The sequence below is a fragment of the Hoplias malabaricus genome, chromosome 11, assembly GCF_029633855.1.
Source record: "Hoplias malabaricus isolate fHopMal1 chromosome 11, fHopMal1.hap1, whole genome shotgun sequence".
Lineage (NCBI taxonomy): Eukaryota > Metazoa > Chordata > Actinopteri > Characiformes > Erythrinidae > Hoplias > Hoplias malabaricus.
Window position 1 is genome coordinate 21,861,842 of NC_089810.1, and position 104,707 is coordinate 21,966,548.

At 38.6% G+C, this 104,707-nt stretch overlaps 3 protein-coding genes across 3 annotated transcripts; 2 read left to right on the forward strand and 1 right to left on the reverse strand.

The window, feature by feature from the left end:
- The first annotated feature begins 2,799 nt into the window (after positions 1-2,799).
- Positions 2,800-82,422, forward strand: itpr2 (inositol 1,4,5-trisphosphate receptor, type 2). The gene is made up of 57 exons (XM_066685771.1): positions 2,800-3,246; positions 8,740-8,810; positions 9,805-9,920; positions 10,348-10,434; positions 11,202-11,360; positions 13,525-13,623; positions 14,938-15,021; positions 15,132-15,278; positions 15,773-15,868; positions 16,102-16,146; positions 18,004-18,152; positions 19,951-20,050; positions 20,164-20,324; positions 20,438-20,579; positions 21,772-21,930; positions 22,731-22,903; positions 23,219-23,338; positions 23,435-23,617; positions 23,703-23,954; positions 25,155-25,308; positions 25,586-25,733; positions 26,720-26,913; positions 27,333-27,462; positions 27,583-27,634; positions 27,927-28,095; positions 28,229-28,396; positions 29,146-29,226; positions 29,375-29,497; positions 29,619-29,741; positions 29,896-30,096; positions 30,634-30,885; positions 31,016-31,141; positions 31,699-31,827; positions 31,999-32,119; positions 33,054-33,235; positions 33,407-33,549; positions 35,089-35,197; positions 46,526-46,622; positions 47,926-48,113; positions 48,604-48,784; positions 50,890-51,134; positions 52,238-52,438; positions 52,541-52,651; positions 53,243-53,338; positions 53,616-53,735; positions 58,760-58,870; positions 59,085-59,277; positions 59,686-59,811; positions 60,116-60,291; positions 60,681-60,845; positions 61,411-61,594; positions 63,103-63,192; positions 63,990-64,120; positions 64,913-65,078; positions 66,640-66,800; positions 78,086-78,247; positions 80,735-82,422. The coding sequence occupies exons 1-57, from the start codon at positions 3,155-3,157 to the stop codon at positions 80,816-80,818; spliced, it is 8,028 nt and encodes a 2,675-aa protein (XP_066541868.1). The 5' UTR covers positions 2,800-3,154; the 3' UTR covers positions 80,819-82,422.
- Positions 82,423-89,779: 7,357 nt separating this feature from the next.
- On the reverse strand, positions 89,780-95,979 carry sspn (sarcospan (Kras oncogene-associated gene)). The gene is made up of 4 exons (XM_066685444.1): positions 95,947-95,979; positions 94,850-95,331; positions 91,546-91,632; positions 89,780-90,776 (listed from the first exon to the last, which is right to left on the reverse strand). The coding sequence occupies exons 2-4, from the start codon at positions 95,060-95,062 to the stop codon at positions 90,417-90,419; spliced, it is 660 nt and encodes a 219-aa protein (XP_066541541.1). The 5' UTR covers positions 95,063-95,331; positions 95,947-95,979; the 3' UTR covers positions 89,780-90,416.
- Positions 95,980-98,587: 2,608 nt separating this feature from the next.
- bhlhe41 (basic helix-loop-helix family, member e41) lies at positions 98,588-103,383 on the forward strand. Its single transcript, XM_066685015.1, has 5 exons — positions 98,588-98,752; positions 98,873-98,936; positions 99,075-99,182; positions 99,271-99,382; positions 99,982-103,383. The coding sequence occupies exons 1-5, from the start codon at positions 98,691-98,693 to the stop codon at positions 100,851-100,853; spliced, it is 1,218 nt and encodes a 405-aa protein (XP_066541112.1). The 5' UTR covers positions 98,588-98,690; the 3' UTR covers positions 100,854-103,383.
- Positions 103,384-104,707: the final 1,324 nt, after the last annotated feature.

Below are 104,707 nucleotides of genomic sequence, written 5' to 3' on the forward strand. Positions count from 1 at the left end.
CCAGGTAGGCTCTGGACCCACCGCAACCCTGAATTGGATAAGCGATTACAGATAATGAATGAATGAATGAATGAATATTTACACTGGACTGATTTCATAATGCATTATTGTTTGTTCGTTTTTATTATTATTTTTTTTCATTCATTTTCAGAACCATTTCTTCCTGTTCGGGGTTGTGGTGGGTTCATAGTCTACATGGATTCATTGGGCACAAGGCAGGAACACACACTAGACAGGGCGCCAGTTCATTACAGGGCATCACACTCACACCAGTGGACAATTTCTTACAGTCAATTGACTGTTTGAAATTATCAACTGTGTTGCTGGATTGAGGGAGGAAACTGCAGCACCAAGATGAAACCCATGCAAACATGGATAGAGTACAACAAACTCCTCACAGACTATGTCCTGAGGTAGGGTTTGAACCTTGGAGATAGCAACACAACTTGCAGGATCACGTTGCCATACTTAATGTTTATTGTTTAGTAATATTTATATTATTTTATTAATACTTAGGAGGCACGGTGGCACAGCAGGGACCTGCAGGTTGTGGGTTCAATTTCCGCTCCAGGTAACTGTCTGTGAGGAGTTTGGTGTGTTCTCCCCGTTTCCTTGTGGGTTTCCTCCGGGTTCTCCGGTTTCCTCCACAGTCCAAAAACACACGTTTGTAGGTGGATTGGCGACTCAAAAGTGTCCGTGTGTGAGTGAATGTGTGTGTGTGTGTCTGTGTTGCCCTGTGAAGGACTGGCGCCCCCACCAAGGTGTTTTGCTGCCTTGCGCCCAATGATTCCGGGTAGGCTCTGGACCCACCGCGACCCTGAATTGGATAAGCGGTTACAGATAATGAATGAATGAATGTATATTAATACTTATGACCATAGATTGTGGTTATAGGCATCTTACCTATCCTTAAAACATATTTTAAATTTACATACATCAGATCAGTTAACTAGAAATGGTACCACAATCATAGAATCCTCTTAATATTAAACATTTTATAATTATTATAAAACATATATTAATTTTTTATCACCTCTATGTAAGATGCTGTAGTAATCTATGATGTTTGAGTAGTATTCTAGCATTTTTTTTGATCCAATATATAATTTTCAATGGGCCCATTATCTTGTAAATCAGTCAAGCTGTGTGTTTATCAGACAAAACTGTATTAGTAATAAAAGTGAACATTATAAAATCTCAATTTAAGCATAGGTGAAGCTTATTTTACATACCTAATGCAATTTATTCTGAGTACATAAACTGCAGTGACACTATAATAGCACTTTAAAACAATTACTAGATTAGTAAAAGTGCATACCAAAAATCCTCAGAAACATGTAAATATGCAGTGGAACGTCAAACATGTATCAGTAAGTTGAAAATACGTTTAAAACTGATAATGCATTTACTTAATTAGGTTGTGGTCAGCCTTCTTGTGGAAAATAAATAATGTATTATCACGAACCCACGTGGTTTGGATGTAGTTATGTTGCTGTGCACAAGATGGCAGCATGTATACGTGTTTAGGTACGTATACCTCAACTAAAGTGAGGAAGGTGACACTTGTGAAAATACAAACTTAAACAATTGTGTGTCACAGAGTAATTCAGTGGGTTGAGATGGCATTTTGTTGCTTTATTGCTAATAACTATATATGATCTACGACCCTGAACGGGATAAGCAGTTACAGAAAATGAATGAATTAATTATATATCATAAACAAAACCACCACCACATTGGCTGATTTATTGGTTAAACTATGGGTTTAAATAATGTACTGACCGCTTTATTTAATGCTTTCTGTCAAAACTAATGCTCAGGTTTTTAAGTAATGTTTTAAGTCATCTTCAGACAGAATAAAATTAACCAAGTGGTAACCTGAATAAACAGGCTTCATGGCTTTGTTGTTCATTTTCTCAGGGTGGGGTTGCTTTTAGTCTTTGAGACATTTTAAAAAACCCTCCTCAGGGAACTATTTTTTTATTCATATAGATGAAGTAAACAAAACCACTGTAAAATTGTGGCGGCTGTAAATTACTCCCCTCTCTCTTCCTCCCCCACACAACTCATAATTGCACTCTGCACTGCACATCTCTGCCTTCACTCACAACTAGTTATCAGCAACAAAAAAGGGCTATTAAAGGGCTTGATCCTCCGACTTAAAGAGGATATTCCACGGATTTTCCAAATGTCTGTAATGTAAGCAAATTTATCCAGAGCTGTTATGTGAAATGGTTTTTTGTTGGAAATGCAAAACCATGCAAAACAATATTGCCATTTTATATACTGTCAAAAATCACCAGGTAACCTTCATGAGTACATCAATAGAATTAGACTACATATTATTATTTGGGCCCTATTTGCTTAGACTGAACATCCCTGCCATGATTATTTTTTAATAGTTTTAGTCCACGTCATTAGAAAACTATACACAACGCTTCTAGCTTAAAATTGCTTTTATGACTAATAGATATGTAATGTTTTTAGAAAATGCTTCAGAGGTCTTCAGGGGTTTCTATCACCCCTGTTGTAAACCATTCGGATTTGATAAGTATTTCTAGAATGGATTACAACACATTAAATCTTTCGAAACAGCGTTGCGTACATCGTAATGGGTTAATTATAGAGAAATTCATAAAAAGTAAGTGCAATTCCCTTTTAACCCAGAGTATGTCTCATACTGCCGAAGTTCAAGCTTGTTCAGTTCACTCACATACCACCACAACAGACTCATCACTTCCTTCATTTCGGAGGCAGTTCAGCCCCGAAAGGCAGCAGTCTCCTCCCCCACAGAGCCGCTGAACTGGGGAGAAAAGGGTTCTGTTTGTCGCACAGGAAGAAACTTTGTAACATGAAGAAAAGCGTCAGTTGAAAAACCGCCACTGAACACCTTTAGTTACAGCAGCTTTTCAGTCGCCGATTGAGAGAGAGACTCAGAGGAGAAAGTGTGTGAGTGGGAGAGAGAGAGAGCGAAAGAAAGATAGAGAAAGAAAGAAATAAACCATGTTTTCCTGTCAGACAGAGTACGTCCACCCTCTGCTAAATGGACTGAGCCTGTGACTCGACAGGGGAGACTTTCAGACAGCTGGAAGTGCACTGAAACCCAGTTTCTCCACAGGATTTTAGTTCTTACACTGGAACGTCTGCTGGAAACATGTCAGAACACAGGTCTAGTTTCCTCCACATTGGGGATATCGTGTCTCTGTACGCGGAGGGTACTGTCAATGGATTCATCAGCACACTGGGGTACGTTCACCTCTCACTTAACATGTAATAACACTTAAAAATAAACGACCTCTGCCAAAACAAAATGACAATGTCCAACACCTCAGAGAAGTCAGAAAAAGACATGTAGCATCTAGCACTGGAATAAGGAAGTGGGCCTGAAGCACTGAACTCAACTGGGCCATTGAGTGAGTGAAGTGCATTCAAATCACATAACAGGAATGCAAAGTTGCCTGTTTGTTTACGCACCTTGCTTTACAATCACTTTATGACCTTTAATCCATGTCTAGTGGTGAGACGTTTCTCAAGGACAGCTAAAATAATGGGTACTGAATTTAGGCACCCTTGACCAAATAATGATCTATTTTCAAGTAGGCTAAATACATGTTAACATAATTCTGCTGCAGAATAGTTAGGTTTTTTTTTTATCACCCCCATGTTTAATGCATAACTACTTTATACTTAAAACCTATGAAGAAATTGTGGCATATGTGAATGTAAGTACTTGGTAGATATAACAGTCTGCAAACTTTGTAGTCAGAGGTTTTCCATATTTCCTTTATCAGTCCATAGCACTTCCAAAATGTCTCTAGTTTGTTGAGATGTTTTTTTTTCTTTTTCAAGAACTGATAAGGTTACAGGTATGGTTTTCTTCTGGTGACTTCTTCATGCAGATCATGTTTGTGCAAGCAGCCCTTCACGGTAGAAAACTGCACCGACATTCCTGTGTCAGCTTTGTGGAGGTTTTTTACTGGGATTTGCTTTGGCTTTTTGGCAAGGTTACGTGCAGTTAGAGTCAATGTATTCTTGTTCTTCCAGTCCTTTTCTTGGCTTCTGCACTCCCCCCTAACTGCCATCACTTATGGCACTTCTCCTCTGCAAAGAACCTACTTGGCTTGGCTTTTTCCACAAGCCAAATCTGGTGCCTGGTCCCTGGAACCTGGTACTTCTTTTAGTCCCTGCTTGCTCCTGGTACAGAGCGAACTGAGTAGTTACTGAATGTGACATGTAGACTTTTCAGAGTGCTGATTGGCCAGAGAGACTTGTCGGTCACCATGACATGCAGACCTCCAGCACACACAAGCCACTTGTAAATTAAAAAAAAAAAAGTTGCAGCAACAGTCACATTTGGTTTCATCCCACTTACTTCAGCAGCTGGTAAAATTCCCCCACGGTGTTTTGAACAGGTTCAAAAGCTACTTGGATTGGTGGCTGGGGCAAGAGCAAGAGCGGGACCCCATTACTGCCACTGTTGTTATGGTTTTCAGTGTTCCTGTTAGACACTGGGTTTAGTGAGGTCACTGGTTACATTTTGTGGGGGAACTGCGCTAGTGGATCAGAGAAAAGGTCACAGAGTCAAGTTGATGCCATACAGTGGAAAAGCACCGTTGGTGATATTACAGACTGGAAATTGCAATCAAAAATCTTATGTTTGTCTGACCTTGATCTGCTCTGTATTTGTCATTTAGCTTAATTTTCTTACCTGTGCCAGTATAGTAGTTCTGGCACTCTCATCATGTGTTGACAGCCCTTGAACTGTGTAACTAGTCTCAGTGAGTCAATTAAGGCCTTATGCCTTAATAATATTATAATCATGTTTAATTTAAAACATATTTTTGCTAATTTGCTAATCCCACACAGGTGTGTCCACATTTTTATTAAAATATAAATGTAGGCTAATGCAACATTAGGCCATTGTTAAAAATAAAAATGCCCTGGCATATCTACCATATAATGCACATTATGAAAGCCTTATGTTGCCAGTGCAATGAAATGTCCTCTTGTGTAGTGTTTTCTAAACACTGCTTATATCTATAACAAAAAGAAAGGTATAACCATTAAAAAAACCATAATGTTTCACATCTTAAATATTTATGGCCTGTAACGCTTGGAAAACCATTTGCATATTCTTCTGGTGATGCTCACAAATTATATTTTCTGAAGAAGCAGTAGCCTAAACTTTCAAATCCTTTTCTTAATGGTAAACGTTTCAAATGCCGTGACTCATACTCAACATGAGATGCTTCAGTTTTGGAGTTTGCAGGTTGCAGCATGACTGCACCAGTTGAAACGACTGCTCTGTGGCTTCAGAAATAAAAGTCTATTTCTTTGGTGAAGAATGGTGATACTGCATAGTGTAGTTTGTGGGAATTTACCCAGTAGCTTGGAATTAAGTTGCTGTGGATGCTGTGGTTATTGAAGAATTATCAAGAGTTTTACATTGAATCAAGTATTAAATGATTAATTATTAAATTTTATTAATTATTAAATATTAATTTTAAATAGGGATAACTCTTTATACTATTCTATACCTTTGTTGCACTGTTCAAATGCTGGACACTGCAGACAGAGCATGGTGAGTGAATGACACAGGGGCCGGGATATGGGAGTACAGTGTGCGAGAAGTGCCACCAGTTATGTTCATTGCCCTAGAAATGAGATTTTGGGCTTCTGTGCCAGAACATACAATAAAGATCCATAAGGAGAGACGTCTAAATGTGTAGTTACACTGATATCTGTTTGAGGTTAGGGCTTCCGTGGAACTTGTGGTAAGTTTTTAGAATGTTCTATGTTTTACTGTGGAACTTAAAATGTTTTCAAGAAAAGTGGTAAGGATACATGTCTAACCTGGTTTTGGCACGTATTGGAATGTTACGACACAAGATTTCATGGTAAATTAGAGTTCCTTATGATATTTACAATAGTACAAATGTTAATAATGTACAGATAATGCATGTTTGTTTTTATGTTAAAGGTGATATCTGTATTTGCTAGAATTCTGCTCTTGCCAGTTTTTACCTGTTGTTACCTGTTGTTTTCTCATATCTACTCCTTCATCTACAAAATGGAGTTGTAATGAACGTGTTGGTGCCACAAAAGTGCCACATTTAGTTCATATTTAACCGGTTCTGCTAGGTCAAGTCTCTAAAGGTACAATTACTCATTTAAAAAAACATAATGAGTTTTAGAGCTCTACTGCTTTACATGTAAGAGGAGATTGCTAGTCGTTTATGAGCTCATGAAGTGTGTCTATTGGCACTTTTCCTGTTTTCGTACTCACTACAATACTACACATCCTATTATCATCCTTTACCTCTGTTAAAGATGTTGCCTCACATATAGAGGAAATGCAGGAAGTTTGAACATTGCCAAATAAAACAATAAAATGTAATGTCTGTAATAAAATTACTAATACCACAGGACATTTTGACTTTAAATATTCATTTAGATCTGTATGCTTAAACTGATTTTAGTGTGCAGTGCTGTGTGCACAATGCTGAATTAGTTATCATATTTATACTTTTTATAGAGATTTATTTTAATGTATTGTTTAAGGTTTCCAAAGTATCAAACTAAAATGCAGTAAAAATGAAAGCTTTTTTGGTAAAGGTGATTTAATGCTGCATTTTTGTCCCTTTAAACTTAACAGGTCAATTTAATTTCATATCGCGTATGTTAAAATGTGTGGAACAGAAGTGTACAGAATTGTAAATGGATAAGTTGGCATTTTTGGATAGAATTTGCTTCTGAGCTCACTCTTTCTGTCTAGACTTTGTTATCCTTTTTTCAGAGAAAATCTAATATGTACTATTTAATATGTACTATTTAATATGTACCAATTTTACTATTGGAGGTAAGTAACCTTCCCTTGGAGGTCAATATTAGGCAGAGAATGACGGGACAAATTAGGATAAGCTGTGTTCCTATGTAAATATCAGCCAAGGGCATGGGAGTGTGCTGTGTATAAAAATAACTTGAAACTAGCACGTCGTACTCAAACCCCTAGTGATGTATGTGAGACTGTGAGGAATGTATTATAAGCAATTAGGAAAATAGGTCTAATTTGTTTTTCATCCAGTTATGAAATGAGGTCATATCTGTCACTTTTTTAGTAAGCAATTCAGTTCCTATGATACTGGTATTGTCCTAAAAACGTCCATATATGTCCATGTTTTTCAGTTTTCACATTCCTCAAAGTAAACACAGCAGCTGTTCTTTACACTGAGGGAAAAAATTAAAAACAGTCCAAATAAATATAATAAAAGCTGTTTATATTAACTTGATTTAACATTTAATGATTTTTTGCCGCCTTCTGTGAAGTTACTAGCTTGGAGATCCATTTGAAGGGGGTATGTTAAGGTGTGTTTCTAGATCACACTCTTGCTTGTCAACCCCTCACTGCTTGTTGGTGTCTTCCTGCTTTGTGGCTGGTTGTGTAAGTGGGCTGTAAGTGGTTTTGGAGTCCTGAATCGTATGATGCTATATAGATGCTGAACTACCTAACCAGGAGAAGAGTGGGTGACTGCTAATGAAAACAGTTGTGATGGTGATGATTATGATAATGCTTTAATTTCTCTGGAATACAGGGATGGGCAATGTTTAATGCAGCATGGAAACACAACCTTAAAATAATATTAGAATTTTTGATTATATGTAATTATAACAGGTGTTATCATTAGATGTTTTGGCCAATTAACATTTTGTCCACTTATGCTAGAGGTTGGACAGATTTAGACCAGTTCAGACTCCTGCGTGACTTAATATGACTAATATGAGCCCTTATTTATCTGAATTTTATAAGCCATTTATTCCACAGTGACCACGACCCTGAACTGGATAAGCAGTTACAGACAATGAATGAATGTTATACAGTGTTACAGTGTTATGTTAACAAGGCTGTCCAAGTAAGACATGGAAGTGACAGACAGACAGGCTTTTCACTGTTGGTAGCTCAGAAATGTTATTAATAAATGTCATTTAATTGCTTCTAATAATTTAATGGACGTCTTTTTATATGACCATTTATGTCCTGTTTTTATGAGCTGGCAGGTTTGGCACCGTCACTGAGAGGCGAGAAACGTTTCTTTAGCAGCTGGAGAGGTCAGGGTTAAAATTCTTTGCTTTATCAAGTCTTCGCAGACACAAGTAATTTCCCGTGTTGTATATGAGTGTGTAATGGGCTCCTCTGTCTCAAACAGAAAGGCCCAAGTGTATGGTGTGATTAGAAAGTACTCTGTCACCATCTGTCTGCTCTGCTGGCTCTAGGCATGAAGGCGGTGATGATCTGGGCTAGTGTTCTTTTCCCTGTGTGCTGATATGTTGGTAATATCAAGGAGAACAACAAAGGATCTTTAAATAAGCTGTTAAAACCACTCTGTGCTGAGGTTTACTGAAATTTTCTACCATCTTTGACACCCAGAAGACATTTTTGCATTGAAAACTATGGTATGTTTTGGAAAGAGGAATATGTTTTATAGTTTTCATTTTAACAACCATTAAAGGTTTTTGCTGAATCAGGGCTATAAGCCAAAACGTAGGGGTTCATGCCGTGTTGGTTTTGGTTCTGCTTACTGAAATGGCTCTTTCTCAAAGAACTGAAGTTTTACAACTCCCATTGTGAGATGATTATATCTGTTGTCCTGTTTCAGCCATTTATTATTTTCTGTGTTTTTATGGCTTAATTAATGTGTCTGTAAATTAAACGTGACACACGTTCATGTGTTTTTCGTACAGGTTGGTAGATGATAGGTGTGTGGTACAGCCTGCAGCTGGAGACCTGGCAAATCCTCCAAAGAAATTCAGAGGTAAGTCCCTTAGGGAATTTCTTCCAGCAGAATATATGAGAAACACCCATGTGTGCGGTAAGGTCTGTTTGACCTGGAATAATAGTGGCTGATGCTGATTCAGAGGAACTGAACATTGTGATAATCACTTAAATAAATTGTATATATAAATTTATATTTGTATATATTTTTTCATATTTTGCATCTGGTCATTTTCATCATAATTTTCTTCATAATAATTGTGTCATTTTAATGCTGAGCGGGATGGCATAGGCAAATTTGCCATTTTTTGTTCATTGTGTTTTTGGTTTAGTTCAGTATTGCTGTCAACAAATAAAAGGAAAAAATTGTGTTGGAAGTCCTGCTGGCACGAGTGGTGGAATCTAAAGTCCTATCATTAAGGAGTTGTGGACCTGATTCATATCATTGACTTAGCCAAAGACAACCACTAATTAATGCAGAATAATTTGACCCATTGTCTTTTCAGTTGGGTAGTTGTGTGCAGTAGAAATATACAATACACTGTTTGTTAGTTTTAAATAAAGCTGTATAAATATATATATATATATATATATATATATATATATATATATATATATATATATATATATATATATATATATATATATATATATATATATATATATATATATAGCTGTTATAAAGTATATAAAAACGCACTCTAAACATTCACCGTGTTCTCTGAGCATGTCGATTAAACACAGTTCCACACAGGTTGTCTGTGGATATTTTGAAGATTGAAGTTGTTTAGTTAAAAAACAAAAGTAACCAGTACAATTTTAGGCATATAATCATCAGCCTGATACTGTCCTGGGAAAAAGCAGCTGCAATCTCGAATGCATTTTATACCGAAACTTGTACAAAACACTGCTTGCAATTTAAGTGTCATATCAATTTGCTAATTATATCACACCCCATGCTTGTATAACAAAACAATCTGTTATTTTGTTTATTGGGTTTTAAAATGCTTCATGATTTCCTCAATGTTCTTCAGACTGCCTATTCAAGGTGTGTCCTATGAATCGGTACTCGGCACAGAAACAGTTCTGGAAGGCCAAACAGGGAAAGCAAGGAACCAACACAGAGGGGGACCTCTTTAAGAAACTGCAGGTACTTGTTTAATGTTGAATACCAGTTTGTAAGTTCACCTCCAGTGGTCACACAGCCTTAACACCTGTATTTAGGTGCAATGAAATATCTGTTGTTATTGATTTATATTAGCAATCAAGCATTGTGATTATCAGTAAAAACATTTTTAAGAGGAACTCTAGAATAACAAATCATGGGTAGTCTATTAATGGGAACTATGTAAACTTTTATAGAAGTTGAATTATAATCAGATGTAATTTAATGTAAGCAATGAACTTTAATTAAGGAATCAATCTGACTTTTATATTTTTGTGAGGAATAAATGAAAATGTAATTGTTAAAATATTTCATTAAAAAAAAATTAAGCTTGTGGTGCACAGGTCTGTCACACCATTGTTTGTGTATTTCTGGTCTGATGGCTGATATGCTTTTCCCCTACATTTCCCAGCATGCAGCAGAACTGGAACAGAAGCAGAATGAGACAGAAAACAAGAAGCTGCTCGGTGAAGTGGTCAAATACAGCCAAGTTATACAGGTGCAGCCCAGCCTCTCTGCTTATCAACTATTCTGTTCCTCCTTGCATGCAGGAACATTCTGTTTGTTTGTGCTCTGTAGCCAAGGCTGCAAGAGCACTGTGTTAGAAAGAGAAGGACAGGGTGAAACAATTCTTTGACACTTTGATGTATGCGTTGGGCTGGCTACTTTATAACATTTTCCTGCTTGCTTATAAAAGAACACGACTTTCAAGCTCATTTCAAAGCGCTGAAGTGTTTGTACACTTTTCACCTCGCAGTCCCTTTCACACCTTCAGATGGCAAAATGTTTGTTTGGGTGAAACCAAAAGTTGCAGTCATTTGTTCAGCTCTGGGCAAGAGAGAAAATCATGAAACAGATCATGAAACATGGATGAATGGATGAAAGAGGTTTACAGGTTGCTTTTTTTTTTTTTAAACATATTTGTAAAATACTTAACAAAATAGCCCTCATAGTCGTCTCCATCAGCTTTGTCTTGGACTCATAACATATTTTAAATGGATATTTATGAGAAGAGTTTATTTTATGAGATCTACTTCATATTAAATCACTGAAGCATCCCCTTAAATACCATCTCAGAGCTAAAGGTGATCCATTTAAAACCCTGGATTATTTCATTAAATGAATATAGTATAACTTTAATTAATTATAAATTATTAACAGTAACTGTCCATGTTGAAGCTTGGTCTTTTTTGTAACTCCTTGTGTGTTTGTTCATTAAATTCATGATGTTGTTTGGGGGAATCTGTGTTTGTGTGTGTGTTCCAGCTGCTGCACATTAAGAGTAATAAATACCTGACAGTGAATAAGCGTCTGCCTGCTCTGTTGGAGAAAAATGCAATGCGTGTGTCTCTCGACCCATCAGGCAATGAGGGCTCTTGGTTCTACATTCAGCCTTTCTGGAAACTCCGCAGTGAGGGAGACAATGTAAGGAGAATCCAACCATCCTATTCTCTCTTGCCTCACTCATCCTTCTTGCTCATTCACTCCTAAACTATCATACTCTCCTCTCTCTGTTTCTCTCTCAAACAACTGACACTCAGACACGCAAGTTTTATTGTAAGAATTTATGTTTCTGTAAATGTACAGGAATCTTCTGTTTTCTCCTGTTGACGTTTCAGCAGCCAAAGTCTGAAGGTATATTAACAGATTGTCGCACACTAAGTGCTTGCACATATGTGTGTGTAGTGTCCTCACTGTAGAGTTATTTCACAGAACAAGTGTGCAGCATGCTCCCCAGCATGTGTCCTACCACTTCACCTCCTACTCCAGGAGCATTCCTGTTCATGCAAATGTTTGACTGTTCATCACTCTATATAATATATATAGTAATATAATATATCTGTAATTTTGAGTGCTTTTATATGCCCACCAGTAATTATTATCTGCAGTTACCTAATTAATCAAACTTATTTTTTTAACCAGTGTTAAAATCAGATTTTAAGAAATTCAGTGTAGAGACAGGTTTCCAGGTCATTTCTACACTTGCTCCAATTAATTAAATTTAAAACGCACTGTCTGGGAAACAACAATTAATGATTTTTCAGGAATAGGCATAATAATAAACATTTCAATACTAAAAGAGTGAAATGGTGACACAAACACTAATAATCAAATGATTACAAGTTAAATTGCATTGGTAAAAATTTGAAAGGACCAGATTTCAAATTCACATGCTTGTAAATATGGTGAACGGAATATTACCAAAATCTCATGATAGGAAAAAAATCAGATTGTGTGCATGTAAAAGCAGTCATTTTTATCCAGAGTACAGATGTAGCGACAAATATGACTTTCACATTTCACAGACACCATTTGTTTAGCTGTTGATAGTCAATGATAGACTGTGATTTCAGGTGTTGTCATGGTCGTCTTCCTCTCCACAAAGCATTTGTTGATCTAGGCAGCAGGTTTGTATGCTGAGAGGAGGAGAGCGAGCTTTAAGTCAATACACCACTCCATTCGCATGTTCACACGCTGTGATTTCCCACTTCCTCATGCCTTGTTTGTAGCTTTTGCCTGCAGGAGAACAATATTATTTGACACGTGCTGAAAATTGATCTTCTGTTTGACTTCATATTTCGAGCGCACAGAGAGAATAATTATGTCACTTTTTGGCCTTTCCTGGACTGCATGTCAGAGAAAGAACAGGTTCAGTAGTTAACAAATAAATGATTTTGCCTAAGTGTGTTCACAGTACTGAGGAAGGCTGATGGAGCATCCTAAAACTAAGCTCCAGCTACGTGTTTAAGTAGGATGCTGTATTAATGGATACTGATGTAACACCACATCAACCATTAGAAACATATATGGATGGATACATGTAAAAGTCAAATAGAAATGGAGATGTCTTATGAAGGAAAATCTAATGAGCACAGAGCACTCTTCCACAGTCTATGAACCCAGAGCTAGGATGTCTTTGTTTTCTTCATTGCTGTTATTTATTTATTTATTGATTGATTGATTGATTGATTGTATGATTTTATACATAAAGCTATGTGAGAGCTGACATAAGCCTACATAAACCACTATAACAACTTATTTCAAGGATGTGTTGCTTGATATTACAGTTGGGAGTATCTGATTAAAATAACCTTAATGACAGCTGGGAATTATTAAAATAAGCATTTATGATAATAAATCAATAAATAATTCAAGTATCAACCCTTCTTATCTTCTTTACTATAGTAGAAAAAGAAGCATTTACAAGGTCTAAGGGCACATGTTGCAGGCTCTTTGCTCACGTTTAAAAAGTCATTAACCAATGGTCTAAGAAAGTTTTGACGTGTGTGTGCCTGACTGACTGGTTCTGTGGCTTCAAGTCCTTCCATTGTTTCTAGTCACACCCTGTTATCAAAAGGAGTCTCACTATATTTCATAAAGCATTCCAGACATTTCTTACACAATGAATTTCTTCACTTGTGCTGAACCTGTTCTCTGTTATAATCTCTCTAAGACAGGTGCCACCGTTTGCATGTCACAGGTTTTGATAAATCGTAATGTTTTTATTTCCTGTTAATTAGATTAAGTCCCCTTAAACATGTTGGAGATGAAGCATGTTTCAATGTGTCTTCTTTGTGTGCATTATTAGGTGGTAGTGGGAGATAAAGTGGTCCTGATGCCTGTAAATGCTGGTCAGCCTCTTCATGCCAGCAACATTGAACTACTGGACAACCACGGCTGCAATGAGGTCAGACATTCCTAGCCATGTACATTCGTCACTACATTGTGAAACTCTAAAAGCTCCAACTGGCTTCTCTAGCACATGTCGTTTCCAGTGCTACTGAAGTAGTAGTTCATAGGGAAATTAAATCCAAACAGCTGTGTTCCAACCCTGTTTGTACTAGATCAGCACAATTTTTATAATTTTTTCAGCTGTTTCATTCGAGCTAAAAGGTTAAGGTTAAGGTAGTTAATGTGTAATGGAAGTTAAAAAAACCAATTAATTAGCACTGTATGAACTGTATGCATGAAACATCACACACTTCCAAAATGCTTGAAGTCAAGTTACTTCTACCCCTAATACTACTGTTTATACTTGCCTGGTTTTTTAAAGAAAGCCTATGTTTGACCACATACACCATATTGCCAAAAGTATTCGCTCGTCTGCCTTCACACTCATATGAACTTGAGTGACATCCCATTCTTAATCCATAGGCCCCCACTTTGCAGCTATTAGAGCTTCAACTCTCCTGGGAAGTTTTTCCTCAAGCTTTAGGAGATTTTATGGAAATTTTTGACCATTCTTCCAGAAGGACACTCTGAGGTCAGACACTGATGTTGGATGAGCAGTTTCATCTCTAATTCATCCCAAAAGTGTTCTATCAGGTTGAAATCAGGACTCCGTGCAAACCAGTCAAAGTTCTTACGTGCCAAACTCGCTCATCCATGTCTTTATGAAGCTTGCTTTGTGCACTGGTGCGCAGTCATGTTGAAACAGAAAGGGGTTGTGAAGCTCTCTACACACTGTTCTTGAGCTAATCTGAAAGATGCATGAAGTTTGGGGGACTGTAGCGATTGACACTGCAGAAAGTTGCCGACTTCTGCGCACTATGCACCTCAGCATCCACTGACCCCGCCTTTGTCAATTACATGGCCTACCACTATGTGGCTTAGTTGCTGTCATTCACTTTCACTTTGTAATAATATTACTGACAGTTGACTAGAATATTTTGTAGTGAGAAAATTTCACGACTGGACTTGTTGCACAGGTGGCATCCTATTACGGTACCATGCTGAAATTCACTGAGCTCCTGAGAGTGACCCATACTTTCACAATGTTTGTAGAACAGTCTGCATGTCTAGGTGCTTGGTTTTATATACCTGTGGCCATGGAAGTGATTGGAACACCTGAATTAAATTATTTGGATGTGTGAGTGAATACTTTTGGCAATATAGTGTATAGTTTGTAAATAAGGACAAGTCAGAAGAGTGAAGTGTGTGTGTGTGATGTACCTTCACACTCCAAACATTGGTGTGTTACTGTGATTCATGTGTTTTGCAGGTAAATTCTGTGAACTGTAACACCAGCTGGAAGGTCAATCTCTTTATGAAGTTCAGTGATTACAGAGAAGATGTCCTTAAAGGGGTGAGTCTTCTGTTTATTATTCTTTAAAAACTGCAGGCACACTGCCACAGGGATATGAATCTCCTTGTATCTTTCTCTAATCCCTGTCTCTCTGTCTCTCACTCTCCCAGGGTGATGTGGTGAGGTTGTTCCATGCTGAGCAGGAGAAGTTTCTGACCTGTGATGACTACAAGAGTCAGCAGCACGTTTTCCTGAGGACAACTCTCCGCCAATCAGCCACCTCAGCCACCAGCTCCAAAGCACTCTGGGAAATTGAGGTATGATCTGAACAGGGCTAAACAAAAAATTGATTGGGCATGATTAAAAATTACAAAAAAGATCCACAATTATGAAAATTTACGATAAAGGGTATTTTATATTAAAATACTTTTTATTTCTTGTTCATATTAATGTTTTACATTACAATCAGGTACAATATAAAACCCTGAACATATCTCACCTGAACCCCACAGAAACACTAGGTTACATTTAGTTTGCTACTTAAACTATGTGTGAACAAGAATCTTCTATTTTGAAGGCAGATATTGCAAATAAAAACTTGAGAATTACATAGGTTGCTGTGAATTTTATCTATAACTTTAACCTGTATAAAGAGATAAGGTTCCACTGTACCCTTTCTGCCAAAAACCTGAATTAAACACAAAACAGAAGTTACATATTTCTCTGTATACTATTATTAAAAATATATATAAAGTATCTTCTTGAAAATCTAACATTTGATGTATTAACTATCTTCATCTATTCTCTTAAGGTGGTGCATTATGACCCCTGTAGAGGTGGAGCTGGTCAGTGGAACAGCCTTTTCCGCTTCAAGCACCTGGCCACAGGCAAATACTTGGCGGCAGAGGTATGAGACTTTTCTTTCCCCTTTTATTCTGGAGTTTTATATAGCCAGTGGCTTATGGAATGCAGCATGAAGAGTTTCCTTCCTGATTTGAAGAGTGAGATTTCAGGTGTCAAGCTGTAGGTGGCAGTCTTACCAATCTCATAGCAGTGGTTATTTTCTTATATTAAGCTTTGGTTTCAGAGACTTTTAATAAAGTTTACAAGTGTGTGGGTTTGTATGTTTGTTTGTTTCAGGTGAATCCTGATTACAGAGACGAAAGTGTGGATTCCAAAAATGAGGTATGACTGGCTTCTACTCTGAGAGCTAACTGCTAAAGTATGACATTCTTTGAAAATGGCCCCTTCCATCAGGTGCCATGGCAGACCAGATATTTCCCTCTATTGTTTGAGTTCTGCCCCGCATTGTGCTTTTCATCAGTTCACTTTTTTAGCCACTTTCATTTAATGTTTCTATGCAGTGACATTATTTCACATAAATTCACATTAGTCTTATTAAAATAAGTAATTAATTTATTAATTCCTTCAATGTTCGTAACTGCTTTTCTAGTTCAGGGTTGCAGTGTGTCCAAAACCTACAAGGAATCAATGGGCGCAAGGCAGAAACCCCCTAAACAGTGCACTAGTCCATCACAGGGCACCACACACTTAAACATTCACTCACACACTCACACTATTGACACTTATGCATGGCCAATTCACCAATGTGTTTTAACTACAGTTGTGGGAATGAGCATTTACAGAGACTGGTTGATGGAGTATGAAAGGTCTGGTGTGTGCATGTGTGCGTGAGTGTGTATGGGTGTGTATGTGTAGTTTTGTTTCAAAGTCTGTGTATAAATGCCAAGGTGGCGCCTGACTGGCAGTGTTTCACAGCACTGCGTCTCAGCACTTCCTCTGCCCACTCTCTCACACCATCACCATTATGTAATTCTCTCTCTCCTCTCTCTCTCTCTCTCTCTGTGTGTGTGTGTGTGTCTATCTCCTCCCTCCTTTTGCCTGCTTCAGCACGCTGCACTCAGCTTCTGTTCTCTGCTCTCTGGGGAATTTCTCTGGAGTTCTATCTTCTTTTACACAGTTATGCATTATTGGTATTCAGCCCAGCATATTCAAGGCTCTCTCTCTCTCTCTCTCTCTCTCTGTCTCTCTCTCTGTCTCTCTCTCTCTCTCTCTCTCTCTCTCTCTCTCTCTGTCTCTCTCTCTCTGTCTCTCTTTCTCTCTCTCTCTTTCTCTCTCTCTCTCTCTCTCTCTCTCTCTCTCTCTCTCTCTCTCTCTCTCTCTCTCTCTCACACACACACACACACAAACGTATACTGATGCATGCATGCACAAACACCCACTCACTCCACTCACACGGAGGGGGCTTCTTACATAATGTCTGAATCTGTGTGCCCTGTGGGAGCTGGGCAGACATGCTGTCCTCCTCTCTGGAGCAGCGAGATATGAGAGAGAGAGTGTGGGGGGAGAGGGGGGGGGGGTTGAAGAAGAGTGTGAGAGAGGAGAAAGAGAAAAGGAGGAAAATAAAGAAATAGAGAATGTATAAAAGAGGGGAAAAAAGGAAACAAAATGATAGAGCGTATGGGAATATGGGATAAACAGGAAAAGAGTAAGAGAAAAGCAGATACAGAGAGAATGGAAAAAAATAAGCAAGGTAGATGGAAAAGAAGGTACCATCAATTAGTGTTCATGAGCTCAGAACAGGTCTTGACTAGAAATGACTTGTAGAATTCCCTCAGAAATTCTAACAGGCACATGAGATTTCATTTTCATTGTAGATACTTATATATAATTTTTAGGTCATACTGTGCATGAGTGTATTTCATCCTAGTGATGTATGTATTTACAGGTGAGATATTTCATGTTGAGTTCTGGACTGTTATTTGTAATAATACTGACAGAATCTTATAAAATATCACTAAATTCAAACTTTGTTCTCTTAATTTACTCACACATCATTTCTTTATAAGGTGTCCTTCTTCATATAGTTTAATATTTTTCCAATGTGCTTGTGTAAGCCTTTATTTTTATCCAGACCAAAATAAATACTGCATTTATTTTTCAATTTTGCTTACAGAATTTTGCATAAAATTAAACAGTAAATGGATTGTGTCCCTGACAATGACTGTTCTTTTATCCCAGACTGAGTCCGAATCCCTGTACTCCAAAAAGAAACGGGCAGTGGAGAAGATTAACTACATCCTAGTGTCTGTTCCTCATGGAAATGACATCGCCTCCTTGTTTGAACTGGACGCCACCACCCTGCAGCGGGCTGACTGTCTGGTGCCTAGGTTTGTCTTCTTGACCCACACATAACCCACAGTATTGGTGGCAGCTGCAGCTGGCCTTAAAAGAGCAACCTGTAATAGTGACAGCAAGCATTTACAATGGGCATTGCAGTCCAAATTCATAGCACTGGTGAGAGTTTTCTGCCCCCTCCACCTTTTCCACAGATGTGAAACTTTGGACCTTCATAGCTAATAAAAGTGCCATAATCAACATATTTACACAGAAAAGTGCATTTAACCAAAAAAAAAAAATATATATATATATATATTTTATTTTATTTTATTTTTTTATTTATTTATTTTTTTTTAATGCTAGCGGAAGGCGTGATGCTAGCAGAAAAAGTGAATGAGTGCCTGCGATTTTATTTTTTTCCCCCCACATTAAATGTGTCTGTAGGCAAGGCTGATGTTGTAGTCCTTATTCCCTTAAACCGTTATTGGCATTTTGGGAGGCAGACATTTGCTTCTTAGTTGCAGTTTTCTTATTCAAACTTATTTAGTTCCAGCGTAAATAGGCCAGAATATGAAGCTATTTGCCAATTTATTGTAATTTTCTGTTCCACACTAAAGTGGCTAAAAATAGCTTTTAAAATTTAAAACATGTTATTTTTTTTAAAACACACAAACAACTGGTTTTAGTCCATACATAGGCATCTGTATTTGTTTTTTTCAGAAATTACTTGCGTACCCATTCATGGTTCGAAACTCTGCATCCATCTTGTAGTTTTACTGGGCTCTAAGCTGTCTCAGTCTTTGAAATGCATCTTTAATATTTACAATTGTTTTACTATGTCTCTGGTCATAGAACTTTTTAGAAGGATACTGGGGCTTTTTTAGATCTGATAAAATCTAAGAGAATATAGAATCACTGTGTTTGACTGCTATTGTGTTTTATACCTGGCAACCCGTGTTCTGGGGATTGAACAGTGGGCAGGATCATAGGCCAAACCACAAACTGAGTTCCGCTCGAGAACAGACACTTCACAAAAAACATACTGGCTGAAGCACTGCTGTCAGAGATGCCAGTGCTTTGATTTAGCATATTTTGATATTCTCTGATAATACATTCTGCATGTTTTATGATTTAGTAAAGTAAATATATTACATATTATTACTTTTTAAGAGGTATGTCAGCCCCCTAGCTTCAGCTAACCTCTAAGTGTACTTTGAAAATGCTCAAAAGTAGGAGGATCATAGTGGGAGTGGCATTGCAGATGGGGCTCTGCTCTGCTGCAGAGCTGTGGGCTGTACAGGACCAGGCTGCTGGGAGCACTTTCAGGAAGCGTAGTTGCCCTTTAAATGACAGATCATGAGTAGCAGCTTCCAGTCACTGTGGTCATTTGTCACTGGATGAGTGGTATCCAGAACTCAGGGTCATTTTAATTCTCCATTCTTGATCAACACAACAAGTGTTGAATAAAATGAATTTGGGATATGGTGTAATTTGTAGCAGCATTGCTGCTGTGACCCTTTATTCTAATTAACCACACAATGTTTTATACTTTTCCACCACTCTTTATCTTTAGCCATTTTCAACTTAAAGTGTTTTCCATTTTCTTCTCATGGAGATCTACTATAGTATCTATCATACATGTTCCAGGTAAGAAAGGATCTCAGGGGTTCCTGCATATTAGAGATAAGAGTTGGATCTGAGCTCTTGGGTGGTGGATTTTCAGGGCAAGGTTTGGTTGACTAAATTTAGGCTAAAGGAACATGTCTACACATAAAGTATTTTTTTCTGTCTGCCTATTCATTTAAGCATTATTCCACTGAAATGTTTGATCTGGTTCTGTGTTTTCAGAAACTCCTATGTCAGGCTTAGGCACCTGTGTACTAACACATGGGTGAGCAGCACCAACATTCCCATCGATGTTGAGGAAGAGAGACCAGTTATGCTTAAGGTTTGTAAACATGTATAAAGGCCATTTTGAAGTTTGTCTTTTAAGAATGCAGCCATATTCTGTGTTAAACATAGCTAGAGTTCCAAGATGTTAATTTTTCACTTCCCTTCCAGATTGGCACATGCCCCGCCAAGGAGGACAAAGAGGCGTTTGCCATCATCTCTGTGCCCTTGTCCGAGGTGAGGGACCTAGACTTTGCTAACGATGCCAACAAGGTGCTGGAAGCCTTTGTGCGGAATCTGGAGAAAAGCAACATCTATCTGACGGAACGCAGGTAGGTGTCATGCCCTGTGTGCTTGTTTTATGTATTATGTAATGAGAATATTTTTATTCAGATTGTGATCTCAGTGTCATGTGAAATTATACCATCTAATGTGTATTGTGTAGGTTTGTGACTAAGCTGCTGGAGGACTTGATTTTCTTTGTGTGTGAAGTGCCCAACAATGGACAGGATGTGCTATCTGTGGTCATCTCCAACCCCAACCGAGAGAGACAGAAGCTAATGAGAGAGCAAAACATTCTTGCACAGGTACCCATATCCACACATTCACAATTTATCAGAATGGTTTTGTCCCCTTCCAAAATATTGCCAAAAAGATACTTACAACTTAAAATTAACATAATGTTTTAAATAATGTCATTTGGGAACATTCCTATTTGTAAAATAAAGTTTATTGTAATATTGGTAGTTTAAAATTATGCTTAAAAATGAAAAACATAGACAATGATGTGCATATCATTTAAACACTATATTTAATAGAAATTAATACCCAAAAAATGTAAATGTTTAAATTGAGAAATTGTTACAGTTTTATAAAAAATATTGGCCAATTTTGAATTGGATGCCAGAAACACTTTTATAGGGTGTACACTTAGCTTTCCAATGTTGTACAAGTAGTCCTCTCCCAACATAAATGCTATCTGAGTCTATTCTGAAACACCAGGAGAGGTTATATGATTTAGGGTAGAGGGGTTACCCAGAATGAATATAAAGTATAAAAAAATGTACATTTTAATCTACTTTACTAAAGTTCAGAAAGTATAGTGCACAAATGTACAGCAAATGTAAACAATTATGTAGAAATACCCCTAAAGCCTCTCAGTAAATAAAACAAAATGATAATTTCTCATATTCAACTGGGTGAATCTGCTTGAGGTGGTGAAACAGATTAGTTGTGTTTGCCCTATTTGTTGTTACAGCCTTTTTGCAAATCTTACTTATTGCTGTGATTTGTTGTACATCTGATTGTAGCCAAACCACCTCTACACATCTGAAGTCACTCCCTTTTTTGAAACGCATACTGCATTCTGTACATACCGAAGAGCCTAAATGACTCAGATAATAAATGCATGCTATTTTATACGTAACTGCATAATGTCATTATGTAGACAAGTCAGAATATTGATATTATCATAATATGGAGTTTTTTAAAAATTGTTTTATTATACACTGTTGTGAACGGGGAAAATAATGCCCCTTAAAATGCCATAAAACCTTCTGCAGTAACATCTGTATTTTTGATTTGTAAATTTCCATAAACATTACCATGCTCTTACAGGATGAATCAAAATGAGCTTTCACCACAATATATTTGCATTTTACAATTATATACTTCAATGGTGCAGTACATAAACCTACACTGTATTTGGTTACCTTTGAGTAGACCTATATACTATGATTGCTTTAAAAATGTATTATGTGCTTTGTGTCTCTGTCCCAGATCTTTGGCATTTTGAAAGTTCCGTTTGCAGAAACAGTGGGTGGGCCTGTACTGAAGCTGGAGGATTTGGGTGACCAACGCTATGCTCCCTTTAAATACATGCTGCAGCTATGCTATAGGATCTTGCGGCACTCGCAGCAGGATTATCGCAAAAACCAGGCAAGAACCAGTGTTGTTAAACCTCACTTAACACACCCTCTGTTCATCTAAATAAAGTGTAAATAATTCCAAATGTTTGGGCACCTCATTCATTGTCTGTAACCGCTTATCCAGTTTAGGGTCACTACCTTTCAAAATGTTTTTAATTTGACTTTGAAAAAACTGTAATTTTGTAGGAACATTTTTCAGATTTTCAGTGTGTGCTTTTAAAAACACAGTTCTGGGGGAAAAACATCATATACATTTTATAAGCAACATGTCATATAACATAAGACCAAATATTATTTTGAAATACAATCTTGTATTTTAATATTTTGCAGATACAATTTACTTACTTTGTGAGCAACAAATTGGAACAGAATAGTGTTGCAGAATGTTGGTATTCGGTTATTAGATTTAGATTTATATTTCTAGGTGTGTTTGAACCAGTTTAAAAAGTTTCACTTTTTGAATGGAATTACTGAAATAAATCAACTTTTTCATGATATTCTAATTTTATGACCAGCACCTCTGTGTGTGTGTGTGTGTGTGTGTGTGTATAAACTGTATAATATTATATAATTATATTTACATATATAAATATTATTTTTATTAATTTTTTTCAGACATAAATTGAAATGTACTATTTGTGATGTAAAAATGATTGAAATTTATATGATCAGTTTCTAAAGAAGACAGTTGACAAGCTTTGTACTTATTCAACTTTATACATGACTGAAGGTTCAAATGTAAGATTATGCCCATTTTTATAGAATCTGTGGAAGTGTTTGATTTTCCAACCTTCTTCTTCTTTCTGACAGGAGTACATTGCCAAAAAGTTCTCCATCATGCAGTCTCAGATTGGTTATGAGATTCTAGCAGAAGACACCATCACTGCCCTGCTGCACAACAACCGCAAATTGCTGGAGAAGCATATCACATCCCGAGAGATTGAAACATTTGTCAAGCTGCTGCGCAAAAACCGTGAGCCCAGGTCTGGTTCTTTCAACATTTATTATTTATTTAATGTGTATGCAGACACTGTAGACAAGCTCAAATATTTATGCTAAAGAACACTGTCTTTATTGCTGAAGATTATTTTGAAACTAGAACCCAATTTTTAAACATTAAAAAGATATTTATGCTTTAAGTAATTTGGTTTAGACATGAGATGGTGGACCAGGTTTTAAACTTTTTGCTTTTTATTGTTAGTTTGGCTGATTAATGTGAAAAAATGTGACAATGTGAAAAAAAAAAAACGGAATAAATATATAGGAGTATAATTGATTTCTTGCATATTATTTCTCAGATTTCTGGATTACCTTTCAGACCTGTGTGTTTCCAATAAAACAGCAATTCCTGTGACTCAGGAGCTCATATGCAAATTTATGCTCAACCCTTCCAATGCAGACATTCTCATCCAGACCAAGTAAGACACTGCACTACTATAGGATACAGTGAGAATATCCAGTGGCTGCACATCATGGGTCTAAATGTGAAACTGCTTGTTTGTTTAAACTCTTAGATTGATTCAACACACTGAGGGCTCTTTGGATTCATCTCTTACACACGATGACAACGAAGATGAAGAAGTATGGATTTATTGGATTGACAACAATAGAGAACCCTACGGCAAGTCCATACGCCACCTGGCCCAGGATGCCAAGGGCAGCCACAAATCAGACATTGATATCATCACATACTACAGGTCACTTTCTACTTATGTTTCACCAATAGTTCTGGACATATTCTCCAGATAAGGTCAGCTTATTTGCTCTTTTTTTTTTAAACAGGTGTCAACTGAATCTCTTTGCTAAGATGTGCCTGGACCGCCAGTACTTGGCTATTAATCAGATTTCCGGCCAGCTGTCCATAGATCTGATTCTCCGCTGCATGATTGATGACTGCCTGCCCTACAATCTGCGTGCTTCCTTCTGCCGTCTCATGCTGCACATGCACGTGGACCGGGACCCCCAGGAGGCTGTGGTGCCTGTACGCTATGCTCGTCTATGGACTGAAATCCCCCAAAAGACCTCTATTGCAGAGTGAGTGCATAGAATGAGGGTAGAGTGTGGGTGATTAAAGACACAATTTTTGACACACGACATTTGACTGTTTCCCAGGCTGTTTCGCTTTTCCACTGCATGGAATCTACACAGCCCGATTCGACTCGGCTCAACTCTTTTTTTTAATTTTCCACTTGACAAATCTGGTACACGGTCCCTGGAACCAGGTACTATTCCAGACCCTGCTTGCTTACTATTCCAACCAAGTTGAGTAGACAACCGTGAATGTAAACCCTACACAAGTGCTGATTGGCCACAGAGATCTGTCAATCACCATGAAATGCAGAGCTCCAGCACAAATGCTGATTTTAAAATCTCTGAACTTACATCAGCTTTGACATTTTATTTTTTTCTGACTCACAATGGCAACTCGTACCATTTCCTCCACATGTTTTGAAGATGTTTAAATCTTAATTCTCCAGCGAAAGATGAGTGTACAACAAGGAAAACGGATCTGTGAGGACTCATGTTCATTCCAAAAAAAATAAACACACACAAACAACACACAAATACACAATGGATAAACAGCACCTAAATTCATAGCGTTCATTGTTGTGCTTTACAAAGCCTGGCTCCATTTTGCGGGGGACCTTTGCTAATGGAAAAGTGACAAGCTAAAAGCAAGTTGAGTTGAGCCAAGCCGATTCCATGCAGTGGAAAAGCACCTTATTATTACATGATATGAGAGTAGGAGACATGATTGAACATTAATGATAAAGGAAACTACTGTTGTGAATCTAAAACCTGTTGACACAAAGTTGCTTTTTCAACACAATGTTTGAGAGTTGGTGACTGAAGTGATTTCAGACTGCCACTAACACCAAGTCCTTAAACAGCTAAAACATGCTGTTAAGATAATAAACACAAGCACTGTATAATTACATGATATGTGTGTAGGAGACATGATTGAACATTAATGATAAAAGACAATACTGTTACTACTATCTACTACTAATGTTGACCACTGATCTTTTTTTAAGTGCCAGCATTCAAATATTGAAATCACCATTTTGGGTATTTCTTAGTAACTGTTTTGCCCATTGTACTCGACACATATATTGTAATGGTGTTGCTTTTGTACACAGTATGCAATGACAAAATATATGTGTTACAATAATGTGTAGCAGTTATTCTCTTTGACATGTTTCTTGGGGTTTAAACATGTCATATATTCTGCAGCTATGAGTACAAGTTAACATCCACAACAGATGTAGACAAGAAGATGCAGAAGAAGTTTGCCCATACAATGGATTTTGTGGATGATTACCTAAAAGATGTGGTGAACCAGACTTTCCCCTTTGGAGATGAGGAAAAGAATGAGCTTACTCTAGAGGTAGGGTCTTTTAAAGCTCTTCTTTGTCTAAAAGCAAGTATAAAGATGTAAACTAAATTTGCCAAGTCTTTCTCTCTATTTCTTTTGAAGGCCTACTTTTTAAGGCATCTCTCTGAATTGCATGCTTCTCTCCAATTTCCAATAGAACAACACTATTTGGATAGGTTCTTTCAGTTAAAAATATGGAATATATAAAATCAGATGTGAGAAGGATGTTATGAGATATATGACACATTTTTTTATTTTTTTTTCCCCTCTCTCACTCTCCCCCTGCAAGGTTGTGAACCTGGCACGCAACCTGGTGTACTTTGGCTTCTACAGCTTTAATGAGCTGCTAGGTCTTACGCGCACCCTGCTGGCCATCCTGGACATTGTGGAGCACCCATTCACGATCATGCCCAAACTCTTCAAGAGTCCTGAGGGAGGTCAGGCATTCTTAGACAGAATCTGCAATCACACATCACAGCCAGAGAATCACTGTTTAGTTTTTAACTAGTTCTATCAATGTAAATGCATTAGCGCATTTGATTAATCTGGAAAATTTAACTTTGAAAATGATTTTACAAAGTTTGGGCACAACTTCCTTCTATAATTAATTTTACAGAGCATATGAGATTTAATCATTTTTTTCAACTGCTTCACTACTGTAGAGCTCAGAAAGTAGGCTATTTTTTTATGCTGAAATATGGATTTAATCTCATAAGTCTCTCTCTCCCTCTCTCTTGCTCACACATGAGCACACAAATGCATAGCTGCTGTGAGAATTTCCATGTTTTTTTCTTAGGCCTCACTGAAATATGGAAATGGAATATAGAGATGTGTTGTTGTCTGACCTTTGAGCTGCAAGTAGCTAATTTCTCAATTAAAGCCGAGACAGAGCTTCACTGTGTTTAATGAGATGTTAACTATCTCTCTGAAAACTCAGAAGATTCTATCCAATTAAGAGATTCTAATTCAAATATAATAAAAACTACTCTGAAATGTTATAATAAATTTAAAATATTTTCCTCCACTCTATACATGTATTTATCTCCCTTTCCAAAAAACCCCAAGGAAATAGAACTATTGTAACTTGTATTTAATCATAATTAATCACAGAATGTCATTTTTATTAAAGCAAATACATTTTTTTAATCGATTGACACCACTAGTTTTAACATATTGGTTAATCTGGTGTTCTAATTTCAGTTTGCAGTTTACTGACTGTAGAAGTTCACTGTTAAATTTTAAAATAAATCAGAATGCCTCTTTGGTCATATGTATAGGAACAGACCACCCTTGGTTTATTTTTCAGTAGTGTACTAAAAGTTTGTTCTGAACCTGTTCTGTTATTCTCCTTCAAAGTTGACAAGGCTTTACTCATTGGCAACATTTACCTTGAGCTTAGTCTTGTGCTTTTGTGGTTATGTAGGTAATAATGTCCTGCGCACCATCCATGACGTGGGTGAAATGATGACTCAGATGGTTCTCAGCCGAGGCTCCATGCCTCCTCATAGCGGTTCTGAGTCTGAGCCAATGACAGGCCATGGAAAACCACTCTGTCTCCTTGACAACCAGGATGTGATGGTGATGGACACTAAGCTCAGGATCATTGAGATTCTGCAGGTGAGTTTCTCACTGTGATTTAGACCGCTGAATAAACAGTACCTGTCAGTGCAGTGAAGGTCACCAGAGGGAAGTAATGCACGTATACAATGTAAACGGCTGTAAGTCTGGACCTTTGCTCATAAATCAACAAAACCATACAAAAGTCAAAACTTGTCTTTGTGGCCCATGGTCATTTTGAAATGTTGCCTTTCATCACCCTTGATCTAAGCAGAATTATTTGTCAATGTGTTATAGCCCTTAGTCAAATGTGTATTTCTTTTTTTTTTTTCCACAGGTTATACTTACATAAGCAAAACAACAGAATAACCAAACCAAAGCTGTGTAGTCTTTAGTCTAATTTGTCTTAATTAATTTGTATAAATCAACACTACATAAGATTTACGTTATTCCTATGCGTGTTTGTGTTTCTGTGATAGTTCATTCTCAGTGTACGTCTGGACTACAGGATCACTTACCTCCTCTCAATCTATAAGAAAGAGTTTGGAGACCAGAATGTGAACGACAGCACTGTTTCAGTTGTAGAATACACTCCGACTGTGCCGACTGGTAAGAGCACTTTCTTAATATTGATGCACTGTTGTCTATGTCACTGACTATAACTCATAATTGAACAGATTGTATTGTGCCTCTTGTTATCTCACTGTGTGTCGTTTGTTTGTGCTTTAGAACCCAACCTAGAAGAGATCTCTGAAACAGCAGAGAGTATGTTTGCTGGGAGGTGAGTCAGGCATTTAATTGACTCATTAGGAAACTTCTGCAGGCTTCAGCCATAAAGCAACTCTAAATAACTTCTCAAGTTTGCCTGTAACTGTAAAATATAGGGTGTGAAATATTTTTTGCCCATTGCTCTTTGGGTAAAGTGAAAAAAGAGAAAAATCTTTGTATTATGTATAGGTTCTCATTAGCCTCGATATACATCTTTATGTACAGTATTTATGTATTACATCCTATATGAAACAATTAAAGGTATTACATTTGTGTCTGTGTGTGTGTGCTCACACAATAATCAGTGGTAAAGAGAAAGATTTAGTGGATCTGGATGATGAAGGAGGCAGAACGTTTCTGAGAGTGCTGATTCACCTCATCATGCAGGACTACCCTCCTCTCGTCTCTGGCTCCCTTCAGCTCATCTTCAAACACTTCAGCCAGAGAGCTGAAGTCCTTCAGGCTTTTAAACAGGTTTTTTTCATCTTTTTCTGTTCCATCATTAAGAACATTAAAGGCGAGAAGAACATCTCTCATTGATTACAATCACTTCATGTTTATTTTCCCTCATAAATCCAATTCTGATGCTGTATGTGCACGTGTATAGGTCCAACTGCTGGTCTCTGAGCACGATGTGGAAAACTATAAGCAGATAAAAGCAGATTTGGACCAGCTGAGGCTGACTGTAGAGAAGTCTGAGCTCTGGGTGGAGAAGAGTGGTACTTATGGCAATGAGGACACTGCTGAAAACCAAAACAAAGAACAGAACATGGAGGTATGCCCCCTGGAGCCCTGGAGGCCATCTTAATGCTATTAAATGGCCGGAATAAGTGAATTTGTATGTGTGTGTGTGTGTGTGTGTGTGTGTGTGTATATATATATATATAATTATTTTTTTTTTTTTAAATTTATTTATTTATTTATTTGAAAGCTTTGTTCTAAAATTAAGGGAGATAATATTTAGCATATCCTCTTTTTGCTGCAGTTACAGCCTTTACTGCTTTCTGCTGTAAGGTCTTAATTACATTCAGCTAGATGAGCAGGTCATGTGAGGTCATTGAATTCAGGTAGTGGTGTTGGATGAACACAGTTCCACCGCTCCATGACCCATTGATATTAGATTTATACCCTTCCAACCCACACTTGGCATTGGGCATTGTCCCGTTCTCTTGCCTGTGTCATGTTTTATCAATTTCAGTAAAGTCTATTGAAGTATTCTTGGACTTTATGACACAGCTGAAATTAATAGAAATTGATTGAAATGATCAAAATGGTAAATTTATTTATTTATTTATTTTTTATGTTTTGTACATTTTTTGTTTCTATACAAACAGGACTATTTAGGCAGGGAAAATAGGAATAATATGTTATCGTTCACATGTCATTGATTAATATGTGTTTAGATTTGTAGTCGCACCCCAAAACTAAATATACAAACAATGGACATAATATTTGTCATACTCAGTCTATGGTATGTTTGTAAACTTGATTTTTTGGGCTAAAAATGTCTTATGTGTTTGATAGGAGTTAGTCCTCAGTCCAGTGCAGGAAGGCAACATTAAGATAGATAGCAATAAAGCCAACAACTACAACATTGTGAAAGAGGTGGGTACAGCTTATGTAGCAGTTATCCACTTTTTTCCATCAATAATATTATTGTACATTCTCACATTCCAGTGACATAACCCTTATGATATTGTGCCATTGCATACACTCAGACAAATGTTGGTAATTACTTTGTCTTGGTCAGTAGATACTACAGCGTCTCAGTAAGCTCTCTTCTTCTAAGAAGAACCGTATCCAACATCAGCGACTGCTAAAGAACATGGGAGCTCATAATGTGGTGCTGGATTTGCTGCAGGTCCCATATGAAAAAGTGTGTATGGAAGTAGAATGAAACTTTCCAATCTAACCACAATATTAAAGCCTTTCTCAATGAATAATTGATGTCTGTCTGATTTAACTTATTTTACTATCTCCATGTTTTCTGATTTCAGGGAGATCAGAAAATGCAGGAGATCATGAATCTGGCTCACGTCTTCCTGCAGAACTTCTGCAGTGATAATCCTCAAAACCAGATTCTGCTTCATAAACATCTCAACCTCTTCCTCACCCCTGGAGTATGTTGGTATTTCTTGTCAGAACGTGTAACCAGATTTTTGGAATCAGATACTGATATCCCAACATTGGTTTGACCAGGTTAATCCCTTTATGGATGAATGCAGTAGAAGGTCTATAAGAGAATATTTGCTTTGTTTTGCTCCCTTTTTACAGCACCTAGAGGCAAAGACCATGCGTTCCATCTTCCAAAACAACTATCACCTGTGTAATGAAATCAGTGACCGTGTAGTGCACCACTTTGTCCACTGCATCGAAACACATGGTCGCTCAGTCCACTACCTGCGATTCCTGCAGACCATAGTCAGATCAGATGGCAAGTATGTGAAGAAGTGCCAGGACAAAGTGATGACAGAGGTGAGAGAGAGGAACATTCTGTACCACTGCAGTGCACAATATCAAAAATCTAAGACCACATTATGCTGACATTACACTAATAATTGGTAGAGAAATCTTGTGATTATTATATAATTACAGCAGTGTGATCACTTTTTGTTGACACTGAGTCTTTAGTGTTTTAACTTCATCACTGCCTAATTAAAACATTTTTTATTTTATATGTTTTTTTTAATATTTTTTATTCAGTATTTTCATTATTAATGAGTAAAAATATTTGTGTATCTTGTTTGGTTCATTGTTGTAATACAATATGCATTCACTACTACAGAGCGACAGAACATTGAATCATTTTTTCACAGTCTAGTGAAACACGTTCCACATGTCCTGTTTTTCCAAAGAAAATATAAAATATTTTATATTTTGTTTTACGTAATTTACACATTCATCTGCAAAATGTTGTATTTGTATTATTGTATTATTATCTAAATTCATGCTCTGATGATCAGTTCAACATATCTCTAACTCCTCTGTCTCCTCTGCATGTGGTTTTCACAGCTGGTAAATGCAGGCGAGGAAGTGCTGCTGTTCTACAATGACCGCGCCTCGTTCCCTACACTGCTGAAGCTGATGAACTTGGCCAAGGATGGTGATGATGAGAACAGTGCTCTGGCCTACCACATAAACCTGGTGGAGTTACTGGCTGCCTGCACAGAGGGCAAGAATGTCTACACTGAGATCAAATGCAACTCACTTCTGCCTTTGGATGACATTGTCAGTGTGGTTACCAATGAGGACTGCATTCCCGATGTCAGTTTAAATTGTATTTGTTTTAGTTTAATGTTTACATTGTGACTGAGCTAGAGATTGCTAATGTCACACTACTGGGGAAATGTTGTTATTCTATAGTTGCACCGCTGAACCTGCTTATCACCCACAGGTGAAGATTGCCTATGTGAATTTTGTGAATCATTGTTATGTGGACACGGAAGTGGAGATGAAGGAGATCTACACCAGCAACCATATCTGGAACCTCTTTGAAAACTTCCTCGAAGATATGTCCAAAGTAAGGAAACCAGTATTAATCATGTCTGTTATTTTCAAACATCTTATCATCATGTTTGATTTAATATACCTTGGGAATTTTTATTTTTATTATACATTTAGAAATTTATACAGTGGTTGATGTTAATCCTTGGTATAAACAAAACATGGCAAAAATATTAGTTTTACTCAAATAATAAATGTTAGATTAGTGTGACATTTTTACTAATACTGAACATTTTATTGATCATTACTTTTTTTAATCAATTAATTTGAATATTTTTGGGGGAAAAACATGACAAGAATGCCACAAAAGTGTCAGTATATACAATTCGAGAAGATCAAACTAGTAAGATATTTTAGAATACTATATTCTTTATATTGTTTAATTGGCTTTTTGCCATTTCATGTTTACATGCTACAAAATGTTCATAGGTCCAGCTGAGCTCCTCCTATGTTTAACTCTGTATTAAGCCATTGCTGCTGACAGTGTAATCTGGATGATGATGAAATGTACCGGACTTATATGATGTGTGTGTTTTTTTTTTTTTTTGTTTTTTTTTATATATATATATAAAGGTGTGTAGCAGCTCCTCAGACCGAAAGCATGCTGACGCCACACTGGACAAATATGTTACTGAGACCATCATGTCTATTGTCAAAGGCTTTTTCGGATCGCAGTTTTCTGTCAGTAACGCCAATCTACAGGTAGATGGCACCTAACTACATTTGAGAAACTCAAACTGCACTGCCGGCATCACACATACATCAGTTTATCCCCCTTCACTAACTGAAGCAGTGCTTTGATCTCGATCTCAGCAGCCACATATTTCATCATCAAATCTGCTTTTTCTCCCTTTCTCTCTGTCTTACTGGCAGACCCACCAGCCCACCTTTATCAAGCTGCTTCAGTCATCATTCAGAGTCTACAATTGCCCTTGGTTGAATGCTTCACAGAAGACCAACATTGAAGCCTGCATTAAGACTCTTGCAGATGTGGGTAAGTTAAAAGCTCCAGTGTCTTCAGTGAGTTACAGTGTCACAAGTATGCAGTTAGTCACAGTGAATGATGAGATGGTCCTCACTATTTTCTTTTCCAAATAACCATTAGCATGTTAACCAAATAATCATTAACATCCTTAATTCCCTCTTCTTATAGTTGTAGTCCTGTAAACTACTCATTCTCAATAAATTTTAAGCACAGCCCCTAGTGCTTTCTTCATATTTTATTGTAAATCTTTCTATTCTTTGGAATCTTCTTTGATACACTACGGCATACAAAATATCTTCTGATGTTAAACTATAACCAGGGTTCCTAGTTTCTTCTTTCTTCTTCTGCAAACACTTGGTTTGAATCAGTTTTGATTGGCATGCCATTACAGATTTTTTTAATTATTATTGTTTTTTTAAACATTAGGATATAACAAAACAATGTGAACATTGCAACTGAGCTGTCTTTTCTGTTCTATGTGATTCCTAATTCTCTCTTTAATGAAACATCATCATCGTCTTTTCCAATTATCCCATGCATCAAAGTCCCCCCAGAACTTCCACCAGCTCTTCCTTGGGGATCCTCAGGTATTCCAAGGCCAGTCCGGAAATATAATACACCTTAAGGGCTCCTTCCGGTTGACCGTGCCTGGTAATACCTCCAGCAGGAAGTCTACAGGGGCATCATTATTAGATGCTCTAACCTAAATTTCTATTGGTTCATTCATCATGAAATTTTCACACAATATGAAGGAGAGCCGCTGGGTTCAAATGATGCAGTTAACTAAAAATTGACAAAAATGAAGATACATGTTTTTAATTGGACAGCAAAAACATGCACTTTTATAATACACCAAACTTAATCCACTTTGCTGCTAAGAGTGCTGGAATATTAAAGTAATTCTTCTAAATGAGTTAATTAATTTATTTCTGTTTCCTTTCAGCTAAGAACCGGAACATTGCTATCCCAGTGGACTTGGACAGTCAGGTAAACACACTGTCTCTGAAGACCCACACCAATATGGTGCAGCGTGCTGCTAAAGACTGGAGGCTCTCTGCTCGTTCTCGACCCCGAAAAGAGCCCCTCGGTACTCTGGACTACAAGAACATCATAGAGAAACTACAGGTATCATGGATTATTTTCAGCATCAAGGGTTTGATTGCCTAAAACTACTCTAATATTCACAGACCCTTTTTATATTAAAAAGTAAAAGCAGTGCATGTAACAACCTGTCTAAACTTTAACCTTGAATATATAATCCTGAAATGTTCTGTGTGTCTGTGTGTGTGTGTATAGAGTGTGGTATCATTTTTAAAGGACCAGTTTAGCCCCCGTGTCCAAGCTGAGTTCTCTGTGTTGGTGGATGTTTTTCACAGTCCAGAGCTACTGTTTCCAGAGCCAGCACGTCATCGCTGTGAATCTGGAGCCTTCATGACTAAGTAGGAAGCGCTTGCATTTGTTTGAAAAGTTTTAGCTATGTTTTCTAGACACAGCTTAAACGCAAGTGTAACTTAAAAAGGAGTCTGTCAGAAACTAAAGCTTATTCCATGAAAGAAATCCTGGCTTTAATTTGCAGATGCTGAGTAGACAAGCTATATATGTAAGTGTCATTTGAGATATGTATATAAAATCCGTGTTTGTGATGTGCTATACACTGGTCTAATGAGTATCAAATCACAAACATTGATTTTTATTTATTTATTTAAATATTAGTTTAAATATTTGTTTTATATTTTATTGAGCAACCACAAAATGCTGGTAAACAGATGTACTATATACTTGCTATGTAGCTCAACCTTTGGTAAATCAAACAGAATATGTAGTAAAAGCACAGTAATATACCGCTGCCCATTTTTGTCGGATCTTCTACAAAATATATAGCTCTCATTCAAAACATATTTATGCAAAGGAGAAAAGCTCATTTGGCATTTAACTATACACACATCCCAAATTCTGCACATTTTTAAGCTTCAAGTCCAAATTTTATTTATGCATTGGCCTTTTAGTAACATGTAGCTCCAAAAAAAAAAAAACTTTAACTTTTGTACAGTATTTCCAGACTCATATTTGAAGAGCACATGGACATTAACTTGTTAAAATGTGGCTCCTCCATTGTCACCTATGCTTCCCACTGATGACATTTTTCTTAGCATAATGCAGAGGGCCACATACAGTTATGTGAGCAGCCACAGCTCAGCACATGCTTTCATGTTGCTGCAAAACACGCTCATAATATGCCTCCAAATGAACTTTCAGTTGACACATAATAGGCTTTAGCTGAACACAAACTCCACCCAGGACTGAGGTGTTAGGTGAAGTTCTATCACAGGAGTATATTTCTTCTCCAGCCTAAGAAATACAATTTGGAAATAAAACAGATCGTGTGTACATATGGCATCCGCGTCAAATTAGATTTTTCCTCTTATGGCCCCCTGGGAAAAAAAAAATTCCGCTTATTTACTTCCAAATAATGGTGAGAAACCTTTGCCAAAACATTATAATTCATTTTAAACATTTTCTTTCATGTCACATATTCACAGACGATGTAGCTCTAGGAGATTTTTTTTTTTGCCCCAGGTTAGGTTATATGGCTGTATTTGGGTTCTGTGTGGGTGGTGAAGCAGCTCTCCTGAGAGCCTGTCTGTCTGACAGCATTTTAGAGCAGCACTTACCTGAGTCTGTGGCTGCATGATGTGCCTATACTATTGCATAACCACTCAAGTCTGATTCACACTGAAAGCCCCAGCATGCAGCCCACCTGCTGTAGCACTGCACAGATTACAGTATTACTTTTCTTATGTAAGTTCAATAAGATATTTCAGGCATTTTCAGATATTTAAGAAAAAGGACTTTTATTGTGTGTGTGCTAAGATTGTTAGCACCACTTTTTCCCCTTATAAGGAATGAGAAGAAAATCAACTAGTAAAATGTTGTAAATGGTCCAGATTAAGTGATTTGCTCCCATTGTATGCCTTCAGGCTAATTAAGCACACAAAGAAACTGATGGATAAGGAGGACAAGCTGTGTATTAAGATCCTACAGACACTCCGGGAGATGCTGGACAAGAAAGAAGCCTTTGATGATCGGGTCAGTGGCATTTATTCATTTCAATTCTCATCCTGCTTCTCCTTTGTTTTCTTAAAATTCCTCACTACATATATAATATAACATATATATATATATATATATACAATATATATATATATATATATATATATATATATATATATATATATATTATAACAATTTGCTCAGTAGGCAAGTACAGACACTGTCCATCTACTGCACAAGAAACTGTGGAAAATACCATGCTATGAAGCCTGCCCTTTTTCTTATCTCTTTGGCTATTGCGTAGAATGGTAGCTGGCAAATCCCATTACAGTCTGTGATGTGGAAGTAAACTTTTCTGCAGTGAAGAGGTGAAGGCTGACTGTGATGAGTCAGAGCAGTGTGCTTTATGAAGGACTGTGGAAAGGATTTCCAGAGGTCAGTCTGCAGATCTCTGTGGTTGTCACAGTCATGGTTGCGACCAGCAGAGGGTGCTCGAGGGACATGCAAACTTTGGGAGTTGTGTTTGAACCTGTTGACCCCGAGGCACTTCTGTACTCCCCGCCAATTCTCTGCAAGCTAAGGGGAGGGGTGTGTGTGTGTGTGTGTGTGTGTGTGTGTGTGTGTGTGTGTGTGTGTGTTTTCAAAATGAATGAACTAAGCCCTCCTCTCAGGCCTCAGTGGTGCTCTTGGGTTCGGTTGGATGAGTGCTGGGGGTTTGGAGCTCCAGACAGCTAATCAGTATTCAGTGGACAGAGCAGTGTGTTGTTGCATAAGCCAGAGGCACGCGAGGACAGGGAGAGGGAGAAAGAACAAGCGAGAGTGAGAGCGAGAATGTGAGCAAGAGGGGTGGGGGGAGGAGTTCACCAACAGCCAAAAAACACCCAGCACAACAAATCAATACTGCAGAGATCCCTGACTGCAGCCAGAGAGAGAGAGAGAGAGAGAGAGAGAGATAGAGGCAGAGAGATATCAGGGGTTACTGAAGCTTTGACACAGCAGAAATAATGCTGCAGCCCCACCTCTTCTCCATACCTTCCAGAGGCTCTGTTCTCTAGCAGCAGCTGCTTATACCTTTGAGGTCAAGATTAGAGAGGGAAGAGTAATTTAGAGCAGGTTTAATTATGCCCACTCTGCCATAAAGTTGCAGCACAGGGCCGAAGCTCATCCTGCATCAGCACTGAGAAGAAGGGTTTGGTGTAAATTTGGCAGGATTTAAATCCAGTTGTTTAAATAGGGTCTTGCAGCAAGCCATAATTTTATAAAAAGTGTGAGTCTGTGGGTCAGTGTGTGAGTAAATATCTCCATGCTGATGGAAAAAGAAAGCCATGTATGACCAAAGATACATCTTCACAGGGAAGGAAAACATTCCTGAAATGTTCAAAAGAAGTTTAAGAAACAAGCTTTTAACCGATGTATTTCAGTTCCCATTTAAATCATCACATTGGAACATTTTGAAATTGTGCGAGTAAGGACACTGAGAGATTGATGACACAGTTACAACAGCGGTGACATATCCAATAATAAAATATTTGTGGGAAGATTTGCACATTAAATTAGCAGAAATATTATAGTAGAGATATCCACAGGTATTTGGACATTTGTCTGTTTATGCCTGTATGTCTTGTGTATGTTATATACACTACTGTGTAAAAATGACCAGAGCGAACTCTTTGAAAAAAACATATTCTCAGCAGTTTTTGAATAAATCATTTAATAAATGCAAACAAATCCATAACAATGAATATAGTGGAACCGGTCCGTCTTTTTCAGAATAGCAGTTCAGATGATGCAAGCTCGCCACAGAACAAATAAATCCTTGAACATTTGAATGAACCACTGATTAGTCAAATCGACAAAATGATGACTACAAATAATACCAGCCTGCCACAGGCGGAGGTTCACAAATGGCAAATGAACACACTAGGTACTCTATTAATAATTTATAAAGATAAACGTTTTTTTAAATATAATATTATTGCTTTTTCTGAGTAAATATTCCCTGCCAAATTAAATGGATTTTCATATTTGATTATGGGAACACATCTATGTGTTTGTATCAGCACTCTTCAGTGTCAGTGTGTGCTGTGTCCTCGTTGCCCTGAGTGTGGTGCTGCAGTCTCATTCAGCCTTGAGCTGACTTCACAATCCCTCCAGACACAGAGCGAGTGAGAGAGAGAAAGAGAGAGAGATAGAGCATGTGAGGAGCCATGTGAGCGAGGGCTGAGCACTATGCAGCAGCGGAGTGAGGGATTGGAGGGGAGCGGCGTCTGCTGAGTCCATGAGGAGACGGAGCGGGGGGTGTGTTTACGTAACTGAGCCGCAGTGTCTGAGCCAGCCTCACGCGGCCCATCACGTTCTCTCTCTCTCTCTCTCACTTACATTTTCTCTCCCCGTCACCTGCTCTCGCTGTCTCTGTTCACTTCGCTCTCACTTCTGCTTGTGTTCGACTCATTATTTTCTCAAGCTGTTTACAACTCCATTGCTCTAATACATCTTTTTTTCTTACAAAGTACATCTGTCAGAATCTCTCTCTCACAATTTATATATGACTTGGTTGCCAAGCAGCAGGTCATGACTCAAGAGCCTGTATAATTGGACCAAGGGACACTTCTCCTTGATGTTAGGCATATGTCGCTGTGTGTGGGTGTGTGTATAAGTACATACATGTGTTTTTAAAATGTTTTATGTGGAAATCCTCAATTATAATACCAGTATATTCATCTACATCAAATAGATACTTAGATTTAGCCTGTATATTCAAACAGTATTTCAACAAATGTATTCGTTTTAAGAGTATACAATTTGGACCAGTGTTCATTTCTTATATTTGTTTGTTTATATTTTTATTTTATTTTATTGCATTTGTAACACTATAAAACCTACTGTTACATATCTGTGTTGTTAAATCTGAATCCTTGTTGTTGCTGTCAGAGTATCTATTGTTTCCTCTGCAGCAACAGGTCAGTGTAGGACAGCAGTAGCACAGGACAACTTGGGGAAATGATCCAATGGTGATTAAAATTTTTTTTGACTGGTAATGCTATTGTGACTTATCTGGTTATTTTCTATAAGTTAAGGACCACTTTTTAGTGTGTAGGAGGCAGGGGGGATGGGGGGGGGGGGTTTGGCGTGTAGATGTGATGTCACAATCGGTGTGTTTTTTAATTTCTGATTGGTCTAATACATCAACAGCCAGTTCCCAAGCTTTGTTGGATTCAGTAAAATCTCCCAAATTAAGGGTTGTAAAAACAACTTGGTTGATGTAATTAAAATGGCAGCTCTTGCAACTAGTGAAATATACATGATTAAGCTTTTAGCTCTAAATGACTTAATTTCCCTTTCAGTAACCACTTACAGGGTGATGTGAGTGACAGTAGAATAGGGATGTTGATGCTGCTTCATAAATAAAGCGCACCTTTTAAAAGCACACCTATGACATCAGTGTTTAAACTTGGGATTGTTTATGTGCAAAAGTACTGCAGATGTTTTGCACTATAATTACAGTTAAACCGTTGTTTTTCATTTCCACTGTGGGGTTTTTTTCTTCTTCTTCTTCTTCTGCTCTCTGTTTTTCTAGTTCGTCACGTGTGGGTGTTTTTGTTTAGGGTTGAGCTGAGGTCAGAGTACAGAGAGGTGAGCTAAGGTTTCAGTGTGGGTGTGGCATATCTGTGCTGAGGGCTTGCATTACTGTGTGTTGGGTAGAGGTTGAGCACTTTGAGTGTCGTCAGAGGGGGCTGGGATCTGATGATGAGAGGTGTATGTTTGTTTTGGCTTGATATGGAATTATATGCTGTTATAGTTCAATGATAGCTATAATTAGATGTTTGTGTGTCAGAGAAAGAGAGAGAGAGAGAAAAAGAGGCAAAGAGAGAGTCACTCAATGTACCTGTGAAAACCCTCTGTATCACTGCCAGCTTCATTATATCTCCCAGAGCAGTCAGAATCCATCAGCCTCATTTTTCTTTCTCAGCTTAAGAATGTGCCTGGACCTTTATTACAGAATAGGACAGATCATGTGTTTTTACATGTGTAACCATGTTACACAGGTCTGATCAACTGATAATGCCCCAAGAGTTTCACGTTACTTGGGTGTGTATGTGTGTGTGTGTGTAAACAGACTCTCCTTTTTGTTGACAAAGAAAGAAAATCCTCATTATGTAATACTTCCCTGTTTCTGTCTTTTTTTTCTCTCTCTCTCTCTCTCTCTCTCTCTCTCTCTCTCTCTCTCTCTCTCTCTCTCTCTCTCTCAGCCAAGTTTCACACCACTAGCCTTAGGCAAAGTAGCTTTACAGATTACCATCCTCTCACTGCTAAGCCCCTCACACACATGCTGACATGCGGAGACACATAAACATGCGTACACACACACACACACACACACACACACACACACACACACACACACACACACAAGTTCCATGCCAGCAGGTCTCCCAGATAACTACAGCAGTATATGACTGTAATCCAGCCCACACAAAAAAAATAGACTAGACTGCTGAGAGATTCCACACAGAGTCACACACAGTCACATACATGCACAAGCACCTGCTCTCTCATCCACACACATAGCCAATACATTTTAATGTGATGAGAAATGCTTTAGTCTTCATGAATTTTGAAAAGCCACGCAGTGGATATGCGTGTGGAAAACAAACTGTGTCATGTGTCAAAATTAAATTTAGAAAACATACGCAAATAACGATTGCCACTTGTTCTCTGAAAATTAACCTTGTTTGGGAGAAATCCCTGTGATAATATGTACACATGCACACATTTAGTGGCTGCTATGTATAGCCTGATATCTTGTTTGCTGAATCCCCAGAGACCATTTTTGAAATTGTACCTTTAGCCAGTTAAACAAGAGCTGAAACATGGCTTTTTCCAAGACCTGAGGCTGTTTTGTCTGAAAACCTACACTGTTGTCTGATAGTTTGCTAAAATATAATATACATATGACTTACAGCTTGTTTAAACAGTGCAGCTCAACAGCTCAACAACCTATGTTAGGCTCAATACATTTTGAATTAATGTAGGGTATCATGCAACCCAACACCTTTATAAATTCAGTTATATTCTTTTTTTCAGGAATTTTAGTGTGTTGCGTTAAATAAAAAAATATATATAGTGTAATGTTTAACAGCAACAGCTGTCCTTGAATTTACACCTACATCTAACAAGGTAGGTGTGTCTAACAGAGTGGACAGTGAGTGAGCAATGTTTAAAAACTCCAGAATCACTGCTGTGTCTGATCCACACATACCTGCCCAACACAATACCACACCACCACCACATCAGTGTCACAGCAACATTGAGAATGATCCACCAGCCACATTATTTCTGCTCTGACGATTGAGGAACAGGGTGAAAATCAATTTGTTTTAATAATAACACCAGTTAAGAGCTTTAACACTTTGGTGTGTGTGTGTGTGTGTGTGTGTGTGTGTGTGTGTCCAAAGCTCATAAATATTCATTCTGAATCTGCTAGGTATCCAGATTAATTTGTATGGCCACCATGGAGATGAGCAAGCCTAGCAGGTACATCTAGGTCTCCTACAGAGAAACACACTCGGTCAATACACAAACTCACACATACACGTGCTAACACAAGTACACTAGGGGCAGCAAGCAGTGGGCAGCCATCCCAGTGCATGGAGAGCATTTGGGGTGCCTTGTTCAGGCTGTGAATGTTAAGGTTTGAGACAGCACCGTTCCTTCTCTCCTCCTGTCTCCAGTATTCCTGCCAGTTGGAGGGATCAAACCTGCAACACTTTAGTCCCCCCACATTACACATGGTTCTTCTGCAGGAGTAACCTGTAATATAGGGCACATAAATCCAATGCTAAGTAATGACGGCTCTTTTGGTCATTATAACACAAACTACATATCCATAAACCCGTGCCACCGATAATATCAGTCATCACACCACACACTTCCAGGGACAGAAATCTCAGTATTTTTGTTTAAGTGTGTTTTCTAAACTTATGTTCCTATAAAAGATCTACAGAGATATATGTCTTTGCCACAGTGGACAATAAGTTTGAGGCAGGAGTCTGATGATTAGAGTGAAAATGTTCATTTTTTTTGTTAATTGTTTTTTTTTTTAATAATTTTTATGTTTTAACTTTTTTCCCCCTTGTTATTCTGTATCCTGAAATTCGGGTTTAGGCAAGAGGTTTAGTTTTGGTCCATTATTAATCTGTACCAGACATTTCTGATTTATACGTTTACAAATATTATTTAAAACCTTTTGAGAATCTAGGTGTTTTCACACATGAAGTATTCATTAATTATCCTTATGCTGCATGAATATTAAAGCATTGTTTGCCCAATATCTTGCTTATAGCTCCTTATGTGTGGGGTGTGGTAGTGTACTGGTGTTGATGAAGGATATGAACTCCAGATTCCATAAGATCTTATGGTTTATGTAGTGTATTGTTTATCCAACCCTGAGCCCCTAACTGCATTAGCCTCTCTTGCTAAATGAGCCCAGGGTCAGGCGCGTTGAAAAACGGCTGCTTACACTGTTGTTTGTCTTAGACCAGCTTGAAAATCAACAGGCCCACAGATTGCTCTCACATGCAAGGCTAATTTGTTTTGCTGCCGGCGCTCTTTATGAGGGCAGCATCCTGAATCCCAGCGGTCCGCCAATGAAGGAGTGGTCAGGCCTCTGGATGGGGTGGACTCTGAGGATATTAAGATTGTCTCTTCACATCTTCACTGAGGGAGGGAGAGAAACCAGTAACATAGAAAGATTGTTTGTGTCCCTCTTTCACTTTTCTCTACTCCTTTCAGTTCTCTCTCTCTCTCTTTCCTTGTGTATATGTGTTATATAAGCGTCTACACCAACTTGATGTTGTCTTGTGGTTCATGCCTACACAGGCCAGTGAGATTTTAGGTGTATTGATTTTTCTATTCCTTTCTTCAATAAAAATCAATTTCACCAAAGCAGAGCCATAGCTGGCCTGTAGCCACTGTCCAATATTCTGATAAGGCATATGTGAGATCAAGAGGCTGCTTTTAAATTTGAGTCTGGATGTTCCTCAGTCTGATGCAGTAAATGAAGCCCTGTGGGTAGTGTTTGTTAAACAGTTTTAATTTAGCATTTTTTCTTTCTGTGGTTAACGCAGTTGCCATATCAGAGTTTGTGTTGTAAGCCCTGGGAACTGCATCCAGTAAAACCCAGTAAAATATCTGGAACTGAGTGTATATCTTATAAGCCCATAAAGTGATGAGCTGATTGTAGGTCTGTGTTTACATGAGCTGCAGTCAAGTGCACGTTCAGCAATTGAGCTGCTGTATGAATCTGAAAGAGCACTGACAGGTTTCATAGGACGAAGAACACAGCCTTTTCCTTCCTTATTCATGTGGTGTAGATGAGATATGCTCCAATGATAAATATTAATATGAAATACTGGGGGAAATGCACACAACTTATATATAAAATGAATATTTACATGTAAAATTTATGATCAACAAGATTAAGGTTCACGCACACACTGTGTAGAACGCTATTGAAATTGAAAAGCTTACATGTTTATTATATTTATTAATCAGTGTCTATTGATTTAAAAAAAAGTAATAAACAATGAAGATAAAATGCTTGTTCTTTCTTGTATTTTTTGGTTTGTTTATGCATAAAAAACTGGCTACTGAATTTTTTTTATGATGCTTCATATAGAGTCTATTAATTTGCTGAGTACAATTTTTTAGGGAGAGCTTGAGCATCGGACACAAGTTTAAAGGACAAAACTAACACTAGAGCACAGCTTGAGGCTCAAATCTGGAGGAATTAAGTAAGGTAGAAGATGAAACAAGAGCGCTCTCTCTATCTCTTTCTTTCTCTCTCTCTCTCTCTCTCCCTCTCCTTTGTGTTTTATGCTAAAATCACTAACATTTGCAGGTTTATATATACTATTCCTTTACCCCCAAGGTGATACTGTGCGCATTGTAGATCAGGGCAGACCCTAGAGTGGGCTGACCTCATCAATAAAGAGACAGATTATCTCTCTCACCCTCTCTCTGCCTAACTCCAACCCCCATCTTTCTTCCTCTCATCCTCGCTCACTCTCTAGTCCTCTCACTATTGGTTTATCTCTTCATTCTCAACACTAAGGTGTCTGCAGATAGAGTGTGTGTGTGTGTGTGTGTGTGTATGTGTGTGTGTTGGCTGGGCTCACTGGAGCATCCCAGGCACGGCCAGGCCAGCCGCAGTGTGGCGTGCCCACGCACATTTTAAACCTCTCTACCTTCTCTCTCTTTCTCTCTGTCTCCCCCCCCCCCACTCCCTCTGTACCATTCGGTCTGCTCTTTCGTTCTGTCCTCACTTCACCTGAGTAGTTTTTTAACTTCATGCGGGAACAGACAGATGATTCAAGCTGGCACTGCTACCTTTGTCCCTTTTCTACCCCCTCTCTGCTTAAATCTTCTGCAGGAGAGTGTCATCTAGGAGGCAGGGGAGGGGGGTGGGGGCCTCTACAAAACTTTCCCTGTAAGTTCTACTTTTGTGAGTTTAAAAAAAAATAGTAGCTACAGACCAATTCAACCCGAATACAACTAATAGGATCCTTAAATAAAATCTACAAAAAACTACCCTTGAGTGACTGAAGGAAGAAAGCTGTTTTCACCTCTCACTCTCACTCTCACTCTCTCTCTCTCTCTCTCTCTCTCTCTCTATCTCTGTGTGTGTGTGGACTCTTCCAGACAGTGGAAGCAGACGCGTGTCTGTGCTGACTGCTGATGAGATGGAGTGTTTACTGAAAGAGAGAGGGAACATAAGCAGCACGTGCTCTATGAAGGGAGAGAGAGAGAGAAAGCAATAGTGGGGAGAGAGAGGGAGGAAAATTGGCTCTCTGCCCTTCCACTTTGCAGGTGTTTGCCATACAGCTCGGACTCTTTTTATATGGAGGCCGAGAGGAGGAGGGTCCATTAGCTGTCCGGGCCACGTCCTCCCTGCCAGTCTCCATAGTAACATGCTGACCATGTCCATGAGGGGCTCCAGAGGGGGCGTTACTCCATCCCCCTGACTCTTACACAACATGGCCACGCATGAACTGCACCGTACACACACACACTCACACACACTCAATATCTTCAGTGGCAACTATGCAAGGCCGGCCAGAGAGAAACATCCCTTTTTAGCAGTAGAATTATATGCTATATTTCTATTGGTGTGTACATTAAAATTAAAAGTGCTTCTCAGTAATCACACAGAGGGAAAACTAAAAACTAATTCTAAAAACACCTGTAGCTAAACATATCACTAGAAGAGAGAAAAATTCTTAAAATGATATTTTAATTTTTCATCTTTGTGATATTTATCTCAGAATATCTTAAGACTGCGAATGAAAGACTGCAGCTGTGGACCACCGGAGGAGACCACAGCAGAGAGGGATGAGAAAATCTGAAGGAGGACTAGTGGGGTTGAATTTATTCCACCCTGCTCTTTCTCCTGCTCTCTATCCCTCTGCTCGCCTTCCTCGTGCTCTCTCAGCAAGTCACCACTAGGTGTTATGTAACTCTCTCTCTTTCTCTTCCACACTCCCACTCTCTTTGCCAATCTACTTCCCCCCACCTGAATAACTCTCTCTCTCTTTCTCTCTCTCTCTTTCTCTCTCTCTCTCTATCTTTTTTTTTTCCTCCTGTTTTGTCACCTCTACCTCAGGGAAGTGGGTAGCCTGCAGTTGTCTGGTCCACCTTCATTCTCTTGCGCTCTTTCTCTCTCATCTCTCTGTCTCCCTGAAGCTTTTGTTGTACTTGGAGTGTAATTGGAGCGATTATGACAGTTTAAACGAGTTATGTAAGGTGATTATATTTATGTAAGGTTATGTGTTTTTTTTTTCTCGTTTTTTTTCTTCTTCATATATCTTTGCTGCTGAAACAAAACATCATATACAAAACTGTATCATTAGAGGAAAAGGAAGAAACACAAAGCTTTAGTGGGGGTTAGAGTGAAACCATTTTATTCAAACTAGATTTGGAGCATTTCTATTGGTCTGTTTCTTTCAGGATTTTGATACGATATTTTCCATTTCTAATGATATGAATGGGCAAATAAGGATGTTTAAAGACTGTGTGTGTGTGTGTGTGTGTGTATATACACCTCTACACAGTTACTACAATCATTGTCCAATTTATTAGCTCCACTGCACATTGTAGATCTTCAATTAGTCATGTACTTGTCCTTCAAAAACGGTCATAAGACCTTGTCATAAGAACTTTTTGGCTGGGTATTTTTGGCTTGTGGGCTATTCTAAGTCCAGTAGTGACACAGACTAACACACCACCACAATTTCAATGTGACTACCTGTAATAGCTGCATTGTGGTAGTGTCTTGAACAGGGTTAAAGGTGGGTAAGATGTATGCAAAGATGGACTTTAGTCTGTAGTTAACTACAAATATAAAAATGACACTGAGTGCATGACATATGGACACACACACACATTCAAATAGACGGTTTTTGGGAATCTGAGAAAATACATCACAAATTAGAATGCACAGTTTGACTTTTTTTTTGCAGTTAACTGCTTCAGCAGATTTATTTACTATGTGCATCTAGGTGTTTGTTTACAGCAAATCAAATCAGTTTTCAGCAGTATAATCAATCAGTGCAGAATTTGCTGGTTGGTCTAAGTGCCTTGCAGTCCACTTTAAGCTTGGGTTGCATTGAGAATATGCTCAGACGGTGGGTATGCTGCCGGAACAGACAAGCTTCTGCTGACTTGTTATACTTCTTCACACCCCTGCCATGTGTTATGCGGAGAGCATCACATTATGGCATCGAAAAGACATTTGAGAATGCCATGCATCTCAACAGATTAGAGCTCATCTTCACTGCTGTGCATCTGTCTTCTGAATCTGTGCTTATGTTCAAGATGCATTATGTACAATACAGCTTTTGGATCTCTGAGAATAGAATCAGCAGCCAGGGCAAAGCATTCATTTGTGGGTTAGTTCCTCTATTTATTTAATGGTTCATAGATAACAAACTCTATGTAAATGTGTATGTATAAAAATATAACTGATATTGTAAAGAAGATTAATGAAGTTTTCTGCTTGCGTTGGGCACTTCTGTGAACATTACTGAGGTCAGGTACTCATGGTGAATAATTAGTTATGGAATTCAGTAGTCAATCTAATCCAGCAAAAGGTGTTGGGATGCTCCATTACCAGAGAATGCAGTTTCACTGCTCTACAGCTCCATCAAAGATCTGTGGAAATTGCAGAAGCTGTGTTTGCAAATGTGAACATAAGTGTTTATGTCTATTTCTGTTTTTTAAACACATTCTGTTGAAACTTTGCTCAGAGCTTGATGATACTGATATGCTGTATGCCAGTCTTGATATAATGCCTGTTTTCCCCTGTAGGGCAATGCACTGAGGAAGACTCTGTTGACGCACTATTTAGGTAGACAGCCCTCCAAGGCTCTGGAATATGGCAGTGGAGGTGGCTCATCCCCAGGAGGTATAGGACCCCCCTGTAACACACACACGCATAAACACACACGTCTTTTTGACACCAGCACTGCCTGTACATCACTTGCGTTTGGTTCAGACTTCATGTTAGTCAGTACAAACCCAATCCCCTTATGTTCAGCTGATGCTTTTGGCTTGTACTATTCTTGAATATCTTGTATATATTGAATATACATTATATTCTCTAGTCAAAGGTCAGAGGTTTTGCTGCGGATGTCCTGTGGCATTTTTCGTGGAATGGATGTACTCATATAAGTAATAGCAAGGATGACTATGGATTTTTTGCAATTTTAGCATTGCACACAGCCTTTCAAACATACATAATCAATTCTAAATGCAGCAGTTTTCAGCAGTTTGTCTGGGTATGTTGGCCCTGTGCAATGCAGAGTTATGTAATATGCTGTAATATTCCCTGTGCTTAGAGAGCAAGGATACAGAGTCTGGAAGAAACTCCAGTCTAGGCACTAAAAGAACAGATCAGAAAAGAAGGCAGCACTGCCTTATTTCATGCACTTGGAAAATATGTGACTCATATGCAGGGGTGGTATCTGAGCGTTCGCACAGTCTACTGCATTTGAGAGCTCCAGGAATAAGCTCATCACACTGGAAATCCCAATGAATTAAACAAATTAGATTACGTAAGTGTAATGTTTGGTGTGTGCACATAAGCATGATTGCATTTATTATTATACTTTAAGAAAACACAATAGGCAATTAGGCTAACAGGAGACTCACCCCAGATTCTGCTATCAGTACAAACAAGACACACAGAGGGGTTGGTTGAAAGTGAAATGAAACCCACAACAAATTAAGACAAAACAGGGAGTAAAAGTACAGTGATGAAAAGATAATGAGTTTAATAATTACATTTCTTTACCACCAGCATTTTTCTAAAGGGTCATTACTGTTAGGGGTGATACTACATGGGATCTGTTTTTAAAAGATTCCTAAAGAAACTGCTCATGTATTAGTAAATTGATCAGAATATTAAATAACTGCCATCTATATCTCCACCTATTTTTTGGGAGTTATAGTTAATATACATTTAAAACTGTATCTACATTTTACAGGGCTTAATGATTTTAAAGCCCCATTTATAGCCCTTCTACTCACAACATCCTTTGCCACAATATGGTAGAGAAACAAAGCATCTTATCCACTTTTTCATGTACATGGTCAGTTTGCGGTTAATTTAATTACATTAATATTTGAATTAATATTGTTAATAATATTGACATTGGAACAATGCTTGTTTGTCAGAATTGTAATACTGTGTGTGTGTTTATGTGCAGCTGGCTCCCTAGGGCAGGATTCAGACAAGCCTAGCACAACAATGATTGATATACAGTGTATGTTGGACAGTGTGGGAGCAACCGAGTTGGTCATTGATCTCATCGTCAACACCAAGAATGACCGTGTGTTTGAGGAGAGCATCCTGTTGGGTATTGCACTACTGCGGGGAGGAAACACACAGATACAGGTCTCTGCCAACACAATTCTCTCAATACAAAAGTTTTAGTTTTCACAAGGATTATGTGGTAAGGTCAAAAGTTTCTTTTAAATGTAACGGTGCTAATAGTGTTTCCCCTTTGCTCTTTTTTGGGAAGAATGTATACATAATAGTGTGATGTTTCTTTAAATTTTTAATGCCATTCAGCCACATAAACATGATGCAAATTTCTGATATTGGATATTAATTTTGGAGCACCAATCCAAGTGACTCCAAATATGTGATGAAGCTGTTGTTCCACTTCTTCACAGCCCATAGGATTATGTAGGCTCAAGAGTATCCCACTGTTTGCCTTTCTATGAAATGTATTCAAGTCCTGGGTTTACAGTTGAATTCCAGTATCAGCACAGTATGGCAATCACTTATTAGTAGAGCTGTCTACAAACTTTTGGACAGATGGGGCAACTTTATTTATTGTTATGCATTCATTCCACCCACTCTTTCTCTCTCTTTCCTGCAGAACTCCTTCTACCATGAGCTCCACAAGCAGAAGAAATCGGAGATGTTCTTCAAGGTGTTCTACGACCACATGCAGCTGGCTCAGAAGGAAATCCGCTCCACTGTCTCCGTCAACATGTTCGAGATCAGCTGCCGAAAACGAGAGGAAGAAGGTGAAGTGTCCAACGTCAGACACAAGAAAGGTGAACAATATCTGAGCCGTCCAGTAGCTACTTCCCGCCACACCATTGTGTTATTATGTACTACAGTGTGTGTATGACAATATTTGCATTTTTTTCCATAAGGGCTAATCAGTTCTTTGGCATGTCCAGTCAATGAGAGTATTACTCGATTCTGGATGAAGGGATTTACCGAAAGGAGATTGGCCTACTCATGAATTGCACTGGGTACTGTGCGTGGCTGCTCAGTGATGTGTTTAAGCAGCTTTTTTTGCGTCGTATGCTGAGACTAACAAAGTGACTAATCAGGATGTCAGTCATCAGCTCATGAAGCATAAGGTGATCAGCAAAGTGCTTGACTTCGTCAGTAATACATTAGCAAAGTGGAGGTGCGACTACAAGAAAGATGCTTTTAGATAGTGGGCTTTTAATTTGTTTGAAATAGTGGAAACAATATGTTTATCTGTGTTCATTAATTTATGTTCTCTTTTAAGTATTTGTGGATTTTGTTGAATCATTGTTTTTCAAGATTTTTTTTTTTTTTACTTTTTCTTTGCTGGTGATTTTTATTGCATTTATTCATTAATTAATTCATTTATTTAGTTATTCATTAGAATAAAGTACAATATATTTTTTGTTTAAAATCTGAAATCCAAATCTCAACACATGGCTTCACCTCAAAGCCACCAGTAAGCATGTGAATTGTTTATAAGTGTACCAGGATATAGAGCTTGTCATGCATGAGCATTGTGGCCCTGAGGCACTGCAGCTGAACATTTTAAAGCTTGATGGTTGATGGTCAGCAGGGAAAGTGGGGTGAAGGAGAAATGGCCCTTCATCAGAGATGTCATGTGAGGGCCTGATGCATGAAAAGAAAAAAAGTGGGTTTTGTTAAATAGGTGCTCTTTATCACTTCTCATAAATGAATAACAGGATTCCAGTTCCTCTTGTGTCACAGGGTTGTTTGTACGTAAGCAGAAGTATTGTCTTGGTGAGTCGAGCTGCTTGAATGGCAATTGTGTAGTTCACCAACAATGTGAGCATATATATATTAGGAGTGTGACATCATGGTTCTGTGCGAAAATGCTATACAGGTTTCATTTCATTTAATTTAAAAAGATGGCTGTACATATTACAGTTTGTTCCATCTAGTGCTGGTAAGTCCCACTAATGTAGTTATTACAGCTTGTAGTGGTTAATTTAAGTCGTATATTGTAAACATTCACACACACATCTTGTCCAATCCAGCATGATATCATGGTTGATGTTAAAAGCGAGACAATCTGTGATATTCAATCCTTTCAAATCGAAAGGTGAGAACAGTGTATAAAAAAGAGCAAAGAAAGATTAAAAATGAGTCTATAAGTCACTATCTATACTCTACATGAAGTGAGGAAAAGACAGATTAGAGGAGGAGGAGGGTTGGGAGACAAACAAGATTACAGTAACCGTAAAAATACTCCTAAATCACTACAGTTTCCATAACACTGTGCATATCCAATGGCTTACAACCTAAGGTGTTCTGCATGGCATGTGCACTTGTGGAATTATTGTATTTGCCCTTATATTCACACCAAGAGTACAGTGTATTCTCCATGTGACTCAGTGCATAGAACAGTGACACCCATACCAGGAAGGTTTAGTAAAAAAATGTAGTGTTACACCCTTAATGATGTATGTTTGCATGTATTACAATGAGAGCAATTACACGTCTTTGAGTATTTTTATGTTACTTAAGGAGAAAGACACCTCATAGTGCAAAAATGTCTCAGTTGGAATGTTTATAGGAAGGCTGTTTAAAGCTTATGACAGGCTCAAAATATTAAATTGTCCTGGAATGAAAGCTCACCCCTAAAATTACCATATTTAAACAAGATATATTTTTAAATATAAATGTAGCATTGTCACAAATGAAAGCTATATTAGCTATTTATTAGGCTACCTTTTACAATTTTATACATTACATTGTAATCAGTAAATGAATAGCATCCAACCTTAAAAAAAAGTTCTGTTTTGTCGGTGGGGAATGCAGTCTGTTCATGGCATGTCCATGGCAATATCAATTTTACCAATTGCATTTCTGCACAAAGCAACATAGCTAAAACATTTAGTCCTTTGCTCTCCTGTAGGCCGGGATACTTTATACCTGAAAGAGGAAATGCGAGGCCAGCTTAAAGACGCCTCTTGTGCCACCTCCAAGGCTTACAGTTTGTACAGAAAGGAGGGAGACCCTGAACTGGAGCTGGGGGCCTCAGGGGAGGAGGAGACAGAGGAGGAGATGGAGGAAGTGCAGATGACCCAGGCCATCACTATTATGAATCCAATCCTGCGTTTTCTACAGCTGTTGTGTGAAAACCACAACAGACACTTACAGGTACTGTAAGAATGAGAGGCTAATAATCAAGGTCCTTAAAGTATCAGTAGAAGTTATGGTACTTACAGCAAAAGCCATCTTTAAATTTTTTCATCACAGTCATCACAGGTTTTCTATGCTGTCAGGAAAAAACTAACATACAGGTAGATCTGTAGGTACTTTTGCAGTCACCAAATGGAAAAAACTCTAAATGTTTTCTCAAAGTTATAGTAGTGATCCTTAAAGTCCACTTGGCTATGGTAGAAGCTACAGTACTTTCAGTTTTTCAGGGGATATTTGTACTTATTCGTAACATGTTTTTTCTTTCTTTTGTTAAATAGAAAGACAAAATACAAAGCCTGTCAAAACAGAGCATATCAGTCAGTTCACCTTAAAAATGGTATATTTGTATGTTCCTGAATTAAAGGTCACCATTATAGGTGCTACTCCATTGAGGAAATGGATATTATTCCTGTAACATTTGTCATCTTTTTTTTTCCCTGAAAGTGTTTATGGTCAGTCTACTTTATGTAATTTTAAAGATAGTAACATAATTAATTACATTTATTCAAGATTATATATTCATTTTTAAAGAAGGCCATACGAAAGGAATTTTCACCTAATTTAAATCACAATAAAAAGTATAATTCCACTTAAGAATATAAATGTAATATTGATTACATGTCCAAAGAAAAATCTGCATCTCCAAAATAGTAACTTTATAGGAGAAGGAAGAACCCTTCATATACTTCAATGGACAGAAATGTGAAAAGATTTAATTCCAAATAATTTTGGAGCTTTTCTAATGGTCCATTCTTTATGAAATTTTCACAAAATCATGAAGATGCATATTTTTCTCTTGACAGGGACGCCAATGTGGTCCATGTTGTCCAAAGTATTCCACAAGTGTGTGAAAGTTTTAAGCAAAGTTTTTAAGGCATGTATATATTGGAGTACAACAAAGTTAAACAGACATCCAACAAGATCTGCACGGGAAACTGACCAGTTAAGAACGTTGCATTGTGATAGCCACAGTGTTTTAGTCTGAGTAGAGGATCTCTTTGATATTAAAGCTTGGGTGCAAAATAACAATGGTGAGCTGTTCTGACCTCTTCCCAACACAGAATTTCCTCCGGGACCAGAACAACAAAACAAACTATAACCTGGTGTGTGAGACGCTGCAGTTCCTGGACTGTATCTGTGGGAGCACCACAGGAGGCCTTGGGCTTCTGGGCCTCTACATTAATGAGAGGAACGTGGGCTTGGTCCGACAGACACTAGAGACCATCACTGAGTACTGCCAGGGTCCCTGCCATGAGAACCAGGTAAACCCAGACTGTAGTGGGTCTTATCTAATCGTGATGAGGTTTGGATTGGTTTTACCTGAAAATATCATGTTTCCTGATGAAAATCAATTGTTTCCACAGTCATGTATAGCCAAGCATGAATCCAATGGCATTGATATCATCATTGCCCTCATAGTCAACCCCATAGAGCCCCTGGAAAAGGACAGAATGGACCTTGTATTAGAACTGAAGGTACTGGAGTGTTTATATACACACAAAAAATCATTTAAAATACTTTTTACAGATGTATTTGTGTGGTACTAATGTGACCATAAAGTTTGTTTGTTTAGATGTATTTATCCTATGTTACCCAAAGTTTGTGAACAATTCTTTTGATGAGCTAATTCAGCTGCTTTGCTGATATACGTTTCAGTTTCACACACAGTTTGTAAAATCTTTATAGAAAAGGATTAGATAGTCGAATTGGATGTTCACCATGTCAAATGTCAAGCACTGAGCTAAGGACCTGCGTTACCTCATTATATACCTTTGGGAGGAGTTGATGACCATTTGCATTCTAGAACTAATGATCCAATCTCAGTGCATGGCTTTATTACCAAAGACCATATCATTGTTTCAGCATCAAGTATAAAGCCTTTCTAGAAGACCCTTCTTACTGGTTCTGCATTAAGACATGTTAGATGAGCAGGCGTTTACCAATGTATGCCCATGGATTGTACATTATTCGGACCTTCAGTTCTATACAACAAGTAAATCTAAGTTTAAGTTTGATAACCTCTAAAAGTTTTACTTCTGTGCTTCTCCACATGCTTGTCCCACTAGAATAATGCCTCCAAACTGCTGCTGGCCATTATGGAGAGCTGTCGTGACAGTGAGAATGCAGAGCAGATCCTGGACAAGATGAGAGTCACTGAGTTGGTGAGTGAGGATAGGGACAGTGGGTATGATGCCCCAAGGGCCATTGAACTGGAGAGTACCGGTGCAACCAAACAAGAGCAACAAAAAAGTTGCATGTCCCTAGCTAACTCTATTTTTCCACCTTGTAATTAAAGGATAAGAGTTATATTTTGTTTGCTGACTTGGAAGATGTTATATGCCCAGCAACTTTAAAATGGTGCCCTTGAAATATTTTGAACCAGATGTTACCCAAAGCATAAACTGTGTTTATGAATGCTGTGTTTGTGTTTATGTAAAGGTGGAGGTAATTAAGGTTGCCTATAATCAAGGGTCATCGATTGTGGATGATTTGGAAGGTGCAGGAGATCAGGTCTCTCCTAAAGATGTGGGCCACAACATCTACATCTTAGCACATCAGGTAAGATGGGCCCTAACCTCTTAATTTAGGTTATTATTTGTAATACACTTACACCTGTGAATTATTTGTAACTCTATCATTAACCGAAATATGATATCATAGTACTTTAAAATGTAGGTTTTTTTTTTTTTTAAATAGTAACTAATATATTTTCATGAGGTTTGGAACTGGCATAATGAAGCAGCAAATTGTAGTATCATATTTAAAAATAAAATAATATAAAATAAGAATAAGGGCGACACAGGCGCAGCAGGTAGTGTCGCAGTCACACAGCTCCAGGGGCCTGGAGGTTGTGGGTTCGATTCCCGCTCCGGGTGACTGTCTGTGAGGAGTTTGGTCTGTTCTCTGGGTGCTCCGGTTTCCTCCCACAGTCCAAAAACACACGTTGGTAGGTGGATTGGTGACTCAAAAGTGTCCGTAGGTGTGAGTGAGTGAGTGAATGTGTGTGTGTGTGTGTGTGTGTGTGTGTTGCCCTGTGAAGGACTGGCGCCCCCTCCAGGGTGTATTCCCACCTTGCGCCCAATGATTCCAGGTAGGCTCTGGACCACCGCGACCCTGAATTGGATAAGCGGTTACAGATAATGAATGAATGAAAATAAGAATAAGAACTGTGTGTACAGTGGGGTGGGTTGAATCAAATCTTTGCATAAATGATTTAATGAGGAACAGTAGGACAATTCAATCCACTGAAATGGTCAGATTAATAAAATAAATACTATGCTGATATCATACATACAGTTTGCTACAGCATTTAACTGAATGTTATTTACAGGCTTTATAAAGTTGGTCTAAATCTCTTTGCTATTAATTGTATTTGTTCTGGGATCTAGACGTATTCCCATAATACAGTATCCTCAAAATTAAATGTGGTACAGCACACAGCTTCTTCAACAGGTTTAACAGGTTTATAGCTGTTATCCATTCAGTCAATTTTTTTTTTGCACAAGTTTATCACTTGCAAAACTTCTGTTATTTTTCAGCTTCAGATTACTCATTTGTGGAAGTGCTCTTTCAGATGCCCTGAAGCTGAACTGTTTCAGCTGGTGCCTTCTGTTTGTCTGTCTGTCTGTCCTAGGTTTCGCTTCTGTTTTTTGTTACTATTGAACCCGCCATCAGACAGAATATTTCTGTCCCTCTTCCTGGCAGCTTTCGTTATGACCCAGCACTGTCTCAACCCTTCTCTTTCTGTTTCCTTTTTTATAAACACACACATGCTCAGATGTATACATACACCCTCACATGACAGAAGAGGAGGCGAGCATAGTTGACTCTTTGTTTTGCTCGAGTTAAATTTATCCGTCATGCAGGCACTGCCTGTAGCCATATGCTCTGTCTTGTGCAGTTTAAACTAGATCAGGCAGACAGTGCTTTTCATGCTCATTTTTCTACATCCTTCCCCACCTGCGGGGAAACAAGCAGCCAGTGCCAATTTAGACCAACTTTATAAAACCTGTAAACAACATCCAGTGTACAGTAGATGCATAAATTCTGTAGCTGATCTGATATCAGCACACTGTTATTTCATTACACCTGCACAATAATCAGTTAATAATAACAATAATTATACGATGAAGTGATATTAGTGACAGCAAGATCTAAACTTTACTCTTTAACTATTACAGGATCAGAGAATCAGACCATATCTCTCTTTCTCTCTCTCTCTCCTCACTCTGTATTGTTCTCTCTCTGTCTGTGGGAATGGTGTTGATGCTGTGGATACACCTTCTACATCCTCCTCCACATGAAAGTAAACAAAACATGGCCCTAGGGACCTGGGTGTCTCCACCTTGTCAGCACTATACCTAGAGTAAGAGAGAGAGGGAATGACCTGATTTTGTGACACTCTAGAACTTAAAGTGTAAACATTATGGAGTTGTTGTCATTAATATCACAATATCATATGCGATCACAATATCATATCATTTAACAATAAGTGGTTGTTGACATGTCCACATGTACCATGTGATATACCATAGCATATATTATGTATAACGAGTCAACATACCAAGGCTTAAGTCATTTACATCTTACCTTGCTCTGTGGCATGTATAAAAATGCTAAGAAAACCCTTGATTTTGGATGTAGAAGGCAAGAAGGAGAGATAAGTGACACTGAAAACAGGTTTATTATTGGGGCTTGCACAGGGTCAGTCACAAGACTGCTCACTTGGCAAGAGTTAGAGTAGAAACTGACTAAAGTGGCAACTGAATGTAGATCTGTGGAAAACACATTAGAAAATTGGAAACTGAAGTTGGAACTGTGCTTGAAAGCACACATTCAGTGGCTGTGAAGCTTGTATGTTTGTGTGATATGTGAGACAACACATAACAGAGCAGTAACAGTATATTTAGTGACAGGAAATGTCTGCAGAACTTGTCAGATTGTATCAAAATGAACAGTCCAGCCTCATCCACATAGAGAGGTATAGTACCTTAGGGTTGCTTTGAAAATCAATGAAAATGAATTCTGAACCACCACCTTTGTCATATAAGGAACATTTCTGGAAGAGTGGTCTCTTCCAGGATAATAGTGTTCTCATCCACAGAATAATTTATAAATGAATATGAAAAATATTTAAGTCATGTTATGACCTTAACCCATAAGAGCCCATGGTGACATATGTGTCACAAACACTTCATAGGGTCTGGAAAGTATCCTACAGAAATACAAGTATAAATATGGTTCTTGTGATGTTTGTTAGATTGGGTTTTTAACCTCACCCCAAAATAATTACAGAATATGGCAAGAATGTTAAAAAAAATATGTTCTGTGTTGATGTTGTGGTCTGTTTTATTTTTCTCATAATTTGGCTTTGTGGTGAACTGAGTTTGGGTTCTTATGGGTTATAATTAATCAAATCTAAATCTAGGAGAATACCCTTAACTTTCATTATGTAAACACCAGCTGAGGGTATTTCTTTTTGAAGAATTGTGTTCAATCCCACCAGCACAGTTATAGAGACTTGTGGAACCAATATCTCATCTCGTGACTTGTGGTGGCTCAGTGCACTAGCACTAGCACACTAGCTAGCACACTTTATGTTGCTTTTCCATTCAATTTGTCACATTTCTGTTCATGGTTTTGTTGTGTCTGTTGCTTATTTGCCCTCAGGTTTAGATACTATGTAATCAGTGCCGTATCAAAAGTTGAATAGAAACCCGCGTTAGAGTTTTGTTTTTTTTACGAATCATTTGAAATGGACAAATATTTGCCTAGAAATAATTATTACCTCGTATTGCCTCAAGTTTAACTTGTTTTCAGCTTATGCACATTAAATACATGCAATAGAGGCTAAATGGTATTAATTGTATAGAATGAACCAATAAAATTGAAAATGATAAGAAATTCAGAAATGTCCAGAGTTATGACTTGATTCTGAATAAGATTCTATATTAATATGTTGCGTGTTGTTTATTTACTGTAATGGCTTAGGACAGAACCGTCCTAAGATTAAACATATGTCTGCATAAGTATATAGACCATTCCTCAGCTCTGCTTTTGTCACTGTTCACCAGTAACTATTACATTCTCTTTAGGTCAGGTTTATGCAGACTAATGTCTTCTCATCTCTTCTCATAATGTCTAAGATCTGAATAGATAAAGCAGCTTCATTTGTCCTCATCTACCTTTGATAGAGAGTGAAATTATAATTGCACCTTTTCAGATGCTTACTCTTCTCGCATTTACATCCATCATATGTACTCAGTACATTCAGTGGTGACGATTATGAATATAAATGCCTCTTTTTGCTCTCTTTGTTTCATTGTGGTTATTGTGGCGTGGGATGAGTGGATGAATAGCTGAGTGGCTGGATTGGAGTGAAGATTTCTCATTTTTCAGCCTCAAGGACATGTCTGTTTCGCTCTCTCTCTCTTGCTCTCTCACTGTTTACACTACAGCAGTCCTGCTAGATCTGTCTGTAGTTAGATAAGGAACTGTGTTTAAATTAGGTATTGCCACAGCCTGTGTATTTTTTTCCCATTCTTCTGTCTTCTTAAGGCCTAAGCTCATCCTTCTTTCTGGGTATCACTGATCTCTCCCTGGCCCGTTTCCGTGCCCTGTTGGAAATGATGAGCTCACTGTTTTGTCAGTGTAAGCGAGTGGCGATCAAGCCTAGAAGTCACACTCAGTCACGGCTGCCCGCCAAGCAGTGCTGCTCTGGGAGAGGATGAAATGCTCAGTTCTCTGTTTGATTAATTGGATTAATTGGATTAGTGTTTGTTTATTCTTCCCCAGCTTCTCCCCTTGCAGTTATGCAAGGCCAAGGAGTGCTGGTATTACCAATGTTGTTGCTACAACATCAACACAATCAATATTTTCTCAGTCTATTTTGCACTCTTGTCCAAGTTCAAGTCCCAGTTTTTGTGTATCAGTTATGGTGTTGCATGCAGTGCTACCAAGACTTTAATTGAGTCTCAGTTCTAGCACCCTTAAAAATAATGTTTCAAATGGTTATAGACTTGAACATATGTTCCTGGAAAAAAAACAAAACTTTTAATTGGTGAAAAATCTACATTTTTGTGAACTTCTTATACTTCATGAAGTTTCTTCATGCTTGCTGATCACAGTAACAAATCGGTTGGAATGCAAACTTCCAATCTCATGATCTTCATTTTATATCCTATGTTTTCAGCTTTGTATTAATAAGTTTTAAGTTGTTCATATAGAGTAATGCCACAGTGCCATACAGTACCTGAAGGTGTGAATAATTCCTTCCCAAGTAAGTGTATAAAAACCTTATTTAAACTGTCTGACCTATCAGTAGCATCAGTTTTAAGAGTGTAAAGTAACCCTTCCTTTATCCAAATAATCGGCTTATTAGCAAGCACTTCATGAGTTATAGCAGGCATGCTGTGCAATAAAAACACTAAAATGTGAAGGATAAAGATACTCCAGGGCCAGGTTAGTGAACCACTGGTTTAACATTCCTTATAGGGTGTTAGGAAAGTGAATGTGTGTGTTTGGCCTGAGGTGAAATGTGTTATGACTGGAGTGTGTGTTAAATCAATGTTGTTGATTTCTAGCTGGCACGGCACAATAAGATACTGCAGCAGAATCTGAAGCCTGCCACAGAGTCGGACACCGATGGAGATGAACCGCTCAAATACTACGCCACACACACTGCTCAGATAGAGGTACACACATTTCCAATAAATTTGCTTTCTTAGGTGGGCAGTTTAAAAAATGGTCACTCATTCTGCTGTAAATGGCTGTGCTTAGTCCAGATGTTGAGCTAGTAGTGTTGGAGTAGTTCTTTATACATTGTCAATAGTCTCTCTGTACTATTCTCAGTCATTTCAGGTGTTTTGCATAATTCCTGATTGGTTGGAATTGGTTGTTTGTTCCCAGATTGTACGTCATGATCGCAGCATGGAGCAGATTGTGTTCCCAGTGCCAAGTATCTGTGCGTACCTGACCGAGGAGTCCAAAGTACGTGTCTTCACTACTACCGAAAGGGATGACCAGGGCAGCAAGGTCAACCACTTCTTCCAGCAGTTTGAGGATCTCTACAATGAGATGTGGTGGCAAAAGAAAATGAGGAGTATGTCATTTATTTGTTTTTATTTTTTACACGCTAGAGGTGTATGTTTGTTAATTTATGAAATGTGATAGGTGCTGCTGTCCAGAGCAAATTCCGGTTTTTTTTCTTTACAAAAATGAGGCAAATGTTGTTAGGAGTCTGTAGTAGGTGTCTTGCCCAAGTACTCTAACATTGTTTATTGTAGCAGGCATTGTTATGCATTGTCCACTGTATTATTAGCTAGTGTTTGCCCTAGGCTGGAATACCTCAGTTTTTTAACAACATAATTTAAATGATTTGTAGATATTTGTTACTGATTAATATGTCTTTATTATATTCATTGATCAATTATATTTTTAATAACATTATAATACCCCTGTAGTTAAAAAGAGTTAACTCATTTTGTAATGTGTTTGTATGTGTGTCTAGATAATGTAGCTCTCTTCTGGATATCAAAGCATATCTCTCTCTGGGGTAGCATCTCCTTTAACTTGGCTGTGCTGATCAACCTCGCTGTAGCTCTCTTCTACCCCTTCGGTGATGATGAAGATGAAGGTATGGTTTGTTTCTCCTTAATTACCTTTTAACCACCCAAGCTCAACTTGACTCTTGTAACCTAACTTCACCGAAGGTAGGTGATGACAAAAACTGCATAATCTTGCTCAGTGTTCATTTCAGGGCATGAAACTTCCCCAGTGTTTACAGCATATAATTAGATAATTATTCATTCAAACACCAAAAGCTTCTTCACTCTTCAGAAAAGACATTGATGAGTTCATTAAAATAAGACATTTTGTGGCCTTTTGTGCATTTCTCCACCAAGCTGCAGGAATCTGATGGCTATTTTTGTGTCTCCCAGGTGTCCTCCCACCTTTCTTGTCTGTCCTACTGTGGATTGCAGTGGCAGTAAGCACATCCATGCTCTTCATCCTGCCCAGACGAGGGGGCATCCTGGCCTTCCTAGTTACAGTCATCCTGCGATCCATATACACCATCGGTTTAGGACCAACGTTGCTGCTGCTTGGCGCAGCAAATGTAAGATTGCTTTCCTCCCAAGTACTTGGAATAGGATAGTCTGTCCGCACAGTGGCCATGTTGCTGGACAGTTGTTCACACTCATATATAGTTTTACCTGTCTGTGATTGGGCACTAAAATTTATATAAAAAAAATGTATACCAGTTATATTTAAATTTCTGGATACATTATTTAATTTTGTTTTAGCTTATATTCATTTAGAATACAATTTTTAAAAATAAAATCATCATAAGGGTCTTAACTTTTGCGTATAGATACAATGTACAATCAGGCTGTCAGAGCACAGAGGAGTCTCATATCTGATTAAGCACCATGTTGTTTCTCCGATTTTTTTCCCATCTTGATCTTGACTGAGTGTCCCTCCTCTGAACACGATTTCTCATTTCAGCTCCTGAATAAGTTTGTGTTCCTGGTGAGTTTTGTGGGGAACAAAGGCACATTTACCAGGGGCTACAAGGCGGTCATCATGGATGTCTTTTTCCTTCTCCACGTCACCTACGTGATCGTCTGCATGCTCGGCTTGTTCGTGCATGAATTCTTCTACAGTATACTGGTACACAGACCTCAATCTTTAATGTACATCTGCAGCTATACTTAGCAATATTTAATCAGTAATATATTTATATATTTTTTTAGTTTGGCATTGCTTTCATCTGAATAGGATGTTTATCCAGAGTCCAAAATATGTATTCATTCAAGCTCTTCTTGCAGAAACACCACACAGTGAAATATTGAATACCTCCTTAAAAATGTAACATACTTTTTGGTTTTCAATAAAAATTGTAAAACTTCTCCTGCATTCTAGGTTAGTCTACTGCTGACTAACTTTTTTCTTTGCAGACATTGTACTTTGCTTTTGCACAGTTCACTTATGCTGGAAATATAGCATGAGTAAGATTATTCAAATAACTAGCAACATTTGCAATCCTCTCAATGGTTTAAAAAAACCCACAGGTTTATAATTTATAATTAGGCCTTACACACATAACTCATAATAATTTCAAAACTGTAGGTTTCATGCAAATTTTGCCAGTTTTATTTAGTTTTCTCTTATCATTTAAAAGCATTTTCATACCTTCACAAATGCATATTCTTTCTCTCTCTCTCTCTTTCTTTAGTTGTTTGATCTGGTTCGACGAGAGGAAACGCTGCTGAATGTAATGAGAAGTGTTACAAAGAATGGACGCTCCATCTTCCTCACCGCTGTCTTGGCCATTATACTGGTCTACCTCTTCTCCATCGTGGGATTCCTCTTCCTCAAAGATGATTTCCTTATGCCTGTAGAACGCCATCCATCACTGGGTATGAACCATCTACACTATGCCGTTTTTGTTTGTTTGTTTGTTTTTCTGCAAGTCTTTTGTCAATATTTATCAAGTTTTTCCAATGTTGTTTGAGTGAGAACTAATTGTAACACTCCACTATATGTAGGCTACATGAGACATAAGCCTTTCATGACAACTGACATAACCCAAAGGGTCATCTAAAAAGGCAGATTCCTACAAGTGTCAGTTGTCAGAATTTTCTATAAAGGTGACATTGACTGAAACAGCCTTTAGACCACCTGACTCTTAATGGAATACATTTTTTAGATGTTTATGCATCATATTTTTATGTAGCCTTATGAAGAAGTAATAGAAGCTATAGAATAGTATAGAATAGTAGTAGTAATAGAAAGTGTTGGTACACTAAAGTGTTACCAAAATAAGTAATAGAAAATGATGTTTATATGTGATAAATATGACATATGAGGGTTAAGATTAGCAATGGATATAAGGTTTATGTAAGTGTACTGTAAAAGCTTTTTAATACTCTGTGTAGCTGCGTGTTTTTGATGACATCCTATGGGTTGTGCGTGATTATGTGATTATTTAGTAGAGCGGGAAGGAAGGATGTTATTGTGGCACACGTTTGTGTGTGTATTGCTGGGTTATGACCAGAGAGACCTGCACATGTGCACCTGTTGTGTAATCTATCAGTGTCCACACGGCCTTATGTAATCTCCTCATCTGTGCACTGTGCTCCATAGCTCTGGCATAAGGACAGCAGGAGCAAACACACTGTGCACATGCATGGCCGTGTATGAACCGGACTATCCACTTCCTGCTCAGTGACCATGGCCATGTGTACACAAGCAAAAAGAAAAAATAAACTGTTTGCATAAAGATTGAAAATATTCTGTGAACTAGGACATCAGGCTTTTTAAAACGTGATTAATACAAATAATCTGTTACTGCTTAAAGCAACTTGTATAATCAAGATTAGGTTTGGTTTAAGGAATACAATAGCACAATAAATGCGTAACAATAACAACAAACTGTGCAACTTTGAATACAATTAACTTACATTGACCATATGACAAAATGTGTGCTGCAATTTTATAACTAAGTGGATTTCCTTTTTCTTTATCAGTTAATAGGACAGCTATATACCTGTGATATTTTTGTCTCCACAATGTTCTTACTTGTTTTAGTTGTTTAGAAGTTGCAGATATTACTGGCAAAACCAAAGTCATAATAGAATTACAAAAATCCATTTAAAACATCGTAGGCACACCCCAGAAATGTACCACTGTCCTATGCAGGGGACTTAATACAAGTCAGTTTAAAATATGGGGCATGTCTACAAGCTTTCTGGATACATAGTACATGTATTTAATGCAAGCTTTCAGAGAGGGGGAAAGACAATGCTGCAAGCAGACATTTGTTGGACAATGTATATATGTTTATAGCAGTGTAATCTTATGTGGAGAAGTTTGGTGGTGGAACTGTTTCTCAAGAACAATACCACTTGTGCTTCTCACTGATTAGTGTCAGAGAGAGTGAAGGTGCGTGATGTTGCAGACTCTATGAGCTGTTTGCTGGAAGAGTGCCCTGGTCCCTCCTTTCCTTCTGACTTGGGTAAGTATAAGACACTGAGTTTGCTTGCACTAAAACTAGTAAATAAGTGGGTATAATACTATTTAAGGAAGCTGTGGGTATGCGTTTCATGATCCAAACACAATGGCGTAGTATTAGACCATGCTGCAACCTGGATTTTAGCCCAGTTCACTGCCATAATAAAACAAAAAGAGTCAACACAGGCCAAAGTAAGTATTGAACTTGGTCTGAAGTCAAAGCTTAAAGATAATCTGAATTACATTCATGTGATGTATAATATTAGTGGATTGGTAACCCTGAAGAAGAGCTGCTGCCTGGTCCAAAACTTTGTCCTGTTGCTGAGGTGATGTCCTGTGTGTGACTGTGTGTATTTTGAGATGACTCACTTATATATTTTAAGGTCCTGTGAGTCTCTAGGTCACCTGTGCCACTGGGTTTCCACACGTGCTCTCTCTCTCTCTCTCTCTCTCTCTCTCTCTCTCACACACACACACACACACATTTTTTACTTCATCTTACTTCATACTTCACAAGTATTTGTGTCTTTTATTTTTTTTTTTTATTTCCATTCGACACTTACACTTTGAACTTGATGTTATAAAAACAAATGGACACATTATAGTAAAATTATTTCAGTGTTAAATGAAGCCTTGCAGTTCAGTGTGCTCTAATTACTTACGTGTTACATCCTGTATATAACAGACACATTAAGGATAAAGATGACACTGCCTTGTTTGACTTTGCTTACGCATTCGAAGTTTAAACAAGTGTAAACAATTGCTTTTTAAACCCTTAGTTTTTGTGTTTTCATTCTCTAGGGGAGAAAGAGGATGAGGAGGTTATGGAGAGAGTGTGTGACACTCTGCTAATGTGTATTGTGACGGTGTTGAACCACGGCCTGCGGAATGGCGGAGGTATTGCGGACACTCTTCGCAAGCCTTCCAAAGATGTAAGGCAACAGTTTTAAAATATAGACTTTTTTAACACATACACTTTTAAATACGGTCTATAGTGTGAACCTAAAGATTGAATTTATAAACTGTACACTGTACACTGTGATGGACTGGTGCCCTGTCCAGAGTGTGCTCCTGCTTTATGCACAGTGATTCAGGGTAGGTACCAAATCTTTGGTGAACATGAACAGGATGAAGCAGTTTCAGAAAGTGAATTAAACAATGTAAGCATACTGTACATAGATATATTGTCATATTACATACATAGTACACACGCATGCATAATTACATTGATCATTAAGACCTCCTTGCTTCCACACTCACGGTCCGTTCTCGCAACTTCACTGTGAGACATAAAAGCACTTTGAAGTTCTACAGTTACAGACTGTAATCCATCTCACAGGTATGATTTGGGTGGTGGATCATTCTTAGTATTAGCTTAGGGTGGCAGGAGACTAACAATTTTGTAATTTTAGAACTACAAAGTGCTCCTGTCTGGTCAAAGGCGTGTGAGTGTAGAAACAAGGTGATGGTCATAATGTTATGGTTGATCTGTGTATACTTTATATATAGGATTATAACCCTCCTTCTCTTAACATGTCATCTAATATATTGTTATGTGTAGAATACATTTTGGAAAGTTTGTGTGCTGTTCTTCTATACTTCAAGAGATAACATTCCCTAGATATTATTGTATGAGTAATGTAAGCTCCAGGTTAAATTTTTAACTCTATAAAAATGAACCTCACCTACTCTTGCCCCCTAAATCATGCCCTCATCCTCTGTAGGAGCCAATGTTTGCAGCTCGTGTGGTGTATGATCTGCTGTTCTTCTTCATCGTCATTATCATCGTGCTGAATCTCATCTTTGGTGTGATCATTGACACATTCGCTGACCTGAGGAGTGAGAAACAGGGCAAAGAGGAGATCCTGAAAACAACCTGCTTCATCTGTGGTATGTTAAACACACACAAACAAACACTTCATTCCAGCAGCCGGAGGCTAAAAGGATATCAATGTACGAAGACTTGCTTAACTGAAAAAAACACTCAGGGCAGTCACAGAAAGCATGTTGTAATTTTGTATTCAATTATTTTTCATCTCTTATCACAAATGAATTCTGTTAAAAATGTGAAGTTACACTCAAACAATAAAACATTTTTAGATTTTTGCTATAATTCTCTCCTTATTTTTATCAATAAAAACATTCAGAAATTTTGAAAATGCAGTTGTGAGTATAGGATTTAATTGGAAGTTAAATAAAATTAATTGCGTAAATAGCTGGGTTCAATTCAGTTCATTATAGAGGTATTTATTCAACTGCTGTTTTAACAAAGCAGCTTTACAGAATTCCAGGTCCTAGATCCATGTAAGCAAGAAGAGGTGACAGTAGCAAACAACACTCCCTCAGAACATGAGGCTTAACCTGGGACCCATCCTCTTGTGGTTAATATAATTCCCTGTAACTACTTATGCAAACAGCAGTATTTCAGTACAGTACCCATCAAAAGTTGGTAGGGATTTTCTTTGTTTTGGGCCATTTTCCACATATTGTGAATGTACAGTACCAGTCATAAGTTTGGAGTTTTTTTTATTATTATTTTCTACATTGAAAATGAATATGGAATACATTAAAACTATGAAGGAACACATATGGAATTATGTAGCATACAAGAAAGTGTTAAACAAACCCAGAATATGGTTTATATTTTAGATTCTTCAAAGTAGTCACCTTTTGCCTTGATGACAGCTTTGCACACTCTTGGCATTCTCTCAGTCAGCTTCATGAGGTCGTCACCTGGAATGGTTTTCGGTGAACAGCTGTGGCCTTGTCAGGAGTTAATTTGTAGAACTGCTTGCCTTCTCAATGTGTTTGAGACCATAACTTGGGTTGTGTAGATGTAGGGCTGATACACAGTCCTGTGATTAGCCCTATTTCACCAATGACTAATGAGAAGATGTGTCCAAAATGTTGCTGGGTACTGTATAATAAATCTTTTTAGAGCTGCTTGTGGTTGGCTGCGTAGTGTTTTAAGTTGCATGTGTAAATCATGGTCATTTTATGTGCGGAATGTCCACAAAATCTATATATGGCTTCATCACCATTGCCGGGCAAATAGGGTTTGTTCCTTAAATACAAATTTAGGAGGGTAGTCCAATTTTTTTGGGTAGCCTTATTGGTTGTTATAGTTGTAAACCCTATAGTCGTACTTTGTTAGAAGAAAGGCAAGAAATCATGAACCATGACCTATATATATATTCTGGTCAGACTTGCAATTAATCACATGTGCAGAGATATGATTTGAAACACTTTAGAAACCATCTACAATAATTTCTTCAATTATACTGAAAAAAAACGTATTTCATTGTGACTTATTACTGTTCAGACTTCAGAATATCTGTCCAGCTTGGACTGGATATGCCTAGAAATTGGATTTGAGCTGTGTGTCTGAACAAAACCTACAGCATTAGCTGGTTTCTGATGTATTTTAATAACATTTTGTGCACTCCAACAGGGCTGGAGAGAGACAAGTTTGACAACAAAACAGTGTCTTTCGAGGAGCACATCAAGGTTGAGCACAACATGTGGCACTACTTATACTTCCTGGTGTTGGTGCGAGTGAAGGACCCCACTGAATACACAGGCCCTGAGAGCTATGTGGCCCAGATGATCAAGGTTAGTCACTGATTATTATTATTATTATTTGCATTTATACACATATGCACTATGCCTTCTTCTGAAATTCATCAACCAATTAATACTCTTGTTAGTAGACCCCAGGGAACCTAAACCCACATTTTAGTCCTCTTTATGGTGCTCTTGTGCACATTTAATAAACATGTACCATCTAAATTACCTGAATATTTTACACATTTCTTTCTCTGAATGTAAGCTAAGTAGTCTTAATCCTAAATAATCTATCACAATGTAGATGTGGCTTGTCCAATGCATAGACAAAGCAAATGACAGTGTGAGAGCTAATCTACAAGTATAAATGATCTTCTTGTGATTGTTTGTTAACAATCTTGTTGTTCGGTTTGTTCATCCATCCATTCAATTAGTTTTTCTAATCTGTGTAAAGAGGCACCGTTTTCAGCACTAAGATGAACAGGTTGTTGTCCACAAGGCCTGGAGTCATGGTGTGGGGTGCAATTTCGTACCAAATGCCAAATTACCTTTGGTCTTCATTACAGCCATGGGACAACATTAGGACCTAAACCGCACGCCAAGGTTTCTGGCATGTTGCTCTAGCAAACATGGCAGCCTAAAGCCACACTTAGAGACCGTATTTTTGTATGTTTAGCTCAGTAAACATTGCCCATATCAGTCTAATCATAATATTAATAATTTATTTTAATCATTATGGTAACCTTTATCTTCCTTCCAAATAGCATTGCAATTCAACACTCCCTTCTGGGTGGAACACATTTATTTATTTTTTTTCGTTTTTTGAAAAATGAGCATCTGTCCATCCCATCCCCCAAAATGATGTTATTATACCACCTTTGGAGTGTAATTTAGTCTTTATCAGGAGACTCAGATCCACCAAATCCCCTTTTGCAATTCACAAATGGTTTTAGTCAGTTTTAATACAGTACAAAATATTGAATATATTAATATCAAGTATTAAAAATTATTGATAATTTATTAATGTTATTTTCTTTCGTGGGCAGTGTATATGGTGCTTTCAGACTCTGACAAGGAGATTTTTGAGTGTTCTCTCCATTAGTGTAACAGTCTACAGCAGTGAACCAGACTGAACTAGACACTGTCTCTCCATATTAATGCACTTCCATTAATTCTGCAGGTAGCTGGAGGAGGTACTCCACAAGCATCAAGTATGCATGCACATTTCAAGTTGTGTATATATGTGCGTGAAATTTTGTGTGTGTGTGTGTGTGTGTGTGTGTGTGTGTGTGTGTGTGTGTGTGTGTGTGTGTGTGTGTGTGTGTGTGTGTGTGTGTGTGTGTGTGTGTGTGTGTGTGAGAGAGAGAGAGAGAGAGAGCAGGGGCTACAGAAATTAACGTACATATAGACACAAAGTGCATAAATAGTGAATTATCACTCATTACAGAGGCCAGTGATCTTATGCTAATGACTGGAGTGGTAAGAAAAATTTGATTTACTCACTTTTAACGTTTTAGCAGTTTGTATTTTGGAGGTTTAGCTGAGCTTGTCCTTTAACAATTGGGCATATGGAATTATGTGTCCCATAGAAATATAAGTGGAGTAATCATTGTTTTTCCCCTTGAAACCAGGCTACACATTGATTTATTAACTAGTTGCTGCCTTTGAAAACTGCATTTGTAGGGATGAAAAACACTTTCCTGCTACCCAGCTTGTTTAATTAGTTGGACATAGGAAATGATACAGCAATTAGCAAATCAATAATCAAATAAAGAGCATGTGTTTCTATGGGAATCAGCAGTGCATGCACCAAATTTTGTTTTGCTTTGTTGACTTCAGCCTCTCTTATAGATATGTGACTATTTTCCTCTCTTTTTTGATTTTTTTTTGAAAGCCATTTACTTTTTAAGAAGTAACTATAGGAGAGCAAATAAGAGGAAAAGCAATTTTATGTGGAACATGAATGCATGGTGATATGAATGGTCTCATGTTGTAATTGTGACAAATAAACAGTCACTACTTCACAATGTAAGGCTTGATTACAGCTGAAAAGAATTCACAGATCTGAACACTGAAGAACCAGTGTTAATTTAATGCTTTAATAGTGAGCCTATGCTGCACAGAATTCTCATATCGGCTTTCACTGCATATTTACAATGCTGTGTCTGTGAGTTTTGGTCATGGCGGTTACACTAGTAAAGATTTCAAGGATTCAGAATATGAGAAAATACTTTTTTTTTTAGATTTTTTGATTTGATTCTTTGTGCAAGAGTTAAAAAGAGTTGTGGAAAAGTCAGAGACCCTCCATCAATACTTTAATTTCCAGGCAAACCTTTAAATCCAATTTATTTATTTTTTTATTGTAATCCAAAAAAAAAAAAAATTTAATAATTACCAAGAAGCTTCACAAATGTTTTGTGGTATTTAGTTTGTTCACACTTTGCCTTTATTAGCTGTTATTTTTCTATTAAACTTCCTTTCAGTTTTTTAAAGAACAGAGATAACAGAGATATTTGTATTCTCCAAAATTCAGTCACAGAAGTTGTGAATACTTCTCACAGTTTAGACACATTCAGCACCTACAGCTTCTTTATTTGATCTCACTTGATCTTCTGTATTCGTTTTTGCCAGCTCTACATTCTTTCACACACTGTGTTGTTTTCTCAGTGTGGAACAACAGGCAGCAACATCTGTGGATTTGTCAATTCTGAAGCAAGAATGTGGTTTGGTCTCTTTTATAGAAGAACGCAGTATGCAGTGTTAATCTGAAAGAGACCGTTTTTGTGGTCTGCAAGGCTTTTCAAGGATTTTAGTAGTGCTGATTCCACTATAGTGTGTGTGAGTGAATGTGTGAGTGTGTGTCACCGTGTGAAGGACTGGTGCCCCCTCCAGGGTGTGTTCTTGGCCTGCACCCAGTGATTCCTGGTAGGCTCCGGACCCACCGCAACCCTGAACTGGATAAGCTGTTACAGACAATCAATGAATAAATGATACTCTATATGTTTTTGACACTTTGGAGCAGTGGATGTGGAAGCAAATTGATATTTTCACTTTCTCTTCCCTAACATAAGTGGATTGTTTTATGACTTTTCTCCTCAAAAATCCATCCTGAAAATTAATTTCTGTATTTTGTGTATTTATAGATGGGTAATAATATGAATGATGTGCAGTTTCTGAGCTGTATGTAGTGTTTGACAACAGATTTTCAGTTTGTGGACTATGTGGACAACACAGTAATACAATAATCTAAATATACATTAGATATAATCTCACACAAACACATTAATACTTTGTTCAACTGTGAACTCACCATTTCAGTTTTTTTCTGTGTATAATTCTTTAACCAGTATATATGGCTGTGGATGTGTATGTATATGTTTTCTATTCAATGCACGCACACACACAGAGATAAAGAGATATTGCGGGGTGTGTGTATGTGTTAATTATTACACAGACTGGAGCGAGTGAGCAGGTACTGCAGCAGCCACAGCAGTGTTATGTAACCCATCTCAAGTGGCCCACTAATAGCTCAGCCCTTCCTCACACGTGCTCTCCTGTCTTTCTCTCTCTCTCTCTCTCTCTCTCACTCACACACACACATTCATTCTCACACACAGACTCACACCCCCCCCCCTGCCCAGCCACTCATTATCACACAGTGAGTCAGGCATCTCCTAGGCAACATGGTCGTCATGCTCTGTTGGCGGCAGCACAAGGTGGGGAAGCGGGCGGAGGACACTGGTCCCCTGGACTCGTGATCACCCGCATAGTGCAAAGGTCACTGACTACCAGTGGGATCACTCTCTCTCTCACTCTCTCTCTTTTATTCTCACTATTGGAATTTGGTAATCAAAACAGAAGTGTGCATTGCAAGTGTCTATGTGCGTGCAGTCATGCATGCAGTTGACTGCTAGAGCAAATGCAGCGGCTGAATCTGTTAATCAGTCTGATTATGGCAATCATGTTGCTATTTCCGGGGCTGCTCTGATGACAGTGCCCGGTAGGTGCTTTTCCGTTTCTACCAGGCAGCTTTATGCTGCTGAGAGGAGCCAGCACGTGACTGTGATTATAGTGTCTCTCTGTTTGGCTGGCCCATGAGATTAATTACATTTTAATAGCAACCGGACATCTAATACACCTATGTGTTTCTGTGTATGCATGTGCATATATGCTCTTTGTTGCCCAGACGCTAGTGTTTTATTATTCATTTAATTATTTATGCATTATATGACATATTATTTGTTGATTCTTGTCAAAATATGACTCATTTTTCTGACCATTTTCTCAGAAGCCAAATGCCTTCTATTTGTGGCATAGTTTGATGAAACAATGACCAAAACCAATAAAAGGTAACTGAATTCCTTAGTAATATTTAAAATGAATTGTGTTTAATTATTTTACTGTCTTCAAGTAATAATAACATGGATATTTACTTTACGTAGTTGGATCAAATCTGTCACTGCACATAAACCTGATTTCAAGTTCAGCTTTATTATACATGTTGGAAATGCAGTTGATCTCTGTTGCTAAACATATAGCCACAACCACACAGCCATTACTCAATTATAGTATACATTCCTCCTGAACAGAGAACATAAATAAAAACAATATCATTGCTCCAACAATGTGCAAAGTTCCAGGAAAAGTTCTGTTTGACAGTAGTCATTAACTTTACTTTGCATGTTATAAAAAGTATTTTTAAATGAACAAGTGTCAGGTAGTTTCAAGCCTGATTTACTGGACGACGCTTGTAGCATTTAGTTTGGTTTCATATTTACTCCCATAAATGAAACCTATATCAAACACCACTTTCTGTGTGCTTGTGTGAACACACTAAAGGCTCATTTATACTCCCTCTGCGTACAGAAATGTATACGCGTGTTTCTGTAACCGTCACTGCCTGCATACTTCCTTGCATCAGTTCCGTTGACACGGTTGTTGTCCATCACATCCAGTAGAGGTCAGTTCAGAATAACAATCAAACATGGCAATGGCGGTCAAAAACGGCAAAGAAAAATGCTAGACAGTGGTAGTCTGTGAGGCCATTACATACTGTGAGACATTTGGACGGAGAATTTTATTCACTTGTCTTAACAATGAGGGAAATACTTTCGGATGTCCGCCAGGGCATTCAAGGACTTGCTTTGCCGGGTAGCCATGTTGCTACCCAATTTGGGCCACTGTCTGAAGAAGAGTATAATTTTAAAGAGACACTGCGCTCTTTGGTTGAATGTCATGTGCGTCCCGCATCGTTATTCCTCATGTGTTGTTTAAACAGAAGCCTACCTCAACACGGATATTGTCAGTTGTAATTAAACACACAAAAGGTTCTCCTGTTGTTTAAAACTGTAAAGGACAGGAATGGCTAACTCATGTTTAAGCACTCTTGAAGATAAAGCTTATCTTTGCTTTGGAAAGGTCTCTTTGCTGCTATAAGCTATATGTGTGAAGGTCAGCGCATGTGGCGTCCAAATCGGGTAACGACAAGCCACGCATGAGAACTCACAACATGGAAATGCTTTTTCTAGAGGAGGCACGACTCAATTTAATCTGAAACATGATACTTTTATTTAGTTATATGACAACTTGTTTAATCACGACTGAAACTTGAAGACGATGGAGCGGCATGGTGGCGCAGCAGGTAGTGTCGCAGTCTCTGTAGAAAGTAGTGTCGCAGATAGTGTAGAAGTCCCTGGAGAAGTCTCACTCAGAGTGACTGTCTATGAGGAGTTTGTTGTGTTCTTCCCTTGTCCGCGTGGGTTTCCTCCAGGTGCTCCTCTTTCCACCCACAGTCCAAAAACACACGTTGGTAGGTGGATTGGTGAATGAATGAATGAATAAATGAAACTTGATGACGATCTCTGATGATGTCCTAAAATGGCCACCATATATATATATGAAGTGGTCACATCTTGCACTGCCACCATGGTCTCCAGTGGTATTGCTCCAACCAGCCGCATTCGTAAGTTTTCAGGAAACGTGCAAATTATGTACGAAATGAATGCAAAGTACGGACTGAATACTTCGTCCCTATACGAATTTAACATTGAGCCTTAACTAGTTACAAAGAACCTAAAAGGAAAAGCAAGAACTTCTGTGTCACTCGTGGAATGCAGAGTTTATTATTCCATAAATCCTGTATGTTATTCTTACAAAATGTATTTTAGTTTTGAATATAACTGCAAAACCTAAGTGTGAGCCTACTGCCCTTCAGGGTTTATATGACTCCTAAATGCTGAGGCAGTCTAAAGTTAGTGACTGCCAGCTCTGTTGGAATTATTAAAAACTAAACAAACAGCCTTGTGCCTCTTGAATTAAGATGCTGGTGAGCCTGCACAGTGTCATTTTCAGCAACTCTGCAGGAGTAGCTGAAATCTTAAGGCTTGCTGTTAAAAGATCTTATCAGATGTTGCATAGTTCAAAGGCTTATTATAACTGCTGCAAACTACTTCCCATGTGCACACAGGTAGGAGTGGTGTGTGTGTGTGTGTGTTCGTTCAGTGGGCTTTCTGCAATACCTGTGCTGCTCCCCAGAGCCCAGGCTTGCTGCAGTAGTGGAGCGGAGTGAAAGTTAATGAAGACTTCCAGTCCCTCGCCCTCGCATTGTAGTCTGTGCAGCAGTTTCTCACAGCAGCATAGCACCATGTGAGCTCCCTGATAAAACCCAGACAATCCCGCAGAGATAGTGTGCCGCATACTAAACAATTAAGCATGTCCTGTTCAAGTATTGTTGCTCTGTCCTGTTCAAGTATTTTGTAATCTGTGTTAAGTGCTTTTTACAGTCTCTAATTTGTTGTTTGTGTTCTCAAAGACAGTGTAGCTACACAATACAGAATTAGTAAACACAGTCAGGTAGTTCATTTTATTTTTGTATTTACTTCATATGTAATTTGACCAATGACTATATGAAAATACTGCAGTAAAGAGCAATTTTTGTGTCAGGGACGTGATTGGCCTTTTAAAAACGGCTAGGCTAAGCATTAACTAGTGGGGTTAGAGTTATGCCCACCAGGGATTTTTTTTTTTTTTTTTTAATGGTTCATTCATTCATTCATTATCTGTAAGCGCTTATCCAGTTCAGGGTCGCGGTGGGTCCAGAGCCTACCTGGAATCGTTGGGCGCAAGGTGGGAATACACCCTGGAGGGGACGCAAGTCCTTCACAGGGCAACACACCTCCTCACAGACAGTCACCCGGAGCAGGAATCAAACCCACAACCTCCAGGTCCCTGGAGCTGTGTGACTGCGACACTATCTGCTGCACCACCGCCGCCCTTTTTAAATGGTTATCTGGTGAAATTTGCACACAATATGTCTTGTCATTTCATGTAGTAAAGACTGATGTAATTTCACTTGACTACTTTATTAACACCTAAGAGATATAGACCAGCCAGGTTGTAAAGTCGAGCAATGCCACACCCTCACTCTAAGATAAGAAGAAGCTGATTCCAGTATGTTCTTTAGGTGCACAGACAGTTGTACAATGGCATTTAGTGCCTTTCGGGGGGGGAAATTGTTCTGTACCTGCACTCACATGTTTAGTAGCCTAGGTGACAGAACACAAATGTTTACATTGCTCAAATCTATATATTTTTTTCCATACATGAGGATGTATTTTAAAAATCCAGTTCTACACCATCCCCAGCCAAAGGACAATCGATCAGTTAATCAAGCAAACCACTTAAATGCAAACAAATATTCTTTTAAATATGACAGTACATATACATTTTACATTTTGTGCTGTATTAAAATGTCACACCAAATTAAATGTGAAAAAAGTGAAATCATGTTTCCTTTTATTAGCATTGTACTGAGGTGCAATAAAAAGTAGAACCTGCATTCAACTCAGCAGTGAACACACGTACACAAAAAACTGTCACTGAGGGTTGAGCACACACCCACAGAACCAGCAGTTGTGGGTTAGGTGTCTTGCTCAAAGGAAGAAGTAGTAGTTTTATTTTATTAATCTCCTTGGGGAAACAGAGTCTCTGCATTTAGCCCATCCGTGGTAGCGAGCAATTCTCTCTCTCTCTCTCTCTCTCTCTCTCTCTCTCTCTCTCTCTCTCTCTCTCTCTCTCTCTCTCTCTCTCTCTCTCTCTCTCTCTCTCTCTCTCTCACACACACACACACATATATATATTATGGGCAGTGAGCAAACACACACCCGGAGCAGGGGAGCTCCCAGCCATAGTGGATAGGGAGCAGTTGGGGCTTATGCTCAAGGGCACTTCAACAGTGGATACACAGAGAGAAGAAATTTTACTCACTCCTCAGTAAATGACTTAAAAATAAAAAATAAAAAATGTCTTGCTCAGTCATGTCAGGCTTCCTCTCTCTGCTCACAGCAAAGAACCCTCCAAACACTGAAAATCATGAAAAGAGATATGGATATTGTTGTGACCTATTTTTGCTCTTTCTGATTATTTAAGTAGGAATCCACCCTAAATTCAGGAACTGAATGTATGTAAAAACCAAAAGTGCTACAAAACTAAACAACACGAGTTACAAACAAGTTTCTGTGGTAATTCAAACAGTGAATAAAAGCGTACAGACAGGATCACCTTTAGCCATGTACAAATAGCATACCATCCCTCCTTAAAAGACCCAGAGCTTCTGAACAAAAACAAACCAGTGTGAACTGTAGTTCCCCACAATCGTAGACCTTGCCTTTAAGTCCACGGCTGCCCCCAATGGGCCCTTTAGTGATGAGTGTTGAAGGAGTAGAAAAGAACTTTTCCTTCATTTCCACCTCTTAAAATAAACAGATTAACACCCTTAGTTTGTATGTTGGAGAACTGTGGTGTTACTGTTAGTCTTCAGAAGTCCCCAGTACTTATTTTCATATTTCAGGCTGCTCAAATTAGGCTTCTCGGTTTTGTCAGCTGTAAATGTGATATTACTCAAATGAAGGCTATGCGTTTACAATGTGTGGAATATAACATGCTAGTGTCTTCATAATGGGATGGTGACCTTGATGAAACATTTTGATATGCTTGTTTCCTTATTTTTCTTCTTTGACAGCTTTTCCCTGAAAGATTGTCATCATGAGTCGGAGATTTATATATCACCCCCAGCCTTTTGTACATCTCCCCCCAAACCGCCACAGTAGTATTCCTTACTAAATTAATTCTGTAGAACTGATATGATGTTAAATGATATGCAATTGAGCTCTGTCGACCATCAGTTTCCGTATTTTCTTTCGTGAGGCAGCAGAAAGAAGCCTTTTGTTTTTAGTTGTATGCTTTTCTTTTTCCCTCATCCCCACCCCCTTGAGTCCTGGGGCATCTTGAGGATGTGAGAGCTGCAGAAAGGGCCAATTCATTAGAGTCACTGGTCATAGTCTGCGTTCTGTTTGCCAGTCCTTGTTTAACCCTGCCCTGGAGGCCTCCTCACCCAGTGTCTCCAATGTTCATTTCCAGCAATCCAACATGGCCCTGAAACTGATGAAAGGCAATTTTCATGTGAAAGCCTAATGTAAATTTTCCAATTAATCGACACTGAAATGCATAAAAGAGAGTGGGCTTGTGGCAGTGTGGTTTAAATGCTGGGCTCAAGGAAGTGTGCTATCAATGCCTTCCACTTATATGTCATAAAGGGGGCAGGGCATGGAAAATTGAAAACTTAGCGAAAAATTGTGATGATATGAGGAAAATCATGTTTAAGGAGCATGGCTTTCTCAGAAGCTCATTTCTGCGTGTGGGAAACATGCTTGTTTAGAGACAAAAGGTGTGAAGGGGTGTGTGTGCTTGTGTATGTGTTTGTGAGGTTGCATAAGCGAAAAACTCTGTGTTCCCACCTCTGAGGATAGCCACATCCTGGAACTCACAGCACCTTTACAGGGCTCCTATCAGCCTGCCTGTGAAAAGCACCTTACATAACTGCATCTGATGAGTGTCTCAGCCATCTCACTGTTGCCTCCTTATGTCTCATACTGTTCTCATATACACACACACAAACACACACACACATTTGTACAAACATTAAATAAACGTTGTGAGCTAAAGTAGAAAGTCAGACTGCTGTTATTTTTGCTATTAAAAGGAAATTTAGTTGTTTGTAGTTAATTGCTCCTGTTGTTAAACACCTTAGTTCTGGCCTTGGTGATGGGAAAGCTGATTCTCCTATAGGAAACACACTGTTGATATGTGAAAGACCACTAAACAGTGAGATCAAGCTGAGATGGGAGTTGAGATGAATGGAAGGATAAAAGCATTTTAATTTAAAAAAATTGTATATACTTTTTTTAATTTTCAAGGGATGGAATATGCATTTTCCTGTATTTTTTCAACATTTTCAATCTTAATATGTTACAATGGATTTCAGCCATTATTGTTATTAGCAGATGTTTGCAAAATAATATTACACACTGGCATGCTTCCATAATTCCCATAATGTGCCAATAGATAACTCTCTAACATCATCTTTGCTGTTATGCTGCTAAGTGCAAAATTAACTAGTAAAGTAACGTTGGCCATGGAGTTGTTTGTTTTTATCAGAAGTCGCATTGGTTCACAAGTAATTCGCTGAGATCTGAGGTCCTGAGGGTCAGAACTGTTAGTCAGGATTTCAGTTTATGAGCATAATAGGAAAGTATTTGTACTTTTATTTTTTTGTTGTTGTTGTTCCTGGCAAATCTGGTAATGTGGGGGCTTTAATGACTAGAGGATGACTAAAGACAAAAAAAAAAAAAAAACACTGAAATCTGTCGTTTTTGTGTAGGGTCCGATTAAAAGCATTGGTTAGAATTAAACAATCCTGCAGTGTAAAGCTCTGAAGTGGCACAGATCACATGTTCAAACCCAGTACCATAGCTGACTAATTGCCCTCGCATTCTGGGTGGGTACAGTGGACACTTCTGTGTCTGAATGTGTCTGTCTGAAAATGTGACAGATCTGGACAGTTTGAGTTTTCAGGCAGTGCATTAAACTGTTCAGCAGCGGTGCATTAGTGTCAGTTCAAAAAGAATTTGTTGACTGACCTCACTTGTCTTGAAAGAAGTATATGCTCAGGAACACCCTCATGAGGCTGGTGCCTCTGTGTGTGATCCGGGGAGATTCAGTGAAAGGGTGGAAGAATAGATGACTACAATTCTACAGTGTGGGCCACACCTTCAGCTCTAAATCTTTTATTACATAGCATTTATTAGGAAATGAATCAGCAGTATACCAGGATCAGAAATTAGTAAATGATTAATAATAGACCTGAGTTTCAGGAGTTAAACCGTAATTCACTGTAAGATTTTAACTCATTAATACCAATTCCTGACTTTTTCTGATTAATATGTAACTTGCGACTCTCCACCCTTTAACCTCACACCCCCTCCACCCTTTCTCAGGAGAAGAATCTGGACTGGTTTCCACGGATGCGGGCGATGTCTCTGGTGAGCATTGAGGGCGAAAGTGAGCAGAATGAGATGCGCTCACTGCAGGAGAAGTTGGACACCACAGTCACGCTGGTAGCACAGCTCTCTGCCCAGCTTGCTGAACTGAAAGAGCAGGTAAAGCACACGCACAGGTACAGACACATTAGTCCAGCACAGAATCTAACCTACCAGAACCATGGGCCTCAGTAGGCAGTGGAAGAAAACGGTGTATAAGAGTACGAAGCACACTTTTAGTCGAATTGCTCACTACCTGGAAGCCCTGCAGTGTGTATTCTGTCTCCTCAGTCACCTGCCTGTCTCACATGTGATCCCTTACAAACAACTCTGGCCTTGTTCACATGACCCCAGCACCGTGGGGCTGCCCTGTTTCAACGGTGGTGATAGAAAAACTGTATACATGCCTCTACTTCTACAGTATATTGGATATTGATTCAACAAACTCTGATTCGACGTTCTCCCTCACCAGCAGTAGCACCATGTTTTCTTATGGGATGCCTCTTTATGGATTTGACTGCATTAGGACATTTCATTACAAGTCAGGTATATAAGGTCTGGTTCACTCCAACTCACCCCAAAGGAATTGGAAACACAGTTCCACTGCTCCACATCCCTGGGCTGGGAGGCTTTATATCCCACTAGCCCACCCTGAGCTCATTCATTAACATTTGGACAGGAAGTGAATTATGCAGCTCTAGTTGTTGCTAAGTGGTGGCGCTCTTGTCTTGTGGAGCTCTTAAGTCAGGTGTATATTGCTTTCCCCGAGAAGCTCTTTTGATTCCTGATGGTCACGCGCTGACTGTAATTCCCCAGGCCACTCGAAATGTTAAGTAACTTATTAAAGCGATTTCTCTCTCAGAGGCCAGGCTTAATTAAACAGACCCTCCTCACCTCTGTGCTCCAGCCCTGCTGAATTACAGCTGAACCGGAACAGGCTGGACAGCGGCTTTGTCCAGCAGAGTGTTAACACTCAGCTCTTTCCATCTCGCACGTACTGTGCATTCCAGCACCGCACAGCTCTGCAGTGTTTACTCACTGCTCACACATCCCTCAGGCACGTCTGATTAATATTTAGTCAGACCAGCGAGCTACCTGACTTCACTGATACAGAAATTAATCTGTAATCAGACGTGTTGTGTGGAAACTGTAGCAAGACTATCTGCAACTATAACAATGTTTCATAACATGCTCAAGCTCTGTTTCATTTTTCAGCAGTCCAAATCATTAAAGCTGCTGTGGCCTGTACCAGTATGAATAAGCTATAACTGTCCTTCTTTTTTGTGATTTAAGCCAGGTTCTGACTGTGAACTTTATCAAATATAACAAGTGTAAGAATATAGTTAAATCTCTGAAGTAAGGCTGGACAGTAATTCAGTATCATATCAAATGATTCAGTAACGATGGTTTTTAAACATATTTTCAAGATTTCAATATTGTTCACTGACAGATCTTCATTACAGGGCACTTGATTTTAAGGGTGGCACAGCAGGTCACATAGCTCTAAGATCCTGGGATTGTAGGTTCAACCCGGGTGACTGTCTGTGAGGAGTTTGGTGTGTTCTCCCAGTGTCTGTGTGGGTTTCCTCCGGGTGCTCCGGTTTCCTCCTACAGTCCAAAAATACACGCTGGTAGGTGGATTGGCGACTCGAAAAATGTCCATAGGTGTGAGTGTGTGTCGCTGTGTGTGTTCCTGCCTGGCGCACCAAAGATTCCAGGTAAGCTCCGGACCCGCAACCCTGAACTGGATAAGTGGTTACAGACAATGAATGAATGTTGACAAAGCCAATGGGTTTATGTTTGATGGTGATGTCACGTTTCTTTGGTTTGTTTTTGGAAGTTTTCCAGCAGTTTTATACGGTTTGACCAAAATTAAGATTTATATTGTTATGTAAATTGTGGCCTTATTGTCCAGCCCTACTTTGAAGTTTGATAGCTGCTGAACTATTTTAAATAGTCTTTATGTAAATATGTAAAACAACATGTAATTTGATTAGTGATATCTACAGTGATTAAGTTGTAAAGTCAAAACAGAACATGATAAAATCAAATGATAAATCAGAATTTCGATGTGTAATGGCCATTCTCGTATAGAACCAAGAGATAAGATTCAATGAGAAAAGCATCGAAAGACTACTGCAGCCAAATAACCAACACACACACATTTCCAGTGCACATACAACTGTAATCTTTGTATTCCAACATTTAAAAATACTAACTGCCCCTTTACTTTGTGTGAACAGTTCTGTGAAGAATGAACTAAAAACATTCCTTGAAGCGTCTGGTTACATAAAGGCCAGCTGATGTTTTAAATGTGTTACAACACATGGAGTTCTTATTAAGCTTAGATTATTTTTATCATTTTTCCAGTGAGTTGTTCTTACCCTCAGTTTGATGCTTATGGATCTTGGGCTGAGATCAGTGTTCTGGGCATGCTACTGGAATGTTATTACAACTTACCTCCTCTGTAATGAAGGACATGCTGCAAGAACTGTGTCTTCACACTTCAAAGACCTAAAGATTTAAAAGAAATCTCGCCCTTTCTTTCTCTCTCTCTCTCTCTCTCTCTCTCTCTCTCCATCTCTCTGTCTGTGTCTGTGTGTTTAGATGACGGAGCAGAGGAAAAACAAGCAGAGGATGGGCTTCCTGAGCCCAGGACAAGTCAACCATCATATACCCCCTGCTCACTGAGAAGCATTACCATGAACAAAACAAACACACATTCTCAGCATTAGCTGCACTACTCTCATCATCTCATCAAAGAGGCTTCTCATCCCGCTTGCATCACACGCTGAACATTGCCCTCTTCTGACCTTCAGCTTCTCCAGCATGTGAAGAAGAATATGTCAGTGGGGTTCAAAACCTTCATCTTGGTTAAAGAACACTGTATCCGTCTATGTTTTGTTGATTTTCAAAGAGAAAATAAGTGAGTGCACACATCCTCAACAAGGGAGAAATCTTTTGTATTTTTGACAAATGTCAGAAAACATACTTGTGTCTCCATCTTTTGTCATTTGCAAAGCTGTCATTTACGTTGTTGGAAAAACCAATAATGAATGGACCAATAAAAATGATCCATAAAACATTTACGTTGACGTCCACTGAAAGTTTAAACAGTTTGTTTTCTTTTTTTGAATATTTGCCAAACCCTGACAGTGTAGTCATATATAATTAAACATCAATAAATGCCATGGCTCTTGCTCGAGCCACAGTTTGCGTTTAAAATTTATCCAATATGTTTAACAGAAATAAACAGCAGCTGTGCTTTAAGATTAACAGAGGACGTAGAGGACGTGCACTTATTTTGACTTAGAATCAAACATAATCTGGGCAGGTGTGCCAATACTTTTGTCTATGACCATATATATATATACACCCAGTATTCCAGAGTACACTGAGACCTCACATGAGAGCAGATCCCATGCAGAAATGGTGTTGGTTACATTTTAAGGATAAAGTATTAGCCATGTTTTTACTGTCACTGTGTTTTATTGCACTCTTACCTGTTTGCAGTAACTGGAGCAGTAAAGTAACTCAAGGTCAACTTCAGTGTAGAGCTGGAGTTGTTTGAGAAGTGCCTTGGAGCACTGTCTCATACTTATTAGAACTGCTGACTAAAGTGTCCTTCATGTCCTTTAGACAGAAAGAGACTGTAGAACTGGAAAAGAAAGAAACATCTCATCTCAGCTCCCAGTCGAAGCCAGCGTGTGCTGCTGTCTGCGCACATTTGCTCTGACACATCGTTTCTTTTTTTTTTTGTATGTTTTTTTTACAACTATATTTTCTGAAAAACTACACTGTGCCTGCCATGCAAATCGCTGCACCAGAAGTACCTTATTCTTTTTTTTTAATAAAAACAAACTTTGTACAGAAGATAATAGATCAAAGCTATATTTGTTATAATTAATGACTAGGTGAATGTACTGAAGTGGGATCACTAGATTGGTACAGTATACTTTCGTGAAAGGGAAAAGCAGGTGTGGTTGAAAGATCCTGCTTGTGTAACTTGTTAAATATTGATATCTGAAAATCAGTCGGTGAACAGGAACAACCTTTATCACACTGTCAGATCTGAGCGTGCTTTTCAAGGGGAAAACCTACTACCAGATCACATGAAAAAGAGATTAGAAGTCAACTTATTTCTGCTTTTTATTTTTTTTTTCTGGGTGAATTTGCACAAGTGACTCATTCTAGCAATGAGAGTAATATGTACTTCAGAAGAAAAGCCCTTTGTTATCGTCCACTCTAAGGAGGGAGTATTTTATGTGGTCAAGATACTGTAATAAATATGTATGAATGTGTATGACTTTTGTGTGACTTTTATTTCATTCCGCAGAGCACCTTTCACAAACCACACACACACACAAACAAACTGCATACTCACGTACACTGTATGTCCAAGGATTTGTAGACACTTCTTATATTTTATGATTTCAGCTATTTTAAAGTGCACCCAGGTGACAATGCCAGTGTCAAGCCCTGGCTAAAGGGGTGTAAAGCACTCTGCATTTTTTCTCTGCTGCAGTAAAACTGTCTTATTTGCAGTAATGGAGCATCATTCAGTACATTTTGGCTAAGTTAGTGTGGCTTGTGAACTGTAAATACACCTCTGTCATCAGTCCCTCATTAATATTCTATCACAGCAAGGTTCAAACATCTATTCTAAAGCCTTCCCAGAAAGGTATAAACTGTTTCTGCAGCATAATGGTGACAAACTCCCTCTAAACACCCTTAGAGTCAGGAGAAATGTTGGATGAGCTTCTGTCCACAAACATTTGGCCATGTAGAGTGCACGTGTGAAACCACCTACAAATTTACCCAGACTCTAGCATGTGACACCCCCCCCCACCCCTCCTAAGTATTTATAGCCACAAGTTCCTCTCAGGAGACTGTGGTGAATGATTAACGTCAGTAAAATTAAACCTGAATATTCTGAAGTGAAGTTCTGTGAGTAGCACCAGTTAAGATCCACAAAGCAGAGTTAGCCTCGTAACCAAAGCCCAATGTGTGAGTCGTCCAGTAGAAATGTTTGCTACTCTAAATGATTTTAGGTCTAAGATTTTGGAATCAACCCTGGGGTAACCACTTCTTTGATGTATAGCTGCATGGATTGAAATTGTTTAATTTCCAAAATTAGATTAAGCTAAATTAGCAGAAAAGGAATGAAAAATATGAACCAAAAAACTTGGACCGTATCTGAAATGTAAATAATAAAGAAAACAATGGGTTGCAATTTTTTTTTTAATTTAAAAAAATATACCTTTTCAGACATCACTTCTTACATTAACTTTATTATATGCAGCAGATGTTTGCCTGAGCTGAAATCAATGCTATATCCAAAAATGTTAGGGGTTAAGTTTAAGGTTTTAGAGCCCTGATTGACGGGGTAGAATTTGGGGTTTATGGATTAGAGTCAGGGTTTAAGGGGTTAAAGTCTAGGGTGAATGGATTAGAGTCAGTGTTTAAGGGGTTAAAGTCTAGGGTGAATGGATTAGAGTCAGGGTTTAAGGGGTTAAAGTCTAGGGTGAATGGATTAGAGTCAGGGTTTAAGGGGTTAAAGTCTAGGGTGAATGGATTAGAGTCAGTGTTTAAGGGGTTAAAGTCCAGGGTGAATGTGTTAGGGTCAGGTTTTAAAAGAATAGACTCATAGTTTAGGTGTTAGAGAGCAGAGATGATGTAACAGCAGTAAACATGCTCCGGACCCAGCTGTTTTTAGAACATGCTGAAGGTATCAGATTTCAAATGAGTCAATATTTATAAAAAGAAAGAAAAAAATCATATGAGTTAAATAGAATTTATTAATCACTTCTTTCAGTCTTCATCAGCATTTCACATGGCCCCGACTGTTCTGGAACAAGGTTTTTGTATGTGCAAGTTCTTGGAGGGTCTTGAAAAGTGGTCTTTTTTTCATGGATCAGGTGTTTGGGGTTAGTAGTGTGATACGTGTTGTGTGTGGTAAGTTTCTGGCCTGTGTCCAGCAAAGGCAGCTTGCTACGTGAGGCCTGTGGTGGCTCGGTTGCCCCTGCAACACAAGTTAAATATAGCCTCTGACTGCGCGCCCAGCTCAAACAGCTGTCAGTTGAACAGGAGAAAGTCTAGCATTTCTAGAAAGATCCATTTGAGAGTCAGAGACAGCAGGTGACACAAGACCAGACACTAGCACACACTCGATAATAGACTGAAGGATCATCATCAAAAATAAATAAATCCAATCTCAGATACAGAATTTTCACTTGTGTTAAAGCTCAACCAAATCTTTTGAGGAAGCATTCCTTATTTTCCTTTTCAAATATTTAATGCATATTTCATACGTCATAATACTATACAGTGGTGCAGTCACGCAAGCCATAACAGACAATGAATATATGAATGATGCTATGCAAATATCTTCTCACACTAATTTTAGTCCTCTGAAGTCAATATTTGTAAGACTGTCCAACCAAACAGCCACACATGCAGACCAGATAACAATAATATTCATTCATTAATCGTCTGTAACGGCTTCATCCTGTTCAGAGTCACGGTGAGCACAGAGCCTGCCTAGATCCACTGGGCACAAGGCAGAACCACAGCCTGGAAGGGCATCGTGTAGAAGCTTGGAGCTGTGTGGCAGTGACTCCTTGTAGTGCCAGAGTGCCATCCATCATTTATGCATATTAAATAATATTACAAACCCAACGGTTACATTTTGAGCTAACATTTGAAGCTATTTTTTTAATGTAAATGTTCCCCAGACCCTCTACAACAAATGACGAGAGAAGAAGAGAGAAGGGTTTTGCGCCATAAAAAGACCCAAATAATTATATAAGGGGGCATGAGTGTTTTATATATGGTATCAGTGGTGGACATTTTATGAATGTTTTTAACAATGTCTGTTTGGTGTGACCTGACATTTTTTTGAATTGTAAAAAATAAACATTGTGGGCCTTTTTTAAAATGTATTTATATACACAGTGAGCCATTTATATGGATACACCTTAATAAAATGGGAATGGTTGGTGATATTAACTTCCTCTTTGTGGCACATTAGTATATGGGAGGGGGGAAACTTTTCAAGATGGGTGGTGACCATAATAGTCATTTTGAAGTCGGCCATTTTGGATCCAACTTTTGTTTTTTTTCAATGGGAAGAGGGTCATGTGACACATCAAACTGATTGGGAATTAAAATTTACAAGTTTCTGACCACTTATAAAATGTGTTGAAAGTGATGCCCATTGTGTTGGATTGTCAATGCAACCCTCTTCTCCCACTCTTCACACACTGATAACAACACCGCAGGAGAAATGCTGGCACAGGCTTCCAGTATCCGTAGTACAGCATTGTTTTTTTTTTGTTTTTTTTTTTTTTTGTGAAATTTCCAATAAGTTTGATGTGTCACATGACCATTTTAACATTGAAAAAACAAAAACAAAAGTTGGATCCAAAATGGCTGACTTCAAAATGGCCACCGTGGTCACCACCCATCATGAAAAGTTTCCCCCCTCACATATACTAATGTGCCACAAATAGGAAGTTAATATCACGAACCATTCCCATTTTATTAAGGTGTATCCATATAAATGGCCCACACTGTATTTTTTAGATGACAAGCCAGAATTGTATGGAATTGTAACACACTCGCTCACTTGTTTAGGAAGTGCTCCACAAGGGAGTGCTACTCAATGCTATACATCAAAGACACTGTGTGTTTGTTTGAAAGATTCATAAGATCATTCTGGGGCTCTATTTTTTCACTGACACACATCTGAAGTTGATATGTAGAACTACTACAGTCCACTTTCAAACTGTATTGCTTTGTATTTCAAATCCATATCTTCACACTAAATATCTCTAAATTTTTCTTGTACTTTTTGTCTGTAAAATATTCTGAGATGAAATTTGGTTTAGCAGGATTCTGAGGTGGAATTAGACCCTGCTTCACTGCAGCAGGTGCTTCTAGTCACAGCAAGAGTGAAGAAAAAAATAATAATCAGTGAAAACCACACAAGAGAAAAAGGCCTTAATCTAAACACACCCACTCTCTTTCTCTGCTGCATGTGATGGACTGCATGTGATGTCTTGTGTCATGCTGGAAGGATGCGGAGCAGATCAGGGCGTCACATGAGAGTGCTTCTGAACACCCCTGCGGCACTCTTCCCTAAAAACACAGCAGAAAACACGAGCCACTTTTTTCTCATTTGACTCAGCGTTCAAGCTTAATCTGATAATAGAGAGCAGAGAGAAATGAACGCCTGAGATAGCTGTCCAGGATTGCGGATGGACATTCTTTTGTCAAAAAGTGGGCTGGAAAATTATTTTACTGAGCTTTTTTTTCAGATATGTTAACCCTTTAAAGCCTAACACAGGAAATAATAATACAGTAAAACAGATTTTTTTAATCACACATTGTATGGCCCTTTAACAAAAATCTAATTTTTGTTGTTTTTTTTTATATTATTTTGGATCATATCGTTTCTGAATGCATCATATTTAGGCATTTAAATATATATATATATATATATATATATATATATATATATATATATATATATATATATATATATATATATATATTCGTTTTTCATTCATTTAGTTCACTGAATCAGTTAAAAACGTTCTTCAGACTTCTCAATTCTTAATTTGATTGATTTCTATTAACAAATGAATAGCAAATGACTGTCTCTGTTCTTCAGAACTTTTCAGGAAAACATAACATTGAGCTGATGAAAAACACTGCTCCAGAGGTCTTTGACCTGTGAGTACGCTGTTCTTCTCTCTGACCTTTTTACATTTCATATACTGGTGGTAATAAAACACAAAAACCACAAAGGCTCTTTTTTGTTGATCTGCACAACCGTGGTTCCATATTTAGAGAAACTACAGTTGTTTCTGTTACTGTCTGAATCTTGGCTTGAGGTATGAGGTCATTCAACAGACCTCCCATAGTCACCTGTATCATCATCTTCCTCTAAATGTTGACACCAGAGCCAACACACAAAGGCTTTCGGAAAACTATTTAATTAATTAATTAATTCATTCATCCATTGTCTGTAACCATTTATCCAGGGTTGTGGTGGGTCCAAACCAACACAGAATCACTGGGCGCAAGGCGGGAACACGCCCTGGAGGGGGTGCCGGTCCTTCACAGGGTGACACACACACACACTCACACCTATGGACACTTTTCAGTCGCCAATCCACCTACCAACGTGTGTTTTTGGGAGGAAACCAGAGCACCCAGAGGAAACCCACGCAGACACAGGGAGAACACACCAAACTCCTCACAGACAGTCACCCGGAGCAGGAATCGAACCCACAACCTCCAGGTCCCTGGAGCTGTGTGACTGCGGCACTACCTGCTGCACCACCGTGCCGACCATAAAAAATATTTAAATGATCTAAATGTGTTTTGCTGCTGTAAAGAACAGTTTCTGAATATTCTGAATTCTGATTCTGAATTCCAATTCTGAATATTTATTATAATTAATTAGCAGTTCACAGGTAGAATACACTACATCTATGAAATGGAACAAAAATTCTTAGATTTACTAAAAGTAATATCATTCAGATCATACCTGGAATTTTTTCAGTTTAGCAAAAACTTTTCTTGAAATTTTCTCCTGTGTTTTCATGAAGAGAGCAACTTTTGTAATGGTTTGGTAAAAGAAACTTCATTCACAGTTCAGTATAAAGAACTTGCCCCAAAAGGTTGGAAGTGTGTTTAGGTATTTCTTTTCATTAGATGATGAAGAGCCACCTCCAAAGATCATGTATCACATTTGATACATTTGGCTTTAAAGGTTAAACCAAAGGTCAAGCCTTTATTAGATGGAGTGTTCCTATTGGACAGTTCACACACTTAAAATAACATTAAGTTGTATTTGTACCATATAATTCCAGCTTCAAAATCACTGTGATGCTCCACTGACATTTAATATAATAGAGTTTTTGTTTTTGCTACCCTGTGCACTGCGAAAACTGCACAATGTGACGTTTGGAGGAAGCCACCACTCCCTTCTTCCCACTTCCCCTTGATTTCAGGACAGCGCTGTAAAAGTGAATCACGCTCAGCAAATATAGATGGAGTCCAGGAGCAAAAATACCAAAACTTACCTTACCTTGTGTTCCTAGCCAACTGAGAAATCCTCATTTGGGGGAAGCCAGCAGAATTAATTCACTGATACCTTCTAGATCCTAACCGAGTGTTGAGGCTCCCTCTACAAACACATCACCTGCACCTACATTTCAAGGATAGTTATGCTATTAGGTTTCATGAATCCAGAAAACATTCTCAAACTAGGTAGAGTAACACACACACACTTCAACACAAGGTTAAAAGGTTTAGACTCCCCCCCAGCATCACCTTGTAATTAATGAATTACACAGACATTCAGGTGTGACCCCACAGTTTGTGTACTGGCCACAGAATTGCATGAAGCTAGAAGTTGATGGCATTCGCCCCATAACAAGGGTGTGTGTGGTACTGCTGTAGATGATTAGTTTTGGATCCCAAACACCACTCCAACTAATCCCAGCAATACTGAATGGAGTTTCAACACTCCAGGGAATGCAGTTCCACTCCTCCACAGCTCAATGTTGGGCAGCTTTGTGCCTCTCTGGAGACCCATGTTATTTGGCATGGAGACCTTAAGCTCGTGCAGCTGCTCCACAGTGTCCCATTTCATTATACATTATATGAGTACATTATGTTCAAAATGGGTGCATCTTAAGGGAGGCAACGTGACTAATTCTAAAAGATGGCTACAAACATTTGGACTACGGCAGCACGTTTTTCAATTGCCTTTCTACATTTTCACCTTCCAAAGGCTGTATCTAATATACGCACATACTGGCCTATCTTTTCTGAACTGTCTGAGAAATAGAGATGGCTATTTTAGGAGACAGCCATCGAGATGGTGCAGGAAAGACTTACGTAAATGTCTTTTATTAGAAAAAGAGCTGGAAGGAAAGATGAGTCATGGATGAATTTAAGGGGTGTTTTTTTTCTCACTCAAGCAACCTTTCTGACCACTAGTCTAAGAGAGTTTGTCCAAAGATTTAAGGCCATTCAAGACCTTTAAACACAAACTTGGATGGGGACTGTGACCACGTTATATTAACATAAACCTTTACCAAGTGTTGGGTTGTAGCATGTGTTACAAATCTAACAGAGTGCAGACTTTAGGTGTTGATTTTAATAGAACACTTCAACCTACAGTAGTGTTTAAAGTACTGTAGACAGAGAAATTGCTTCAGTTACAGTCAGTCTTCTAATGTTCCTGCATTGCCCTGCAGCCCGTCTCAGTACCCCCTCTAACCCCTCCATCCTCTGAACAGGCGGCTGCTGTTTACCGCCTGTGTGAGTCAGGGCTTCTGACCACAGGCCTGGCTAGTACTTTTACTGAACATACCTCACGCCCCTGACTGACGCCTGTCTGTATGTGCTGTCCATTGCTATTCCTGTTGGTGATATGATATTTACAGTTTTCACTACTGAGCTTAAATAACCTCTGTCCATCACAGGAAGTGTGATTAGATGTGTATGCATCCCTAATCAAGCACACACATCAGTGAAGTGTCAGTAGAACAGTATTATATTGGCCTTGAAATGGCAAAAACCACACAAAGAATGGCTACATTTGACAAATTTGTTGTAAATTCTTATGTCTTCACAACATTAGTAGTAATTTGTAGTAAAATGGAAACAAATTACAGTATTAACATACCTTTAGAAAAATAAATGGATTACAATGTTTAAGTATACAATTCTTTTTTTTTGCAAGACGGTAACAGTGGGGATTAGTCACTAAACTGTGCTAATGCTTAAGGCCATCAGTAGAATAAAAGTCCAATGCAAAACAATTACCACAGTGGAGAAAATACATCACCCTCCCAGAATGAATGTTGTCTTATTGCAGCTCATATTAAGCTTCGATAGATAAAAATATCCTCTTGGGCACTGGCAAAGGCAAGTATACATTTACATTATTGGAAATGTGCAGAAACCAATATAGAAAAATACAACAGCTCTAAAAATGGACTGTATCATTTGCCACAACAGCAGAGTGTGCCAAGACCACTCCAAGCAAAATGCTTGTAGGTATACTCCCCCTCACACACCATTCATTTAGAGTACACTTCAGACACACACACACACACACACACATTGTTCAGAAAGGGCAAGTTCTGACTTTTCCCTCAGCACACAACCCACAACCCACTCTACATATTTCCTCCCCAGAAGACTTTTTTTCTTCTTTTTCACTTCTTGTTCATTCCCCCTGGTGCCTGGCCTTCGTTCCTCATTCCTAAACCTTCTGCCAGTGCTGGCTGGTGGGGGAGCCCATCTGCAGACCAACGAAGAACACCTGGTAGCGGTGTTTCCACATGATGAAGGCCCCAAAAAGGCAGACGATAGCTTGGGCCAGGTTCAGCACCATCTGCAGCAGGTAATACAGCATGAGTGTTTGGGTGACAGCCGAGCAGTCGCTCACCTCAGCATAGGTGAAGGTGCGGGCGATGGGGTCCTCAGGTTCCAGAGTGCACATGCAGTCCTCACTCATTTCCTTGCATGTGAAACCATTGATCAGGGAGTAATGGTGGCCCTGGAAGGCTATGACCAGGATGGAGATGACCAGTCCAACTGAACACAGGAGGAAGTAGAGGAGCTGCAGCAAGGGAAGAGGGCGGTAGGGAGAGACTGTTAGCCATACACAGCCCCAGTGACAGGTCTTGTGACGTTGATAGCAAGTTTGATAGCATACATTGATTAATCACACTCTTACCTACATTATTATATACTCATTTCACAGTAGTTACAAATTTGTGCGTAAAATCAGTTGCTTAAACAAATATAAATTATTGTTAAATTATATAAATTATATTTTAAACCGGAACTTTTTATATATATTTGATTCTTTCTAAAATACTTAGCCAACAAGGTCCCTTTTAAAGCCTATTAAAACAAAGAAAAGCCTTTTGTTAAAGACTCCCATGATGAAGCTGCTTAAGAAAATGCCAAGGATGTGAAGTTGACATTAAAGAAAAAAAAACAACAACAGGATATTATAATTTTTAATGTCATTTTACAGCGCTGACATGTCCACATTTATTTTTAAATGAGTATATAGAAACTCTGAATAGATTTTTGACTGGAAATAAATCTTCGCCTACTGACAGAATTTGACAGACTTTTGACAGAATAATTTCTGAATAATATGCACACAGTTTAAAGTGATAAATCAGAATGACTTAGGCACCAAAGCTATAACGATTACCTTCAAACTGCATCTAATTATTTACATTTATTTATATTTTTTGGGAGGATGCGGGGGGCAGTTACCACTGAAACTAGAATTAAACCTCTAAAAGTGTTTAGTGTTCTTTGGCATCATCGCCCCAACATGTAAATAATTCCTCTAAATACAAATGTCTCACCTTTATAATGAACTGCATGGAGTTTCTCTCATCGGGCTGGTAGGTGATGAAGTAGAGAATAAATCCCAGTATAGCCACCACACACAGCTGCAACACAACATACAGAAAATGCTTTAATACAGCATCTGACACTCTGTCCCTTCTCCAAATTTAATACAAATGTTTAAATAAATTATGTGCAGACTGAATCATTTCTATTATTTTGGTCTTCCTCTTAAAGCGTAATGACCATGTGTGCTTCACAATCAGGTGCTGAAAAATGTATCCACACACAACCATTGTATCCGATGTTATAAACACATACCACCCTAAAGGATTGGCCTAATCTCATTTTCAGGTCTGTTACACTGTCTCTTCATTTCTCCACTTCTGCCAGGCTGACCATGATTGTTGTAATCAGCATTGTGCAACTCAGCACCGAGTTGTCATCTGATAGTATAATCACTGCCTTTGCCAAATTGAATAGGTTTTTCCCCCTTCCTACAAAAACACTCCCTTTCCCAGTGAGATTGGAGTCTTGTGACTAACGTGCAGTATCTAATTTGATTGTTTTTCCCAGGTTCTGAAGCAGAGAAATCTGGGTGACCTCAGTGTTTTTCTCCAACATCGATGGTCTCGTGAGGCCTGCACTCGGGATACTCCAGCGTCCAGAGACTCTCTGATGATGTGTTTGAGGGTGAATAGAAGGGGGCACTGTCTCTCTCCGAGAGAACAACAACAACAACTTGCGTTAATGTAAATGGCAGCTGTAGCATCTCACATGAGGAAGCAATAAAACCATAGCTAAAGACTGAAGTAATATTAGATGATCACTGTAAAATAGCTCATACATCGAATACCACAAACTACACCTAACTTTGCAAACTCTTTTACAAAGCCTCTATTCAGGCTGGGGAATCTTATTAAGCTTCCAATAAAGGTGCGTATTAATCAATACCATGCAATTTAGAACAGCCAACATACAGACTGACAACATCAGATTACATTAGTTCTATTATGTTAAGGTTTCACAACACATTGTATTTCACATGCTTCGTTTAAACCTTTGAAACCCTATCTAACAAATCTAGAAATGTCCTTGGAACGAAGAACCATATAACATTCGTTCATTATCTGTAAGCGCTTATCCAGTTCAGGGTCGCGGTGGGTCTAGAGCCTACCTGGAATCATTGGGAGCAAGGCGGGAACATACCCTGGAGGGGGCGCCAGTCCTTCACAGGGCAACACACACATTCACTCACAGGCTCACACCTATGGACACTTTTGAGTTTTTTTGGACCATGGGAGGAAACCCATGTGGACACAGGGAGAACACGTTAAACTCCTCACAGATAGTCACCCGGAGTGGAACTCACAATCTCCAGGTGTAGTGTGACTGTGACACTACCTGCTACGACACCATGCCACTCAACCATATAACACCTTTTTGTATTTTGTTTTTGTAGCACTGCTTGCTTTTTTAGTGTGAGTATGCATTTAAATAGAAAAATAAAGCCTAATTAACAGAAGAATACCATTGTGAGTGCCGTGTAAACAGTGTATATTTCTTTATAGAATTGTGTACCATTATTTATAAAAAAAAGTAATATGTCCGGGAGAAAATAAATACGGCATATAACATCAACACCACTTTAAAATATACAGTTATTTTAGGATATGGTAAAGTCATGTTATATATCACCCAATATCAGTTCCTGATCTCGCAAATGCTTTTGTGGCTGAATACAATCAAATCTTTACAGCAATGTTCCAATACATCGTTTAAAGCCTTCTCAGAAGAAAAAGGGAAATGGAAAGAAACATCCTACTCATACTTCTGAGTTCAGAAGAAGGTTTGGACAGCAAACACTTGTGACATATTCTTATAATCCACTTATTGAATCATACAGACACTAAAAAACTTCTGCTTTCTTTTCTACTGTACTGAAGCTGCTACCGTGATTTTCTGGACCTTTCCACTGGCAACAGTAAATTATTCTGTTCTATCTAGTGTCTCTGGCTTAACAAGGATAAATAGGACAGGGTCTGAGTAGGTTGTTATGGAGATGCTCTCTGTATGCATATCCTGTAATTAAAATCATTTACTGTATAATAGTAATTATCCTTTGAAAAACATGTGTGGTCCATGGCGCAGCTAAAAATATTAAGCCTTCCTATTGATTGGTTTTGAAAAACTATGTAAAGAAAGTGAATGTTCATTCATCTTCTGTAACCGTTTATCCAGTTCAGGGTAGCGGGGTAGTTCTTTCTAAAGACCTTGCACATGGCTCAGTTCAGTGTGAGAGTCCAGGAGTGAGGAGCAAGGAACAGAATCTCTGTTTTTTTAGCCATTTTTACTCAGTTCTCTTTTTCCTCTGTTCCATATTTACACATTACACTTATTTCTCCACATTCGTGATTGCTGTGTCTTTTCTGAACAGAAAAACAAATACGAAAATGGAAGACTTACTGCCTAACTGAACCAGTTACTTGGTCTAGGTGTTAAAGCATTATCAGAAGAAAGAAAAAAGTCTAATCAAATCAAATGAATGTTAATAGGAAGATCACAAATGTGGATAAAATGAGTAATTATAATAGCAGCTTCAGATTATATATATATATATATAACATCATTCATTTTATATTCATATTATTTGGAAGCTAGAAATTTGGTTGTATGCATGTGATAGTGTGATATAATAGAAACTGGAAATGTGGACATCCTCTAGTTTTTTTATTGCAGTCTGGATACAAAGGTTTTATCACAGAGGAGGCATGTAAAAATTTTATTACAGACACCCCCCTGAAAAATTAATTCAATCCAAACAGAGCTTTAGGCAGACCACGAAAAAATGGACTGGGTTGTTTTATTTCACATTTTGAAGGTTGTTAGGCTCTATATCCACAAATAAATTTGCTAATGCACTCAAAAAGTGATTTTTTTCATAATATGTCTCCTTTAAATATGTATATTCAGAAACTAGCATATCATTTTTTTCTATGGAACAGCACTCAATACAATGTTTCCAGTCATCAAAAAAAAATTCCCTTCCAGAAGTGCATTTGTGTGTGAACCATACATTTAGTTCCAGTGAAGTGTATAGAACTACTCAGCCATGTAATACATGCACAAAGGGACAGTGTAACGTTATATTGGGCTCCATTCCGGCTGCAGTAAGTTGCATATGTGCTGCATGGAGAAGTGCTTACTGGCTTGCTGTGGAGGGCTGATGTGTTGGCCTCATGCTTGGCCCAAGCAGTTTGAAAGGCATGCTGGGAGCTGAGGAAGAGGATGGTGGAGAGGAAGAGGAAAGAGGGGGCTTACGGTGATCCCGGCCCAGTGAGGTGTCTCCCTGGTCAACAGAGAGGGGCTGATGGTGGCCATGAGGAAGGCCACGACGGCTGTGGCGATGCCTAGCAGCAGCTGTAGCAGGGCGATGAGCAGTGGAAAGCGGCAACCACAGCATGTGTGAGTGTCCTTCGACTCAGTGGGCTTCTCTCCTCCACCGGACCCAGCTGGACCTTTCTCTGCCCCCATGCTTCCTTCTGACCTCTTTGTCTTGGCTTACTCTTCCTCTGAAAGGGCAACTAGAGGCTCTTTTCTTGTTTCTTTTCCTTCACCTCTCCTTTCCCTCCTAGGGTTTTCTTCTGCTCTTTCACTACCCTTCCACTGTGCTGCCCGCTCTGCCCTCCTTTCCCCCTTCTCTGTCCTTCCCTGCCTTCCTAGGGGCTCTCTGAGCAAAGCCCTGCTATTTGGAATTGGAGAAGGCTTTGAACTAATATGGAAAACATTTGGAGCGGAGCTGCCTGAGAGCCACATATAGAGCAGAACAGAGCAGAGGAGAGGAAACAGAGGGAGGGAGTGAGAGAGGAGGGAAGACTGTGAAAGGGGGACTCCAACACACGATCAGAACAACAACAACAAAAACAGCAGCCACCAGCAAACACAGCTGGGGAAACGGATCTCATGCAGAATGGGGAAGAGGAGAAGTGAGAGGGGAGGAAGGCTGCTGATGACATACCACATCACTGTCAGACATGTGGGTTAATGCATGACTTATGCCAAGTGCCGCCACACACACACACACTGTGTGATCTCTTCATAACAATGCTGGAACTGTCACATGATTCCCATGGAGAAGTAATGTGACCTGCAGGCATGTGAAAGTGTTAAAGCTAATCCCTTATAAATATTCTCATTTGTGCTGGGTTTATTCTATAGACGTATTGTACATAGTATCATGTAACGTATAAGATCTATAGCCTAATATCTTATACATGACCAACTGTATGTTTTGTGTGCCTAATATAGACATGCCTACAACTAATAATTTTACATAATACCATTTTTAAAATTATGAATCAAAAAATGTTAAAGTGCATTATTTGAACATTTAATAACTGATGTGTAGATTCACTCACTTCTTATTGTGCCTAGATGAATTGTATTCATTCATTCATTGTCTGTAACCACTTATCCAATTCAGGGTCATGGTGGGTCTGGAGCCAACCCGGATTCACTGGGCGCAAGGCAGGAACACGCCCTGGAGGGGGCGTCAGTCCTTCACAGGGCGAAACACATAATCACACACTCACACCTACGAACACCTACCAACGTGTGTTTTTGGACCGTGGGATGAAACTGGATCACCCGGAGGAAACCCATGCGGACACAGGGAAAACACACCAAACTCCTCAAAGACAGTCACCCGGAGCGGGACTCGAATCCGCAACCCCCAGGTCTCTGGAGCTGTGTGACAGCGACACTACCTGCTGTGCCTCCGTGCCGCCCCATGCATGTTTATATCAGTATAAAATAGTTAATTAAATAATGGCATGAGTGCACTTTTAAATTTCACAATGTTTTAGCTCTTATTATTCAGAATGCGATGTACAGTCATCACACATGAATACTTGTGTCTAAAATAGACAATGACTAAGACTAATGAAAGAACAAAATCCAGTACAACCACCAAAGCTTGATTAACACCCACAGCTTTCTCTTAATTTGCTCTCAAAAAGATCATATGCAGGTTTCCACCATACAGGATAATCATTTAACATAACAGAATCCTTGCTGGTGATGTTAGCTCTAAACATTATCATTGTCTGGAACATTATCATTGCCTGGAGGAACTCTTTTTATATGTAAAGCACCTCATGTAACTGGCTTCACTCACATACTCACTCTTTAATGGCGTTAAAATCTTAATTCAAGTGACAACTGACCCTGAGTATATGACAATATTTAGAAAATGATTTGCATATAGTTGCTGTCCAAAGAAAAACACATACATCCAAAAATGAATTTTACAGGAGTTAAACTTAAGTGTTTAATGGAAGTCAATGTAAAAAGATTTGACTCATTTTGGAGTTTTTGGAATTAAGTAATTCTGGAGTATTTTTACAGATCCATTCATCATTACATTTTCACACAACCTGAAGGACAGCTGCTGGGTTCAAATTGTGTAATAAACCTAAAACTTGAAACATAAAACTAAAAATTGAGATATATGTTTCTTGTGAAAACAATGATAAATGTGTAGTAATTGTCCATATTTAAATACTAAGCATGTACATAATTAATGAATATTAAACTAGTAAAACTTCATATACTTCTCATTTTCTACCAATCAAACTCCCTTTAAAATATTTCATCAAATGATGTTTTTGGAAAACAATATTATACCCTTTTCGGAACTTAGAAAAGTTCTATGATACAGGAAAAAAATTGGTTTCATAAAATTCAGGTGTGAACGTAATGTATATATATATATATATATATATATATATATATATATATATATATATATATATATATATATATATATATATATATACACACACAGACACACAAGGTAACAACTCTTTACCAGCTGAAGGTTTTCCCTATAGGTCCTACATTACATGTGTGTGTGTTTCTTAAAACAAAAAGAATGGATGGTTCTACACCAAAAAGCTGCTATTTCATAAAAAACTTTTACAAAGAATGTTGTTTATACATTAACTCTGATATTCATCCTCAGAATAAAATAATGCAGACGTTTTGTAACAGTCATTACATAAACGAATGAAACGTGTGGGCATATATTTGCATACATTAAACAGAATTGGCCCTTTAAGTGGTGACATATTGGTTGGTCTGTTATTATGGCGTTATGGAAAATCTGGTTTAGTCTGAGAGCGAGTGTGAGAGGGAGAAAAAGAGTCCTAGATGGGGGCTTTTTTAAACCCTGCGCGCTGTCCGTTAGAAGAGCATTGTGTTGAAGTTTTGTGATTTAAGCGTTGGTGTGGCTCGCGCTGCTTCACTGTCACTCACGGGTTCACGCAATGCGCGCGTGACTCTGCACATTTGCACGAAACCACCATGCAAGTTTTAGTGCGCGCGCAGCGTCTCGGTCCGTGCACGTGTTACGGCACGCAGCGCGAATGTCCGGAGAGCGCCAGCACGCTCACGAGCGAGACGTGTGTGTTCGCTAAACCGAGAGTTTTCGATTGTTTCTGTGTACAAATGGCGTTCACTTGCTTGAGCACTGCGATGGAGGTCGTCCGCAACCGGGCGCAAGTTTGCTAATGTCTTTAAAGTTCTGTAAAGTCTCTGATTCCTCAGTATACACGCAGGGCTAGCGACTGTCGTTGTCTATGGCGACGGCTCGTAACGTCTCGTTCATTAGCGCTGGTGGTGCAGCCTACACGTGAGACTTTAGGAGATGTGGCCACGCGCGCGTGCGCTCCACTTCCTCTCACGGAGCGCGCCGTGAAGCGTTGATGGGGTTTGGACTTTCGTGCCCACCCGCATTCAGACACGCCCCGCCCCCCAGAGTGAAGACTGGCTACACTCGTAACATACAGTTCGTCTCCACACCCATATTGCGACATGTCCCGCCTTCCTGCATTGTGATAGGTTGAAGTCTTGCGAAGGCCTCTTTAGGCTGTCTAAATAACTGCCAATCCTAGTCGGTGTGGGCGGGGATTGTCCGAAAACAGGTGGAAAACAAAGGAAAACCCACCGCCATGGTAAAGTGTCGGCTGAGCTCAGGCGAGCGCAGGCGTCATTCTGGAAGTGCTGCACTGCTGCACATATACAACTCTCCTCTTCGCTCTCGGAATTACAGCGCAAACCAGCCCCACACAGCCAAGGAGTGGATGACAGAGGTGGAAAAGTTATGGATGAAAGAATAGCGCGACTGCAGGACAGAGCATTCCTGGACCATGCGGATTTCCTAGGGTAAAGATTGTTTTATTACTGTTATTTTTTTTGTACTCGGCGTTTACAGACACTGTTGTTCACAGCTACGAGTTTATGAAATGTGTGAGTGCTTCTGAAAAGACTATTTTGTTTTTTTAGGGTCGAGTATTCCTCACTTTACATGTGCAAATCAAAAAGAGGAGTGAAAAGAGAGGAAGGAAAGGTAAGATTTTTTTCTGTGCAGTTTCCATGTTTACAGTTTATGTGTGTTTTACCTTAAAGAGCCGCTAAAGTAATATTTCTGCATTTCTAGAAATTTCTGCAGCTTCTTTTCCTCTAAAGACATTTTTTTTAACCACAGGACGCGTATAAGTTACCTCACAGACTGATAGAGAAGAAGAGGAGGGACAGAATTAACGAATGTATCGGACAACTAAAGGACTTATTACCCGAGCATCTCAAGCTAACGGTAGGCGCTTTATCAACGGCTGAGATACAGCTCTGGACATGTTTATTAAGTTTTAACACTTTGAGTAACGGCTATAAAATTGTTGTAGACGCTGGGGCACCTGGAGAAAGCCGTGGTCCTGGAGCTGACTCTGAAACACTTAAACGCTTTGACAGCGGTGACGGAGCAGCAGCACCAGAAGATCATCGCGTTGCAAAACGGTAAGGACCGAGAAACAACAGGGAATCTGAGCTCAGAGGAACACAGCTCAATGGACGCCAGCACAGTCTAGTGCAGCTGGACTTGAATGAACACCAAGGAATAGCTTCCAAAACAAGATAATTCGTAAATTTAATCTCAGAAAGTATATCTCAAATGATTGCATACACAGCAAATTCACCAGAGTTAACACAATTTTTGTGAATTTGCTGTGAACTCACTCTTTAGGTTTCTGCATAGTCCCAAAACTTATACTTTACTTATACAGCTAAACGGTGCAATATTATCTGCTGACTTTACTGCACTAGGAAGGATAGTGATTTTGAGATTCAGCCTAAGAATTAGTTCAGTGGGAATTTCTGTGTTGTTGCACATGTTCATTTACATTTTCTTCTGTTGAGGTAGACAAAATGCTACCAGACCAACATTCAGTGTAAAAACTTCATGTAGCTTCATGTGTTACGAATTTACACTTAGAATATAAAAACTTTTTCAAGACCATAAATATACTTTGCTATGAGGGGAATAAACCCACATCAATGACTCTCTCTCTTTTGCTTATTTCTCTTTCTCTCTCTCTCTTTCTGTCTCTGTGTATTAGGTGACCGGTCGTTGAAGTCCTCAATCCAAGCAGATTTGGATGCTTTCCACTCCGGCTTCCAGGCATGTGCCAGAGAGGTGGTGCAGTATCTCGGCAAAGTGGAGAAGTGGACGAGTCGCGAGCAGCGCTGCACTCAGCTTGTGGAGCACCTGCACAAAGTGTCCACACAGCTCCTCCAGCCCCCGCTGGCCAGTGGTGACAGTCACGAGCGAGAGCATGAGGGACACGCTGCCAAAGATGGCCATGCCAACTGTGTGCCAGTCATACAGAGGACTCAGAACCCAGAGCTGAATGAGAACGACACAGACACTGACAGCGGCTATGGCGGCGAGGCAGAAAAGAGTGATGGGCGGCAGGAGAGAGTGAGTGACACCGGAGCTGTCAAGGGACTTAAAATCAAGCAGGAGTTTGGGGGTGATGAACAGCGGCTGGCTAAGAAGCCCAAACTGAGCTGGCCAGCAGGTGGCACTGTGGGAACGGACGCAGCCAGCAGGCCAGAAATGGCTTTTATGAACTCACTCATGGCAGGAATGGCAGGAATGGGGCAGCAGGCTCCCTTCTGCATGCCCTTTTACTTCATCAACCCATCTGCGGCAGCTTCTTATGTGCCCTTTCTGGATAAGAGCCACATGGAGAAGCTGGTTTACCCACTGGCTGCACCTTTCCCTTGGCTCTATCCAGGGCTCCCTGCTGCAGCAGCCACATTCAACTCCAAAAGTTTTGAGGCTCCATCCAAGGATGAAGATTCTTCTACTTCTCCTGACCTGGAGAACCAGGAAGATGCGTCCTCTCCAATGGATGCGGATCATTGCTCTGAAATGACAGAACACATTGGAGAGCAGAGCCAAAGAAAGGAAAATGAGCGTACATAGGTTACCTGCACCATTGCACCTCATTTTCTGGCTTGTAAAATCGCATAGCCTATTTATCCGTTCCTTAATTTAATGGTCGTTGAGTGTTCCTGTAGTTGTTTCTATGGAGTTTCCTGATGAACGCTGTATTTTCTTTGTTTATTCGCTTCTTTTTATAAAGGACTAGCTTGGCACAAATCTTATTTACAGTTATCCCAAATATAATGCACAGATTAGCCAACATATGTTTGGTGCCAGACATGGGTTTCTTTAGTAATAGCAGTAGTCCCATAACAGAAATATTAAAATATTTTGGGTGACATAAATATTGATAACTTAATATTTTTTATATTTCCTGTGCCAACCCAATTTTGTTCATCAAACATGTCTTGGCGTGTCAATTAAATTTGGGCTAAGGTCTAAAAAATGTAAATTAGATTTGTCGCCGAAAGTTTTTAAGTTGAAGTATTTGCAGAACAGGGTTTCACCGTCCAATTGGTCTTTAGCTTCTGTGGGGAGAATGAATGGGGGACGTTGTAACAACCTAGTGCCTTCTGCACTCAATCCTTGAGCTATTTTGAATGGATATCGACACTGATTGACAAGAGCCTACATGTCTGTCATTATTGCCATTTTTAAAAAAGTCAGTGGTGTAAGTCTTAAGCGAAAAATGGTGTTAAAGTGAAAATATGTTTTTTATTTTTTTGCAGAGGAAACATAGTCTAGTGCAATACTTCTTAATGCTCTGTGAGCTACAACCAACTGCACCTCTTATCAAGGATTTGGAATCATATTGGCCTCTTGGATGTATAGTATGATAGTGACCTCATGCAAGCTGAAGCGACTGCTGCAGTGTTTTCGTAGAGCATTATTTTTGGTAGAACCACTGGATTTGCCATTAGTAGTCAGGTTCTTTTTCATGTTTTAATCTTCAGTGCTTGAAAAGAGTTACTTAAATACCTCAACATATTTCAGCATTTAGACCTTTTAGAACAGGTTCCCTTCATTCCTAAAGACGCTCCTCTGGTAGGGGTGGTGCGCTGACCTGGACTTTCTTACATAGGATGGGAGAGGTTTCCTTTTTTTAATCAGAAAAAAATTTGTGAGTAACAATCTTGTGACTTGCTGTTACGACAGCCCCCGCTCTCTCCCCCAATAACTCCTTTAAAACTCTAGCGAGATGTGAAATCTCACTTTGAATATTCAAGGCTTAAAATGGGCTTTTCACTTGTAAGTACTCTTTGACTCTCTAAAGAAGACTTGTGATTTGACAACAGTTTAATTACTTCAATTTTCTAGACACAGTTATGTGTGTATATCTTACACCAACCGTGGGGGTTCCTGTTTACTATGGGCCATGTGGACCCTGTGGTAGGATATCTCAATTTATGGAGAGAAATTGATGTGCATCTCCAGCCAAAAACAAACAAACAAACAAAAAAAAACGGTTCAGAAAATGTTAGCACCTTACGGAACTTTGATACTGAATGTAATTCTGTGTTTTTTGGTAGATATGAAAGTTTGTAAATATTCTGATAAAAGTAGATCTTTAATCCGCAAGGTAAAGTGCACTTGTTCATGCCTTCTCTGTTCCTTCAACACACTCCTCACCTATTATTTCTAACACATTGCCCTTTGTATCTCAACTGTAATATATATTTTCTTAAAAGATATACTGACAGAAATGCAAGTCTTGACAAAATATATCTTGAATAAATGTATAAATGGCAACATAACAGCTGAGTCTTTATCTACACATTTCCCTAGACATTTTCTGAAAACTGACTTTGTCAGGCAGAAAATATTCTTTTCGATTAATGTTGAACACTTTTGATTTCAGTAGTAGTCTACTAAACAATTTAGCAACTAATGTGTTTTGCCTTATTCAGCACAATCATTGTCCATAACAGGCTGTAGTCCCACTCAGCGCAAACATTACAACTGCCAGTTACAAAAACTGCAGTAGATTCTTTTTTATTTTTCTGAATAACAAGTATACAGTGTGTACACATATGCCACATTCTCTGTTACTAAACTAAGAGATGCACTTGTGGCAGCAGTGGCACCTGCCCTGCATTTGCTGACTGGGACTGTGTGTTGTGTAACATTCGTAGTGCATGTTGCATTTCACATGCACACATCAGAATGCAGATGTCCTTGGGACTGGAGGAATGTAAGAAGAGAACCATTGATTTTACTACAAGATCAATGCTAGACGGAGTGAAACAAGTAACTTCCCTGTTGGAGTGAATATGTGTTGTTTTGAAGGGTACTGTTATACATTTGTAAGGAAGAGAATTCTTCTACATAGACCACATTTTGTAGATCCCTTTTAGCATTTTTTTTTCTTTTTGCCTCAACTGTCTCTTTGCCTAAGCAGCGGCATGTGTAATGTAAATAGGTTGTGAATATGCTAAGTGTCCAATGTTCATGTTGTAGGAGAAATCTATGGATTTTATAAAGGATAAAACTGAACAACTGTTGCACATTTCCTTTAACGCTTTACACTATTGCTGTTCTAAATTATTGCCACACAGTTGTCAAATAAATATAAGCTCAAAACTATTTGATGTCTCCTTATTTATACACACCTGTTTCTACTTTTTAACTGTACACGTGTTCATACATTTCAGCATCTAGGAAAACTATGCTTATGTTTATATCTTCTTCTAGTTTGCCTCTTGAGAAATACCTGTTGTCTAGAAAGAACAGTAGTATTACACTCTTCTTAACTTGAAGACACAGAGCGCACTTGTGAGCTGGAGTTACACCCGGATTTGAGTGAAACCAGAGATACATGATACACTGTGTATATAGGCCAGACAAAAAAGGGTGCGGACTCTGAAGGACAGGTACAATGTTTACAATGTATTCTTGGTAACAATGTTAAAATGAAAAAGCAAAAAAATCATACATGTTCCTTGTGATTGAACACCAGCTAATGGTCACAATACAGTATATTTAATGGTGTTGAGTATAAGAGCACCACGACATAGTCATTCCTGATATGAGAGACAAATCAGCTGACCTGAGAGTCACTGAGATGGACTGTACAGTAAGCCAGTGTTTAGATGCTATCATGTGATATGAGAGAGATTAAAAAATAGACAGGATTGCTCACTTTTCACTGCAGAGGCAAAACAACATTAATAATGCATGAGTGGTGGATTTCTGATATCTCTCTGTACACTTTACAGCAACGTTATACAGAATGTTAACATTAGTGTATATAACATTGGCTAAAGATATTAACTTAGTTTAAATAATTTGGTTCCTTAAGTGAGCTCAAATATCTTTCCATAAACCCTGAATAACCCAATTACAATTTGTAATGTAACCCAGTTGGTTAATAATTACAAGCCTTTAGATGCAATATCCCTAAGAAAACAAATCGTTGCAGATGTATATTACTGCAATAATAATTTTACTGGGTATACCTAGTGAGTCAAAAATTAGGAAACGCAAGATGCTTAAAGTTAATCTAATTATTGTCCTGCAGATACCAAAGGATATACATATAGTACATTGTACTCATTTTATTATATATCTATTATATATGAATTACATATGAAAAGTTAAAGACTGTTTGGTTTAACTATATACAATATATCTGGATGTCTATAATAGTTACATTCAAGCGTACCGTAATTAAATGTAATGTTTCAGCCTTACTAATATCCAATTAAGATTAAAGTAAGCTTTAAACCGTTTACTTTTACGTTCTTTTTATTACTACTACTACTATTATTATGTAGAATAGAGTGTTTTTTTAAGTATCCGATGTTCTATTCAGGAAAAATGTGACAACACTAAACGCATACCCGAACAGGAACTCAGTCAATTTCCTTCATTATCGAGAGTACAGTGTCATCTAG

Excerpts from the sequence above, each read along its gene's own strand:
- itpr2 (XM_066685771.1), top strand. The coding sequence starts at position 3,155 with ATGTCAGAACACAGGTCTAGTTTCCTCCACATTGGGGATATCGTGTCT. Across the intron at positions 25,734-26,719 it reads CTTCAAGAGTCCTGAGGGAG|GTAATAATGTCCTGCGCACC; the intron begins GTCAGGCATTCT and ends GTGGTTATGTAG. Across the intron at positions 27,635-27,926 it reads GAGAGTATGTTTGCTGGGAG|TGGTAAAGAGAAAGATTTAG; the intron begins GTGAGTCAGGCA and ends CACAATAATCAG.
- sspn (XM_066685444.1), bottom strand. The coding sequence starts at position 95,062 with ATGGGGGCAGAGAAAGGTCCAGCTGGGTCCGGTGGAGGAGAGAAGCCC. Across the intron at positions 91,633-94,849 it reads CTCACTGGGCCGGGATCACC|CTGTGTGTGGTGGCTATACT; the intron begins GTAAGCCCCCTC and ends GTTGTGTTGCAG. Across the intron at positions 90,777-91,545 it reads CCATGCAGTTCATTATAAAG|CTCCTCTACTTCCTCCTGTG; the intron begins GTGAGACATTTG and ends CCCTTGCTGCAG.
- bhlhe41 (XM_066685015.1), top strand. The coding sequence starts at position 98,691 with ATGGATGAAAGAATAGCGCGACTGCAGGACAGAGCATTCCTGGACCAT. Across the intron at positions 98,753-98,872 it reads GACCATGCGGATTTCCTAGG|GGTCGAGTATTCCTCACTTT; the intron begins GTAAAGATTGTT and ends TTGTTTTTTTAG. Across the intron at positions 98,937-99,074 it reads TGAAAAGAGAGGAAGGAAAG|GACGCGTATAAGTTACCTCA; the intron begins GTAAGATTTTTT and ends TTTTAACCACAG.